Source organism: Anopheles coluzzii, chromosome 2 (assembly GCF_943734685.1).
Source record: "Anopheles coluzzii chromosome 2, AcolN3, whole genome shotgun sequence".
Taxonomy (NCBI): Eukaryota; Metazoa; Arthropoda; class Insecta; order Diptera; family Culicidae; genus Anopheles; species Anopheles coluzzii.
The window spans coordinates 56314727-56445112 of record NC_064670.1 but is presented as its reverse complement, the minus strand read 5'-3'; the positions used below and the strand labels follow the sequence as shown (position 1 = coordinate 56445112).

Below are 130386 nucleotides of genomic sequence, written 5' to 3'. Positions count from 1 at the left end.
GCGGAATTATCGATTAGATGACGTTCTTGTTGGAATGCAGTTTGTGCAAAGTAATTCGGATCACTGCTTATACACAAAAGATGTTAGCGGCGATCGAATCTACATCTTAGAGTATGTCGATGATATTCTAGCCGGAAGTGAGAAAGAAGCTCATACAGGGGAAATATATTATTGATTCAAAAAGGATTTTGAAATGACGGAACTACGAGAACTGAACTATTTTTTAGGTCTAGAAGTTCATCGACAGAATGGAAATTATAGTATTTCAGTAGAGAGTTACATCAAACGAGTTGTTGACGTATTGGGTTACATGACGCGAAAATTGCAAAGTCACCCATGGAAGAAGCATTCGCAAAGATGGAAACCGAGCGTATCCCATTGAAGGATTCGTCTACATACAGAAGCCTAGTCGGAACACTTTTGTATATCGCGGTGTATGCAAGACCGGACATAGCGGTGAGTACATCACTACTTGGACGTCGTGTGGCTTCACCAACAGAGGCAGATTAACCAGAGCTGCAAAGCGTGTAGTACGTTATTTGAAAGGGACGAAACATTGGTGATTACACTATGACGACAAGGCAACAGATTTAGTTGTATATTCAGATGCTGACTGGGCTGGAGATCTGGAGACACATCTGCGAGATAAAATCTGAGATTTAAAAAAAAATATCGGTCTGATTGTTTTTAGTATGTATAACAGTTGTCAGAATACGACCGAGACTGGCGATTTGAACATAAATAAAAATAACGAACTGCGACGAATACCGGCGTGATGGTCTTATGAATTACCCTACCTCTTTGAACGAGTGTGACTTGTCCTAAAAAAACCCGATCCCGATTCTTACAACTTTAGTGACACCCAATCGTTCAATAAAGTTGCAGGTGTTTATACTTTTAAGGTTTAAGGACTTATTTTTGTCACAAAGGACTGTGACAATCTTTATTATCTTGTTTACAACTACAAAACCAGATCTTTTACTTATCTATCTCTCTCTCTCTCTCAGAAAAAAGTCCAAAGATAGAGAGCGTTTATGTGCTATCGAGGGGACTGGGATTGACCAGATGAGCTATTCTTTAATTATTTGTAGTTTTCTATAATTTTACGATAATTATTTCAATATTATTTTTTGATATATTAAAATTGACAAATATCTAGGTTCTCTCGAACACGCTGTTCATGTTCTTTATTCTTTATTTGAAAGAAGACGAAAAAAGCTTTATTTGTTCATCATTCGTGAAAGATAACAAAGCAATGTGAATTTATCTTCATTCAACATCTTTCGCATCGAAACGTTTCGTTTCTAAAACAGATTCCGCGATCTTCATCATTTCATCCCTGATTTCCTTCCAGCGAGACTGGCATGAAAGAAAAGGACAACAGAGTCCCTGCAGGCAACGGCAGAGATTAATTAAAAGTGTGCGGCTTATAGCAAAAAGCATAATTTAAGCTGTTAATCACTCGATGCTTTGTGTTGCATATTTTAACCAGTATGCCAACAATGGAAATAAAAACAGTAATACTGCTTAGAAGGGACACAGATTTGCTGACTTTTAAAAATGTTAAACTTACTATATTATTTCAGATAGTGTATCTCATAAGTTTTTTCTATGTTTTGAACACATAATTTGATGCACTCAAATCCTTCACATGTGCTGAGGCGTTATCGTACAAAGTTTAATCATTTTGCGTAAAAAAGAATCATTTTTCGTAGTTGTTAAACATTACAGTACCTTGCTGTACTGAAAAAAACTTAATAAAACACAGTATTGTATATTTTAAAGCAGCATGGCTCAATATCTGCAAACAATTTTGTTGTTGTGTTTACATACAACGAAATATACCCAAAAGAAATGAGAATGTTTAGGTATACAAATATCGGACAATTGGGCATTTAACCGGCACGTAGCGATATTGAAAAAATGAAAATCAAAATCTATGCCTTTTATGCTTGATATGACTTGTTCCACAAACGTTAAGAACAGCATTTCCCTTCATGGGTAAATACACCCCCAGAAGAAAAATATTAATGATTATGAATACAGTAAGCGAGCGAAGTGGTAGGCTCTAGAAGGGACGTAGATCAATAATGATCTTGATTTTTTCAAGTTCAAATATATAGCTTAGGCCCCGGTCTGTGAAAATGTTGCGGAAGCATTTGTTCAATGACCTCACTTCCAGATTGTTGTCCAGATGCCAAAATCTAGCCACGTTAAACCATAAAAATACTAAAATTTAGGACAACATTATTTTGTATTCGTTTTGGTTTGCAAATGCGTTCGAAGATGTTCCAGCAACATGAAACGAATCGATTTGTTTCTGATACAGCAACAACGTTTCCGCTACATGAGTTTTACAGTTCGTTCTAACCAATTGGCAACTAATGTTTCCGCAACATTTTCATAGATCCTTACGCGTTCCTTACACTTTCGGCATTGGCGTTACCGTTTCCGCAGCACCAAACATCTGGTTGCCAAGGGTTACCGAAAACAACAAACAACCTTTACGATTAAGCATGGGTGATGTTTTTCCATCGCGCTGTTAGTATGTGTTTGTCCGCTGGCGTGTGTTACAGGTTGGCGCATGTTTGAGTGGCGGTTTTCGGCAGACCTACTGGGGCAAATGTCGGTTCCCAAAAGCAAAGCACACTTCGCCAGAACCGCATATACCGGTTGAACGAAGTGACGCTAATTCCATTCTACCCTTTTGTCTTTGGTTGGCTGCTGTCCTGCGGAGGCATGTTGTTTGTGCGATTTTTTATCGCTCGACACTAATTAAAAGTAAACATCCTGGTTGACAGACCTTTCGGTAGAGAGCAAAGTGCCGCAACAAAGTTAGAAGAGTAACCCTCGAACCCCCGTTCACAGTGAATGTTGAGGCTCCGGCATGGTGCAGTAACAGACACAATCTTGGGATTTTTCCCTAACAACGGAAACAAAAACAAACCTATCAGCCTGCCGCCGCCTTAATCTAAAAGTGTCCCAAACACAATGGACGATTATATGCCATCGCGCTATCAGCTGCTCGGCAGAATCGGTGAAGGAGTCCATGGAGTCGTCGTAAAAGCTCGTGACCTGCAAAGTGATGACAAGATGGTTGCCATCAAAAAGCTATCGTTGCGAACAAAGTTCGGGGTTATATCACTCAACACGGTTCGCGAAATTCGTGCCCTGCAGCACTGCCGGTGTGATAATGTGAGTATCCCGTTTGGCCGTAAGTACACAAACACACACCTTTTAATAGCCATTGGCTGGTTGATCGGTTGCCATAGCGACGAGGTTAGGACATTCATGTTGCAAGCATTGGGATCCTGCAGCTAAGTTAGTTTGGTATGAGGGATCGTTTTTAAAATTGCATTTTTTTTCACATTTACAGGTTCTAGAGCTACTAGATATGTATCCTGATTTGGCCGGCATATCTTTGGTATTCGAGTACATGCCGCACACACTGTACAGTAAACTAAAAGACGAAGAGAACCCCTTATCCCGAGCAACCGTTCGACGCTATACGGGAATGCTGCTGAAGGGTTTGGCCTACCTTCACGGGTTACGTTTGATGCATCGCGATATTAAGCCTGCCAATCTGCTCATTGATCGACATGATGTGCTCAAAATAGCGGACTTTGGATTGGCTCGCATCTACACCGAACCACAGCAGCAATCAAGCAAGGTGTATTCACCACAGGTTGCCACCCGATGGTACCGAGCGCCGGAAATCCTGTGGGGCTGCCAACGGTACGGTCCCTCGATAGACCTATGGGCCAGCGGAGCCGTCTGTGCTGAGATGCTTCGAGGTGTGCCGCTTTTCGCTGGCGCCACCGACATAGAACAACTGGCGCTGGTAGTCCGCACACTAGGCACTCCAAATCAGAAGGATTGGCCCGAAGTGCGAAGCCTTCCGGATTATAACAAAATCCGCTTTCCGAACTCGCGCGGAGAGCGCTGGGAGGACATCTTCCCCAGCTGTACCACTCGCGACGAGATCAGCCTGGTCGATGGGCTGGTGAGATATAATCCTGCTAAGCGTCTCACGGCCGAAGAGGTGGGTTTTTAACCTTTTGTGTTTTCCGGTTCGGATCGCTTCCTTCCTATTACATCCTTGTGAGAATTTTCTATGCTACCTGCTCAGCCGGGTTGTGCCAGCATTCGAAAGAGCAGTGGTGCATTGTAGTAGCATTTTTAAATCCCACTTTTTTGCTGCCCCTAACCCTGATTCCTTTTCAATCCCGGCAATGTTCCTGTGCCTAGCTATCCTGCTCCATCGGTACACTTTTATTTGTCTTTGTAACCTTCATTCATTTGCCGACTATTCGTTCCTGTATGTCTCTGTCCTTGTCTGGCTGACCTACCGTTGACCCTTGGCCCTCGCTTACACTGTACCACACAGGTGGTGCTGTGTACCACCACTATATTTCATTGATTTTTTTTTTTCTTATTTCTTTTCCTCTGATTATGTACGGTTTGTAGGCTTTACTTCATCCCTACTTCAACAACGCAGCAGCGAGTGCAAATTAATTCGCAACAGGCATCCTTCTCCGGCAACCTGCCCTGTAGCACACCCTGCTGATCGTGCGTTTATGCTACACCATATTTTAAAACCAGGAGGAAACGCCATGCTCACGCGTCAGAAGAGCGGAATAAGTAAAGGACCAAGCATTTTCCATTCCACTTTTCCATGACGGCGGAGCGGCAAGTTGAATTTCCGCAGGCAATTTTGAAGTCCTAGGCCTGGGTAAAAAGTCCTACACCCAGACCCTGTGAAATGTAACGGAACGTAGCACACGCATCACACAGGGAGCTGGAGTTCGTGTTTTGGAGAGTCCCATCGGTACATGAAACAATCGGGCATCCTGCATAATCCGGGCGAAACGGGCAAAAAGTACAAATACTACGAAACTCGAAGATAGCACACTCCGGTGCGGTCCGGAACGTCTACCAACAAAGCAGGAACGCGACTGCAGAAGCTCTGAGGTTCTACCGCGCAATTGGTTCAGCTCCGAAACCAGCGCTCCTTCCGTGCAGTCCGAACACGAACTGTACAGAGTACACCATTAAACGGCAATGAACTTTCTCTCACTCTGTTGCTCCCAATTACTTGGGGCGTGATGTACTGGTTGAGCTTCCGAAAGGTGAACGAAGCCAGTCGGAAAGATACGCGCGTCTGATGTTTTGCGATGGATGAAAGAGGCTACTGGCGGTGAAGAAGAATAGCACTAAACTTCTGGTGTCAGGAGCAAATCCACACAATTATGCCATTCGAACTTTCTCATGTGTCGTATCCCAGAGTACGCAGCATGCATGAAACGTAACGTATCGCGGTACACACATAGTATCTCTCTGTTCGCTGTTCCGATTCAGGAGACCTGTTGAAAAATAATATATCCAAGTTACAACCTACGCTGAACAGCTTGCGCGAACGCATGGAATGGTGCGTATCTTTTCCAGTAGCGTTATTATTATATTAATTTAAAATGCCAAATGAATATGCAACATCAAAATGAAACACATAGCGCAACACTTTATTGTGTGGCTTCCTTGGTAAAATCACTCGGCGGCAAATCAGACCTTGAACTCGTTGTAATGTCACTAACATTAAGCACAGTTTTACTCAAGTGCTTAATGCGTATCCATTGTGCTGTCAAATCAGCTGCCGATTAATTGGAAATGTTAACATCAAATCGAATCAACTAAAACTGGGTAGCTTTTTCTTTCCAGCAGCGTCTTCGTTATCCTGTACCAATATTTCAAGGAACGGTTTAACCGGGGAGTAATTCAATTTTCATTAATTTTGGCTGTTCTGCTTTAAGCTAACGGCTTTAAAGGCTGAATGTCACATTATCGAAAGAAAATTGAATTGCATAACACAGTTTCTCCTGCAACTTTATTCAATTATTTACACCATAACACTGAGTGTAAATTGCCATTCCATTAATATAGACCATTAATAAGTGTATAGCTAAGAAGTGTATATTTGTATATATGTACAAGTGTATATATGTAGGGAACATATGAAAACGCTCTAAAATTGTTGTGTTCAGATTTTTTCTTTTCTTTAAAAATGTTTCAATGAATGAACATCTTTTCTCCTCGTAATGATTTATTTAGACACGAGATAATTCAATTTAAATAACGATTCTGCATCGAAAAAAAGCTCAGAAATTAAGTCTTAGGGCTAGGTAAATTGTAATTAGTCCCTTATTTGAAATATTTCTTAAAATCCCGGCCACGAAAGGAGCAACAAAATCGAATGCCCCTCGTCATATTAAGCCGTTCCCTTTGAGATCCATGTTTTTGCCTCTTTTATTACAGCCTGGTCAATTTATCTGTGAAAACCCCGCAACTCTAAATCACCACCGACTCGGATGATAAAAAGTTGAATTATTAATCATGGATTTTACCTTGTCACACGGCGAAGTCCTTTCGTGAGTCCTTTTGTTGTACCTTTAGAAGAGTTGGACCGGACCGCTAACTTTTCTTAGACGGGATGGGTTTTGGTGTTTTTTTTTTCTATCTCACTGGATGAATGCCGTTGTGCGTGGAGCCACGCTTCACTCCGCGGTGTGTTTGCACACGTTTCCGCTTTGGCCGCTTTTGTGTATCAAATTAAGCACTGGCCATGTAGTTGGGGCATAAAAATTAAATATTTAGCCACAAAATGGTGTCGTTTAGTGCCACTTTTTCTGTGCCATTTGTGCGTTCGAATTCCAGACCAACTGCTTGCCTCGCGGCACTTCCCCCATTTGACCACGGCTCGACCTAATGATGGTGAAACCCATCCGCGAATCTAGCAGTCTCGCTTCCAGGGAAGCACTCCTTTGCAAAGTTCGCAAGACGCACAAGGGCATGGTAGAGAGCCGTCTTCTTTTTGGCCGATCTTTTCCCAGAAGTGTCATTTGGAGCCACGCTGGATGATTGTTTTCATTTCTCCTTTTATTCGCTCCATTCCGAGTGCGAACATTCGTGATTTTTGGTTTTCGCTGTCTTGGGATAACGACGAGGAAAACCATCGGTTTTGGCAATGCGGAACGTCCTCCGTAGTGATGGGCAATTAAGAGCGAACTGGTGGTGTGGTTCCTTTCCTGGTTGGAGTCAATGACTTCAGTTTCAAAAAATCATTTATCTGTTTAATTGCGATACTGTTCCATTTATCTTTCAAAAGTTCCTATGAACAACTGTTCAGTAATTGTTCATATATTTCTGATAATGCGGGGTTCACGTAACCATATTCATGCTGAAATCATGTAATATTCCATACAAAACCATTCGCTAATCTACTAGTTTAGGGCCTATTACATTACTGGAATAATTCTGGAATGTATCTGTCGTTGACCTTTTATGACAGGAACATCCACTAAGCAAATGTTATAAGCGGGCCTCCACATATCGCGGGCTACCCCGCTATAGTCTTTTTCAAATGAGTAAATTTTGACTTACCATCTGACTGGCAGATCCTATCGTCCTCGTCCCAGTCCTAGCGGTACGGTATGACCGACAAATAGTGTATGGTTTTGATGCACTAAGTGTAAACAACGTCATTTAACTTTCTAACTGTCCATATTTTACCTTTTAAATACAAATTTAATTTGCGATGAATAAGCGAAAAAGTACAGACAGTCCAAAAAGTATTCGTCTATCAGAATATTTTGCAGAAAAACGCGAATTATGGCCGCAATAGACATGGAGCGGTAAAAGTAATGATGAAGTTTGATAAAGGGACCACCAATGCAACACGTATTGCAACAAAAAAAAACATTAAAATAATGCAATAGCAGCCAAAACACATAAAAAACTAAAAAAAAAGGCGTTTGAAGAGTGTGCAAAAAGTATTCGTCTATTTAGCTTTTTACTCATTTACGCACTACGTAGATATGGATTAATTATTATTAATATCAATCTGCTAATGGCTTCTTACTAAATGAATGCCTTTCCTGTGTTTCAATTGCACTTCGGGCGGTCAGTGAGGCACTAAAGGTGGGGGACTTAAGGAAAAGCTGTTGGAGCGGTTCCATTCCTTTCAAGGAGTGAACGATTTCGATCCGCTCCTTTTTTCGGATTTTTCCATCTCTATTAGTTAGCGTCAGGTCCGATTTGGCGGGCAATCAACCCACCCTATTGAACACACATAGACACACACATACATACACACTCACAAGCACTGAAACATAAAGTTTGATTCTGTCGATGCCTAAAAACCTTCATTTTACGTTTTATAGCCACGGAAAAGGAAGAAAGTGTGAACATACAACACTGAGCTTTGGCTGCAATCAAGGCATTGCTTACTACGTTCAACGTTGGCCATAAAAATAAACTAATGCTTCTATCTTCACAAGCATGGAAACTCAAATCATGATTTAGCCTCACAGTGTATATGTGTCCAATACATAAGCTAGCAAAGCTCAATAAAGCAACGAAAAGTCCAACGATTTATGAAACATCGCATTTCAGATATTTTGTGATGGATTTTTTCCCTATACGACTATACGACTTGTGGGATTGGCTTTCAGTGACTTATGGATTACCCCCCCATAGCAGGATAATCAGAGTCCTACGTATGGCGGCACGGTCCATTTTGGGGCTTGAACCCATGACGGGCATGTTTGTTAAGTCATACGAGTTGACGACTGTATCACGAGACCGGCCGAACGATTTAAAAAGCTTTAAAACACTCAATAAAGTGCAACTTTTTTTCAAAATGGGTGTGTAAAATCGACAATGAATTTGGACAATCGTGTATCTTTGAATTCGCGTTTAGCTGTATCACAGGTAGCACCGTGTATCTTAGAGTGTATGTGCATTTATTTATATATCATAATATGTTTATATCGACATCTACATATTTATAATGAGTATATAAATATATCGACCTAGAGGAAGGATAAATGTTTGAAACGGTATTAAAAGATTCCATTTGATTGAGATACGATAATCGGCATATTGGAATTGAAAGAGGATTCGATTGCACCACCAAACCGTGACCGCAAAGAAGTTAATCCCAATGTCTCGTTGGTTTACGCATCGTTTGGATCCTTTTCTTTTCTTTATGAAAAACAACAACAACAAAACTACCGCTTTTGTGTACACCCATTACAGACAGACAGGCTCACACACACACACCTCCACCACCAGACGTGATAGGTTGGCCGCAAAAACTTTACATGTTTTGAAAAATCCCCTCATTTTATTATCTTTTTTATTTCTCTTGAAACGCGTGTGCTTGTTGTATGTGTGTAGTGTGTATCGTTACAATACCTCTTTCTGTCCATATTGCACCACGCGACAGAGCACTAGGCGAGGGCAAAGGATGGAATCAGTAGTGTTTGTGATAAAGAAATGTGTGTAAAGCAAACAAAAAAAAAAACAGAAAACCGAGCAGACCCGATATAACGTCGTCGAGCACCATTAACGGACAGATGTTATCCTTTAACCACCCCCCCAATGAAGAAGATCCCGGGCCAGATTTTATTCCATTCTCTTTGCTTTTGGTAGTGGCATTTCTTCCGCTTCGCACTTTGCCACCCTGTTTGATGACAGCATACTACTGCAAGGCCCATAACGAGCAACGAAACCCTTGGGTCTTGGATCAAATTCGTTGCCGTTACCACGGTCGACCTCCGGTGAGACATTTCGTGGTAATTCAATCAGCAATCACTTTCAATGCCCTTCGGTGTTTGGTTCTAGTTCGGCGGGATCGGATCGGGCTAGATGGCCGGGATTGGGGAAAATAGGGTATTTTTGCGATTTTACACGCCCTTTTGCTTTGCGCACCCACTGCCGTCATGGTACGGCTTACATTCAAACGACGGTCAAACAACATGGTGGAAGCTTTCTTTAGAATGTGCCGATACGATCGTTCGCACATCGCACGATGCGCACACACATCACCAACCCATCAAACTAGAACACCCCCAGACGCTAACGCTTTCCCCGAAAGCCGAGTGGTGAAACAAGTTTTAAGTAGTGAAAAAAGAGCAACATCTTCAATATTTGAGATGCTGTCCAAACACAGGCAAAGAAAGTTTGTACTGAGATGGTTGTTCATTTCTTTTATTTCTTGATTTGCAAATTTAAAGTTAGTTCTCCGCTGCCAGTACTTCAAGGTAGCGCGGCGTGCTGACTTTTCGTCCAACTGCAGTAACTTGCTATGTGGGTGTTCTGGCAAATGTAGTTTCATTTGTGCTACAATTAATTTATGTTCAAAGAATTTCTAGATTTTTTTAAATAAATATACATTCAAAAGATCAAATGGTTTTTTTAGTTCCGATTCTTATAACTCTTTGGTTGGTTTTTTTTGTTAATCAGATAAAAAGTAACACATGCGTTGATAATCCATCACTAAATCTGTACCTTCATTCGCCAAATAGTTACGGCGGCTTTATGGTGCTAACAAACGTCAGAGCAGCAAGTCCAAACAACACTAAAAATTACTACTTCGGCGAGTCAGAGAAAGAATGAGTGCACCGGCAGAGATGGAAACTCCGATAAGTATTAAATAATGAGGTAACAAAATGTACTTCTAAGGTCAAAAAGGCAACAACAGAGAAAGAGAGAGTTAGAGAAAGATAACCATCAAATGTTTTCCACAATCAGCTTTCCCTTGAAACGGCTCCCAGTGCGAAGCAATAAGGACGAAGAGGGAAGGATGGAAAAAAATACTGTTCAGAAACGTTATCATTTGGCAGTCTGTTTTCTGTTTTCTGTTGTGGGCAAGGTTACTTTCTGCGCCGCGGTACGGGTTCGTTGTGATTTTAAGACGAAAAGCTGCATCAAAAGACGATAACGGACGATCCCTGTGGACGGTCGTGCAGCAACAGCAGCAGCAGCATTGCGATGATTCTGCTTATTTCGCAATTTCATATCCGTGCCAGCTCCGTCCGTCCTGCCAGCCTCATCTCAGTATTTCTGTTTCTTTCTTTACGCCCCATATCAATTACGCTCATCGGGGCTATTGAGACAACGATGGACACACAGAACGGCAGCAGTAAAGAACTGTTTTAAGGAGCCCAAGACACGGATGTAGGTGGAGCGAGTATGGCCCTGCAACGAATGGTTTTGCCGCCAGGGGATTTCATGTCGACTGGTATTTTCCATCATTTCATCACCCTGGCGGCCATCGCCTGGGGCACATTTTGAGTGCACTTGCCGAAAAATAATGCTCAAGAGGATTATGCTCCTATTCCGGTGGTTATTTGTCTCCCAATAGCCAAGTTAAAATTTGCTACACATTTTTCATCCCTCCCTACGGAGCATTTAGCGTGACAAATTAGGAAACATGCTGTGCTATTATGCTTTTGCGTGCATACTACAACATCACCGGTGTTAAGTTGTGCAAGAAAACTGATAAAGTAAGTTCACTTAAAATGAATAATTAAATTGTTATACAAAACTCCGTGCCATAGAACGGATTCCATGCCGAATTTGTCACGTTTAGCTAACGCAATCAGAAGCAAAATGCACGAAAGCAATTAAAGCAGCTTAAATCGAACGATGATTGTAACGTATGTGGTGGTGTACATAACTACTGATACTGTAAACTGTAAATTTTCATAATAAACCTACTCTAACGCTACGCCGAGATGGTAATTACATACCGAATATTACTGCACCCATTATGTTTCATCATAATAAACCGGAACCTACGAGCCTAACCAACGCGTTGGTATAGGACACCGACGGAAACTGACGATAATAAGCGACTATAATGTGAAAAACTGGAGCCATTCAAAACTTTTAAGTTGATTAAATTTCGTTGGGTTAATTTTAATTTCCTTCTTCCGGCCAGATAAACGTTTGTGCGCCACACGCACATCCAAGGCACCGAGCGACTTTAGAAGATTAGTCGGCCAGCTGCAGCTCTCGGCTACGTGGCTTGAAATTCTCGAGATGGATGAGTTTCTCGCTGAAACTTTTTCTCGGTATGAAAAACGTACAACAACCACCTACAACAACAACAAAAACAAAGTACAACCATCAAAGGAAAGTTTACTGCTACAAACAAACCTATGCATTAACGAGGTTTTTTTCTTTCTTTTATAATAAGGATTAGTATTTTTATTTTTTTTACATATTTAACTGTAATTGATCAAGTTATAAACAAAACAAATAATTTTCCATTCTGTATTCAATTATCAAATACAGCGTTCTATCATTAAAGTCTTCTAAAAATTAGGACCAGATAAAACCCAACCGAAAAACAGTAAATAAAATTACAATATCTAGGTATTTACTCACCTGTTGAATGCGGTTTGCTTATTCGGGCTTTGTTAACATTTGCTGCTGTGTGCATCACTTGATTCTATTTTCTCCAGCGATTTCATTTGTGACATTCATGTTTTGGTAACGTATTTTTTTATGAAAAATAAAATAACCACATTGATAACAATGGCAGTGCTGTAATCAGGCAGAAGTACGAAGCATCATTACAACCACAGCACGATCAAAACTACCACATTTACAGTCGGTGAAAAAACAGCCGAAACAATGCAACAAAAATCAGCAATGCGTCCTCTCCTGGTGCCTATGGATACTCACCACGCTTCGCCGGTTATTATTCTGAAGTCATTCTTTCAGCAACGTTCAAGGCCGTAACATTGGACGACCGAAAGCAGTGAACATAAAAATATACGATACTGTTGTCGTTTTGTTATGAATCATTTCTTTTAACTACATTTGCTTATCGAAGCGTGCCGTGCGCAGCGGAACCTCTCCAGGGCTTGGCCGTTTCTCTGTGTCGATCAGCGTGTGCTTTGATGTTGTTACATTGCACTAGTCATTGTGCTTTATTTTTTTTTTATATAGATCAGCGGCAATGTATAGATCTTCTATGCTGTACATACATTCACTTTAGCTGTCTGTGTTTGGTACTTATGATATTTTGTGCACACGTTTTTACGCCGAAAAACGCATGCATACACGCAAAAACACAGACACAGAGAGTTGATGATTGAATGATCGACCAAGAAGAAACGGGTGATTTCGTTCTATATACACATTTTTGAGACGCAAAACACCCAGGTATCGTCCTTTAGCAATCTCATTCTTACCAATTTTAACACAATTTGCTCCTTTGTTCGTCACATCGTATGTTCGTTATATTTTTCCCATAACTTTTTTCACGCGCATTTTTCCTACAAATACAAATACCATAAAAATGCTATGCATTCCGCTTGTAAATGTGTATCAATACATGATTTGTTTTGTGTATATATGTGTATATCCGGTTCCGCGAAAATCCTTTGATTTCGGTAATTATAGTCTTTGTTTTCTATCTTTAGATGAAGTAAATTGCGTTAGGCCAAACTTTGTGTAGTAACAAATTCTGCATGTAGTTCAAAAGGGGGCTTTTTATTTTAGGCATATTTGCAGTTTGAAATGAAAATTTAGCAGACATAATAAGTCGATCAATCCGGTCAATAAAATCACTCCCACATTTCTGTAATGAACTTTTTAGCTTCCACTAGATGCCACCAGTAGTTAGAAACAATCAATACAATTGAAATAATAAATTATTCAAATCTTGTCGCTCCTATTTTTAAACTAAATGCGGACGTTGCATACCCATTTCTGTTAACCAGCTCTAAACAAACCCTAAGCGAGACGACCAATGCCAAAGTAATTTTAGGTTACAATGAGAGCAAGTGGTTCCGGCTCAGCTGTGCTTGAAATCGTTCGAGAGAGTACGAATTTTCTGTCTATCAACAGACCGACAGCTATCGTTGGTAGTTCGCATTACTATTCCTCCTTCGCCATTCCGGCATTCAACACTATCACGCATAAATTATGCAATTCGGGGTAAAGAAAAGAAGCGATAGCACTTGATGGAGTACTTCTGCTGCTGCACGAACCTGCAATCAAATTTGAAGCGAACATTCAAAGGCTTCACAGCGAGGCTTGAGATGTCAACAAAACGACTTCACTTTTTGTTACAACAGAAGCCACTTACTCTATGGCCAGGGCAATATTGCAACAGAAAGTGAGCAGCGAACGATACAAGAGCAACTTAACCCTTTTTACTCGTCTGAGATAAGCACGACGATCACGAGACTGTTGATTCATACGGAATCATCGTCGTTACGGATTAAACAAACAACACTGTCACGAATTCAACTAGTTATTGTTTTGTTTGACAAATGAACACCAAACGCTGGAAATATAAATACATAGTAAAAACACCAAAACACCAACCACTCTGTTTCTGAACATTTTTTTCTGACCAGTTCGCGCCTAAGGATTCAACATATTGTACGTATTCTGTATGATATCTTCAATCCTACATAACCACGTCACACCACCTTCTGTTGTTCTCTACACTACGTTCGTGGTAGATGTGATTAAATGTTTTTAACTTTCATAATCAATAACATACATGCAGCTTGCCGTATCTTCTGCAGCGCAAATTAAAAAAAATCAACAAACCACTTTTAATTTAATTTCATTCCTTCCAATTTTCCACTACAAACAACATAATGTTTTCTTTACTATTATTGCACACCTCGACAAACTATACTGCCAAAACAATAGTACAATCATCGCGTAATAAATGACAATATAAACAAAAGCACCTAATAAATGAAAGTATTGATTGTATTCGTTCTCTCTATCGGGTTTTATAATCGTTTCACTTCGTTCTAATTTGCGCGGCAAGTTTTTTTGTTTTGTTCGCTACATACAACATGTATGTATGTGTGTTAATGTAAAAATGTATTTGTTTGGCTAAATTTCGTTACAGTTTGCTTCACTAACTAAGTGTATAAATAATAAATTATCGCCTAAAAGGATAAGGCCTCACAGTGCAAGAAACGATGTTTTGTTGTAAGCGTGTGTTTTTTTTTTTTGGTTTTTGGCGATTTTTTTTTTGTTAAATTTGCTATTTGCTCACTACGCATCGAAACAAAACGCTTGTAATTTTCTTGGCAGCATTATGTTGTTTTTGTTTTGTTCGAAGATAATAGTAAAAATTAGCATTTTTTTATATAAACCCAGTTTGCACCATGACTGAAATTGGCCGTCATTGTGTGGACAACACACAAACATTACAAGCAAAACACAAAGAAAAACGCCTGCTTCCTCTGTTGCTTTCAGTTGCTCCATCAACGTTTCCGCTTCCTGAAAACGTGAAGAGTAACCGGTTGAACGAACCCCAGGGAAGAGAAACTTTGAGGATTGATTGGTCGCCAAAAACAAGACCAAAACGTACCAACACACATTTGGGGAAAAGAAAGGTCAAGCAATAACCAAAAGATGATACACAAAGTGTACATGCGTGAACAAACTCTCGGGTGAATGTCAGAGTTGACGGGTCGGTCTAACGGATAAGCAATATTTGAGGCGTCCTTCCACTGAGGGCAGTGGACAAGAAAGTAAATAGGGAGAAAGATTAACAATCAAGCTAGTAGTTTAGCCGTCACATACACACACACACACAAACAATAACGCGAATCACTATACGGCCTGCTGGTATTCTTGGTCCGGAAGCTAACAATACCTAATTCTAGTCCACCCGCCGCTTGGACGGTGGGACCAGATGAAGTGGCAAAGCAGTGGGCAGCTCATTGCCGTCCATTTTGACGTTGATTAAATGCATTGCCAAAGCAAACTCTTCGATGTCCAGGAAGCCATCCTGATCGTAATCCGAGAGCTTCCAAATCTTACTCAGGACGTTGTTTGGTAGCTTCGATTTGATCAGCTCCGACTTGGCCGCTGCAGATGGCGGATGGGGTAAAGGACGTTCAGCAAGGTAAGTACCGGCAGTTTATCACAGTAAAGCACCATCAAGAACAGCGGCGAATCAGTTCCAAAAACAGACATTAATGTTCGCGTACCAGAAGAAAAGAAAGGCAGAAATCAGAAATCATTAGTAAATGCTATTCTCGATCCATCCATCGTCTGATTAATCGATTCACAGACTAACACGCACAAGGAAAAACAATTTCGCACAGGTTCTGATTGAGATTGGAGACGAACTAAGCTGACAAAGATATTTAACCTGGCTGAAGATGATAATGATACTTACCGGCACCGGAAATTTTTCCATCAACCGGTCCAAGCGACTCAAAGATAGGATCCGTTCGGGCACGATCACGATTGCATATCCAATCGACCTCACCATACCCGGCATCGATTCCTTCGCCCTTCCGGTATCCGAATGGTGAAACGACATCTTCCACACCGTCGAAAGCGCCTCCTAAACGTCATGCCGTGTTCGAAGAAAGTTATATCACGACACAGATTGTCGGGCAATGACGAGAGAAAAGGTAGAGAGAGAGAGAGAGAGAGAGAGAGAAAAGGTAGAGAGAGAGAGAAAACACATATACATTTAGAAGATCCGAAAATCAAACACATCTAGCACTAACAAACGCGGAAATGGAAAACGGAGATGTTGTTCAACTTTCAGCATTTTCAAATTTAACATATTTCTATATTGTTGAATGCTACCTCTAACAATTGTCACTCGTTTTTTTATATTCTCACTTATTGCCTAGACGAAGCAACGCATCTCCCAGGCACCACACCACCATACCCTTGAACATTTCGAGCACATTTTAACACTGAAACATGACAATATACCACACTATTGGACAAACTGTTCCCATAAACGATGACAAACAAGCTTTAAACCACCAGAAGGACAAGACCAGCCTAACAAATGATTCGATTGTACCGATTTTAATGATAAGATGTGTTTTGTTCTTTTACATAATCCCAACCACCAATCCACATAGCACAAGCACCATTATAAGTGAACAATAAAATGGACACAGCAAATGAAAGCACTTTACTTTAGGCAAAACTGCATGTAAGTCCCACAAATGGCAGAAGATTTACGATTCCAATTTAGTGTAATAGAAACCCCCTGTTTTTCGTAGTACTACTGTACGTATAGTAAACAATATAAAAATTATATAATAAGCTGAATAAAAACAACTGTTACGCACGCGATTCTAAATTTCTTTTTTTACCAATCTAATCGTAGTAACCATTGTTTATCCTTCCAAGTCAAAATAAGATGTTTCTGGAAACACGAATTATCCCGTCCGAACGGATGTTCGGGTAAACTTGGGAGGAAAATTTTAGTATAAAAGTAGGCCATATTTTGAATAAAGCAGGATTCAAACGCAGAAGCTCTTGGAGTAAAGAGGTTTAATTCTAAACATCCGAAATAGGACAGAGCCCCTGGATTTCCGAGCCAAACACCCCCTTCCGTCTGCATAGGCTTCCCAACCTTGGATCAGAAGCAACTAGCGGGAAGGACTGGTTAGTAGGCAAAGTATCAAATACTCTGTCCACTCTGCTGCTGTTTGTTTCTCCTCCGTTACAACCCTGCAACTCTTGCTGAGGGCCAAACCTTCGCGTGGCCTGCCGGAGAAGCTCGGTTCGTAACATTTGGTGGCTCCAGAGAGGAAGAAGATTTCGCGGAAAATTACGATTTCGAAACTATCGGTTCTTGAAAGACGGAAGAAGATTTAACAGAAAATTTCTTTTTCGAAGCTATCGGTTCCTGTGAGAATTTTCTCTACGAAGCATTCGATCTAGAAGTCTGTTGTGTCGGAGACATAATTTTTTCTGCTTGTCGAAAGGGATCTGTGTATTCTTTGCTGCACAGATATACTAACTTTCAACAATGGCGAGCAGAAGATTATATTTTGTTGAAAATGAGCAAGGTGCTTGTCGCTTGTGCACCAAGCCAGATGACATTGATGATATGGTACGCTGCGATGAATGCGACCGTTGGTTTCACGCTTCATGCGTAAAGGTGATACGATTGCCCGATGAAGATGAAGAATTTGTTTGCGTGAAATGCAGAAACGATAGGGCGGAGTATATGGAAATTTCGCAATCAACAAATCAGGATACAACCCTAAAGGCACTAATTGAAGCGTTGAAAATGAGTGGTTTGACCTCATCAACTCATATCAAGCGCATGACCCTCAATAGTTTGCCAAATTTTAATGGTACTTCAAAAGATTGGCCGAAGTTCAAACGTGCCTTTGAAGAAACCACTGAGGAAGGAAGTTTCAGCAATGTAGAAAACTTAAATCGTTTACAACATGCTTTGAAAGGAGAAGCAGAAAGATGTGTTCGTCGATTGTTTCTCGAACCAGACAACGTTCCAATCATTATGAAGAAATTAGAAGAACAGTTCGGGAGACCAGAACAAGTGTATCAAGATTTACTTGGAGAAGTATTGAAGGTTAGAGTCGAGAACCAGATGAAGATACCGGATCTGTCAGATGCTTTGGAAGACATGATCATCAACCTCAAAGCCATTAAAAAAGAGGGATACCTTCAAGACCATCGTTTAGTGGATGAATTAATTTTTAAATTTTCGACCGATAAACAATTGAAATGGATCGAATTTAAGTCTAGCCTTGAGAAAAAGAACAAAATACCAACACTTGAACATTTTAGTGAATGGCTTTATCCGATAGCAGAAAATATCAGAAAATTGCCGAAAAGGAATGAAAGATTTCGACAACCTTTAAACTTTCATCGTCCTCAATTTTCGCCAAATCAACAACGTCCAGCGGAAATAAACAACAATCGTCCGATGAATCGTCCACCACAACCTCATAATTCTCGCCCGACGAACACACAAACAAGACCATTCAATACACGTGTGCGGAACGTTCAACGATTTTTCCAGCCATGTCCATGTTGTCAGGGTTCTCACGCACTATATCGATGTGAACGTTTTAAGAATATTCCGGTACATGAAAGGCTAGAAATAGTGGTAAACAGCCAGCAGTGTCAAGCATGTTTGACATCGAATAATCATAGCCAGAACAATTGCAATGCGGCTAGAGAATGCGGTATTCAAGGATGCAGAGAAACCCATCATCAGTTACTGCACACTGGAGACACAGTTCGGATGAATTACCATCAAACAATTCAAAATGTCTACTACCAGATTGTTCCAGTGGTGTTGCGAAACAATAATCACACATTAGAAACGTACGCATTTTTAGATGCCGGGTCATCTTTAACACTCATCGAAGAGAATACGGCAAATAAATTGCACTTAAACGGTGTAACCGATCCATTAACCCTAACATGGACACAAAACCTATCGGTGCAGGAAAACTGTAGCAGAAGAGTGAGCTGCATGATCAAAGGAGTGAACGAGAAAAAAGAACATTTACTTAATGGTATACGGACTGTGAAAAATCTACAACTGCCAAGTCAAACGCTATCTGGCAGCATATTAGCAGCACGTTATCCGCATCTTAAAGGCATCAAGCTATCCGACTACCAGAAAGCTCGTCCAACTGTGCTGATTGGATTAAACCACAGTCATCTTTTAATGCCGCTTGGTCGAAAGATGGGACGACCGGAAGAACCAATGGCGATTAAAACCAAACTTGGATGGTTGATTTTTGGCATCGACAAAATATGTCTATCAGAAACAAATCACTTAATGATTCACAAGAGCGAGGATTTGATGACTGAAATGATGCGACGATATTTTTCCACCGAAGAGTTTGGCGTTAAACCGGTGAAAACAGTAAAATCTCAAGCATTAGAGAGAGCGGAGACCATCATCGAGAAAACACTGAAGAAAACGGATGGTAGATACGAAGTAGGCTTGCTATGGAGAGATGATGACGTCATATTGCCGAACAGCTATAGCAACGCGCTCCGTCGCCTAGCAACGCAAGAGAGACAGCTAGCAAAGGACCCTGGTTTGAAAAATTGGCTGTGCAAAACATTTGAAGAGTACCAGCAGAAAGGATACATACGCAAGCTTACGAAAGAAGAATTTAAACGGCATTCACAAAAAATATTTTACATTCCTCACTTTGTGGTAGTAAACAAAAATAAGCCGATACCAAAGCCGAGGTTAGTATTTGACGCAGCAGCAAAAGTCAACGGCGTTTCACTAAATTCACTATTATTAACTGGTCCAGACGAGATGGCATCTTTATTTGGAGTGCTTCTTCGATTCCGTGAAGGACCCATCTGTGTGTGTGGTGACATCAAGGAGATGTTTCACCAAGTGAAAATTCGGAAGGAAGATCAAGATGCGCAGCGAATTTTATGGCGTGACGGCGATAGTACCAGAACACCAGATACTTACGTCATGCAGGTTATGACATTCGGAGCAACTTGCTCACCGGCATGTGCGCAGGTAGTGAAAAATCGCAATGCGGAAGCGAATAGTGAAATGTACCCGTTAGCACTTGAACCAATTCGAAACCAGCATTACGTGGATGATTACCTCGATAGTTTCTTTTCCATGGAAAAGGCGATTAAAACGGTGACTGAGGTGATTCAGGTTCACGAAAATGGTGGATTCCATATAAGAAACTTCATCTCGAATAAGCGAGAGTTGATGGAAGCTATTCCTCAAGAACGACATCAGGTGAAGGCTATCGTCGATATAAAGGAAAAAGATTCGTGTGTCGAGAAGATCCTGGGTGTCCAGTGGAACACACAATTAGATTGCTTCGGGTACAAGGTAGATGTTGGACGGATAAATCTGGAAAAGAAGCCAACCAAAAGAGAAGCTTTGAGCTTCGTAATGAGTGCATATGATCCACTTGGCCTCATTAGTCACATAACCATCCAGGGACGTATTCTAATGCAATCTATCAACGCCGCAACAAATGATTGGGATACGCAGATTCCTGATAGTTTGCATGGAAAATGGATCGAATGGCTTAAAATGATCACCAGCGTTAAAGATTTAGCCATCCCAAGACCAATTGTTGCTTCAATTATGAATCCAGTTGAAATCCACACATTTGTAGACGCTTCACAGGAAGCATTTGCTGCAGCCGTATATGCAAGAAGCAATTTCAATGGTTGCTTTGTCGTACGACTAGTTGCAGCAAAGTCTAGAGTGGCTCCAACGAAGGCTTTGTCAATACCAAAACTCGAGCTACAAGCAGCAGTTTTAGGAGCCAGATTGACTGCTAGTGTAATTAAAGAGCTTCGATTAAAGATTAGTCGTACAATATTCTGGAGTGATTCGAAAACTGTTCTTGCGTGGATTAACAGCGAACATAGAAAGTATGAAGTTTTCGTATCGCATCGTGTAAGTGAAATATTGGACACAACCAGTGCCAACCAGTGGAGATGGGTATCCACAAAGGATAATCCAGCCGATATTGCCACGAAAATCACCAGCAATTCGTGGACATGGTACAATGGCCCACAGTTTTTACAAGAGCATGAACGTGACTGGCCTGGAGTACATGAAGTAGCTGTGGAACAGCACCTCGTTACCGTGCACAAAGAAACAATTGCTCCAGAATACTATTTTTCATCGTGGGACAAATTGCTGAAGCACCAAACAGTTATGAAAAAATACGTCGATTTCTTGAAGAACCGGAGCAATTTTTCTCGAACCATATCGTACAGGGACATGGAAACGGCTAAACTCTCATTACTGCGAAAAGCTCAGTGGGAAGGTTTTCCTGAAGAGATGGAAGCTCTCGAAAAAGGAAAGGAGATTTCGAACAAAAGCAGCATTCGAACACTAGTACCGTTTCTAGATGAAAAAGGAATATTAAGATCAAGAGGCCGTCTAGAAAATGCATCATGCTTGCCATACAGCGCGCGTTTGCCAATTATCTTACCCCAAAGGTCACGTGTTGTGAAACTTCTCGTTCGAGACTACCACGAGAAATATATGCACCAGGCAGATAATGTTGTAATAGGAGTTTTAAGACAAAATTACTGGATTATCAATCTACGAACAGTCTTAAAAAATGTGAAAAGTTGCTGCCAAAGATGTATTTTGAACACCGCTGCTCCTAAAGCACCTCTCATGGCACCGCTTCCAACATATAGAACGCATCCATACAATCCTCCATTTCTACATACAGGAGTAGATTACTTTGGTCCTCTAGATGTGACCGTTAAGCGCTCTACTGAGAAACGGTGGGGAGCGATATTTACCTGTATGAGCACAAGAGCTGTACACCTGGAATTAGCAGAGAAACTGGACACCGATAGTTTCATGGTGTGTTTGAATAACTTCCTTCATCGCCGCGGAAAGATAACACATCTGTACAGTGACAACGGTACAAATTTTGTTGGCGCAGAAAAAGAATTAAAGAAAATTGTCGAAGATATCGATCTAAGAATGGGACGTGAGGCTGCACTAAAATATAAAATAGAATGGAAGTTCAACCCGCCTGCAGCACCGCACTTCGGAGGTTCCTGGGAACGTCTGATTCAAAACATAAAGAAAGCATTGCGACATATGGTTACTGAATGGAAGACGCGGCACCCAACACCAGAAACTTTAAGAGCGACTTTAATTCAGATCGAATCCATTTTAAATTCGCGACCTTTAACACATTTGCCGCTAACGTCAGAAGAAGAAGAGGTTCTTACACCATTCCATTTCTTAATTGGTAGAGGTGTAGATTCCTTACCAGCACCTACTGAAACATCGCAAGTGGATCGGCAACAATTTAGATTGGCACAGCACAATGCCAAAACATTCTGGGATCGATGGAAAAAGGAATACCTGCCTACTTTGATCAAACGAAATAAGTGGACGTGCAAGGTAGAACCCATCAAGGTTAATGATATAGTGATCATCACGAATGATAACGCTCCACCTGGACAATGGCTTAAAGGAAGAATAGTAGAGACTGCAACAGCACCAGATGGACAAGTTAGATCAGTGTCGGTCAAAACAGTCCAAGGTGTAATAAAACGACCAGCAGTGAAAGTTGCAGTCATAGACGTGAAGCAGAAAGAGCATTTGCTGTTTGTGAAGAAGCCTCCGCATTCACCAACAAAAAGAAAAGTGCTATCCGAAGAAAATTTGCAGAAAGTCCCGCCAAAGAAACGTATGATAGCTCCATGCAATTGGGCTCCGAAACTTGTACAACAGTTGAAAAACGAAGATGATGTATGAATCGCGGCCAATATAGCATAATCCATTGGGATGAATTATGGTGGGGAGAATGTTACGCACGCGATTCTAAATTTCTTTTTTTACCAATCTAATCGTAGTAACCATTGTTTATCCTTCCAAGTCAAAATAAGATGTTTCTGGAAACACGAATTATCCCGTCCGAACGGATGTTCGGGTAAACTTGGGAGGAAAATTTTAGTATAAAAGTAGGCCATATTTTGAATAAAGCAGGATTCAAACGCAGAAGCTCTTGGAGTAAAGAGGTTTAATTCTAAACATCCGAAATAGGATAGAGACCCTGGATTTCCGAGCCAAACACCCCCTTCCGTCTGCATAGGCTTCCCAACCTTGGATCAGAAGCAACTAGCGGGAAGGACTGGTTAGTAGGCAAAGTATCAAATACTCTGTCCACTCTGCTGCTGTTTGTTTCTCCTCCGTTACAACCCTGCAACTCTTGCTGAGGGCCAAACCTTCGCGTGGCCTGCCGGAGAAGCTCGGTTCGTAACAACAACAGTAAAACAATAATAATAACACAAATATTTTGATAAAGATAAAATTAAAAGTAAACATTTTTATGTCGATATACATGTGCAGATATTTTTATTTTTTAAGCAAACGCACATGAATGAAACCGTAAAACTGGCACAATATATTACAGAACATTTAAGCGAGTAGAATGGAGTTCAGTGAATATTACATTAGTGGAGAGAAAAAAATCATTCGAACCTTTCAGTAGAAGATGGTCCAAAAAGTTGGTTTCCATTGCCGTCCCGTTGCTTTGTCCTAGAAGCCAACGTATTTAAAAGATGGATTTTAAGTAACACTATCGCTAATGAAGAGAAATGGAAATGATGATAACAGAAAAAAGAACGATTCTTCTGTTACGTACATCGATTCTTTTTCAATCTTCTGAATTTGAAATTCCCTTTCTTCTACATTCCTTAACATTGACTAAGCAGTATGACACAGAAGAGATGCATGTATAGATGTTCTTATTAGTTCCTAAAATATGAACATCTATCAGCAAGCCAGTTCGATTTCACTTGCCATATCCTTCAGTGTGCCCGTGCTCTAAAGATACTAAGGTTTGTCACTTAACAGAAGGTTTGTCACATAACAGAAGGTTTGTAATAACAAATTAGATAAACGGAAAATGTATATGACATAATTTTGGCGTACTGGAATACCATATGACCTCAAAACAACGGGAACATGTGCAGAACACACCGAACAGAGAGCCATGCATCGCATCAAATTTTAAAATGCACATTTTGACAAATGTTTGAACATTTTTTTGTACGTAACACTGTTTTGTGTTGTTGGGACAATCAGTTTTAAACTCGTCTAATTCGAGAAGGAAAAAATCAGCATATTCGGATATTAAAGAAATTATTTTAAAATCTTTGACTTAAAGATCTTTATAGTATTATATTTGTCATACAGATTAAACTAATACGTAATAACCATTTTTAAGTAAGTAAGTAGGTAAGTAACACTACACTAATAATAAACACAAAAAGGAGGAGATTGGAATTCAACATTTGAAATGCATATGAACTTTTCGTTATACATACATAAATTTGGCTAATTAATTAAGTTATTTAAAGATTTTATTATTCAAAAGCACAAACTATTTAATGCAAACCGAAATTTGCTAGATTTTCCGTTATAATTTCGAAAAAATCTACAATTATACGTACGACTGAACCTATCAGCACGCTTAATCAAGAACGCCAAAGAAAATACTAAGGTTCAGATAAAAACTGAGTAAGTATTATATAAAGTTTAGCATTTAGCCTTGTTAAAAGTTTATGAAAGATCGTAATTTCAAAATTTTACAACTACCCATTTGATTATCTTCTCATTTCCAAATAATTAACATTCCGTGTTAATACTGTTGACGACCAAATAGCTAATTTCGAACCAAATATCAACATAAGTTTACGGCCTCATAATTGAAGTAAATTAGCGATAAGGATGAAATTGTGTCTATCAAAGGTAATGTTGATAATAAAGGAAATATTAATAAATAAACGCCGAGGACCGTAATCATAGCATTTGAAACGATTGTGAATGGAAATAGTATCCTCTTTCTTGTTATGTTTTCTATGGTACAGTAAACCGATAAGATATTAAAACATATTTTTTCTTCCATGATACTTTCCATCGACTGTTGCATAACAATGACATACATAAAGTGTTGATTATCTTGTAGTAAATTTATGAGAGTGTAAGCATAAAAATCACATTTGAAATACGATTAAGTATAAATAAATCAAACAGCGACTTTCTCCGGCATTTGCTAGTCTTAGGCTGGTGCAAATAAATTCAGAGAGACAATGTCGTGCGTGCGACGATTCAAAAAGTAGCTCAATTTTGATAACACAGCTACTAGTCACGCGCAAAAATTCTCAACTTCATCCGGAACAGTCAAATTATGCATCTTGTTTTCAAGCTAGATTAATGCCAAACTCAAAAAAATAAAGCTAAAGGGTCCATCAATTGCATAACGCTTAAATAACTAATTTAAGACCTCCTCTCCCGCTATTGTAACAAACTGTAACGTTGAAAGAAAACACCACTCAAACATTTTGTAAATGATTGTGCTTCCCCCCATAAAATTCGATTTTGTACAATAATATATACTTATTGTACAAATCGTATTTTTTTGTGAGTCATCCCTATTTTAACTTTATTGTGCAAAAGTCACATTTTCATAATTGAAACGAGATTTTTACTTTTACATTATTAAAAGTGGCTCCATATAGAAAAGAAATTCAAAAAAAATCTGATAATCGGATCCTCAGCGTCGTTTGCAATGTTCTTACATCACAATCATCAGAAAAGTAATCAATCTATCTATCTTCCTGGTTCCTCCATAAATATGTTAACCTTTTTCAGAGATGTTTTTTTCTATTGCTTTAGATATTGCATCATCATACATTTGGCTGTTCTATTTAACATAATATGTGATGCTTAATATATTATATGCACCTCTTATAAATTACAAACAAAAACGATACTGTTACCTTCCCTACCCTCTATCAACGTTACGTAATTAATGGATGACGCCTACTAAACTCATTATAACTTATTTTGTCTATGTTTATAAACAAAAATAGATAGGCTGAATTGATTAAATGAGCAACTTCAATCAACGCGATGTGTGATTTATCATATCATCGAAAACCTGCACGACATTGTGGCGCTCTACATATATTAGCAGGGTAAGTAGGATCATCCTATATAAAATTCGTAACTACTATTTAGTGTTGATAATTTTGTGTCAATTTTACATAATTTCACTTAACTCGCGCATTCACCATTTCAAAGATCTACAAGCCTAAGAAATGTTGTCAATTTCGCAGATTCCTTCTGTTGGTGATATGTTCTAATGGAAAACCACCGACAACAGGGCACAATTTTTACAAGGCAGGCCTTCTATAAAATAATCGAAAGAAGCGAAACGTTTTCCTACATCACACGCGTGATATCTCTGCTGTTAATGTCGTATTAGTGGTTTCTACTTGATTCATGCAAAATAGCTCGGCACGGTTCGACGAGTAGAGAGGAAAATGCCCCAAAACGTAACACCACAGCCATGAAGGTTTGCTTAAACGTGTGGCGTGCAATGAATAAGACACCCATTACCTAACGAGGGACAAAGATCTCACTCCATCCATTACCATTGGCACTCTTCTATAAGATTCTTCTTTGCGTACGCGCACGAGATACGCATGGAAAAGAAGCCTTTGCGAAAATTACCAATCAATCACGTGCGTGCAGCGTTCCACCAGTAACAGAACAGTCACGCCGTTGTGTTTCTCCCAAGACCTTTAGAGCTACGCATCGTTCCTGTCTAGGCGTCGAACGGTTTGATTTTTATTGCAATAGAATGTTCTCAAGAGAATGACAAAAAAAACGAACGAAATTGCTCTTGTCGGTTTCAGGTACTTTTGGAACATAAGAACATACACTGATGTTCATTCTCTTTTTTTATTTCATTGTACTATGTATGTTCAATTAATCGTGTAAAACCTGTTCTATCCGCTTTTAAAATAAAACCAAGCGTTCCACAAACGATGGTATCAACTGCAAGACTCCTTTTCTATATGGTTCTTCTCCATTTTCGAATTAAAGTTGATTTCAAATTGCATTGGTCATTTTGGATTGATTAGAAATCACGAATCTATTTCAACCAATTCTACAGAAGAAGGAACGTTTCTGACACATTCTTTAATTTTTGTTAGCAAGTGACAATGAATATCATCATTTCCCGGAGCACAGAATAATAGATTAATGAATCGACTAATGAAAACAGAAAAAAGTTTAATGTAACATGTTATGTAACAACACACAGAATGCAGCAAAATCCAATTCAATCAACAATCAAATCAACAGACATAAGTTTATTCAACACAACAAAAAATTCAATGAAAACTTAAACCTTCATCTACTGTTTTTATAGTACAATTTAAAAAATGGCCAAGGTTCTATACTTAGTTACAGTTAAGTTAGAAAGCCAATTAAATGAACCCAATTTGTTTGTAAAACTTTTGAGCAAAGCGTTTCCAATCACATTTGACACCAGCTTGGTTGAACGGTCACGTATTACGATGTTTCGTAATTCCATGGCATCATGCGGGTGTCCAAAAACTTGAATATTAAACTTTTACATTCATTTTCTACTCCTTTCATATCGATAATCACCAAATGCAGGTACATAGTAGACCCGAAGCACACGATACCTGGTATATAAGGATTCAGATAAAAATGGTTTTCTAAATACAAAAGCTAAATTATAATTATCAAGTTAAATTGATATTTAACCAAATTTGGAAAACCATTATCAAAAGCAAAAAAGTGCAGTTTTCTATTTTAATCTAAAATAATAATTGATGATAGAAGAATGACAATGAACAGACATAGACTGTAATCAAAAATCTGATAACAGAAAATTCATACAAGCCCACTTCGGTGAATACTTCAACATCAAGATTCCCGCTGAGCAACAAAAGCAGGCAGAAAACACGACAAACAAATCATCACAGTGCGAAACTAACGACTCTACTATGTCCCCACTATTACTGAAGAAGGACAGACAGATGGACAGACAGACAGACGCCACCATGCTACCAGAAGAACTTCAAAAACACATTCACACATCACAAGACAACTGAGCAATGGACACGTACAGTTTGTCCTGCAGTAAACAACACGAGCTTGCATCCTTTAACCCCAACTGAGTCAGGTCATCGTGTGTGGGCGCACTGGCAAATACAATCTCTAGGAACACACGGAGCAAAGGCAAAAGCTTCCTGGAGGAATGAATGAGGTTAGATTTTTTTTACAATAAAAGCAAAATAAAATAACTATAAAAGGTGCGGACGGTGAGCATGCAGTCAACAGCATGCCCGCAATGTACCGCTGTGAAATGAACACCGACTGGTAGCAGATACAGAAGCTAACGGCTAAAACAATATTCGCACGGTACTGACTGCTCGGTACGACAAAAATGTTTTCTTAGTACGGCCTCTACTCAGCAGAGAACTGTTTGCTTTAGCTAGACACGCCCGAATTCGGACCATCGCGGACAATGCTGGAAGATTCATTGGACGGTCAAACTTCATCAGCATGCAAACAGCATATCCACCTACCGGGCAGCTTTTGTGGCGACCGTTGGTGTGCTGCTGGTGTGGGGGTCAGCCTAGCAGACTCGTTGATGGGGAAAATTGAAAAATTACCCCCCTGCCGATGACGGCCGTAGTGTACTACAGCTTTTGTCAGCTTTTGAGGTTTCCCGAAATTTGGCTTTCTACTCTTTGTTGGCCTTGGCCGCACCTACGCAGCACCGAGATGAACTTCCTTCTCCGGTGGGATTCGCGGCTGGAAAAGTTGCCACCCCAGTGCGAAAAATGGAGCCTGAATAAGTGAAGGTACGAACGAAATGATGGGTGTAACGAGGCCGGGTAAAGTAATGATATATTATGAGAAAAGGTAATGTACACATACACCGGCACTGGCACACTGTGCTGAATAATTAATACCGCAAAACCTGTCCTCCATTTTCCAAGACAATCGCAGAGAAGATGATGCAAAACGTATCACTGGTAACTGGCTGATGGCAGTCCCATTTAAATATCCCCTATCCTCCTCATTACCATTAATTCTGGCCATAGTCGCGATGACAATCCCTCCTCATTTCCCTGTGCCACTACCCACAGCAGCATCCGGCAGACATTTCCGGATCCGGGGGCCATTGCGCTAATGTGGAGTGTTTATGTAATTTAAGACAAACACTCTCCGTGATATCTCGCCTTCGCCTGTTGCCAGAGTAAAGAAAGCACAGGCAACAACAATCCAGCTAAAAGAAAGAAAAAAAAAACAAAACAGACCAAGACCAACGAGAGCAAAATATGCGCTGGAAGCAATTTACTTTATAGGAGTATGCACCCAAATAAGGGAATCATACCATGGATGACAGTTTTACACTACGAGCGGGAAGAGACATATTATGCACGAACATGCGGCATCCGACCTCGAACGTAGCAGTACATGTGTTGAGGATATCATGCCCTGCTGTTACAGGTTTTGGGACAAAAAATATTCTTTCTTATGCATTTTTTGTGTGCACTTCAAATATGCTGCTTTTAGAAAAATAACTTCCTGTCGAACAAAACTAAACAATATGCTCAATATACCTTCCTTTCATTATACCAGTCATTGCAACTAATTTGCAACGTATTTTTTTTAATTTAATTTATAAAGTTGTACATGGCTTTTTAATTTGTGAGTTCCATAAATTGTCACACCTCGCAACTACGGGTCGCTTAGAAATGTGCTTAATGTTCTTCTTCTTCTATACCGTCGTAACGCCCTACGCGGACATGCCGGCCTATACAGGCTTTCGAGACTTAATTCATTACCACGTAGCCGGATAGTCAATTCTAGGCTTGAACCCATGACGGGCATGTTATTGAGTCATTCTAGTTGACGACTGTACCACGGGACCGCCCCGTGCATAATGTATAAAAGTTAAATATCACCATGCCAATTTTCAAAACTACAATAAAGTCTTTATGTTTTTATGCATTGTCAGATATTAACGTAATTAAATTGGATCAGGTTAAAAAATAATGAATACTGTCATAGGTATATTCTTGCAATTCTTGCAATGTAAACAAATTCCCAAACACATGGTCCGATAAATTGCCGGTACCTTGGTACAGTATTTATCATGCACGACTTAGAAATATGCCCGTCATAGGTTCTAGCCCAGGATGGACCCGACTATCCAATAGTCAACTAAAAAACCCCCAAATACAGGCGCCAAAATAAATCACCGTAGAAAATTTTGAACAACGAATCCATCGAATCATTTCTATGCTTTCTTTTTATTCATTGTTGTGTATTACTTAGTATTATTCTAACTTTTGTTGAAGTTTAGTTTTGCAACAAATTAAACACCACGCGCTTATTCATAATCGCCAAGTGGGATTTACACCATGCTTTCAGGAACTTAACATTATCAAAATCCCTGGGGCATTACAAAACCTCTCGGTGAAACATGCCATGACGATCCCTAGCCAATAATAGCAGCAGTAGAAGTAAAGTTCGATTATTATATTTACTGGTGGGTTCCTTTTTCCTAATCAAGCATTCGCTTTACTGTTTTATTTGTTCATGCACAGACCGATTCCTTTCCCATTAGAAATGTGTAACGGCTAAATTTACGGGTCGCTTGATATGTCCCGACCGGCAGGACTCGGCGTTAGGCCCGGGTACGAACTTAGCCATTATTTTCTGTCACTCTGCAGCATACAAATCAAACGCCTTACGGTTCGCATCCGAGCAGTACAAAAAAGTTTCGACAATTGTAAAAGGTACGATAAACGGAATGAACAAAAAAGGCATCCCCGTCAGCATATCCATCCAATAACCTACCATTTTGACAAAACCCCGTCTCCCGGGGTTTACTTCCCGCTTTCGTGACAACAAACACGATAAGATATCATAACGACGGTTGACATTGGTTTGTAGGGACCCTTGAATAGGGCAAACAGAAACATACAGACACAAAAGAAAACAAAATAAAATATAAAGATTTCCTAGTAAGGTTAACGGCGGCCGCAGTGAAGTAAAACCAAAAATATTAAAGTTAAAGTGTAGATTTAAAAAGAAATTTGCTATCGAGGAAGAGAATAACGTACGTGCCAGCCAGTGCTACATTTCAGGATGGGAAAACGTTAGTGGGAACTAAGCTGACGAGAATATATACCACCATACAACATCTGACACACGTACTGTGAATCTAACAGGGACGGATATACATTTATTTATTTATTTATTCGTTTATTCACGGAGCACTAGCCATATTTTGTTGACTCTAACGCAAAATTTCAATCCGCCAGGATGGGGATCTTGAGGATTGTTATAATTACACTTATACATACTTGTACATTATTTACACTTACATATTCTTGTTAAGGTTTATAACATATTAACAAATGCTAAATTTAGTTAATTCCGCATACATTGCATGCAGATATTAAGTAATAATAAGTGAACAAAATCATTCAGCTGTTTATGTAAAACACAATTTGCATCTGCTGTCCAAGTAGCGATCATACTCACGGTTAATAAACTACCACAACCTGCACCAACAATTTGATAAAGCTATTTCAAGTTTTTTTTTTTCGCTCCAAAAGCAGCCCTCTTCAATGGCACCCTGAATCGTGTACGCGTGCACCAAAATCCATCGTTATTTTTTATATCCATTCTTCTAGCTTCTTGCCCTTTATCACAGCAACTGAGACACTTGACACAAGCACCATTAAAGCGCCACGCATGATCCCTATGATGTCGTTGAATGCTGACGATTTGGGATAGACAGTAAAAGCAAAATCCACTCGATTGGCATTATACCACGCTGCCCGTACCTAGTGAATGTTTTTGTTTGGTTTTCTGTGATTTCCCAGATTGTTGTGTAAATCCCTTTTGTTACAGTAATAGGATACACATAAACTGTAATTCGACTGCACTATTGTTTATGTTGGAATGGATGTAACAAAATTTGACAAAAAAAAAGCTATTTGGCAACTTTAACTTAAGGTTGAGAACATTAACTAACGGGATACTGTACTTAATGATAAATAATCAAAATTAGTTATGAACTCGCACGACTAAACAACATGGCCGCCGTGTGTACAAGCATCGCATGGAACATCCCCCGTAGCAAGGAATGACTATTTGGCTGCATGATACTTAAAAACAGGTATGTAAAACTGGTGTCCCTCGAGCCGCATGCACTCCCTTGTGTGCGACTCGAAGCGCTATACGAAGTTATGATTAATCCAATCTATATTTGAAATTGAACGCCTTAATCATCGATATGCGACGAAGATATTTCGGCCCCTAATGGATTTTTAGTAGAGTTGTGCGTCAAGTACCAGAACTGTACGATTCACTCAATTCATCTTAAATAACGAACGATCTACGTTCATCTAATCAACGTTCATCGATTCTTTATAAATCATAATGCACTGAGTTGATCACCAAAATAACGTTCTAAATAACGCCGCCAAAATAACGAACGTTATAGTACGCCAGAACGTTAATTTCCTCCATACAAATATGAACGTGAACCGTATGACCAGGACGTTCACGAAAAGAACGACCTATCCGATGGAAAAAAGAACGTCCTAGTACGCTAGGTCGTTCATTCCCGCCATACAAATATTAACGTGAACCGTAATACCAGGACCATGTAATGAACGTCCTACCCGTCGAAATGAAGAACGTCCTAGTACGCCAGGTCGTTCATTTTCCCCATACAAATATGAACGTGAACCGTATGACCAGGACATTCACGAAAAGAACAACCTATCCGTCGAAATAAAGAACGTCCTAGTACGCTAGGTCGTTCATTCCCGCCATACAAATATGAATGTTAACCGTAATACCAGTACGTTCATGAAAAGAACGTCCTACCAATCGTAATAAGGATCTTCCTGGTCGGCCTAATAATTTTCAAGATGCAAAACAATTTACAATTTGCAAAACAATAAAACAATTTACCATAATTTCTCCAACTGAAATGAACGAATGAATCGCGATTCACGTTCAGTTCATCTGAATGAAAGAACTAGTACGTTCACGTTCATGGAAATGAACCGAATTGCCCAAGCCTAATTTTTAGATGAACAAGTGGCAAATGAGTTTGACACATCTGTTTAATAAGACTCAAATACCTGTATGGGCCGGCTAGACCGTGTAGATCGTTACGCCACATAGAAAAAATAAGAATCAACATGAGTATACAAAACATCCGTGAATAAATAAACGAACATCTATAATATGATGAGCACAACGAAATTCAAACGTTCATTAAGTAGGATTAGTTCAAATGAAAAGAAAGAAAAAAATAAATCAAAAGGTGATGAAAATTGTTTCTTGTGAAGGCAAGTAATTCCTGTAACCTAGTAGAGTTTAAAGTTTTAAACAGTGAATAGTTAACTTAAATAACTTATCCAGCGCTACAATTGCTTTGCGGTTTTGCCCTGTCTCAGGAGTGTCCGAAACCGCTCACCGTCTCGCGCCTTCTTTAGCCAATCCTTAATGGCCTCCATGCCATCTTGCCTTTTCAAGTTGGGTCTATCACGGTCTGACCGTTCTTGTACACGGCCTAAACGTATTTTAAAGACTTGGTCGTCCGTTTCCATACGTATTACATGGCCAACCTACCGGAGCCTTGATGCTCCGTTATATTGGCTCATCTATTGTCCTACCAAACATACGGGGCAAAAAATCCTTCTGAGCATCTTCCTTTCGAATGATTAAAATAAAGAATTTTGCATAAACGCTTCAACAATTTTACAATTATTCGATCTATTCGATTCGAATAACACCAGAGTAAGCATCATTAACGAAGGTGCGTATGATGTGCAACATTTCAAAGAAAACTAAGCGTGACTAACAACGATTTTAAAACCAAAGTGCATGATTCACTTCCACATTGTTATCGATACTATATGACGTATATACCGGTTACGGGTATACTTGTTTGTAAGCCCAATCAATTGATTCTGCAATACTCTTCAAGGTACTCTAGCTTCCACTACATGATGCTTCACCTCATGTTTACTTTCTCCATTAATCATCTCGAATCAACATCAACTCAAATATCGCGTTTATCAGCGACTCAAATATGTTTACAGTGTGAGATGCTTTTATTGAATATGGTGCTTTTAGTTACTAAATTAATCTAATTAAGGTAAGAATTAAGACAGAGCTAAGACAGAGTAAAGACAGAAATTCATATTATTTTAATGGGTCATGGGAGAAATCAATAAATTTTACTTTAGGTATTGTAGAAATAGAATACTTTGTATCATAAATAAAGAACCTCGTTCCTTAGGGACCGACTGTACATGTTTTGTGTGACACGCATGCTGATGAGAATGAAAAATGACACATTTTGGGGTTTACCTATTGCATAGTAGAAATAAACGCTAATGCAGAAAATGTTCAGAAGAATAATACATTTGATATATCATTTTTGTCATAGCTAGCCACTATACTAAAAATAACACTAAAACTCCGATAATACTATCCACGATTTTATTAAGCAAACCGTCGATATTAATTCTACCAAGTGTCACAGCGGGAGAGGCAACTTTGCATGGAGTGTTTTGCACCGCTGGTATTCGGATAAGTCATTTTGTACACACTTTTTGAAATATCAACTTTGTTAACACATTTCAAAGCCAGAATGTTGCGAGTTTCTTCGTCTTCGTCTTCTTTTTCTTTGGTACAACACCGTTGTCGGTCAAGGCCTGGATGTACCACTAGTGGGATTGGCTTGGAAATCGCCTATTGATTACCCATAGCCGGATTGCTACAGGCAGTACAGTACAGTAAGGCGACTCAGTCAATTCGGAGCTAGAACCTACGTCGGACATGTTGTTAAGTCGTACGAGTTCACGGCTGTACTACGAGACAAGTTTATCACGAGACGAGTATCAGGAATAAAACTCTTACTCCGCGGACATTCAAAAAGCAAGTATGAAGGGCAGTAAATATAACATATCGAAGGGAAAACCCAATGACTACCACGGACGTTTTGGCATAAGAAAGGTTAGCAATGGAACAATTCCTATCTGGACCTGCAGTAGGCGATAATTTAATGCTTAAATAGGTGCTAAAATTACCGTATATTATAAAGATGCAAGAAGAATAAACTTGTCCATATGTAAAATGTCTAATAGTCGCTTGCTTGCTAGTTTTTGTTTCTTTTTGAAACTCCTAATGGTTACGATTTGGTCCAGTCCCATTATAGAGTCGTCAACTCGCATGCCCGTCAAGGGTAGTAGAAATGCATTATACAAAAAAAGCAAAGTTGTAGATCACAGCGTGCACAGATGTGCATTCTAGCAACAGTGCACTAGTAAATAAATGCGAAGGGCATGAGCAGAGCTCAATCTAGAGTTCTTGGAGCAATTATTATCAATAAAAATAAATAATGTTAACAAAATAGATAAAATGATAAAAAGAACACAACTGCTCTCGCTTCACATTAATACAATGAATACTTTTCACGATGCACGCAACTATTGAATGCTAGTTGCTGATATGTCTTATCGGCCTTATGAATATCAATAAAACAAGACATCATGCACTGGATAATATGCGACTGAGTGTTACTAGTATTTTATTAGTATATAAAGAAATACAAATAGTAATTTCTATCATTTTCCAGACTTTTGTTATCAGACTTTTTTTAAAAAACCTTATATATCAGAAAAATCAGTGTTCTGTACTTATTGATTCAATATGTAAAACACTAAAAAGCATTAAATACTAATAGCAACAAACAATGTTTTAGATAATCCAGATAATAAAAAAAGATAATGAATTAAAGATAAAGATAATAAACAAACACTCCAACACTGCATCAGTCATGTTCTACTAGATATAAAAACATCAACTACATATGAAATGTTGAGACAATATATGTTCAATTGTTGAAGGCGGTATGCACAGATGGACCTTGCGCTCACCGAGCAATTTATGATAAACTGCTAACGAATGTGCGCCACTTTCGAGTGTTGTCCATGGGCTCGCGAAATTCTTCTTTGCTCTCTTGTCAGCCTTTAGCAATGATCAAGAAGTGCCAGGTCCTACTTCCATGCATCAATGATAAATCACCAGTGCAGTTAACCATGAACGAGCCAGAGAGCTAGCAGTATAGCGGAATGGAGGCGGATGATCTAAGTATTGCTCTCTTTTGACTTATGTATCCACTGCATTCCGGAGTTAAACGGAATCGCAAATGGAGCAAAACATAACAAGTGGTGGTGGTACGGTCATCGTGGAAAATACTAACCAATAAATAAGTCCAACCATGCACGATGTCGCACAGCTGCCGTACAATGCTAATTGTGGCCCAACGATCTTGCCAGCGGCATATATGCTAGTATGAAATTAACATCATCGCTCTAATCGTCTACGATAGACCGATCGTAGCATCACCGAGGGGTAACTAGAAGAAGGAAGTTAACACAGTTGCTGCCACAATAATGTCATAAAAGAGCAATGCGATCGACAAACATTTAAAGTGTGTAATACCCATGAAGTAAAAAAGCAGCGACAATAATAAAATAAGAACAGAATAATGTATCAGAAGTAGAATCAAACAATGCATCAATGCTCGTTTATCTGGTTATCGGTAAAGCCAAACAAGTCAGTCTAATGGTGATGTACTGTCGGTAGTGCATAACCAACCCTTTGCTAGAAAATTTTAACACGAAATACAATGACATGTAAGAAGAATGATGGCTACTGGAAATAGATCTACTACTCATAAACAAGTTAAGTCATATAATGTCTTCAAGTGGATTTGTCCCTCAAGTGCAGTCCATGGAAAATGGAATGAAGCAAATGCTATGAAACATAGAACTGATACTCTACAGATATGTCTACCATTTACCTACTCTTTAGCTGATATGGACTTCGGGCACAAATGAAAAAGCGGACGACACCGTTGTAGATTATTTGAAATGAATAAATTGTAACAGCTATGGCTTGGACCGGTTCTACATTTACTGACTCGATATGGCAAAATGGCGAAATGGCCAGCTAGTTGAGTAATAATGTAAACATTCACGCATAAAGTAGGTTAAGTTTTAACGAGTGCTTGCTACACTGTGCAACTTTATCAGTGTAGAACGACACATTGGCCTCGCAGCTCGACAAAGGGTTAATATGTTGTCTACTATCAAAATTGTTCGTGTCCTGGCAACCATGTGTTGCAAGCAACAAACCAAATCTGTGTTGCCTCAAACAGACCAGCTAAAGATTAGATAAAACGGAACGAACTTCGTCATACCGTGGGTTCGCGTACAACGCCCATCCATAACGTCAAGTGGATTGCGTAACTACGCTGCGTTTCTGAAACTTATGTATAAGCGATTGAAAGTACCAACCTTTAACAAGCGGTTCCGAAACCAACTGCATCTCTTCCTGCGGAATCATGCTCATAAGACGGGCAATGTCCACGGCAAGCATACGGTCCACGACCTCGATAAGTGGCATTTTTAGCGAATGGAACTTGGTAAAGTCCTGATTGGCGAGTACTTCTTGCATTTTCTTGATATCAGGCAAATCTCCAATCGAAACCTGATGCTCCCGGCAGACGCGATCGTAGATAGTGCCGAGATTTTTTATCAGCTCCTTTTTCTTACTATCCTTGCCGAAAATTTGAGGCATTTCTTTCCGAAGCTCTGAAATGAGGTAGGCGTGGACCTTTGCTAGTCGAGCACGTTTGATAAGATCGTTCAGTTTACGCAACGCCGCATTTCGCGGCAGCGATTGCAAATCGCGGAAAAGATCTTGCTCCTCATCCTCGAACAGTCGCCGGTTGACGTCGTACCGCAGTGGCTGGTCCCAGAAGGAGCCAATGTAGACTCTTGCCACCTCGGGCGTTTGCAGTACCTTGCCGAGAGACCACATTAGAGCGCCGTACACGCGCATCAGCTGTTGATGATCGATCATGTCCGCCTTGTTTAGCACGATCCGTATCTTATCGTCATGTCCTCGCAGTGCTTCGATTGATCGCCTAAATTCATCCGAAATGTCCAGCTTGTGGGCATCGAAGAGCAGGATAATACGATCTACGCGTTCCGCAAACCATTCCAACACTCCAGTGAAATCGTAACCTCGGTCCACGCGCTGCTTTTCACCAGACAGAATACCGGGCGTGTCCACGATTGAAATGGCTCGTAGTACGGGGGACGGTACGTGGGAACACTGGAAACGGTTGAGGAAAGCGTTGCCATACTTTTCTAGCGGCCGGAACTGTTTCTTCGGATCGACAACAAGCGCATTTCCCGGTATCATGCCCTCCTTGTCATCGTACATGACAGCTATGAAACGGTCAGTTGTTGGTTCCGGTCCAATCCTAATGCCCGGAAAATCACGTTCCAATAGATACCGGATGAAGGTGGTTTTACCAGTCGAATACTGACCAACCAGCAGGATCATCGGTTTCGCATCGAAATCCGAATCCTCCAGCTTCGGCGAGTGAAAGTCATGGAAGTTGTAATGCTCCTCCAGCGGTAACAATTTACTGCGATAAATTTTTTTCAGCTCTCCTAAAACATTTTCCACCACCTCCTCCGTTTTCGTTTCTCTTTTCAACCAACTGAACATGTTGCTTGGTGTAAGCGGAAAACTCAGTTATTCCTGTGAGTCACTTTCTACCGTGATAAAAATGCACTATGACTCATTCAGCAGTTCGCAGATCGGTGAATTATTTGATGAACTTTACATACACTTGTGACCGGTTGAGTACGATAATGTACGTATTCGCTGTTCCTAACGTGTTTCTTTACAAAATCATACAGAAATGCGATTTCACTTCGGGAATAATTATAGCAATGAGTAATGAGGCGCTGGCGAGACGTATGCCTTATCTACGAAATAGGCGTATTAAACTTCTGAAAGGAACTAAGGAAAGCTAAATCAATTGAACGAAAGATACTAATCGAGCCTTTATCTAACGAAGGCACTATAAAACACTGCAAGAATTCGTACGATCAAAACGGTAAACTTGGAGCCGAGGTGTAAGCAATTTGCAGTTTGGCTACGGAAAAAAGAAATCCAGACACATCACATTTGTCAAGTTTCGAAACAAGAAGGAGAAGAAGAAACGAAACACAAATGTCAGAAAAGACAATTGTTCGCCACAGACCAAGGTGGTTAAAGAAAAATCCGAAAAAATTACCCTATATGAGCGACCGCTGTGTTGCAGCAAGGTGTATGTATTTACTAGGTGATTTTTGCCGATTTTTCCGGGCGCTAGCTATCATTCGCAATTATATACAGGTATTCCCCGATATACGCTATTAATGCGGACCGGAGGCAATCGCGTATCTCGAATAATAGCGAAAGTCGAATATCGCGTAAGTTCGAGCTTTACGGTCAAATAATAGCTAATTTTCGTATAATTTTGCCTGAAGTGGAAGGTTCAAGCCACTAAATTAGTAATTTAATCCGATTTCAACTGAAGATTTCAATTTTATTCCTTTTGAAATGGTTTTTAATGGTTTTTAAAGAAAAATTATTTTACAATTGACATTCGATGTGTCAAATTAGTACATTTTGCTCAAAGAACTGTGAAATTTAAAACATGTATCGGAGGAATACCTCCCAAATAGCCAGCTCGAACTCCATAGCTGATTTGGGGAAAAATGATGATTTAACGAAAAATCGTCCCTATACTATCTAACCCGGTATTCTAATCTCACTTGCTGCAGTGCTGGTGGTCTCCATTGGAGTTTAGTATTTAAACAATCGTATTTTAAAATGCATGAGTCGTTTGCCGTCTGCTAAACGAAGTCTTTTTATATTCTGTTTAGGTTGTGACCTTGTGCCGTTCAGAACCCGTTTAGTAGTCGTTTAGTGGATTTGTGGCACTTGGGATGCGATTGTATGGAAAACCGGTTTTTGAAAAAATCACAAGAATCTCATGGCTTGTTGAGAAAGTTTGATTTTTTTTTTGTATGGAGAACCGTGCCCACTAAAAAGCAAATATTCAATAGTTGGCAGAGAATCAAAGTTCAACCCGTGAGTTCATCCTGTATATTCCTCTTTGGATCAAATTCCAAATTTACGAAAAAGTTTACGCTTCATGTGATAAGAGTGCGATAAAAATCAACCTTCGAAAAATGTGCATCTTGGCCTAATCAAATACGGTCGTATGTCGGGGGTCGCCTGTATTTAAGAAAAAATGGACAACTGACATGTGCTTGGTGCAGTGTGATTTGTTTATACCTATGGGTACATTCTCCAAGACACTATTTGATCAATTTCGAATGAAATATATCTTACAAACCGTCCTAAAAACTTACTTAAGTTCGTTTAAAAACATAGAGCTGCAAATAATAAACGTTATTGTTACACTGGAATGTTAAACTGTTGTATAAAAATAGGATTAATAAAACAATTTTTTGGACGAACTAATCGTTAGTTTTCGTCATGTCATATGTCATATGTCCATTGTGACTACCTTTGTGCCTTCAACGAGCAAAATCGGCAAACTGGGTTTTGGCGTGAGCGTGTGCGTGCCGTGAAAATTCTACAATTTTGTGAACCGGAAAGTATCTACATCAGCAAAATCCACGCTTATTTGGGGTTCGATAGCTCAGTTGTAGCTATTTGAAGCAATATTGTGACAGGTACGCAGAGTTTTATCATTTAAATGTGTAATCTTATTTTGCTTGTGCTTTTCCATCCGGCATTTCATGCCGTCATGTGTATCACAGCAATGCGGAGAAGAGAGTGTTAAGCCGCCATGTTTAAAGTACGCGTGACTTAAAATATTTTAACCATTAACTCACTCAATTGCTTTATTTTTAACCTTTATTGCTGCTTGTTGTTAGTTATTCACTATTTATTCGCTTTGCATTAAGGCGTTTTAGCGGCCAACTGCAAGTAATGGTGGGGTCACGCGTGTATGTTGGTGGTTTGCCGTATGGCGTCAGGGAACGCGACTTGGAGCGTTTCTTTAAAGGTTATGGCAGGACGAGAGATATTCTGATCAAGAATGGCTATGGCTTTGTTGTAAGTATCGCTTTATTATTAGCTGTTAACTGACAAAAATAACATTTTTTTTCTAATGTATCCTACGTTTGCTAGGAGTTTGAGGATTATCGTGATGCTGATGACGCCGTCTACGAATTAAACGGGAAAGAGCTATTGGGTGAAAGGTACATATTATTACTTTGGTTTTTTTTTTTGTAAATATTGACTTACTTACCAAAATATGAATTACTTTATTTGTTTTACCGTGTAGAGTTGTTGTGGAACCAGCAAGGGGTACCGCTCGTGGGCCAAGCGGTTACCGCGAAAGAGATAGGTACGATAGAGATCGCCGTGGTGGAAGGTATGACAAGTAAGTATAACTACGTGATGGGTGTCAAATAAAGAACCCTCCGATTAGTATTAATAACACACAATCCCTTGAACTGTCGGTTTAGATATAAAAGCAATTCCAGGAACAGTTCCCGTTATGGACCCCCACTCCGTACCGAATACCGTCTGGTCGTGGAGAATTTGTCGACCCGTGTCAGCTGGCAGGTATGTACTTTCCTCAAATTCTTACACTGGAAGGTGAACATATGTACTATATAAATTTGTTTGATGATAATATTGATAAAGAGATGTGGGTGCAGTTGTTCGGGAACCGGTGTTTCCATAACTGTTATTTGAACATCTAGACTTCAAACACGCTTGGTTATTATTACACGTAACTTAAAATGATTTTTTTTAATTCGATGCGGAATCATAATTTTAAAACAGTGATAGGAATAGATAGATTGCGAAAGTAAAACGATCCTTAACAACACTGAGTTCTTTTTTTTTACTCAGATAGTACGGCCAAGGCCGTATTGCTATGTATTAAAAATGGTAACGATTTAGCTATTCTGAGGTATTTTAGAAGTTTTCTCGAAGCGGCATGCGAAAATCTCAATTTATTATTTTTTTTCGGCTAGTCCCTATTATGGCATAGTAAGAGCATAATTTATATATTTCAACATTTTTATCTTATTTTTTTAACAAATCCTTTCAATAAACTCGTTGCTCTTAATAAAATTATTTACTACTTGGCAAAACGTGTATACAATGCCAATGGCATGATTTGCAATATTTTCCCACTTCATATATGCATATGAATGGTCTCAAAAGTATGACAGTTAGTGGTAGCTAATTGGACCATCAACCAAACCAAAGGATTTTTTAAATTAAAATTCAGATCTTGTTTAGAAATATTCAAATTAAATGTATGACAGTGCGTTGTGCTGACATTTGTGAAAGTTGTAGGCCAAGTCCTTCCAATCTTTTCAATTATCGGGTCCCGCATTGCATCAAGTTTGTACAATAACTTTAGCTAAATTGTCATAGTTAATATTTTGATTTACAAAACAACCAGTTAAACATATAAAATTTCCCACGATTTTTAAAGTTGAAATACAAAATTGGTCTTGGACTTGTGTAAAAGTTGGGCAGTCTTCTCAGGTGGACGGATCACCTTTCATTTTGATCCGTGTTCCGTAGTTTGTGAGCACCCTGTTTTGCGATACATGCCACAAGCAGCATATCATAAGCCGGATAGATTGTAGTGTGTGCAATTCTATGCAAATGTAATTTGCTGTTTTAAAGACTTTTTATCTATCAATATTGTAAATCGTGCTTAGTATTAATGTACATTTTTGTTTTACTATTGCTAGCTTAACAAATCACTCTTTACCGCAAATGTCGTCATTGCTTTAGTTATTAACGTTCAATATTGCATGAAATAATCATAGAAAGATGAAGGATACTTTTATAATATTCAACAAGTGATTAATACTCCATGAAGCATTAAAGGGATTAAACGAAGTTTTTAATGTTCTAGGAGCACAGAAGGACAGAACAGAAATGCATTGTTTGTTATCAGCTATGTTTATGACAGAAGATATCGTTACCTGTTCGAGGAAATGTAGTAAAATTGTATGTGTATTATATTCTTTTTCTGTTAAGGCGGCTGCCCTTATTTCATGATGAGAGAAGTCATAGAACTAGGGTTTACACAAGATAATGTGTGGTAGCGTCGTTTGATTGCTTCCCTTCGAATGGCTAGTGATTGACCACTGGGAGACGTGCAGCAGCCTAATTAACATGGATGTTTGGAGGTACTGGTGGGGTGGACCTCCACCGTTCCTCTCCGTGCAGGATGATAACACCCAATGAGAGAGATGTCATGGTTGATCTGGGCACATGGATCAGCACTCGACTACCGATAGCACATATGCTGAAACACCGCTCAGCTGATCAGAAAGAAACTTACATTCCTGGACGATTAATTTGACGACTACTGATGATACCACTCCAATCCAGACGTAGTTCGCAAGAAGTGTAACTCATGCACCAAGTACGATCAGATATTATTACTGAATACCGTTGAATCAATGCACACCAATCATACCAAGTTGCGGGTAGATGGTGTTCAGGAGCTCCTTCCATATATGATTCGGAAATCATAGGCACCGGACTTCCCCTCTCTGGCCAACATCGACCGCATACTTCGGATACAGCATACTGGGGCGAACGTCCAACCGTGTGTTCCAGCAAAAAAGTACCGTTATTGTTCCATTGGTTTTCATTTCTTATATTTTCTTTCCTATTCAACTGTTCTTGCCCTAATCAATGGTACACTAATTCTTGAAAATTTTTCACATTGATTAATTTTGAAGATTTGTGCGCGCCCAAGGATCGACTGCTGCCCCTTGGTCGTCTGATGATTGTAAGAGGGGATGACGTTATGAAATGGCATGAGCGTGATGGATGAACTCTCAAGTGATATTCTCCTTCGATCGCCACAGGCCAGCGGAGTCAGTATGTGGTTAAGGACTTCTCGTCTAGGCATTTTATCAAGATATGCTCTACTACTTTGGATTGCTATGGAAAATTGAGTGAAAAGGTTGGATTCGAATATCTCAGCTATCTACGATGTTTCCTTCCACTGGTACTAATTTTGTTGGAATCATCGCAGTTCTACAAATGCAGAAGAGACAGGAGAATGTCCGTTACATAATTGCCTCCACCATAGTCATCCTTTGAGACGAAGGCCGCTAAACAATTTCAACGCCTGATGAGGTATCACTCGTTCTAACGATGGCTAATAATGTACTCGTTTCCAATTCAACCCTTACTGCTGCGACGTGAAATAGTGCACGGTTACTACTCTCGCTCTCTCGTACGCCTGAAACTAGTGTTGGAATATAGTGTTCCCTGTGGACTGAAGGGGATCCTACTCCGCGAGAGAAAAGACGAGACTTGGCCCTTGGATGTGTGATGAACGCGAACCGGCGGCGATGTCATCGGGATCGGTCCATCCTAAGCGTCATAGACGAATGCTCTTTTCCTTTTTTCTTTTCTATTTTCAAGCTTTGACTGTTCTCCTCCGTCGCCAAATGCGTATTTCAATCCATTTCATCCTCCCGAGAGCATGGACACTCATCGGTTGTGGCTGGAGAGAAGATGATGACACAAGCACGATGAGGTTTAGTCACCTGTCTACCATACTGCCCGTACCATCTTCTTTTCTTGTAATCAATGGCAATGGCGCTGTAGTTACCTATTCTCCCCCGGATGTTGCATGGATGTTTTGGAAGATGATCATTTCCGAGGGTTCTGCGTTAAGCTGCAACAGGAGGAACGTCCATTCGCGTACACTAAGGTGGCAAATCTTCGGGTGTCGCTCTGATGTCCTTTTCATTCATCGGATGCTATTCTTTAATGCCATTTTTGGTGTCGTCGATTGTGTTCCCCTTCGAAGAAGTGAGATCCCATCACAGAGGTCGGAGGCACTAAGTGAAGGATCGATACCACCCTTTTGGCATTTAACGATGATTCCAGCTATGTGAGTGACGGTCATGCTCGCTCGGTATCCACACTAAACACACACATGCATGAGGAGAGGTCAAATCTATGGTTCTGTGAACATGAGAAAGGAAAGATGATTCATTGACTGTCCCAAATACCAAAACTGTGTCCGGCCGTAAAGGTAATGGTCGATATTTTTAGATTTTGATTTCATCTTTTTACTTTAAACGTTTCTTTGAATCTTAATCGTTTTTGTCCCTTTCAATATTCTGTTTTTTATTGATGGTTAGAAGAATGTGAAAACTGTCGATTGCAATACTGCTAGTTTAGGTTATAGTACGAATTGTTTGTCTCCCCTACAATTTTTATATCCTCTGCTAATTCAATCAAGGAAATGAACTATCCTGATTAAAGTGTATTTTTGAAAATATGATTTAAACAAAATCATTGTCACCAGTTGTCCAATTTTTTTAAACAAAGATTAGGTAAGCATGCAATTTTGCAGCCTGGAAAGTATAAGTATGTTGAAAAAGGACATAATGAAAAGAATCATAAAACATATCGTTGTAAGACGTCTCAACATAGACTTCCTGAAGCGGATTTCACATAAAAACGAGCAAAGCAAAGACCACAAATCGATTTATGGTGAAACACATCCAGAGAAGGAGGCGGAGAATGATACGCTGTTATCTCAAGAAGCGGAATTATCTAGTCGCTGAACGAATGACTGATCCTCGTTTACCAAAGAAACATAATAATGGTGAAATATGTTTTAACAATGAGAAAGACAGCATGATGATTGTGTATACTTAACTGTATACTGGGAGGAATCAACTTGGCGAAAATCGACTACATTCATCCTGATCCTGACCTATAAACCGAATCTAAAGCAACAGCCACTGATGGGAAGATGCTGAGACTGATGGAAAATTTCTAGACCACACAACCCAGAAAATGAAGACACATTACCGGTTATAAAACGATGAAACGAAACAAATTGAAAAAAAAAAACATATTCAGCATTTCTTAATTTACTGCAACACATTCTGCAAAAGGCATTGGACTTGCCCTGCGTGCTTAAAGATCGTACAATGATTCTTTTCATTATGCCTGATATTAGAAAAATACGTACCGAAAGAGCGAACGGACCGGCAAAAATGATACATTAAGGCGTCTCATTATTCTCATCGATAGATATTGAAACTTATATACTTTTGGTATATTTTTTTATTCTCTCTTTAATGTGTGCATTGTAAGCGCATATGATGTGACTTGTAAAGACATATTTTGATGGTGTCTAAATTACGCAGATGATGTGATCTCACTCACAAGCATTCTATTGCAGGTTTAAGATTAAAGAAGAAAACACAGTTACCCTCTAATAAGAGTCTTCTTTCAGAGTATTTACATAACCTTTTTTTTATAGAATCGCTCCGTATTAATTTACTTTTTCTGTTTATTTACGCATTTTTTTGTGTTCTGAAGGATCTCAAGGACTACATGCGCCAAGCTGGAGAAGTAACTTATGCAGATGCCCACAAGCAACGCAAAAACGAAGGGTAAGCTAAGCTAAACATAGGCATTAACTATTGTGTGTGAGTAATACCATTTTGTGCGTTTGATCATTTTTAAAACAATAGCGTCGTAGAGTTTGCGACATTATCGGACATGAAAACTGCCATTGAGAAGCTGGATGATACAGAGCTAAATGGACGACGTATTCGTTTGGTTGAGGATCGTGGACGTAACGGACGAAATGGACGTGGCCGCTCACGGTCTTCGAGCAGTCGCTCTAGATCGCGTTCGCGTCGTCGATCGCGTTCCCGTTCCCGGTCTCGTCGTTCGTCTCGTAGCCGTTCTAAGTCGCGTAGCCGATCGAAATCGAAGAATGGATCGAAATCACCTGAAAAGTCTCGTTCGCGTTCTCGTTCAGTGTATGTATTGTTTAACGTGGATACACATCAGTATCTCATAGCTACGAACTTAATTTTAATGTAATTTGTTTTTAATCTTTCGCAGCAAATCTCGGGATAACAGCAAATCAAAATCACGTTCTCGTTCACCGAAACGCGATCGCGATGAGTCCCGCTCTCGTTCCCGATCACGCTCAAAGTCGCATTCACGTTCGCGTTCCAAGTCCAAGGATAACAAATCGCGTTCGCGATCCCGATCGCGCTCTCGTTCTCCACGATCCCACTCAAGGTCTCGCGATCGCTCGCAGTCGCATGATAAGTCACACGATAAGTCCCGTTCTGCATCTCCCAAAAATAACGATCACTCTCCGGAGCGTAATGAAAGCATGGAGGATTGAGTCCAAATGTGCTCTGTTTTAATCACGTGTAGTATGAAGACGAAGACGGCTACGTTTGGAGAAAAAATTGCACCTCAACTTTATCCATTTTTTAAATAATAATTATATGCATTAACCACAACCACTTAGGAATAGGATAACTCTACATAAATGATTGCCCTACCTGAGTTTTAAGCAAATGAGACAGTCCTTCCAAATGTTGTATTTGCCTACAAATTGAGAAATTGCATTTTCTTTGGACCATTGCTCACATAAGCTTTGCTCTTAACATTTTGTCAAAATGCGAAACACACTCAAAGCAAAACGCAAGCTCTGACGCTTGGCGCACACGTTTGCGGTGTTATGATTTGATTTGAGCGACAGAGTGCAACACAAATATGATCTAGATCATAGCACCGATAAGTCATCCGATAATATTGTAAAAGAATGACTCTTTTTAGGAATGGGTAATTAATCGATTTCTGTCTAGAATGGAGTTCTTTCTAGTTGGCAATGCAATATAGGTATCGAACGGCGATAAGGATTTTCCTTTTGATTGCACAGTTGTTTTACCCAGGTGTGTGTATGTAACGAAGAGAAACAAAAAATGTAGGATTAGGTTTCATCTGTAGTAAAGACGCAAATTCTGTACGTTCCATAAACAGTGGGAGCTGAATTCAACGCAAAACTTACCGTAAAAAATGTCATATTGCCCATTGAAAAAAAATATTGATTTTATTTGTCCAATAAAGTAACCATAATGGTAAAAATCACAACTGTCTGGAAAAGTGGTGGGTGCTTTTGATTTTCTTCAATATAAGCACGTATTTGATATACTTCACGGGCTCAATATCCATTTGAAATTGGAATTGGGCTCTTAAGGAATCGGTTTATCTATCTTGGATGTAGCATTGTTTTAAGTATCTACCAACTCTACTCATTATTAACCTTCATTTCTATAACCACCTACCCGGGTATGTTTTGCTTATTCTTTTTATTATAACTTTTAACTGGGTTATCGAATCGATCCAAAAAAAAAAGTAAGAATCCCTAGAGAAACATGTTTTAAAAGAGTGGTAAAAAATTCAGAATTTTTAAATTTTTTAAAATGTGCTTTAAAAAATAAAATCAACTTTTACCCCTTACTTCTATAACCACCTACCCGTGTAGGTAATACATACAATAAAGGATTTTGGTTTGAATTAGTCGCTAATTTTGTAATGATATGTATAGCAATGCATGTAGTTATATTTATAGAATCTATTCCAAAAGTTTTATAGCTCTTAATTTTCTTCTAAAGTCACATAGAATAAATGATTGCCCCGACAGTCGGGAAGACATGGCGGTGTATTAGTGTCAGTTGAACTAATTGCTATGCATTCAATTTATGTAACTAAAAGCCTTACTTCATAAATTTATAACATGAAAACAAGTATTGTTATTATAGCTGTATAGAATAAGTTAAATAAGACATTTTTTGACCAATAAAAATACAAATTCCCTTATAAAATGTATTACCTACCCGGGTAGGTGGTCATAAAGATGAGGGTGTATTTGTGGTCATAGAAACGAAGGTTAAGCAAACTCCCAACCATTTCAAAGTCCGCATGTCTGCACATTTGTTTCAAAAGGGGTAGGTAATTGAACATAGTATGACTGTAAATAGCCTGTCCATTCTCCGCCTACAATCCACTACACTTTTTGGAATAAGCCTTTCAGACCAGTGGTTCTCAACCTTTTTGCAGCTTCCCCCTCCCCTCTCCCCATGAATGTACTCAGTCAAGAGTCGGTCAACCCTTTTGCACAATTGTGAAATTCTTTGGCTGAACACTAAAAAAAGGAAGAAACATAACTTCTTCTTCTTCTTTATCACAATAACCGTTGTCGGCCAAGGCCTGCCTGTACCACTACTCAAGATAGTCAGTCCTACGTATGGAGACACGGTCCATACGGGGGTTGAACCCGTGACTGAACCCACCCATTCGGAATCTCCCACTACCAGCCATTATTAGCACAAAATATATTCCGCTCTGTATTACTGTAATTGAAGGATGTTGTGAATCACAGTATTCATATACAACTTCATTTTAGAGCAATGTCCTTACTTCTTCTGAGTTGAGGTGGTACAAAAATACTTGCAAAAATGTTGCCATTTGACGCTCCTCTAATTATAACTTTTACTTCACCTGACCTAGTTGTAAATAAACGACGAACCCGTGGAATTTATTTCTCTGTTATCTGTTATCACAACACTTGCCATTGAGTGGTGTTATTTACTCTCCAACAGTACACCTTTAACACAGCGTTGAATAATAAGTAAATTCATATCTCATGTCATGCACTTCAGGCTATTCAAAATATCATTCGGAATTATATCCGGAGTTGTTCAGATCCTTTAGGAGCTTTTTTTCCGGATTGGAACTGGAATTGGATTTGTTATATTAGCGTAGGCATCGGGGTAGATCCATGACGGCAATCCGCATTATATATTACTAATATATTCCCGCTATGTATCTAATAACTTTGAAGACTTCTTTCCATAGCTTGATAATTTATAGTATAGCTTTAAGTTTCCAGTTACTGTAAAGCGAACTATACTTACTTCTGACCGACCACTGTCTTAAAGATACACTAAAGCGAATCTAGCTTTTGGCTTACGGATGAACAAATTTAACATTTTAGTAACACTTTTATTTCAATAACGATAGTACACAAATAACAAAGAATTAAGTAACGATGACTGTTCGAATTTGTTTTCAATGAGATTGTCTTTTTGGCATTTGGCAAAGTGTGCTTTTAAGCTAACATTATTCACGAGACTCTTACAAATATCAAAGTGTAACGAGTGAGGTATGTGGCAATATATCGTGCCGAACGGAGGCACATACCACCCAAACAAAGCCTTCAAACTAGCTGACAAGTTTCATCGTAGTTCCTGAGACGCACCGTCTCCATCACCTGTTCAAACTTGGTCAAAGAGCAAGGACTTTCACAGTTGGGTATTTCTATCTCCTTCGGGTACTTATCGTCACTGTTGAAGAAGTAAACGATTTTCACCTCAAAATCGTCATCAAACGTAATGCTATGGTGCAGCTCGAATACGATCGCTGCCGAAAAGTCTGGTTTACCCGTCGTCTGGTCGATGATGTTTAAGGCGCGCATGAAGTTTACCAGCGTTACGTCGTGGCCCGAATAGATGAAAATGTTCCGCTCGGGTATCAGTATTCCCGATCGTCGGCGAATGGCATTATCCAGCAACTCGGCCACGATCGCACCGCCCTTGATTTTTTTCATCAGCGGCAGTTCGGTTATCAGTGCCAAGCTGCGCTCAGCAATAGGTAACATCTTCTGCGGAAAAATACCTTCCGTCCAGTCCGGCAGTTCCAGCCCAGCCGATTTCTCTATCTCCAATGTGTTGTACAGCAGCTCCACATCGAGTATGGTACTGACGTTTTGTCCAGTTCCTTGGCTTAGCGTGCGAAACAGCGCAGCATTCTTTTCGTACAATTCTCTTATATCTTTCGGAGGATAGGCTACAAGACGTTGTTTCGATTGTTCGTACCTTGGGCAGGGTTGCTTTTGAGCTAAAATCTGTGTCCAGCGAAGGCGCAATTAAGAGACGAAACCCATTGTGCATAAATGACATCATGCTTACCGTGTCACGATCCCGTGGCAATACATTTACAGCTGCAGGTTGCCATGGAATGGGCAGGGGATTAGTATTTTCCAGCGGGGGAAGAAATCCAGCGATAAAGCTTTGAGCGCTCATGATACATCGTTCCGCGTAGCTACTGACGATCGTCATGTGCTCCTTGGAGTACAGCCCGTTCGGTGGAAGCAGCCGATAGTATCGTGGGCGCAGCAGTTTGCCTAGTTGATACATTTGCTGAGATCCTTTCTGCGAATTATACAACAGCGAAATGCGATTCTTCGGTCAGGCGATACGAACGGTTAATAATAACAGGCGATCGCAACCTCCAGCGTACCTCAGAGAGAGCACCCAATCCTCCAGTCCAGTGATGATTTCGATGCGGATCGTTTGGATAGAATTCAGTGGGCGAACGATCACCATGGCGAAAGATGATGCTCACCATACGAAGCGTACGCAGGCCGGATTCATCAGTGCTGTCCCCGAACGCCAAATAGGCCAGCATTACCGTTAAGCAGGCACCGCCTAAAACAACAACCGACACCGTGAGGCCCCGTTTGCCCGGCTGCATGCAATCTGTGCCCATTGTTGCTCCGATTCCCGCACCTGTTGAATGCGGTGGTAAGACAATAATTCTATTATTATCTCTCCCTCTCTCCACAATACTTCAATCTTTACATAATGCGTTTACGGAAGGGATAGATTTTGTGTAACGCGAGAGCGATGCTTTCACGAAACAGCAGTTAACAATTAACTTATTCAGCTGTTTGTTACCTACTTATAAGAAATCCAGCTAATTTGCGTTAAAACTAAATCGACTAAATCAGTGGCACGCAATGGCGCACAGACAACGAGCACAGACTGATAGAACATAAACAAACCAAATACGATGACAGGAGCACACCAACACAAAGACAACACGATGTTGCACAATGCGCCTACTATTGAATTTTGGGTAAAATGAAAGATCAACATTCGTCAGTATTACAAAACGCCTGAAAGTATGCTTTATGTAAACTGACCAACCTTTTGAATCAGCTTAAAAAAATAACAAGTTATTCAAGAAAAAATGGATTTTAGAATATTCTAGCATAAAAGAAATAAAAAAAATAAACAAACACATATAACCTACGCCAAAACTAATGCTTTCTTAATTTTTACCTACAGTTGATCACAATGGCGAACAATCGGTCAGACATCGTTGCATGATGTGCGTGTATACAGCCGAGAACCAATTAAAATTGTGATTTTCTCTCTGTAATTGAACGTGAACATGGAAGCATTCCGTGAAGTGGTAGTATAACGATTCTTTACAAACGGTTTATAGATATTTAGCACAAATTTTATCTCTCTTCTGCTGACCATGCACAATGTCTACATGAGCTCGGGTTTCGGAGATGTAAGTAAAGATAGGCTCGGGAGGAAGTTGGTTCATATCCCCTTCCAGCTGTTTCAACTCTGCTACCGAAGCCAGGTTGTGCAGTATGCAGCACACTTTGATCAAGTCCACCATCCGAGACAGATGTCGTCCCTTGAGGTGATGCAGCCGGCGGAAACGTGTCTTGAGATGGGCGAATATTTGGTTACATTGACTAGTGACCGTCTGCAGGTGGTCGTTGTAAGTTTTCTGCGCTTGGGTAAGCAACACTTCGTCGACGGGGTAGGGCACCAACAACTGGTTCATGCAGGGATATGAAGCGTTGCCAAGCAAGCAATACCTATTGCCACATATGCGTTTGACCGTTTCCAGCAGTTCCGGCTCATCGGGATATTCCACGAAAACATCAACGAAACGTAAGTTTTCATCAATAATTGCTTGCAGCTGAATGGAATAGTGCCCCTTTGTAAGTAGATACCTCTCTGGGTTTTCTCTCGGTTTATCAATCTTGATTTGTGTTCCACCAACGCATCCTGCCGATCGAGAGTAAAAAGCTTATGTAGATCGATCACGCTGCACAGTGCAAAACAATAGAAATTCTTAAATACTCACCAATTACGCCAGAAAAATTACATTTCTTGGAAAACGCAATGTCCGATGCTGTTTTCCTCGCTTCAGACAGTGGTATCATCAGGATGTGTTTCATACTCAAAATAGCATCCGCTACTCTGCAGATAACACTATGCAAACAGCTTACGGATAGATTAAACTGAGTTGCTACATCCCGATAGGACGTTTTATCGTGCCCAAGAAACCACAGAAACGATAACACGTGCGTTTGCGGACTAATAGCTTCGTACCCGCCATGTCCTGGAAATAATCACACAAAGAACGAATATATTACATGTCGAAACAAACCTCCAACCATGGCAAGTATGGCAAACCTTTTAATTTCTTGTACGCCGAAGTTGTTTCTAAATGGTTGCAGATCATCTGGACAGCTTTACGTCCAATTCGAAATTGTCGTAAAAACTCTTCGTCACTGTATTTTGGCACCACGTTTCGTATGTAGTGTGAAAAGTGCATCGTACACTGTCTGCGAAGAGTTAGTTCCAGCACTGGTTCCGCTATGGATGAACATGTTGATACCGTAAAGGTCATACAATAACTATGAAACTATTAAAAACATTGATTACCATTTTTCAATGTCGTCTCGTGTGGATCTGCCGTTTCGTGTGGATCTGCACCATCGTCCAAGTCCGAATGGGAGATTTCCAAATGTATGTTCCTGCAAATAGATTTTCGTTCTTAATTAGCGTTATTCAACATTAGCCCAAGGCGTACCTCACCTATCCGAATCCGAAGTCCCATCAGGTCGAGCATACGTCGGAGAGCTGGTTTCGAAAGATAGATTATCGAATTCATTGTCGACGGAAGCTAGTTTAAATTGTTCGATATCATTTTCTGACACATCTACCACAACTAAACACTCTTCAGACGGCATTGATATGTGTTTGCACATATCATAAGCCAAAGAAGTGGTAGCATGGTTAGCATCATCGCTGTTGTGTTGATCAACTTTGAGGCGTTTCGGGGGAACTGAAATATCGTTTTGAGTTGTCAACACCTCGGTAGAGTTTTCAACATTTACAGCACCAGACGATTTTTTAGATCCATCCGCATCGATGTGCGGCCGGTCATAGGTTAGGATACCAATGCGGCCCCATTTCACAACATTGTCGATGTGATATTTTGCGTACATCCACTGCTGGGGCGGTAAACGTTTCAGCGCGGATACGAGCGACTTGCAATAGAGAACGATCTCATCATCATAATTATTGATACACGAAAAACTATCATCAATGGTACTAAAAGATGTATCTATTACGATGCCAGAATTATCTGTAAAAATGCAGATAGTTACATGAGTAATTTTGCTTTTAGCAACTATTTTTTAGTGGTTATTATAATGACATACCTCCAGTTAAACCGGAATGCAATTTTAAAGTGCGCAGTTCTTTCGATTCCAAAAAACTTAACGCTTCAAAGTACCACAGAGCCGATCGGTAGTTGCTCAAACTATTGCCAGTGGCATATGTGTGCTCCAAAGCTAGCTTCAGTTCGGTTCGGTAAGCTAAGCGAAGATCTTTTAAAAGTTGTTTAATTTCCCTAACCCCTGCTGCGGCATCTGTTTCTCGATATTTTCGTAGCAGTATATTAAGCGCACGATCACGAAGATGTTTTGGTTTGTTTTCATGTGCGTCTGACCACAGTATGGGGAGATTGCGGTAAAGTTCGATGAATTCATACCAAAAAGTTGTATCCTGATTTGAAGTCTCTATTTTGAACGCCATATTTAATACAGTTTTTTTTACTACCAATAAGCACAACACTAGTACACTACAGCGAAATAACGGATGAGAACGATGCACGATAGCAAGAAAACAAAGTGTTCGTGTCGTCAATTATTTATGAACTGTCATTAGTTGTGAAACATAATCAGCCAACCCTGTCCAGCCCGGCGAGCAGGGTTTGTCAGAAAACATACACATTTCTTTCATCAAAACGTTAATCTGTCGAATCTATTGCTCCAAATCAAAACGTATATGTAATGTGGTTTTAGGATAAACTTTAGAAATGAATTCAGCCATCCTAAAAAAACATATCGCAACATAAACCATATGTTACGGTTGGTATTAGCTTTGTGAAACAGCCCTGTACACACCGTGATGATGGGAGTTATTCGAGTACCTATTTTTATCACACCTTTCGAACCGCCAAAACATGATACGGCTCGCTGCGAACCACGAGAGACTGTTTCACGGAGTCAAATGGTTTCTATACTGTTGAATTTTATCTAAATAAATAGCATCTTTAATCTATACAAAGGCCCAGCAGTACAATACCAGACTTACTGCAGGCTAAGCACTTATCAACATACGAGAATAAATACAATTGTGTTCCTAGTACCCGTCTTTAAGTAGCTCTAACTATCCGCACTCTTGAACATCCATATTTTCTTGGTGCTCTTGTTAAGCGTGGGACGTGACCCGAAAATGTTAATTGCACTGCATAGTTTGTATCCAAGTTTCGCGTAAAATGCTTGCTGGTCAATCGTGGAAAGGTAAATTTTCTTAAGATGCAGCTTGTGGAAGCAATGCTTTTCCACTTCTTGCATCAACAGTCTCCCAATTCCTTGGCCACGCCGCTCCCGGGTAACCACTACGCTTTCCACAAACACAGCCTCCCGATCCGCAGGAATGGGAGAGAGTTTGGCATGAGCTAGCACGATGGTTTCATCTTTTATGTCCGTCGTCGTCAGCACGAAGCTGGTCGGTAGTGTTTCCTTCGATGATTCCAAACTCCACAGCCGGGCGGTGTATGATCGAGGCCATTCCGAATTTATTAGTGCTATACACTGGTCCATCAGCTCACGGTGTTTGTGGATCGGAACCACTTTGTACGGTTCGCTTATTACAGGTTGAGGAGGTGGTAGCGTCATGCCTGCAACTCAACTTCAATCGTACAGTAGCTGGAGAACAAGCAGAAGTATGTCAAGGTTACGCCAACTCGTGTCGGGAGCTACCGGACACATTGCAGGAAAGGGAAACGGTAACTTACTTGCTTTTTTTTGTAACGGGACGGGATTTCAGGGTGTCCGAACGAGGCTACATCACAGATTCATATGGTGCTAAAAATAATTGTACGCACACGCACACCACCCTGAGACGGTGTACGTAGTCTGCGGATTAATATTGATAAAGATGTCTAAAATTATTACCCAATAATATCGAAGCAAAGCTCTAAATAGTACCATCAGTAGGCAGCAGGAGAGTTGGGTTTTGTTCCGGAATAAACTCACTTCTCTGTTATTCTCGACATTGATCTCTTCTACTCAATGCGGTTTGCGTATGAAAATGAGGCAAAGAAAAGAACAACATTCATAACAAAACAAACCACCAGCCAGTTATGAAATGTCAAATCGCGGCGCGGGTGAAAGGCTACATGGATATATGAAATAATCTGGATATTTTAACTCATCTGGAACAAATGTAAAAATCTAAATTAAAAAAAAAGCTTTTGCAGCTGAGCTTTAAGAAAGGAATGAGTCATTTCAAACTCTTACTTTGTGCTGCTGAAATTCATTGTACTTTTTTATTGACTGTCACTTGAGCACATAAGCAACTAATACGCATACGCATTTAAACGAATTATCCTTTAGTATGGAAACATTCATACTAGTATCCAAACTTTTCATTCAGCGAAGTTCGGCCATCACCAGTCTGGCCCGACGGTGGCACCCACTCGACATTTTTATCATCACTCGCTAGTTCGACAGCATCGTCAAAATCGACGTTTTCGCGAAATTTACCATCTCGGATCCGTTGTCTCGGTCGTTTCTTCTTATTGCTACTACTGCTCTCGCCGGCAGAAGTGCTGTCGGTTATAGGATCTGGTTTACTTGGATCGTCAGCTTGCGCTACCAAAGATGACCGTTTCCGTTCATTTCTATAGTTGCTCGGTCCACCTGGCACTTCTCCCCGCGAAACGGACTTGCTTCCGGAGGGAATGTCTTCACTATTCGGAGCTGTCTTTTGAATCGATTTTGTTTCCTTTGTTATGGAAGTGGAACATTCCCCTGCATCCGCATCATCATCTTTCTCCGCTTTTATGCTAGATTCGCGGATGCCAAAAGTGTTTCGAAGCTTATTGCGCTTACCATATAGTGGCAACATTGGACGTTTGTCACCCGACGTTCCCTGTTTGACCAATCCAATCTTATCGATATCGACAGGTTTGGTTATTTGTATGAGTTTCTTCACCTGGGCAAGCTCTTCATTCAGTTGCACTTGCTCCATGCGCAAACGCCGAACTTCGAACTTGTCTATTACTTTGTCTTTAGTCAGGTTATCCAAAAATTTGTCCACATCATCGGCATTCTCTGGCAGATGCGTTTCCTGTTTGATGAGCCGCGCGTTTTGTATCTTCGATTCATTCGTCTCCAAACGTTCGAGGATTTGTGCCTCTTTGTGAATCTGAAAAAAGGGGAGTGCGATTTGTGATGGAATCGGTTAGGCATTTTGGTGAACAATATTTTAATTAATCCACAGATGCACTTACCAAATCAGCGTATGTGTGCGTTTGTGGATTTTTGGCAGCTTCTTTACGCTGCCGTCGTTTTTCGACTGCGCCCGTCCGGTCAAGAAAATCGTCGTCATCGTCCGAATCCGATTGTTTTTGGAATCGTCGTCGCGGCTCTGGTATTAAAGGATGCAAGTGTTAGTACGGCTTGGAAGTCGTGGATATAATCGAGCTTGTGGATTTAAAACTACACTTACCATGGTTAGCTTGACGCAGCAATCCCTGCCGATCTAGTATACGACAGGCTTCCAATGCACACTGCACGACCACCTCCTTTTTCTTGCCTTTATTTGTCGCTTCGGCTACGATGGGACGCCCGTCGGCATCGTCGATCGGCAGCTCCACTTTGCAACAGTACGTGCCCGACGACAGTTCTTCGACTTTGTACTCCAGTTCGTGGCCCTCGCGCTCGAAGTATCCGCGCAAAGTTTTCTTCGGATCGTCTAGAAACAGTTCCTCGTTGTTGGATGTAGCGTACGGATTCTCGGTAAGGTCCGTCTCTTCGTCCGCATCTTCCGCCATACCCCATGTAATCCCCTGCTGTTCCTGTTGCAACTTTTCAATGCGTTCCTGCTCCTTTCGGGTGATCTCGTTTATCTCTTTGCACATTTCCTTTCGCTTCTTAATGTGTTCGCGCATTTCCGTGATTGTTAGACCGAGCTCGCCATCGTCGGAGGGTCCTTGAAAGATGTAAGTCCGCGAGCTCGAACCCAGCTTTATCATGTAGCCGACGCGGACAAGAACGTACGTGCGAGGCGGTATCTGTTGTTTGTTTAAAAACGTACCGTGCGTACTGTTAAGATCGTACAGATACCATCCCGGTTCGTTGGTTGCATGTGCACGATGGGTCGAAGCCTCTTCATCCTGTTCCTGTGCAGGTGGTGCACGGTACTGGAATATAGCGTGATAGCGTGAGATCGTCGGATGTGCCATATTGATATCGCAGTTGGGCAAACGACCAAACAACCAGAACGGTTTGCTTTGCAGTTGTTTTATCTTGTCAACAATGACTCCGTTTTTCTCCACCTCGAAGCTGTATTCCTGAGATGGGTCACATTTACGGGACCAGGACGGTTCCTTATAAGGTATCGGAGGAATCTCGACATTATTCTGCTCAAACTGCTCGGCGATGTTTGGTTCCGTTCCTGTCGGTACAGCGATGTCCGCCTTTGAAACAGACGCTGGTAGACCAGACTTCCGCAGCTTGGTTAAAACCTTCGGATCTACGTTGGGTATCTTGAAATCCGCCTTTTCCGTCATATCCTGGCTTTGTTTCGCACTGCAATGTGTCCGGCAAAGGAAATATACTATGTTTGTAGATACAGCTAGGAGTTAGGCCAATCAATTAGACTGCGCTAGCTTCTCCGGAAAACAATACGCCGTAATAAGAAAACAACCCACCATCCGTTTGTTACCAGTTGAAAATTCAACACTGACAGTTGACAGTGAAATCACTGACAGTGCGATGACGTTTTCAAGCATAGCGGCCGAGATCCATTTGGTACAGAACTGAAATAATAAAAAATAAAATAAAACATTCGAATAACCAATCGGCTAATTTAATTAATCACGAGAAATATTTTCTTTTTCTAAAACTAACCTTAATGATGCTTTTGTACACACAAAACAAAAACACACTCACATAAAGCAATATTGCGTTGTCCACTAAAATAACACTGTGCGAGCAACGATCGTGCGACAGTTTGCTGAGGTATACCCTATAGGGTCTTCATTCAAGCAAGAGTGTGTGTTAGCAGCGGGGTAAAAAGTGAAACTATCGATCGAATGATAGAAATTCTCATAAATGTGCTATTAACAGATCCAAGCACTGCCACCATAGTATGTATAATCACGCCTATTTGATCACCAAAAGGACTGCAGTTGCCAATACCATCAAACGATATTAGTGGAACCGAAAGAACAACAGGGCAATGGTGTTACGTTTTTGGCAGTGGTTTATTGTTTTAGAAATGTTGTAGCTCCATCCTGTTACTGCCAACCATACCCAAAGAAACTTTCCAACCGTGAGCGCCAGTCTAAATGTGTAAGTGTTTAGTTTTGTTTACAAAGCAATGTGTTGTTATGCTGCTTGTTAATGCCCTTTTACTAAGCCTATTATCCCAACTGTATCGATCATGCAGCAAAAGTTGTCCATGGTGGCTTCTACAATACCATCGAATAGGCCTCGAAACATGTCATCACCATTTTTCTTGCCGGACGTCTTTGTGATACATACGAAATAAGAAGAAAAGATTCACGACAGGGCGTTTTACTTATTCATACTTTCCAACGTTGATTGATCGTAGCCGCTGCCTTGTATTTTTGTCTTGCGTGTATATAATGTCAATAGTACGCTTTAAACCCATTTTAATAGGTATATGCTAAGGAACTCTTCTCTTATGTAGAGATTAAAAAAAACCTTATGCGAAGGCTACTAGATTGAACTTTTAAAATATTTTACATCCATCGTGCAAAAATGTTGAGTAGCATAATAGGGTATGAGTGACAAGGTTTAAATAAAAAAAAAAACAATGCCGGTGTTGGGACGTGCTTCTTTGAGCATCTTGCAGCATTGTAGCTTTTACTTGATATACGCGTACCTTAACATTTTTACCTTTTTTTTCGAAGTAAGTTACATCAATTTCTTTATCTTTATTTTATTAAAGCACAGCGTATATGTTCTACGCTCATTTTGCTGCTTGTAAAGACAAGTGACGACGTATAAAGAAAAATAACGTTTGAAAAGTGCTAAACGAACATCAATCTTGAAACCATGAGCCTCAAAACACGCAGCATTGTGTTTGTGACTTTTTTCACCAGCTGCCTGATCGTTGGATTATTAGTGGCCAGCCTCACGACCAACAATTGGATACAAGGAAATGCAAAGCGGCGAAATTATAATGAATCAAACGGGCAGGTCAATTTTGGACTGTTTTCCGGACATCGGCGGCTGAACGTTGGGTTTGGTTTAAGGGACCATAAAATCGATGGTAAGTAAAGAGGAGTCTCTACAGCTTTCCTGCTTATCAAACACAAGTATTGATATAATAAGCATATTTTTCACTTTCCAGTTCCGGCAATGATCCGCAACGAACCAGACGTTATGAGTTATTGGCTTTGGTTAGGCGCTGCACTTGGCACAGGTTTCGGCATTCTGGGTGGTGTGATTACTGCCATCGCATCTGTACTTAAGTCGGCATCGGCATCAAAGAAAACTGGCACTATGGTGGTGCTGCTAGTAAGCAACCTATTCACCGGTTTCTCCCAGACAATTGCATTTGTTTGCTGGCTGGTACAGTTCTACAACTACCTCACCCACAACGTTCTGCTTGCAGAAGATCGTAACAATAGCTGGTACAGTACCGGGCTGGTAGTACTGGGATCCAGTTTCTATTTTATTCCGGCGGGTATTGTGTTGGTAGTGGTTAATTTAATTTTACTGATTGTCGCGACGCGTCTGGAACAACGGGAAAGGAAAAAGTTCCTAAGTCCTCCAACTGATGATAAAACCCAAGGCGCGATCATGTTGTACTAAAATTGCAATGCGGAATGTTTACATATTGTCGTACAATCTCTTTACTTACTCTACCAATACTCAAATTCATAAATTCAGTAATTTTTGAATGTATTATCTAAAAATAAGGATGGTTTTTAAATCATGCCATAAGATGAACTAAAGACAAATGAACACAATCCACGTGAAGTTGTGGTAGTTTTAGCTACTTGCGGGTAGAGTAGATATCCACCAGTACCGTTTTAATTTTACCATTTCGGGCCTGACCTGATTTTAATCTGCGTAAGATACTATTAGGAATTCATTAATTCTTTTACCATGAAAACGAAAGCATATTTTTAACATGAAAATAGCTACTTCAAGCTTATGAAATAAAAACAAATATTTTGTAGGATTTGTAACACATAATTGTTTCTTTTATGTCGTATGTAGTAACAAAATCGGACGTATGTATCGACACAAATATGATTAATTTATTTCTTTTATTTTATTTTATTTATAAGGAATCAACTACTATTTTACAAGGAGTCAACTTTTTATTTACAAGGAATGGCTGTTCCGTATTGTTAATGATACAACTTTGTTGCGTAATTATAGTTCTGTGTTGACGGGCTTGTACGTCGTATTTTTCCTGGCTCAAGAGCACGAATACCTTTTTCTCCAGGCTCTCGTGGTCTAATCGTTATCTTACCCATCCATATCTGGCCAGCGACCCGAAAACTCAAGCACGTCCTTCCATGAGAGCGTCCAGCCAAAAGGCCAGAACGACTATGTCAGTTTGGACCACAATAGTTTCTGATTATAATTTTGATGGAGCTAATGAAATCGGCCCGGTTGCAGGACTACGCAATGGATTTTTCCAGTTACGCGGTTATCGTCTGTCCGCATCAGGTGCGGATTAAGCACTACGCAAACTAAGTCAAGGCCAACCACTTGTGGGGTTGACTTTCAGTGACTTTTGGATTACCCCCCACATCCTACGTATGGCGGCACGGTCCATTTGGGACTTGAACCCATGATGGGCATGTTGTTAAGTCGTACGAGTATGGTCCGCGTAGTATGCGATACAGCCTGTAATCAAATGACTTAAACGATGGGGAAGCGAGGAAGTGTAGCTAACTTAATCCTATTAATATATTTTAATTAACTTCACTGTAACTGAATATGTACACTGTTAGTACTAATCATGCCTTGATTGGAAAAAATAAGACAGGTATGAAATTTATGCGGTCCACTGAAAGTCAGACAGTTTTTATTTAATTCATTTAATTTAATTCAGTTCATTTGATAACAAAATGACCACGCAGCATGCCAATATGGTTCTTAAACTTTTTGATATCAGTTTTTAAAGGTCCATCGACTAGTTCAGGTGACCATCTGCGTGCACGAATGTTCAACCAATTCGAATCAGTAATTATTCTATCTAAATAATGAACAACGGCATTGAGGCAATTAGGTCGTGAATGGCAGGTAAGGCAGTGCATTTCCATTACTCCTTCATTTCTGATACTTCTAAAAGTTTAAGCAACTCTAAAATTATGCAAAACAATAACTCTCTTCAAAATTACTATGATACTTTTATTGGAGCCTTCCAACCACGGTATTTGGCTGATTAAGACCATAGAGCGCTTGGCATAGGTTATGTATAACATATCTGGCCACCCAAAATAGTCCATGGAGCAATAATAACGGATATCAAATGATTTTAGCATCATATAAGTTAATATTGGCAAATTACGTGTTCATTTTGCTACGAAATGAAGACTGTACGAATTTCAGTGGACTTCATAAATTTCATACCTTTTATCACATTTATGAATATTGTTCCGAAATTTAAAAAAATATGTTGTCTGGTTTTTTGTACGTGTATAGTTAAAGAGTGTCCTCAAGGACTTGTGAAGAAAGTTTTCCGATAAGTGGTCTAGAGAACTGTCCAGGGTGCCGCAAAATCAGATAAAAGGTGAAAATATGTGTCCGACTTTAGGGGGCGGCCATTGTATCAGCATAATTCGGAAACACCCGCAAGTTTACTCGGCAAAATATCGCCAAAACTAGAATAACTTTGATTAAGTCGAAACCCGCTAATTCCACTTCATTTGCATTTCGTACGACTTAACCACATGCCCGTCATGGGTTCAAGCCCCTAATCGAACGTGCCGCCATACATAGGACTGACTATCCTGCTATGGTAATGTTGTGGGCAACCGTACCGACCCCTGGACTTGCCGTGGCAGTTGCGCTGCCACCGGTCAACGTCCAAGAGGACGACAGTGTGTCACGCGCACTGTCGCATACACTAAGCGTGCGAGAGGTATCAGGATTCGCCAGCCTCGGGGCCCCAACGTCCTTCGCAGGAACCTCGTAGCTAGCACACTGTCCAGTTTTATACATACTATAGATTACCAATCTACGGGGCCCCAGGCGACCGCCTAGTCCGCCTGCCGTTAGATCTGCCGCTGCTTGACCGACACCGGTTGTTGTGCCAAAAAGAAGAAGAAGAAGTAAATATATCCTTCATGGATGATTATGATAAAATATACAAAAACAGTAAAAGAAACTTTTAAAATTCCCATTTTTCACTAAGGTAAATCACACTAATCTTTGTGCTAACAAACAAAATGCATGGGATAACCGAGTATGTTGGTCGTATAGATGAAGATAACATGAACGTAACATAACAAAGTAAAAGAGAATTTAAAAATCCTGTCAATATTTTTTTCAATTAATAATGATTTGCAACTTCAACCGCAGCCGGCTAGGTCGTATCTTTTGAGTGAGTGTTTTGCCTTTTTTTATTATTACACGTTTTTATAGAAGTCACTTAGTTTTGGCGATGAAAATGTTAAGCTGGTCACATCGCCGTATTTTGCGAGCAATATTGTATAATGCAGGGAGCGCACTCCCCTGTTTCTATTCGTTGCTAAGGTGTACTAGTGAAATTATTTTGAAAAAAATATGAAAAACGTGCTGGAAATCACAAGATTCAACTTACACGGAAATTTGAGATACACGGTATTTTGCGGCCGTTTTCGGTTTTCAGTTCGTGTATTTCGGGGACCGCCTGTATAGCGAAATCGCGTAAGGCAGCGGTCTAATCTTGTTGCGCGCAACATTGTTGCTCGGCAACATATCGCTGAGGTGGTCTATGAATGTTGCTGGCAACATTTCGCTTTGACATTGTTTAGCGTAAAAAAATTGCCAATTAACAGCTCAGAGTTTATTTTTTATCATTCACTTGTTGAATGAAGTGTTGAAAATTTTGTTTCTACACCAAAAAATGTTTTATAAATGCTTAAAATCCAAATTTAGCGGATGTCAACAAAACGCACACTGCTGCTGTGTCATTTCATACACCCGATTACCATGGCCAAGGTAAATAGAAAATGTTGCCAGACAAAAATCAAATTGGTTTGATTTTGGCCGGCAACAAAGTTGCGCTAGCTGTCAAAATCCATACATTTTGCCAGCAACAATGTTGCGCGCAACAAGATTAGACCAGTGCCTAAGCCTATATCGAGTATGGCGTATTTCGTGGAATACCTGTATTTGCGGAATTAAGTTGTCAACCATTTTTTCCGTTAATCAACCAGTGTGGTGATCGAAATGACAGCACACTTGATGGCTGTTGTCACACACCAAAACAAAACAACACGACGGCAATCGGCACAGAATAATTGCAAACGATCCCTTAGACATTTTGATTCAAACTTTTTCTCAATAAATCCACATTTTGGAAAATGTACACATTGTTGAGTGGTTTTTATAAGTATCTCACACAGAAGGATGAGTATTGCATATTAATACTGGGACTGGACAACGCTGGAAAAACGGTAAGCACTTACTGTGAAAGTTGATGTGTACACCAATATTTTCAAAACACTCATTATCATTTCTCTTTGAACTAGACCTACCTGGAGGCGGCAAAGACGAAGTTTAGCAAGAACTACCGAGGAATGAATCCGAGCAAAATTACGACAACCGTGGGTTTAAACATTGGCCAGATCGATATTGCTGGCATACGGATGAGCTTTTGGGATTTGGGTGGCCAGCAAGAGCTGCAGTCACTGTGGGATAAATATTACTCGGAATCGCATGCCGTTATCTACGTCGTCGATTCGAATGATCGTGTTCGCATGAATGAATCAAAGGAAGTGTTCGATCGTATGATCAGCAATGAGTATTTATCGGGTATTCCCTTGCTAGTGCTAGCTAACAAACAGGATCTGCCAGATTGCATGGGTGTGCGGGAAATAAAACCCGTCTTCCAGGAGTCCGGTCATCTCATCGGACGCCGAGACTGTCTCGTGATGCCTGTATCAGCGCTTACCGGGTAATTGCTATACTTTAGTTTTTTTAACCACGTTAGATTCACCTCTGTTTTTTACACGTACTGTTGCTCTTTACCTGATTTTTTTTTTAGGGAAGGTGTTGACGAGGGTATAAAATGGTTGGTTGAGTCCATTAAGCGCAATTCAATCATTCGACCACCAAAAACGGAAGACACTTGATCGTAATTGAATGTATCAATGCTTTTATTTTTCTTGCGTATTACGATTGTGATAAAGCTGGGTGGCGATTCAGAGAAGCTATACAAACCAGAGTGGCAGTTTTTTCTTCAATAGAATTATGTTGTGTATCACACTTACATCATAATTTAAGTTCTTTATTTCAGGAACGATCAATGTCAACAACAACTTCTACCAGCTAATAAGAATGGCGAAAAGCATTGAAACTATTTTGTTGATGCCAAATAAAAGTCTTCACAGCCTTATTGTTGTTTACTTTTTATCATTCTTATATTTATATTTATTCTACACAAAATGTAATGAGTATGCACTTACAGATTCTTCCGGAAATATTACCATTTTCTCAATCATTCTCGTAACAATACATACAAACAACGGAGGAAAGCATAAATTTCGTAAGACATACGGTTTTATTGTAGTTGAACTGAATACTTTTTATTTCTCTTGTGATTCTAGTATTATAACGGAACTTTTTACATACTGAACTTAAAACGCTAAATGGTCCTAGTGTAACAACGTTTCGATATTCTTAAATCCATTCTTACTATTATACAAAATGTTTATTTGTTTAAGGGCTATGCATAATAGTTTATTACACTTACATTACACTAACCTACATTATTACATTACACTAACCTCGAACAATACGCGCACGCATAAACACTTGTATCTGTAGAATTTTGTACATGTTGTACATTCCATATTTAATCTTCTTAACGCCCCTTACCACTCAATCATGACAAATACAATTAAAATAATCCTATGATATGCAATATTGTACTGTGAGAAGATTCGCTATCAAAATCTAGTTGGCATTAATTTCTTTAAACTTTGGCCTTCTACCATGGTAAGTTCTGAAGTTGAATTTCTTGGCCAATCTCCGAATATTATCGATGTTTCGTAATAAAAAATTCAGAACTTGCAAAGCTTTTTAGAGGACACCCATCGTCATCGCCAAATTTCTAAAACTTAATCAAACATTTTGCCATTACTTTAGATGAGTCAGCAAAAAATAAAAAAAAAATAAATAAAATAAAATAAAAGTTTTATGTTCAAATTGATTGAAATGTTTTAGCCTTTCAAGATTTTGAAAAACTCTTCATCCTTACCAAAGATGCATCAAACAAAGCACTAGGAGCAGTTAAACAACGAACCTCCAATGAAGAACGTACAATTACATGCTTTTCTCGAACTCTTTCAAGAACTGATGAAAATTACGCCAGCAATGTAAAGAGATGCTAGCAGTTGTATGGGCATAACGAACCTTGCGAAACTGCATCTATGGAGCAAAGCTTAAAATTTTCACTGATCACTTCTCACTAAAATGTCGCCTAAAAATCGGCCTTTCTTAGAATTTCCTAGGTTAAGCGACAAACCAGAGAAGTTTGCTATCACGAGCGTATGAAATCGAACATCAGTCCATCTTTAGCACTCGACGCGATCGGTCAAAATAAATGAATTGTCACAGCAGTCCAAGTCTAAGTTTTAATGTTTAAATTCAAAACATTTTTTGGTCCTTCTAACCGGATTCGAACATTTGGTTACTCGAAACGAATTCCAACAGCAGTTTTGCTTAGTTCGATTCGAAACCTAATGCTAGCCACAATCACTATCCGCGAACGTGATTGTGCACAGTGAAAGTGTTGATGAACAATAAGAACAATGTCAGTGGAACGCACGCCGGTAAAAGTTGCCGATCTAGTGGGCGACCAAGAAAAAAGTGACACACCAGGTGAACAATTGCCGTTGACATCTAAGATGGATCTCTCTGACCCGTTCAAAGGTTTCGGAACGGGAAAAAGTGACATGTTGGAACATGAAAAGGCTTCCAGAGTGCGTGATCATCTCGATCGAAAGATGAACCGACTGGATACCATTCTAAGCGATGCGGATCTGGAAATTTCCCAGCTTAACGAATGTGCGGACCGACTTGCGGCGGTGCAGTCGGAATACGAGAAAGTGCATGTGAGCATTTTACAAGTGTCGGACACAATCGAAGAAGAGGAAGAAATTTATGCACGCTTCGAGACGAAGTTGTATAAATTAATGCGAAACGCAAAGCAGCGAATCGCAGCAGCTACAGTGAAAGAAGTGTTACCTTCTAACGTTTCGAAGCAAACATCGCGAGTGAAGCTACCGGAAATCAAACTACCGAAATTTGACGGTTCTTTGCAAAATTGGACGACGTTTCGTGATAATTTCAAAACGCTGATAGATGCGGCGCCGGAGCTAAGTGAAGTGGACAAATTTACGTATTTGATTTCATGTCTAACGGAAGATGCAAAGCGCGTGATTGAAGTGATAGAAGTTACCACAGCGAATTACAGCGTTGCTTGGGATTTACTATGCACCAGATATGAGAACAAATATCTAATAGTGAAATCTCATGTGGACTCTATTTTTGCCATCTCTCCGATTAAAAAGGAATGTCCGGAATCTATCATGCGTCTGGTGGATGAATTTGAGCGAAATTTGAAAATGTTAGAAAAGCTTGGTGAACGGCCTGAAGGGTGGAGTACGTTGGTAGTGTTTCGCTTGTCATCGTGTTTGGATCCGGCTACTTTGCGACAGTGGGAAACACATAAGCGTTCGACTTCCTAGTTCGAAGTTCCTACCTACGACGAGTTAGTGAAGTTTCTCCGAGATCATTGTAGAGTGTTACAATCTGTGGAATCAGTGAAATTAGATCCGTCGGACAAAATCTCATCACAGTTTCGACGCAAACCGGTCCAGAAGAACACAGCAGCGTATTCGACAGTGTCCTTAGGTGCAGCGGAAAAGTGTGTTTTTTGTCGTGACGTTAAACATTCTCCTTACAAGTGCGTTATGTTCCGAAACATGGCAGTGAATGATCGAAAGGATTTAGTGAAGAACAAGAAACTGTGTTTCAATTGTTTATCATTGGGTCATACGGTTAAGGACTGTCCATCAGGTACATGCCGTATTTGCCACAAGAAGCACCACACCATGTTACACGAACAATCGAATGCCATGTCAGTTCAGGAAGTATTGCAACAGCAAACGATACCCGAATGCCAACCCGGTCCTTCCACTCCTGCTTCGTCTAATCCAGAAACTCCAGCTTCGTTAAATCATTGTTTTGTGAATGTGCCACCGGCTTCTAATCAGGTATCTTCAACGGTCTTGCTTCAAACGGCCGTGGTCAAGGTATGTGACTGCAACGGAACGCAGTATTGGGCGCGAGCTCTGCTCGACTCAGCATCACAATTGAATATTGTGACAGAACGACTAGTACAACGTCTTCGACTCCCTCGCATCAAGGAAGTACACTCGATCGGCGGTATTGGTGAGTCGAAAATCATGTCTTACTCATCGGTCATGGTGAGCATCAAGTCAATTTGGAGTGCTTTTAGAACGACATCCAAATTTCATGTGCTCAGCCAAGTCACAAGAAATCTACCGGTAAGTGCAGTCGATCTAACAAAGCTAACCTTACCTCTAAACATCGAACTAGCAGACCCTAATTTCCATGAACCCGGACCAATCGACATGAAAATCGGCATGGACCTGTATTATCTAATCTTGGAAGAGGGCCTTTTGAAAATGCAGTCAGGTGCATTGGCAGTACAAAAAACTGTGCTAGGATGGGTCATAGCTGGAAGAGCCACCGTTTGCCAACCAAGTGAGCAAACATCAGTAGTGGCTCATGTGAGCAGCAACCTCGACGCACAGCTTAGACAATTTTGGGAACTTGAAGCATGCCAGACTAACAGCAAACTATCGGTGGAAGAAAGCAAATGTGAACAATATTTTGATAGAACAACAAAACGTAACACCGCAGGTCGGTTTGTGGTTTCTCTACCAACACGCGACGACAAAATTGCCCAGCTGGGCGAATCCAAATCTATTGCTTTGCGCAGATTCCTAGCATTAGAAAGACGTTTAGAAACCAGACCACAACTTAAAGCAGAATATTCACAGTTTGTTTCAGAATATATAAACCTTAACCACATGGTACAAATAACAGAAAACACCACAGGACAAGTTAGCCCAAGCTATTACATGCCGCACCATTGTGTGCTTCGTCCCGATAAAACTACCACCAAGCTTCGGGTGGTGTTTGATGCGTCGTGCTCTTCCAGCAGTGGAGTCTCATTAAACGATTGTTTGATGGTAGGCCCAATCCTTCAAGACGATCTTATGTCTATCTTGCTAAGATTTCGTATGCCAAAATTTGTACTCGTGGCGGACATTGAAAAAATGTACAGACAAATTTTGGTAGCTGACGAAGACCGTCCCTTGCAACGAATTCTATGGCGCAATAAACCAACCGATCCAATTTGTACATTTGAATTGAGCACAGTCACTTATGGTACTTCTTGCGCACCATACCTCGCAACTAAAACTCTACAACATCTAGCAAAACTAGAAGCAAATACTTACCCAGAGGCAACAAAGGTTTTAGCTAACGACTTTTACATGGACGACATGCTAACAGGAGTCAATAGTGTAGAGGAAGGGCAGAAACTCAGTGACCAATTATTGAATTTACTTCAATCTGCTGGTCTTTGTCTTCGTAAATGGACATCTAACTGCTCCGAACTACTAGAAAAAATTCCCATTGATCTTCGGGATGATCGAACTGTTTATGATCTTGATTCGCCAACATCATGCATCAAAACATTGGGCCTGAAATGGCAACCAACAACCGACAATTTTCTCTTCGAAACACCTGAGTACAGCAACCATGACAATCCAGTTACGAAACGCATTGCTGTATCAGACTCGGCAAAACTTTTCGATCCTTTAGGATTGGTCGGTCCTGTGATAGTGGCAGCTAAAATGTATCTTCAAGAGCTTTGGCGCAATGAAACGTCTTGGGATGAACCTCTCAACCCACCACTATAGAAACAGTGGAGAGATTTTCGTAAAAATCTTGCAGAACTTAATAAAATAAGTATCCAACGTTGGGTTCTTTCTCACACGCCTGTAAAACAAATACAGCTACACGGGTTTTGCGATGCGTCGGAAAAGGCGTACGGCGCTTGTATTTACATCAGATCTGTATCCAGCGATGATACAGTTACAGTTAATTTACTAACGGCTAAATCTAAAGTAGCTCCTCTGGCAACTTCGCGTAAACAAAAACGAGTTTGTTTACCTCGTTTAGAGCTATCAGCCGCATTACTCTTGGCACATCTGTATGAAAAGGTTTCCGGTGCCTTGAAAATTGAAATAGAACCATATTTTTGGTCGGATTCAAGTATTGTCCTACACTGGTTGGCAGCAAACCCATCGCGCTGGAAAACTTTCGTTGCGAATCGTGTATCGGAAATACAACATCTCACTGCAAATGGAAAATGGAATCACGTACCCGGTATAGAAAATCCAGCAGATATAATTTCTCGCGGAATGGATCCAGCACAGCTACAGCACGCCACCTTATGGTGGAACGTCCCAAATTGGCTAAATGAAGAACCTCTGATTTTCCCTACAAAGGTTGCAAGTAAGGTTGAACTACTTAAGGAAGATCTCGAAGAAAGAGTTACGTTGGCAGCTCATTCTATTGAACCGAGTTTCATTTTTAAACTGCGTTCGTCATTCGGCGATTTGAAAAGACTTGTAGCATGGATACTCAGATTTGCTCACAACGCAAAACTCAAAAATCGTGATCAACGACGATTTACGCATCTGACCACTGAAGAACTAAACGATTCAATCAAGTGTCTCGTCCGTCTTGCACAACATGAATCATTTGCGGAAGATTTTAAAAATCTTGAAAAAAATGGTTTCGTTGCAAACCATTCCAAATTGAAGTCGTTAAATCCATACATCGAAGCCGGCATACTGCGAGTAGGTGGCAGGCTACGTCATGCAGAAGTATCTAACGATCGACGACATCCTATGATACTTCCATCCAATCATCCCCTCACCGACATGATTGCAATGTTCGTTCATCTGAAAATGTTGCATACCAGCCCTCAATTTCTGACCACGAGCCTGCGCGAAAGGTTTTGGCCTTTGCGAGTCAGAAATTTAGCCCGAAAGACAGTGTACTCATGTTTGCAATGTTTCCGCTGTCGACCAACATCGCTTCAACAAATCATGGGCGACTTACCGATGGAACGCGTGTCTCCAGCCTTACCATTCGTCCGCACGGGAGTGGATCTATGTGGTCCGATAGCATACCGCTATCCCCATAGAAAATCGCAGCCGCTGAAAGGATACGTGGTCATTTTTGTATGCATGGTCGTGAAAGCGGTGCACATCGATCTTGTTACAGACTTGACCACAGACGCCTTTATTGCGGCCCTACGCAGATTCATCGCGCGCAGAGGTAAGCCTTCATTAATTGAATGTGACAACGCTAAGAATTTTGTAGGAGCATCGAAAGAATTGGCTGTCCTAGCTCAGCAATTCAAGGACCAGGCATGGCAAGGCGACATAACTCGGATGTGCAGCGATGAAGGCATCGAATTTAAGTTCATCCCCCCTCGTTCTCCGAATTTTGGCGGCCTATGGGAGGCGGCTGTCAAATCCTTCAAAAATCATCTGAGGCCTACGATGGGAAACGCGTTGCTGACCTACGAGCAGCTCACCACGCTTCTAACGCAGATCGAGAGTTGCATGAATTCTCGACCTTTGACTCAACTATCAACCGATCCAGCTGATCTTGACGTTTTGACGCCGGGACATTTCCTGATCCATCGTCCGCTTTCTGCCTTGGCCGAACCATCCCTGGAAGCGGTTCCAATCAACCAGCTGAATCAATGGCAGGAAGTACATGAATATCTTCGAAGGCTGTGGAAACGTTGGCGTACTGAGTATTTGTCCGGTCTACAACCACGGACAAAGTGGACCCGCCAACGCAACAACATCTCCGTCGGAACAATGGTGCTTGTGAAAGACGATGGTTTACCACCCCTGAAATGGTGTTATGGTAGAATAGTTGAGATTTTTCCGGGAAATGATGGGAACATAAGAGTAGTTACCGTCAAAACGAAAGATGGGTTGTACAAGCGCGGAATATCAAAAATCTTTATTTTGCCTGTAACCGAAAACAATTCTGTTGAATTCAATAATTCAACCGGGGGGGAGTATGTCGAAGCAAAAGAATACGATGCTAGGAACTAGGGGCGCCATATGGTGTGAGCGAAGCGAAAACAATACCAAGAACTCTGTATTTGCTTTGTAAAACAATGACACAATATGAACAGTGTGAAGCCTGCTCGCAAGTGGGATGAAAAGTTAAACAAAAGACAATTGTCTGCGCTAAGGCACGTGCGCGCTTTTGGTGGCCGATCGGCCTTTCTTAGAATTTCCTAGGTTAAGCGAGGTTAAGCCAGAGAAGTTTGCTATCACGAGCGTATGAAATCGAACATCAGTCCATCTTTAGCACTCGACGCGATCGGTCAAAATAAATGAATTGTCACAGCAGTCCAAGTCTAAGTTTTAATGTTTAAATTCAAAACATACGCTTTCCTAAAAAAATAATAATGCAAAGCTTAAAAGATGGAAATCATTTTTAGAGGAACATGATAATGAATTATGTTATAAACCAGGTAAAGCAATTGTTGTTGCAGATGTTTTATCACGAGTTCAAATTAACTCTTTAACTCCCACTCAACACTTAGCAGAAGATGATGATAATGATTATATTATTTCAACAGAGGCACCCATTAATGTTTTCCGAAATCAACTTATTTTCCGATTAACCCCTAATTCCTCCTATGAACTAACTATACCATTTCAAGGGTATAAAAGACACACCTTCTGTGAACCTGAATTTTCAAGTGACTTCATTAAACAAACAGATATGTACACATGCGCTACGCGCTATGATACAGTTGCTGAGTAAGAAAACGGTCGCAAGCGAGCAATTGATGTTACTCCACGCGCGGAGTCAGGTTCCAACGGGAACTCCACTGGAAGCAGGTTCCCACGACCAGGTGTGGTGTCGTATGTTCGGACGGACCGAGGCAACATGATCATCATAAACGTGGATGACAACGTGACCGGCAAATCTGGCAGCACCGAAAACACCAGCCTAGCTAAATAGTACCGAATCCAGAAGTAAGCTTTAGTCTTAGTTTAGCAGTTCGCAAATAAAGATCCCCAGTGAAGCGACCCTTTTTGGTTTCTTGCCGCTTCCAATGACCGACGACACGTGCCTCGACAGTTACCTCATAGCGTGGGGTTCAACGCACACCTGAATGCCTTCCCCTCCGAATGATCCGCCCGTGCCTCGAACCTCCACCAACCCAATTTGCTGACGACACCTCATGGCGTAACCAGAATCAGAACTTGCCAACGATCGGTCACTCGAGGCCTACCCCTCCGAATGATCTGCCCGAGCGTCGAACCTCCACCAACCCAATTTGCTGACGACGACGATGTTCACCTCATGGCGCAGCCCGAACCAGAGCCTGCCACACCCCCTCGTCCGTGTCCCAAATTATTAACACATAATAAAAGCGCGATCGAGAGTTCGATCGTGGCCATACTTCACTAAACTTTCCGAGTTCACTTTTCTTCGTAGTTCCTGTGCTCGAAAGAATTCTCGCCTGCTACAATTGGTGACAGCGGTGGGATTAGTGCTAATTAGACGCACTAAAATAATAGAAAAAGTGATTGAAGTGGGAGTGCATGTGGTGTTGTTCTGAACTGAAAGTGCGTGAGTTGTTCCAGGCTCCCGGCCCTCTTTGAGAAAGACCCATGCAGAAGGTGGCCCTTGCCATTGGGTGAGAGTTTCTTTAATTATAATATACAAAATAAGTCTTGATGAGCAAGAGGGAGTTGCGAGGGGGTGCAACAAAACTTCCAGCGGCCAATAGCCCTCTAGCAGTGATACCGTTGGCGGTATGAAGGGAAAGAAAACGTGGTAGCCGATTTCTTATCAAGGCTACCTGACTACGAAGGGAAACCAGAAAATGAATCAACGAACATCGAAGTGATTACCAGACAGGCGAAAAAGAAACAAGACATCCTGGAGGGAGGGAAGCCGGATGATAGTAGGGGTTTACAAGATGAAAATCATTGGGATGATTTATTAAAGATAGAGATTCCGAATGAAGAAACGGAGGAAAAAGCAATTAAAAGAAAACAAAAAGAAAAAAAGAAAGCAGCAGACAAGCTAGAAGTGCCTCAGGAAGAAGTAGAGACCATTCTGAAAGAATTTCATGATACGCCGCTGGGTGGCCATGTAGGCTCCCGGAGGATGCGTAAACGAATAGCAGCTGCCTATTATTGGAAATAATATAGTGATAATAGTTATATAGAATATAGTAATATAGAATAATATATGAGAAGAGATATAGAAGATTTTGTCTGTAGATGCGATTCGTGCCAGAAGAACAAAATTTGTAAAGTTAATCGGATGAAAATTAACCCCCGAACAACTAACCCTATGAAAATTATTACCACCGCGAAACTTTTCATGGATATAGTTGTTTTACCCGAAACAGAAAGGGGCTATCGATACGCTCTTGTGGCCTAACATGACCTTACTAGGTTCCTTACGGTTGTGCCATTAGAGAACCAAGAAGCATCAACTGTTGCCAAGGCCTTTGTGAAGGGGCTCATTTGTTGGTTTGGAACACCCGTAGAGTTAGTTACTGATCAGGGCACTAACTTCATGAGCCAAATAATGAGAGATACCTGTAAGATACTGAAGATAAAAAAAAATAATACTAGCGCTTACCACCCGCAGGCAAATCTTGTGGAGAGGGCCATACTTCACCTAACTTTCATAGTCCCCTTTTTTGCCGTTCGTCGTTCGAAAGAATTCTCGCCCACTACACCAGTAATATTTTTTTAAAACTTACTCCGGGCAATCGCAAACATAATTAAACTTTTTAAAAATTCCTCGATCCTAAAGCACGTAATGGGATATAATGCGATGAATCCATAATGGGAAAAATTGAAGAAATTTTCAAATCAATGTACAATTCAAAAGCAATGAAAGTTCGTTATTCTCAATTGTTAGTACAAGATTTGGAAACAGAAGAACAACAATTAGAAAAAGTTAAAGAAGTACATAACTTTGCACATAGAAATGTTAAAGAAAATTTTATACAATTCATGAAGAAATATTATTTTCCTGGAATGCGTAAATCTATTTAAAACTTCATTCAAACTTGTGAAATTTGCAAACTAGTAAAATATGATAGAAAACCATAGAAGTCCATTCCAATTAAAACCCCAATACCAACCTATCCAGGAGAAACAGTTTACATAGACATTTTTGCCTATTATGCAAATCATCTTTTTATCACATATTTGGACAAATTTTCTAAATATTTAAAACTCAGATCTATAAAATCAAAATCAATAGCCAATATTAAAGATGTCTTGTTACAGCTTTTATCTGACTGGAATCTCCCAGCAGAAATAGTAATTGATAATGAGTCTTCTTTTGTATCAAATGTTGTAAAGCAATCAATATTGAAATTAGGTGTGAAAATATTTAAAACTCCGGTCAATAGGTCAGAAACAAATGGTCAGGTAGAAAGATGCCATTCAACTATACGAGAAATAGCCAGATGCATTAAATCTCTTAATCCTGATATGAGTATCATTTACCTTGTACAACAAGCCACTTACAAATATAACAACTCTATACATAGCTTCATTAAAGATACTTCCAGAAATATTTGCATTAAAGAATTCTCGAGTGACCATCCATTTGCAGAAAGATCTCAATTACGTGAAGAAAGTGATAGGAAAATCGCTCAACTTTTCAAAGAAAAAGAAGAGAAAATAGTCGATCAGGAATATCATCAGACTTATGAACCAGGCAGCATTGCATACGAAAAAAATAAAACAAATAATAAAAGAGAGAGTAGGTATTATTCAATCAAAATTAGACAAAATCATTCAACTTATATAATAGATTCTCATAACAGAAAAGTACATAAAGTTAACTTTAGGCAAATATAATAAAAAAACTAACAAAAAAATGACTAACATTTAACATTTTATCTCTTTTCAGACTTGCCATTAGCGTGTCATTTAAATTGTTATCCTAACATAGGAATTATTAGGTCAAGCACGAGTCAAGACAGGAAATATAATAATCATACATCCAATCAAGATAGATAATTTAGAACAAGTTCTCATAAACAATGATGCGGAATTAAAACACCATGTGAACGATAATCCTCTTTACATTATTATAAAATTAAAGGTTAATAAATTGCATGAAACATTTAATAAGATTAGGCCACACACCAACAGAGAGCGACGATGGGATACTATTAGCACCATATGGAAGTGGATCGCAGGAACACCTGCTACTGAAGATGTACGTGTTATAAGCTCCACTGTTAACTCCTTGACTGACCAAAATAATCAACAAATACTGATTAACGACGAAATTGATAAACGCTTGTATGATATAACCAGAATTGCAAACGGCGTCCTCCAACTGGAAGAAGAAAGATTTCATCAAAGATCGAATGAAATCATGCAACTAATTATCATCTCAAATCTCGATACAATGCAAAACTATTTAGAAACACTGGAAGATGCTATTTTACTAGCAAAACATGGAATACCCAGCAGTAAACTATTATCTCTTGACGATCTGAAGCAAATGGTTAAGTTTCTAGCACTACATACATGTATCATCAACAGAAGAAGTGGTGATAAGATCTACAGCCCAGGTAACAATGAACAAAACACATATCATATATATGTTGAAATACCTAGTTGAATCCAAACATACTTTTGAATACAATTATATTGATTCAGTTATAAAAAATGACAAAAGAATTCTCTTGCATCACAACTATATACTGAAGAATAACACTCATGTGTTTAAATTGTCCCAGCCCTGCGAACAAACAGATAATGGTAATTATCTCTGTGACAGCGTACACCTCAACCCATCAAGTAAGTGTATTCAAAAACTAGTACATGGATATCATTCCGATTGCACTTATGGGAAAGTATATTTCGATGGAATTATAAAACGTATCCATGATGACATTATGCTCATTAACAGTGCTACAGTCAGAATTTCATCAAGTTGCAACAATGACACGCAATTTCTCACAGGCTCATATGTAATACATTTTGATAAATGCATCATCTATATCAACGGAGAAGAATTTCCAAACCTTGAAATAACAATACCGAACAAAGCATTTCAACCAACACTGGGGTTAATAGCAACAGAAATCGACGTCATCGATATACCACCAACAAAATATCTAAACAATCTCATAATTGTGCATAGAGAAATGTTGAAAAAATCAAACTAGAACAAATCTTTGTCATGGAAAATTATTGTGTTTGAATCAATAAGCGGTTCGATTGTGTACATTGTATTTATCATAACAGCCATATTGATACATACACTTCAAAGCCTGAGGTTCCAATTACCATCTGCACCAAGGGAAACAACATAAAGTAAACAAGAGCATCTAGCAACTTAGAGAACAAAGTCATTTAAGAGGAGAGGATTTAGCGCGACACCAGAACCGAAAGCAACATAACATCAGTATAATGAAATTATGCTACATTGTAGACCATTGGAACCAGCATCATGCACCAACATCGCACGAACATCCGGTCAACATCTAATATAAACAACTAACCATAGAAATAACCATAACAATGTAACATTCAAAACCAAGCATAAACATAACACAACATAGTATGTGCATTGTCATGTAGGGAAATCAATCTATATAATAAGAATTCAGGCCAAGACAGTTAGGTCTAATCTAGATCTTAGACTCAGAACATGTGCGCGACAAATGGGTGCAATAAAATTTTTTTTTTTTTTATTACAGTTTAAACGCGTGTGTTCTTAACTTGTAGACCCAGCTTCGTCCGTCGCGACAGTTTCTTTGAGGTGAACTGATTTTTCAGGCTGTAGAATGACAGGTTGGGGAGGGGGGGAGGGGGGGGGGGGAAGTGCTACCCTTATCAAATTTCATAATTGCGACATTTTAATCGATAGAAAACCTTTTTCCTATGTAGATATTGTAGATATGTAGATATTCCGATACATCATAAAATTATCATTTTTCACATTTTAAGGTCGCTTTACAACTTGCGTGAAAATGAACGTGCAATTTTGTTTTTTTGTTGTTGCTATATTTCATTGAATATTCATCAGAATATGGCTTATCGTACACGAAAAGAAAGGATGTTCTATTTCACAACTATTAAGGCTATAAAACATGCTTAAATAATTAATTAAATGTATTTCCTCATCATTCCCCGATGACCATTATTTTTTGCTATTAGGAGTATATGAACATAGGGAAAGAACCTGAGTATGCTAAGAATTACCTTTTTTTAGGAAAAGCCTCAAGCTTTCCAAATTGGATAATGGAAAGTTGAAACCGTTCAAAATTTATATGAATGGCTCCGAGTATCAGATAATCCAAGGTATTATTTGAAAAAAGATACAAGGCGAAGATCGAATGGACATTCAATCCAACCTGGTGCGCCACATTTTGGCGGCGCTTGGGAGCGACTCGTAGGGAAAATCAAAAGCCTTCTCCCAATTGAAGAAAGCTATAAGGAAGGTGAACTAAGATCTATATTAACGGGAATAAAGTTCATTACGAATAATAGACCTTTAACTCATATACCCCTCGACCGCAAAGACGACGAGCCATTAACGCCTGCCCATTTTTCTGATAGGTTGTTCAGGTGAAGCCGAGCCTAACGTCATAGACATCTCAAAGGCTGAGGCTACTCGAGCCGGTTGGAAGAAATCCCAGTTCGTGACCCAACGTTATTGGGACCGTTGGGTAAAAGAGTAACTTCCAAATCTATCAAAACGAGGCAAATGGACAGACCCAGCTAGACCTCTATATATTGGGAGAACGTGAAGTGTGAACGTGGGCAAGGACGGGCAAACGCGATCCGCTCGCATAAAAGTAGGAGATTCAATTCTTACAAAACCACCAATAAAATTGGCACGGCTAGACGTAAAGGGAAATTTCTCAGATTGGGGTAAGAAACGTAAGATCGATATTAACTTCATAAAAGAAAGAGCAGCAGAGCTGTCGACACATCCAGCAAAGAAAGGAAAAACGAGAATAAGACCGGTACAATGGTACACTTACCAATCATAGTAATTTTAGCAATTTTGGGTACTGCGACAGGATTTTCCGTTGCACCGATCAATCAATCAGGATTATTTTTTGATCATCAAGGAACGCTCTTACTAAAAAGGGGGATATGGGAGACTAAACTCCATACCAGAGTCTACCCAAAAAGAGACTCAGAAATACTGAGGAAAATAGAGAAAAATTTAGACATGGCTTTTGATAAAATTAATGTCACTAATCCAAAGCTCTTCCAAATTATAACAATACTTAAAGGAAATTGTGAGCACGCTCAACAGTTGATGTCTGAAACTATTAAATCAAGAGTTAAACGATTTAGCGGAATTTTCGGCATTCTTAAAGATTTCATTTTTGGAGGAGATAGCATTGACAAACAACTGGCATTGTTTAGGGTCTCGGAAGATGAGAAAATGTCTCACATATCCGATTCCTTGAAACTGACCAACCAATAGCACGAAAAGTTAGCTCAATTGATTGATGACCGCGTCAATCAAATTAATGAAGGGATCAGTATAATCGAAAAGCAATTTAGCGAGAACAAAATGAATGTTCTTGCGAAATTTACATCAGAAAGAATTGTGACAGCAAACATGTTAAATCAAGGCATAATAAACAAGTACACAGAAATGAAGATCAAATCCCTTCATCCAGATGATGAGATACAAATAGTAAACAAAATCATGACAAAACTGCCTAAAGGATATATCGTTTTACTAGATAGCATATCCCATGAAAGAAAAATGGCCGAAGATAAGTGTAGCAGATTTACTGCTAACAGTAGGTCACATCTAACCTAGCATTGCCAAAAGCCAGGTAAAAAGACGTTAAACACCAGAAGCGTAAACGTTCTCGTGTTTTACCCCAGAACATAAATAAGGAAAACGCGCCACAGATAAACTATTAAACTTCCGTAAAACCCAGGCATAAACAGGAAAACGTTCGCTACATCCACAATGCACGGATAGTTGATAAAACACAGGCACGCTAGGTATAATTTAAGAACACCTGTAAAAACCCAAACCCGGAAAACCAAATGAAAGCTCACATTTGACAAACATCTGGTTGCCAAATGTGTCACAACTTTCACACCATCTTTCTTATAAATAAAGCTCGAATTGATGGCGAAGTCAGTTCACCTTCCATAGACACGTAGATCACTCGTGTTCTGGTGCATCTCACCAATTTGCAGATTCCGCCGAAGGCTCTGCTCATATTTGATAATCATTTTTGGTTATCAGCTGTTCAGTCGGTTGACCGATCAGCATTACCCTCATCGAAATAAAGTGCACGTTTGCACTAGTTCCACCCAACTTCTCCCACGGTGTCCGATTCCGCCTCGGTCATCAACTCGACGCGCAAGGTCGATCCAGTCCGCGATTCCGCCGACGTAAGCAAGTGCTTCTTTTTGGACTTAGCGTAAGTGTGAACAGGTTGACGTAACCGATACGCGACGAATGTGTTTACATTTTGGTGTCGCGTTCCGTACGATCCCCTTCCTCGTCCCACACCCTTTCACTGTGCTCCGCGCATTGACTCACCGAAACGGTTTGAGAAGCGCGGCCGAACCTACCACATGGCGACCGTGACAGCGTAGCAAAAACAAAGCTACAAGAACGTTAAAGTGCAGTGAAAAAAATAAAAAAAAATAAAAAGTGCAGTGCTGTGGAGAAAAAGTTATACGCAAAGTGCGGTGCGTGGAAAAAAAATATACAGTAGAAAGAAAAAGGTTAAAGAAAGAACGGTGTCAGTTTTTACCACATAACCATTATCGTGAGAACTCAATACAGTGCCCCAATAATCTAATAAGCAATAAAGTGATCTTTAATCGATTTTTAATAAAGTGCGAGTGGTGCAGTTTGAGGCATAAGGTTACACCAAACGCGGGAAATAAATAAAAACGTTCCAAGTGCAATCTAAAAGTGGCACAAGTTTAAAAGTTAGCAAAAACACATCGTTGCGCACAAGTATCAAGTACCCGAAAAGCAGTACAGGAAGTGAAATCGCAGTGTCAGTAAACTGAAAAAAAGTAGCGAGTGTGTATATTTATTCTGGCATAACACACATAAGCTATGGGTCACGATAACTCAAAACCGGAAACAAACGTTAAGGGCAATAACGACCTCACCATCGTTCAGACCCAAAACAAACACACTGAACAACATGAGGCACACGAGTTTAAACCAGGTTATTTTGGCTCTGATCGCCTTGATTGTTATTGCAAAAGTGCTCAAAATAGTTTACAAAATAGTGAAAAATCAGGCGAAAGAACAAGCGGTAAAGATGTTGTCTTTACCTAAATAAATAGTGAAGAAAAAAAAAAAAGAAAAAAAAAACATTAGTGAAGCAATAATTCGGATATAAAAGACAAAGTGCCGATCAAGCGTTCATCAGACGACAACCACAAGCCGCAAACCAGGAAGACGCACACTGCCCACCTGCAAGCCGCCGTAGCCGCCCGCCTACAAGGAAGTCGTAACCGCCTACCAGGAAGACCAAGCGCCCACCAACAAGCGAGCGCAGCCGCTTACCAAGAAAACCAAGCCGCCCACCAGCAAGCAGCCTACCAGGAAGACCAAGCGCCCACCAGCAAGCCATCGCAGCCGCCACTAACTGAGGAGATGAGCACCTGGCACGGGCTGAGAAATTTTAACGAAGACGGTGAATACGTGGGGCCATACATCCCGAACAAGAAGGATGTCGAGGATCAACGAATCGAGATCCTGGAGTTACTGAAAAACGCCGGCAACAAGGAGATAGAAAACTCGGGAGACATTTGACAAAGCCACAGATGTCCTAATGACATTATTAGGGCTGTAGGAGGAATAAAAACAATTAAATAACAAGAAAAAAAATTTTTTTTTCATACATATTATTAACAACAAGAAAGAAATTTTTATAGTTTTTTTTTTACTATCAATAAAAATAAAATAAAATAAAGTCTTCTTTTACAAAAAAAAAACTTTTCCTATTATACAAATCCACTCGCATAGAAAGAAAATAACATTTAAGTTTGTCCACCTTGGAAAATATTTCCTCTCACTTTTTCCGCTTTTAAAATTTTTTTTCTAAATACTATTCACATTTAGAAACTCAAAAAAAAAAAATCAATCAATAAATAAATAAAATAAAATAAAGAATTTTCTTTTTTTTCTCAACATATAAAAGAAAGAAACTTTCCTCGACTCTCGAGGAAATCCAGATTTTATTTTATATAAGCTTTTATATAAAAATATAAGTCTGCTTTCTCTAGAAAAAATAAATTGTACTTGATTTTATGTATGAACTTAAATTTTTTTCCCACAATCATTGAAATCCAAATCTCGACCAAATGACTAAACTAAAAGAAATTGTTAGGAGACTAGAACTTATTCACAAAACCCTACAGCAAAACAAAGGGAACATTAGACAGTGTGCATTGGCCACATACAGATTACAAGTAGACGAAATATATTCCGTGTTCAGGAAAGAAATAGAGACCAACTACGACAAATACAGCGACTCAGAAATCAAGTTCTACAACAACATTATCCAAAATTTAATCACCAACATAGTAGAAAAAGTTAACAACGAGACAATTAACACCGACAACAACACTAGCAACTTGAATGAGACATTAAAATCACACAAAAAACTAACGTTAAAAACCACAGCTCACGTTATAATATCAATTTTATCTATATATAAAAGACAAAAACAAATCGTTCCGACAGCGAACATTGACCACACAGCTATTAAAACAAATACGAGCGTAGACTCAAGTTACAAACCAAACATGGATGCTTTAGAGATCCTAAAAACGGCCACCAGCCTCATACCTACATTTAGCGGTAGATATGACGAAGCTGAAGCCATGTTAGCTGCTTTAGAAACAATGAAAGAAGCAGTGGATGAACAGCACCACAGATTAATAATGCGGGTGGTACAATCAAAACTAAAGGGGAAGGGCAGAAAAATCATCGGAAAAACGGTGACTAACATAGAAGACGCTCTGGCAAAAATCGGTGCATATGTTAAGAAAACAGAGTCGCCAGAAGATATTGCCACCGCAATTCATGCATTAAAACAAAAAACTACACCAAAGGATTTTGGTGAAGAAATACAAGCTCTGGCAGAAGAGCTAGAACAAGCATATCTTGGAGAGGACGTTGCACCAGCACTGGCAACGGCAAAAACCAACAAGATAGCAATGGCAGCTTTTGGAAAAGGGCTCAAAAAGGAAATCCATCAGGCAATAGTATTGTCCGGTACCATTCCCACCCTTGATGCAGCTATTAGAGCAATTATTAGCATCGATAAGACGAATCAAAGCACGCAGGACAAAAAGTCAGACAATAGACAGAATGGGCAGGAGAATAGATACAGCTCGAATCAGCGTCAGACAAACACTCGTGGTATAGACCAACGTCAAAACAATAACAACTGGAGATTCCCACCCCAGCAAAACAATAACAGTTGGAGATCCCAACCACAGCAAAATAATAACAATTGGAGGTCACCACAAACACAAAACGGTAGATAGGGAGCCGGGTTCAACACCCGAAACAGGCAACCCGCCGGCCCAAATTTTTTAGGGCAACGCGAACCGCAAAGGGCAATCCTTTACACGCAAATGGAGACCCAGAACCCACAGGTGGACCAGCCCTCCACAAGCCATTACGGGCAACATACACAATAAATGTGCAAAAATCAAATTTTATTAGGACAAGATTAGGTCTAGCAGATTCAATATGCAACCTATTTGTAGATTCAGGTTCCGACATTTCTATCATCAAAGGCAACAAAGTAAGACCTACACAAATTTATAAACCAAAAGATATAGTGGATATCATAAGCGTAGGAGAAGGAACAATAACCACTCATGGGTCCACAATTACGGATGTAATCGTGGAGGGAAAGAAAATCCAACAATTATTTCACATCGTACCAGATAACTTCAAGATACCGGCAGATGGTATACTCGGTAGAGATTTTTTTATGAACCACCGATGTATAATAAATTACGATACTTGGATTTTCTCTGTAAAACACAATGGAGAGTTTTTGGAAGCACCCATTGAAGATACTATCAATGGCAAAACACTCATACCTCCCAGATGTGAAGTAATTAGAAAACTTGATAAGTTAAAAGAATTAGATACAGATGCGGTAGTATGCGCAGAGCAACTGCAAGAAGACGTTCTTGTAGGTAACTGCATTGTAAATAAAAACTACCCATTTATTAAAATAATCAATACTTCCAATAAAGCTAAATTAGTAAACATTAGCCATATCAAAACAATACCTTTAAATGAATTTGAAATAGTAAAAACTAGCAATCATAAGGATGAAAATAGGTTAGCAATCATAAAGGATTTAATCCGAAAGGAAAATATTTCCGAAGATACAGATAAATCTTTTGAACAATTACTGTTAAGCTACAATGATATTTTTCATCTACCTAACGATCATTTAACTACAAATAATTTTTATGAACAAGATATAAAATTAGAAGATAAAAGACCCGTCTACATACCAAATTACAAACAAAACCATTCCCAAGGACCAGAAATCAAAAAGCAAATTGAAAAAATGCTTCAAGATGATGTAATAGAACACTCGGTGTCACATTACAATTCACCCATCTTACTGGTTCCGAAAAAGTCCTCAGATGAGAAAAAATGGAGATTAGTAGTCGATTTTAGACAGCTTAACAAAAAGCTGCTCCCCGATAAATTTCCACTACCTAGAATAGACTCCATACTAGATCAGCTAGGGCGAGCAAAATTTTTTAGCACATTAGATCTCATGTCAGGATTTCATCAAATACCACTGGAAGAATCGTCCAAAAAGTATACAGCTTTTTCAAGCACGGATGGTCACTATCAATTTAAACGATTACCTTTTGGATTGAACATTTCTCCAAATAGTTTTCAGAGAATGATGACCATAGCCATGACAGGCCTCACGCCGGAATGCGCTTTTGTATATGTCGATGATATTGTAGTAGTAGGAGCTTCAGAAAATCACCATCTAAAGAATTTAGAAAAGGTTTTTGAAAGACTAAGACACTACAATCTTAAACTAAACCCAGAAAAAAGTTGCTTTTTCAAAAAAGAAGTTACTTATCTTGGACATAAGATAACCGACAAAGGCATCCTTCCAGATGATTCCAAATACGACAGCATAAAAAATTACCCGATACCACAAAACGCAGACGATGCGAGAAGATACGTAGCATTCTGCAATTATTACAGAAAGTTCATCCCAAACTTTGCTTTGAAAGCAAAACCGCTTAACAGCTTATTAAAGAAAAATACAAAATTTGAATGGACACAAGAGTGTCAAGAAGCATTCGAATATTTAAAAAACACACTGATTAGTCCACAGATATTACAATATCCTGACTTCAGCAAGCAATTTATACTAACCACAGATGCTTCAACTATAGCATGCGGATCAGTTTTAGCACAGGAACATGATGGTATAGATATGCCGATATGCTTCGCAAGTAGAACCTTCACGAAAGGAGAAGCGAATAAAGCAATCATCGAAAAGGAACTAGCCGCAATACATTGGGCTATAATGCATTTCAAGCATTACCTATACGGTACAAAGTTTACCATCAAAACGGACCATAGACCACTAGTCTATCTGTTCGGAATGAAGAATCCGTCATCAAAGTTGACGAGAATGAGACTAGATTTGGAAGAGTTCGATTTTACAGTTGAATTTGTAAAAGAGAAACAGAACGTTGTAGCAGACGCTTTATCGCGCATCAAGATCACCTCAGATGAAATTAAATCCATCAATGTGATTACGAGAAGCATGAACAAACCTGTTACTTCCGATAATGTTTTAGGAAACACGTCAGAGTCTGATCAACTCAAAATGTTCCATGCCTTAGCATACGACGAAGTAAAAGACTTACCAAAACTAGAAACATCAGTAAAGAGAAATGAAAACACTATCGAGTTGATAGGAAAAATCCTAAACAAAAGAAAGTCCAAGGAGCTCTTATCAGTAAGAGACATCCATCTGAATACAGATATAGGACTACAGGAGCCTTTATTAGTAAAGGATTTCCAGAAAAGGAAGGAAAAATCTGCCATAGTGCAATTTATCAAAAATATATAAAAGAAGCTCGTAATGAAAAGCGTTACCCAGCTAGCAGTCTCTGAAACAGACGAAATATTCAAGGAGGTAAAGCCGAATGAATTCAAGCAAATCGCTAACGATCACCTGAAAAATATTCAGATACTAATAAATACTAAACCACAAACGATTAATGACGAAAAGACGATAAATGACATACTCGACAAAGTGCACAACACACCGACAGGAGGACACATTGGACAGTATAGAATGTATAAGAAAATCAGAAAGGAATATGTATGGAACACAATGAAGAAATCAATCAAAGATTTTCTAGACAAATGTATAACCTGTAAACTAAATAAACATCATATCAAGACTGTAGAACCTTTTGTTAAAAAAGATACACCCAACATTCCATTCGAAGTAGTATCAATCGATACAGTAGGACCATTTCAAAAAACAAATAACAATAATAGATATGCGGTAACACTTCAATGTAATTTAACGAAACACGTTACGGTTATAGCAATTCCTAACAAAGAAGCAAATACGGTAGCTAGAGCAGTAATAGAAAAATTTATGTTAATATATGGCACAAACACTAAAGAATTCAGAACCGATATGGGTACAGAGTACAAAAATGAAATATTTAAAAATATATCAGAAATCCTTCGAATAGAGCACAAATTTTCAACGCCATATCATCCACAAACGATAGGAGCTTTAGAACGTAATCACAGATGTCTAAACGAATACCTTAGAATTTTTACAAACGAACACAAAGATGATTGGGACGATTGGATAAATTATTATTCATTTGCATATAATACAACGCCTAATTTAGACCACGGTTACACACCATTTGAACTAGTTTTCGGAAGAAACGAGAAAATTTCGACAAATATAACGGAAAAATCTACACCATTATATAATTACGATGATTACTCAAAAGAATTTAAATACAGATTAAAACTAGCTCACGATAGGACTCGAAAACATATAACACAAGAAAAAATGAAACTACTGAAAGAGCAACAAAACATAAACCAAGTTAATTTTCAAATAGGAGATCAAATAGCATTGACAAATGAGAACAGAACAAAACTAGATCCGGTATATAAAGGACCGTATAAAGTAAAAGAGATTAACGGACCTAACATGATAATTGAAAACACTGATGGTGTCACACAGAATATTCACAAAAATAGAGCAATTAAAATATGACAGAATAACTTCATTTCATTACGTTATTCTTCCGAAGGGTGGAGGTGTAGCAGATTTACTGCTAACAGTAGGTCACATCTAACCTAGTATTGCCAAAAGCCAGGTAAAAAGACGTTAAACACCAGAAGCGTAAACGTTCTCGTGTTTTACCCCAGAACATAAATAAGGAAAACGCGCCACAGATAAGCAACACGGTCGGATTTAAAAGGAATGGTACTGCAAGCAAATACCAGACTATATTCAAAAGGGTTATGTCCGTAAAGCTGTTCCATACGAGCTACTTGACACTAGTGATAAAATAAACTATATACTACATTTTGTTGTAATAAATCGTAACAAACCGATACATAAGCCTAGACTGGTATTCGGTGCCGCAGCAAAAAAAACCAAGGCACCTCATTGAATTCTAAATTGCTGGCTGGGCCAGACGTAACAGCTTCCCTCTTAGGAGTTCTAATACGCTTTACGGCCAAGCTACACGTACCGGACGACATCGGACGATGCCATAAAACGTAGGACCCCAGACAAGAGATTCGCGTCGGGCCGGGCCGTGTCGGATCACAGCGGGCCGATTTTGTATGAGATTTGACAGTTGGCGTTAACGGATTTATAGCATCGTCCGATGTCGTCCGGTACGTGTAGCTTGGCCGTTAGAGAACATCCGATAGCGTGCTCGGGGGATATACAGGAAATGTTTCATCAAGTAGGGATTCGCCCAGAAGATCAATGCGCGAGTTGAGAGTCAGCAATATCGATGATCGTTGCAACAACATCGATGGTCCCGATCGCTTAGCGACCATCGATACGCACCGTTAGCAGTAAACTGGCTAGCAACAAAATCGCTAGTAGACAAAAATTACAACATGACACAATTCGGACGACGGTGCCCACACCCTCCCTTTTCCTCATCTACCCAACACTTGTTGGTGAAACAATAAAATAATTCATTCAACAATTGGCATTTGACTAGTTAACAACGTTAATCCACGTCCGAAACTTTAACTGGCGCCCGAATAGGGACCTGATAAAAGCGAGGCATCATAAAATATATAAAACCTGCACAACGCTCGGTAGCAAAAAGCTGTTATTAGTATCGTGGAACTTCAACGAGTGTAGAATATCAACCATACATCTGTGGACTGGAACGAGTTCGAGACATCTCTCTCGAATCAACCTGAAGGCACCCAGTAAGGCACCGCCCAAAAAGGATCACCTGACGATTGGACGTTTCCGCCCCGAAGAGGAATTTAACGACTCACAACCTGCTGCACACCACGCGATCGGAGTTCATCTGGACAGGATGATGACGTTGACAAACTCTATGATGATTCTGAATCTGTTAGTTAAGTAACTAGCTTTAAATATATTATCAAGTGAATTACTATGCATAACAAAAAAGAAACAACTGTCTTACAAATCATAAAAAAGTGTAGGAAAAGTGGAAAAAACTTAGGAAAACTTTATCTGAAAGAAAGGTAAAGCTTTATGTATCTGTATGTATCTGTAGAAAGGTTTCATTCCACATTCCTGGAAATGTATCGTATAACAAAAACAGACCATCCATTAAAAGATCTATTTGATCTCGTTGATCTTACCGTTAATAAATATAACAGCTCAATTCATTCGGTAACAAAATTTACTCCCTTTGAAATAGTTTGTCCTTCAGAGAAAAGTTCTGAAATTATTATACAAGTACAAACAAACTTGCGTCTGAAACAGGAAAAAGATTTGCACTTCTTCAACAAAACTAAAGTAGAAAACGAAATACCTGACACAGCACTAGCTTTCGTGAAAACAAATGAAGATTGAAACAAGTTAAACCCTTTCAAGGCATCAATATAAAAAATGTAAACAGAAATAATGTAACTACGAAAGATGAGAAAAAGAAACACCAGAACGACCTAAAAATAATTAATGTTTTATATTATTTTACAGCTGGCTACACGTAGTGTATGGGCAAAACATTTCAGTATCAAACATGAACGATATTCCCATCTTTGCATTCGAAGAAGGTCAAGCTAGGATTTTTATTTGAAATAAATATTATGTTCACCATTTTAAAATATCAGAGTTACAAAAATGAAATCAATTCTTTGTCTTCAGAATTAAATAAAGTTGAGGATAATCAGTATACAGATATAATAACAGCCGAGTTTATTCATGTAAAAATGATGCTTAAAGCTAATATTCCTAACCGGCAAAAACGATAGGACACTCAAGGAACAGTCTGGAAATTCATCGCTGGCAGCCCAGATGCTAACGATCTCAAATTAATGAATTCGTCTATAAACCAATTGATATCATATAACAATGCCTAAATCACGATCAATGGTGATTTATCAAAAAATCTAGCCTCAGTCAAAAATCAGTCTAGCAAAAGTACAAAAGGCAATTACAATTTTTAACTATTCCTCCATGGAGCTGTATTCCATTAATATTTTTATGAACCTCAAATATATGTAGGATGGGTGACGAATGAACCACTCTGTGGTTCGTGATGACAGCTCGGATGAGAGCAACGTGACCCGATTAACCAGGGGGAACGGGAGAACGGACAGCGGATGCGGACAGTCGCACACGGAGATTGAAGTGAAACACACGTGAAGAACTTAGACGATTTTGTTAATTTGAACTGAATAAAGCACCTCTTTTCTCTTTCATCCTACATATATATCAGAAAAATTATCAATAATTATAGAAAGTATCATCCTTGCGAAGCTAGGAACAACAAATGTACGATTACTATGTCAAAAGGAAATGAATTTGATTATAGTTACCTGAAGGAGAATAATATTACCATACATACACCCATAGAAGCATTATTTCTGACTAAAACAAAAGCAGAATTTTTAAAATGACGAATTATTACTACTCACATCATCTCCAATTCTGAAAAGGGAAATATTTAGGAAGATACACGTCTATTCAATTATAAATAGAGATAAGAAAATCTATGTTCCAAATCCTTTCTACATTTCCCATAAATCCCAAACCTATTCCGTCACCTCTTTGGAAAAGCATTTCTACCACGTCCTCGATCTACAATCAGCTGATGATGAATGTATAGCAAAGCTCATCCGTGAAGAACCAGCGAAATGCGACTATCTCACCAATCTAGCAGCCGAGGAGATATACAACCTGGACATGTATCACATACTCATCACTTCGACAGGCAACTTTACATTAGAGTCTACATGCGAAACAAAGAATAGAGTGATAACTGGATCTGTTTTAATTGAATATTCGTCATGTGATGTCTTCATCGATAATAGACTGGTATGTAACTCTAAAATAGATGTCTCAGGAACACCAATTCATCTTCCCATTTATGGACTTGCAGTGGAACAACACAGCAAAAGAAAAAAAAAAATTGAGCGTCGAATATCTTCATTCTTTGCATACAGAACTTCGTAAGGAAATGGACTACATCAAACTGGAGTCAAATAGTTTTACATGGACATGGAAGTGGTCACTCCACTTCCTCATTGGATCACTATTCATCATTTTCATGGTCTACCATTTTCATTTACATGGTCTATCATTCTACAGCTGAGAAAGAATTCCACACTCATCGAAGTTAGAGTCACCAACCCAACAGAACTACCCCCCTCTGAAAACATCGTACAAAACTACAACTTTAATCCACCCACAATCCAAGACATTTTCAGTACGGAGCCTCAATGCTAAAAAGAGGCAAGTTAATAGTCAGCAATATCGATGATCGTTGCAACAACATCGATGGTCCCGATCGCTTAGCGACTATCGATACGCACGGTTAGCAGTGAACCGGCTAGCAACAAAATCGCTAGTAGAAAAAAATTACAACATGACACAATTCGGACGACGGTGCAGTCCGATACACTTCCCCTCGCACCTTTCCTTTTCCTCATCTACCCAACACTTGTTGTTGAAACAATAAAATAATTCATTCAACAATTGGCATTTGACTAGTTAACAACGTTTATTCCATGTCCGAAATTTTAACTCGCGCTAAACCAAAATATATCCAAAACACGTCCCAGGGCGACGCTCAATCCTGTGACATGGCAATTGTCATAAAATTTGCTGTGGCGTATCCGCACTTACAGGGTTTTCAATGATATTATTGACGTGTTCAGCGAGTTGTTGATTCGTTCGGGCATATAATTGACACTTTCAGCGAGATATTGAATTGTTCGGAAGCAGGCGTTGACAAGTTCGGCGATACTATAGAGCTGTCACTTTCGTACCCCTTGGACTGCAGCTTGGATCATTCTCATCAGAAGGTAAACAAACGGTTTTCGTAAAAATATGTTTGTTTTAACTAATTCATGAATTAAACAGCTTGGGGAATGATTATTAGCTACTTTTAGGACTTTTCAGAATGAAAAATTGAACCCTGCGGCACAGTGTGTAAACAAAACAAATGACAACACTACAGAATTGCTGAACTTGTCAACGCCTGCTTACGAACAATTCAATATCACGCTGAAAGTGTCAATTATATGCCCGAACGAATCAACAACTCGCTGAACATGTCAATAATATCATTGAAAACCCTGTAAAATAGAGCCAGTTTTGGAAGCCGGGTTGTTCTTAGATCACGTGGGCACGCTACGAACGATACGAAATTAATATCTACAATCGAACTCGAGCTTAAGAACGCCGTGTAGGCAACTAACGAAACAGATATAAGAGTATTAAACCCAAAGACATCTCTGGATAATGAATGTAAATATGCAAGGAAACTAATCCAAGTGTAGCAGATTTACTGCTAACAATAGGTCACATCTAACTTAGCATTGCCAAAAGCCAGGTGAAAAGACGTTAACCACCAGAAACGCAAGCGCATAGCCAGCAGCCAGGTAAAGAAACATTAAACACCAGAAGCGTAAACGTTCTCGTGTTTTACCCCAGAACATACATAAGGAAAACGCGCCACAGATAAACAATTAAACTTCCGTAAAACCCAGGCATAAACAGGAAAACGTTCGCTGAAATGCACGGATAGTTGATAAAACACAGGCACGCTAGGTATAATTTAAGAAACACCTGTAAAAAACCCAAACCCGGAAAACCAAACGAAAGCTCACATTTGACAAACATCTGGTTGCCAAATGTGTCACAACTTTCACACCATCTTTGTTATAAATAAAGCTCGAACTGATGGTGAAGTCAGTTCACCTTCCATAGACATGTAGATCACTCGTGTTCTGGTGCATCTCACCAATTTGCAGATACCGCCGAAGGCTCTGCCCAATTTGATAATCACTTTTGGTTATCAGCTGTTCAGTCGGTTGACCGATCAGCATTACCCTCATCGAAGTAAAGTGCACATTTGCGCTAGTTCCACCCAATTCCTCCCGCGGTGTCCGATTCCGCCTCGGTCATCAACTCGACGCGCAAGGTCGATCCAGTCCGCGATTCCGCCGACGTAAGCAAGTGCTTCTTTTCGAACTTAGCGTAAGTGTGAACGGGTTGACGTAACCGATACGCGACGAATGTGTATACATTTTGGTGTCGCGTTCCGTACGATCCCCTTCCTCGTTCCACACCCTTTTACTGCGCTCCGCGCATTGACTCACCGAAACGGTTTGAGAAGCGCGGCCGAATCTACCACATGGCGACCGTGACAGTCTCCGAATCTACCACATGGCGACCGTGACAGCGTAGCAAAAACAAAGCTGCAAGAACGTTAAAGTGCAGTGAAAAAAAATAAAAGTGCAGTGCTGTGGAGAAAAAGTTATACGCAAAGTGCGGTGCGTGGAAAAAAATACAGTGGAAAGAAAAAGGTTAAAGAAAGAACGGTGTCAGTTTTTACCACATAACCATTATCGTGAGAACTCAATACAGTGCCCCAAAAATCTAATAAGCAATAAAGTGATCAATAATCGATTTTTAACAAAGTGCGAGTGGTGCAGTTTGAGGCATAAGGTTACACCAAACGCGGGAAATAAATAAAAACGTTCCAAGTGCGCTCTAAAAGTGGCACACGTTTTAAAAGTTAGCAAAAACACATTGTTGCGTACAAGTATCAAGTACCCGAAAAGCAGTGCAGGAAGTGAAATCGCAGTGTCAGTAAACGGAGAAAAGTTGTGAGCGTGTATATTTATTTTGGCATAACACATATAAGTTATGGGTCACGATAACTCAAAACCGGAAACAAACGTTAAGGGCAATAACGACCTCACCATCGTTCAGACCCAAAACATACACACTGAACAACATGAGGCACACGAGTTCAAACCAGGTTATTTTGGCTCTGATCGCCTTGATTGTTATTGCAAAAGTGCTCAAAATAGTTTACAAAATAGTGAAAAATCAGGCGAAAGAACAAGCGGTAAAGATGTTGTCTTTACCTAAATAAATAGCGAAAAAAAACATTAGTGAAGTGATAATCGGGTATAAAAGACAAAGTGCCGATCAAGTGTTCATCAGACAACAACTGTAAGCCACCTGCGAGCCACCCATCAAGGAAAAGCGCAAGCCGCCGCAGCCGCCTTCAAGGAAACGTCCGCCGCCCAGCCGCAAGCCGTCGCAGCCGCCTACAAGGAAACGTCCGCCGCCCAGCCGCCTACAGGGAAACGATCACGCCCACCAGCAAGCCGCCGCAGCCGCTTACAAGGAAACATCCGCCGCCCAGCCGCCCACCAGCAAGCCGTCGCAGCCACCTACCAGCCGAAAAGGGATGACCTGGCACGGACTGAAGAATTTTAATCAAGACGGCGAGTACATCGGACCCTATATACCAAACGAAAAAGACATCGAGGATCACCGGCTCGAGATCTTGGAGCTGCTGAGGAGCGCAGAGCTCAAAAAAGGTAGAAAATATTCACGATAATTATAGAGCTTACAAAATAACAATTAGAGAGACATACGAGAGAGCTACCGATGTTTTAATGACATTATTAGGGCTATAGAGAAGAATAAAAAACAACTATATAACGATTTTTTTTTGCATTCATACATATTATTATCAACAAGAAAGAAATTCTTTAGCTCTTTTACTATCAATTAAAATAATAAATAAAAAAAAATCTTTTTTACAAAAAAACGAAATAAATTTTTTCTCTTATAAAAATCCACTCCCATAGAAAGAAAAATAACATTTAAGTTTGTCCACCTTGAAAAATTTTTCCTCTCTCTTTTTCCGCTTTTAAATAATCACTCTAATTACTTTTCACAAATAGAAACTCAAAAATTCAATCAATTAATAAATAAAATAAAGTAAAGAATTTTTCTTTTTTTTTTCAACATATAAAAGAAAGAAACTTTCCTCGGCTCTCGAGGAAAACCAGATTTTATTTTATATAAGCTTTTATATAAAAATATAAGTCTGCTTTCTCTAAAAATCAAAATTGTACTTGGTTTTATGTATGAATTTAAATTATTTTTTTTTTCTCCACGATCAATAAAATCCAAATCTCGACTATATGACTAAACTAAAGGAAATGGTTAGGAGACTAGAACTTATTTACAAAACCCTGCAGCAAAATAAAGGGAATATTAGACAGTGTGCATTGGCCACATACAGATTACAAGTAGACGAAATATATTCCGTGTTCAGGAAAGAAATAGAGACCAACTACGACAAATACAGCGACTCAGAAATCAAGTTCTACAACAACATTATCCAAAATTTAATCACCAACATAGTAGAAAAAGTTAACAACGAGACAATTAACACCGACAACAACACTAGCAACTTGAATGAGACATTAAAATCACACAAAAAACTAACGTTAAAAACCACAGCTCACGTTATAATATCAATTTTATCTATATATAAAAGACAAAAACAAATCGTTCCGACAGCGAACATTGACCACACAGCTATTAAAACAAATACGAGCGTAGACTCAAGTTACAAACCAAACATGGATGCTTTAGAGATCCTAAAAACGGCCACCAGCCTCATACCTACATTTAGCGGTAGATATGACGAAGCTGAAGCCATGTTAGCTGCTTTAGAAACAATGAAAGAAGCAGTGGATGAACAGCACCACAGATTAATAATGCGGGTGGTACAATCAAAACTAAAGGGGAAGGGCAGAAAAATCATCGGAAAAACGGTGACTAACATAGAAGACGCTCTGGCAAAAATCGGTGCATATGTTAAGAAAACAGAGTCGCCAGAAGATATTGCCACCGCAATTCATGCATTAAAACAAAAAACTACACCAAAGGATTTTGGTGAAGAAATACAAGCTCTGGCAGAAGAGCTAGAACAAGCATATCTTGGAGAGGACGTTGCACCAGCACTGGCAACGGCAAAAACCAACAAGATAGCAATGGCAGCTTTTGGAAAAGGGCTCAAAAAGGAAATCCACCAGGCAATAGTATTGTCCGATACCATTCCCACCCTTGATGCAGATAATATTGATATTGATAATATTAGAGCAATTATTACCATCGATAAGACGAATCAAAGCACGCAGGACAAAAAGTCAGACAATAGACAGAATGGGCAGGAGAACAGATACAGCTCGAATCAGCGTCAGACAAACACTCGTGGTATAGACCAACGTCAAAACAATAACAACTGGAGATCCCCACCCCAGCAAAACAATAACAGTTGGAGATCCCAACCACAGCAAAATAATAACAATTGGAGGTCACCACAAACACAAAACGGTAGATAGGGAGCCGGGTTCAACACCCGAAACAGGCAACCCGCCGGCCCAAATTTTTTAGGGCAACGCGAACCGCAAAGGGCAATCCTTTACACGCAAATGGAGACCCAGAATCCACAGGTGGACCAGCCCTCCACAAGCCATTACGGGCAACATACACAATAAATGTGCAAAAATCAAATTTTATTAGGACAAGATTAGGTCTACCAGATACAATATGCAACCTATTTGTAGATTCAGGTTCCGACATTTCTATCATCAAAGGCAACAAAGTAAGACCTACACAAACTTATAAACCAAAAGATATAATGGATATCATAAGCGTAGGAGAAGGAACAATAACCACTCATGGGTCCACAATTACGGATGTAATCGTGGAGGGAAAGAAAATCCAACAATTATTTCACATCGTACCAGACAACTTCAAGATACCGGCAGATTGTATACTTGGTAGAGATTTTTTTATGGATCATCGATGTATAATCAATTATGATACTTGGATTTTCTCTGTAAAACACAATGGAGAGTTTTTAGTTTTTAGTTTAGAGAGATTTAAACATACTTTAAATCACTCAAACAACTGTTGTCGGTTTCACCGATAAAGGAAAAGAAGAGCAAAGATCCAGCAATAGCGATAACTATAGGCATAACCATAGGCATGATATCCGTTGCGATGATAATAGCATCCGTTATTGTAAAGTGGCATCTCCAAAATCAAAAGAAACCATTCCCCCTACCGTCAAATAATCTCTGAAAGGAATTACGGGGGTGTGAATGTTGCCGACAGAGCCACTCCATTAAAAGCGTAAATCGCGTGGTGCGAGATACCTTACAAATTTTTCATGGCATCGTGTCAGAACAACAGATGTCAATATTTAGTCACACAGTCCATCGCTTAAATGCACCATGCATGGATCAAAACACGTGACAAGCAACCGTGGGACAGCGGTCTCCAGTTACGACAAGTCTGCGCAACGCGGCTCCCTCAGGCCACCTGGGCTTGGAGCGTAATGTTAAACCCGTTTACCAGCAGTTGTAATTTGGAAACAGAATAAACAGGTTCTAATCTCTAATTGGACTCATTACTATAGATAAAATTAACAAGATATTAGAAGATATACAAGAAGCGATATCGTTATCCCAAATGTTTGTTACAAGCAGCAAACTTCTATCACCACGCGAAATTGCTATTATACAACAGCTATTAGAAGACCAAGGAGTTAAAAGCGATATTCCTGACGAGATCATTTCTTGTATCACACCTAAAATAGCAGTCAACAACAACAAACTGCTCTACATACTTAAAGTGCCAGAGATGCAAAAAAAGGAGTCAAAAGTAATGGAAATACTAGCACTGAGTCACAATAACTCGTTAATCAAAGACTATCCAAGGCACCTCGTAAAATACGAGAAATACGTACAAAAGTATTCTGATATTATGGATTTTTTTGATAACTGCATCGCTCCATTAGTAATGGGGAAAGAGAGTCATTGTGTAGTAGTTCCGGAAAACGTAACAACAGCTAACATGATAGGTGATAATCAACTTCTTATCAACTGATAATCAACTAACGCAAAAGATCATTTGATAACATCTGATTGTGGACCGAATGATCGACATTTGAATGGAAACTTCTTACTAACTTTTTCTAATTGCACCATGCAATTCAGAAACAAAAGCTGCACATCAGAAGAAATCCATGTAAAGAGTCCAGCTGTATATGGGACAGTATTCAACATCGCAATTCATCGAAAAGTTGTCGAAATTCCTTTAGCATCCCTGGATGATAGAACATTGACGAATCGCAAACGCATCGAACAGATCGACTTGTAACGATATAAAAATACTACTTGGAATTGGAGCTTATTAACTGGACTGGGACTGTCCAGTCAAATATCAAATCAAATAGAAAAGAGGAAAGCCCGCTCACAGAACTTGTCACGAAACTATCGTAGAGAAAATAATCTCAAAGACAGTTTTAACGCATGAGGAAACGCTTTTTTCACCCCCTGGAGGAGTTATGTGGCATTGGGCACCAGCTTGTGGTTATTGTGTCGTGCCTTACCATATTGCAGCGCGGCACATTTCATCTCTCGCGGCACACAGCCGAACGCAGACGGCTCCCACAACCATATACCGCCAACCGAGGTAGAATGAGAGCTAGTTTAGTTAGAGCTAGTTTTAGTTTAGAACTCATCCGAGAAACACATAATTATTTGAATAAAAAGTGATTTTGTTCGCTTAATTAATGTACACCGCATAATTACATATCGAAGAAACACTAATTTTAGCAAATGTAGTAATTCAGGGGATTAAAACCAAGTATAAGGTACTAACACACAACCCATTAACAAACGAAGATGAAAATGCCATGATTAAGGAGATAGGAAAACAACTTCCAAACAACGAAGTGCTGAAACGCCTTGTAAAGAACAAGGCTGAGCTAGCATAAAATGTGCCATGCCCGATGGAGCAGCGATCATCAACATCTACCCGAAGTGAAGCATCCGCCCAAAGACAACTGTCGTGGAACATCCGACGAAGATGACATCGTGAAATATCGGCGCAATAGGCTTAGGCTCGAGCTAGTTAGGACTATGGAGTTTAAGTCAGTTAAGAATTGTAACTCACCAGCGATAGACGCATTAGGTTAATTGAGAAAAAAAAAATGTTTTTTTTTATAAGACTTAATATATTCCTCGCATAACTGGCGCAGCCGTCCGGAGTGTTAAATGCTTAAAGTGTATCAAGTGGAAAGGCGGAACCTAATAAATTTCGTCAAAGTGATCCCGCAAAAGCATCCAGAGCATCAAAGGAAATAATTTCCGCCGAGGAGTAGAGGATCCCCCGTGCTTCAAGTATCCAGTAACTTTCAAAGTTGGCACGAGCCCACGACACGACAGCAATAACGTAGGTATTTTGTTTATTTCTGTGCGCAAATTCATACTACCAGAGAGGTGAAGCTTTTGTGGGAGAACTACAAGATAGGGCCCACGGAAATAGTGTAAAGTGAAGTGACAATTACTTCACAAAAATTTACATTACTTACAACAAAATCGGGAGTGTACAAGTATAAAAGTTAATGTGTATGCACACTAGCAGATAGACGTGTGAAGCGACCCTTTTTGTTTCTTGTCGCTTCCAATGACAGAATACCACCGACGACACGTGATTCGCGTGCAGAATGGCAACTATACACTCATAGCATAGTCAGCATAGTTACCTCATAGCGTGGGGTTCAACGCACACCTGAAACCAGGCCGACTACCTATGATCGAACTGACAGATCGGCACCGACAGTGGAATCATCGATCACGCGATGCCTTCCTCGCCGAATGATCCGCCCGTGCTTCGAATCTCCACCAACCCAATTTGCTGACGACGACTATGTGCAGCTCATGGCGCAGCCCGAACAAGAACCCGCCTCACCCCCTCGTCCGTGTCCTAAATTTAGCACATAATAAAAGCGCGATCGAGAGTTCGATCGTGGCCATACTTCACTTAACTTCCCGAGTTCACTTTTCTTCGTAGTACCTGTGCTCGAAATAATTCTCGCCCGCTACACGTGACATATTGATTCGTTAAAGTTTGTGACATTCACGTCCTTGCAAGGCACTACCAGATAGACCGTGCAAGTAGAAAAGTACACATATATTTTGATCTATCCTGATTATAGTAAACCCTTTGTGCTAACAACTGATGCTTCAAACTACGCTATAGGAGCAGTTTTGTCACAGGGTGAACTTGGTACCAATACATTACAATACATACAATACAATAGATGCAATACATTTCGCCTCTCGATCGTTAACAAAAACCGAAGAAGTATATTCCGCTTCCGAAAAGGAAATGTTGGCTATTATTTGGTCATTAAAACCTATAGGAACTATTTGTATGGAACTAAATTTAAGATAGTAACGGATCATCAGCCGCTTACTTTTACACTTTCACAGAAAAACACTAATGCTAAATTAAAGAGATGGAATCTTATCTCGAAGAGCTTAATATCTTATCTCGAAGAGCACGATTATGAAATAATCTACAAGCCAGGAAAAGCAAATGTCGTGGCCGACGCCCTAAGTAGGATTTGTTGCTCCATGACAGCAACCCAGCATTCGGCACCCGACTGTGGTTCGTTATATATACCATCTACTGAAGGACCTCTGAATGCTTTTCGGCATCAAGTCATAATAAAAGAAGGTAATCAAAATGTAGAAATTAAGAACCCCTTTTCGAATTTTAAAAGAATAACAATACATACAAATGATATGACTGAAAAGAATTTATTAAATATTTTAAAAACGCATTTCGATGCCTCAAAACTGAACGGATTATACACATCAGAAAATATAATGGGAAAAGTTCAAGAAACGTACAAAAAATATTATGGACGACAAAATATGTTAAAAATACGATTCACTCAAAAAAATTTTAGAGGACATTGAATCACCTTCACATCAAATGGATATAGTTAGTAAAGAACATAATAGAGCCCACAGAGGATTAGAGGAAAATAAGCAACAGATCATACGGAAGTATTATTTCCCAAAAATGACTGGTCTGTTAAAAGGATTCATAAAAAATTGCCGAATCTGTAACGAATGCAAATATGACAGGAAACCGAACAATCAACCATTGCAAATCACTCCTTTACCAGAAAGACCTTTTGAAATTTTACATATTGATATACTGTTCCTGGAAAAGCATTACTTTCTTACATGTGTCGATAAGTTTTCAAAATTTGCTCAAGTAGCACGTATCAGTTCTAGAGCAACTGTAGATGTGTTTCCTGCACTTAAGGAATTTACACTAAAATACAGGCCCCCAGAAATTATAGTGATGGACGGAGAGAAGTCTTTCAATTCCGGTGAAATCTTACAATTTTTAAACACCTTCAAAATCAAATATTTTGTAACCGCAACTGGTAGAAGCGAAATGAATGGCACAGTCGAAAGATTTCTCTCTACACTATTGGAATTATATAGAATTTGTAAAACCGAGAATCCGCTTATGGTCCCTATAGATTTAATACAACTTGCCTAGTTCAAATACAACAATTCGGTACACTCGTGTACTAAATTTACCCCTCTGGAAATAATTACTCCTTCAAGAAACAGTTCATCGATAATTGAAAAAGTTTCTGAAAATTTGAAACACAAGCAAGGAATTGATTTAAACCACTATAATAAAAATAAAAAAGAAATAGAAATTCCCGATTCAGCACAGGCATTTATGAAAACAAAACGTAGATTGAAACAAGTTAATCCTTATAAAAAGATAAAAATAAAGAAAATTAATAGAAGTACGGTCACTACAGAAAATGGAAAGAGAATCCATAAAAACGATTTGAAAGTCATTAATATATGACATTACATTACAGATGGATCCCCATAGCGATCGGTCAGCACGTAACGCTAACAAAAATGGACTACGTACCCATCGTAGCGTTCGACAGAGGTACAGCTAGAATAATTAAAAGAACTAATTATTATATACACCATTTTAAAGTATTAGAAATGCAAAACGAAATTAATTCACTGGTTACGGCTTTTAAGAACGCTGAAGAAACTCAATTCAGGCCTATAATTACAGCACAATTCGAACACGTTACGGAAATGTTAAAAACCTTGATTCCAAGACGATAGAAACGCTGGGATACAGTAGGAACCGTCTGGAAATTTATAGCTGGTAGTCCAGACGCAAATTATTTAAGATTAATCAATTCTACGATTAATGAACTGATTCAGAATAATAACGCACAAGTTATAATCAATAGATTTAACATCGCACTTGGAGGATAGCTTACAGAAAGTAAAAAACGCAGTAGATATTTTTTATAGTTCTTCAACGGAACTATATTCCATAAACATTCTAATGAACCTAAAATACCTATCTGAAAAGGTGAACATTCTGATTGATAGCATAACCCTAGCGAAACTAGGAATTACAAACTCAAGATTACTTAGTAAAGATGAAACAAACACAATAATAGCAGACATACTGCATAATAACATTGACGCTAATACGACCATAGAGAGTCTATCATATACCACCACAAAAGTTGCTGTAAATCATGACGAGTTAGTACTCATTATTAGCGTCCCGCAGCTTAAGCGTAGAGTATTCAACAAGATACATATTTATCCGAAAATTAATAATGGTAAAATAATGTATATCCCTCATCCCTACTTCCTTACTATCACTTCCCAAACCTACATCGTCTCGACGCTTGACAAAAGGATGTATAACCCAGAAGAACTACGGTAAGATGACACCACATGCATAACGATGCTGTTACAACAGAAAAATGCTAGCTGTGACTTTATCACCAATCCAACAGAAGAAGAGATATTCAACTTAGACCAAACCCACATACTTATCAATTCGGTAAAACTTTTCACATTGGATACAAACTGCGGAGTAGAAAGAAGAAATCTTACTGGCTCTCTCCTTATCGAATATAATTCATGCAATATTTACGTTAATGGGAAACTGATTTCAGTCAACATAACAGAACTGCCTGGTTTTCCTACTAATCTACCAATCCATGGAGTACATGTTGTAGCTTCTAACAACGTGACAAACCTAAGCCTTGAACATCTACACAATCTGCACAAAGACCTACGAAAGGAAATGCAGAATATTAAGCTAGAAAGTAATAGTATCATGTGGACTTGGCAATGGTCATTGGGCAGTTCATTTGTCATTCCAACAATAGTCATCATAATAGGCGTCGTATGTCTGTGCATAAAACGCCGCAACACCATCAACGTGGAAGTAATCACAACACCTGATGACAAACCGCAATGTATTGCAGAACCTAAAGGTTATCAACCAACTGACCCAAATCCAGAACCGACTAGTTACCAACCACCAACTTATCTTCACGTTTTTCGCACGGAGTCTCGAATTTAAGGAGGGAGAAGTTAACAAACGTAATTGTTAACACATCACTTTTCTACGTGTTGTCAACCGCCACCGAAATTGCACCGTCAACGGCACCGGCAGCAAATAGCGGACCGCGTCGATCGGTTGACCCAGTTCTGACGAAATGCTGATCAACAAATTCCCGTCCAATTCCTTTCCTACACCCAACATAAAGTTTCAATAAACACTCTATTTCCAACAGTAACCACGACTAGTTGTTTTATTCCGAACCCGAAATCATAACTTGCGCAAGCAGCTACTCCCAAGGATTTGGAAGCAGTATACGCTTTCGTGTGCAAATTTAAATGTTCGGAAAATGTCGCGAATCGCATCGACTCGACACAACTATCTCAGCCCAGAAATCAGATTCAAAAACCCAAAAACCAAGTATATAAAACAAGAGAATATTTGGCAAGAACAATGCCATCATTAATTACAAAAAAGAACAACTGGATATTGAAAATACTGAAATACCATTTAAAACTATTTTCCGGCAAAAAACTGTACTCACATAACATCGAAGTAAAAACAGATACAGACGGAGATTGTCTAGTTCCAACCTTCCAAAAATTTGATAATAATACCGTTATTCTTGGTTCAGGTCTTTATAATGCTAGTGACAATAAAACTATAGTTAAAGTCCTGAGCAGTAAAAAGAAAAAATCTATGACAAAGAGCTTAATATCAACGTTAATAATTTTGAAACTTGAAACCCATTCCAATAGAATATAACAATTTTTTCAATGAAGAAACTCTAGATAAAATTATTCGCGCAAGCCACCTGTCAAATTTCGAGAAAGAACATTTGTATCGAATCATCCCCTGGACCGGATGGAATACCAGCCTCGGTTTTAAAAAAGTCACCTTTTCTATTCGTCCCTCTATTGGTAAAATTATTTAACCTATCTTTGTCCTCGTCTTCATTCCCTTTATTGTGGAAGCGAGCATGGCTAGTTCCCATTCACAAAAAAGGTAACCCGTCTGTCATTTCCAATTACCGTGGCATCTCAATACAATGCGCAATAACCAAGGTATTTGAGCATATTATCCATACCTATGTGTTTAAACTCACCTCTTCTACTATTATCCCTCAGCAACATGGCTTTTTTCCTAACCGTTCTACAACAACTAACCTTATGTCCTTCACCTCTTTCGTATCATCCCAGTTAGAGTCAGTTAAACAAGTTGATACTATTTATACTGACTTCAAATCTGCATTTGATCGTATTCCTCATTCCTTACTTCTAAATAAAATTTCACAACTTGACGTCAATAATCTTTTTGTATCTTGGTTACGTTCTTTTCTATGTGATCGTTCCTACAGTGTTAAATTTAATGATATGTTTTCGACTCCCTTTTCATGTAGTGCAGGCGTACCGCAAGGTAGTGTTCTAAGTCCTTTGCTGTTCATAATTTTTATTAATGATGTCCGTACCACCCTCCCTCCTGAGTGTTTCCTCTGCTACGCAGACGACCTCAAAATCTTTCTCCCAGTTTCGTCTCCTAGAGATTGCATTTCCCTACAAAATATTCTTGATCGTTTTTCGTCTTGGTGTTCTAGTAATTCCCTCACATTATGTCCTGATAAGTGTAACGTCATTTCGTTTAGTCGTTCGCAGTCTCCAATCACTTACTCGTACGTCCTAAATTCTGTACAAGTCAATCGTGTTTGTGTCGTAAAAGACCTCGGTGTCTTGCTTGACAGAGGCCTCACCTTCAGCCACCACATTGACTCAGTTGTCAATCAGGCGCGGAAAACATTGGGTCTCCTAAAGAAAATTGCGTGCGATTTCTCCGACCCAATGTGCCTGAAGACTCTGTTCTGCTCTCTGGTCAGATCGATTTGGGAGTACTGCTCAGTAGTCTGGTCCCCTACAGCTCGAACCCACGTGGAACGTATCGAGCGGGTGCAGCGATCGTTCACCAGGTTTGCTATATGTAAAATCCTGGGTAGATTGTCCTCCCCCATACCTCCTTACGAGGACAGGTGTCGGCAGCTTGGCCTGGAACTATTGGAAAACCGCCGTTCCCATGCCCAATCCTCCTTTATTGCCGCATTACTCCTTGGTAATATTGATTCTCCTTCCCTTCTTTCTTCTATCCCTTTCTACGCCCCTAACCGTGTTCTTCGAAACCGCCCTCCCCTAGTGATCCCTTCCCGCCGAACTGCAGTGGGCCGTAATGACCCCCTTCTTCGTGCAATTCGTCGATTTAACTGTGTATATTCTATGTTTGATTTCAACCTTCCCTTATCCTCTTTCCGATCCCGCATCAGAACCCTCCATAATCCCATGCTGCCTTAATTTTTAATTTTTAATTTTTAATTTTTGAATTTTAGATTCTAATTTTCTAAAAAAAATTTTTTTTCTCAAATTTTTGATAATTCGTGTTAATTTTTGTTAGGTTAGGAACATAGGTAATAAGTATTATTTAAGCATTTGTGTAACCAAAAGGTAGACAAATAAATATGAATATGAATATGAATATGAATATGAAAACAAAAATGTTTTACTACGCGAAAACGAAAAGTTGACCAGCACTACAGCTATAAAACACAAAATTATCACTAAAGATAATTTGCCGACCTACACAAAATCATACAGATATCCTCACCACTTTAAAGAAGATGTAGAGAAACAAATTCAATAAATGCTACAAACAGGTGTTATTCAACCCTCATCAAGTCCATATTCGTCATCAATTTGGGTTGTATAAAAAAAACAGACGCTTCTGATAAAAAAAAAATTAGAGTCGTCATAGATTATCATAAACTTAATGAAAAAACTATCGATGATAAATTTCCTATTCAACAGATCGAAGACATTCCAACACATTCCAAAGAGCGATCAATAATATACTTCAAGAAATTATCGGAAATTTTTGTTATGTCTATTTAGATGACATAATAATCATTGGAAAAAATTTAAAACATCATTTGCAAAATATTTCAATTATATTGAAACCATTATCTGAATTTAATTTAAAAATTCAGCTTGACTTTTCGAAACTTGCCAAACCTTTGACACAATACCTAAAAAAAGAAGAAACGGCAAATGTTACACACAAATTATAAATTACACACAAGCATTCGAAAAACTTTAAAACATCTTGACATCAGACCGAATTCTTTCATACCCTTACTTCAACTTACCATTTATCCTAACGACGGATGCAAGCAACTATGCATTAGGAGCAGTACTATCACAAGTACAAGACAAAATAGAAAGACCAATTGCATTTGCTAGCAGATCACTAAATAAAACAGAAAATAATTATTCTACAACAGAAAAAGAAGCTTTAGCAATAATTTGGGCAGTAAATAAATACTATCCATATTTCTATGGTCAAATATTCACATGTTTGTGACATTTATCAAAACATCCACCAAAAATTTTAAAATTCTTAGATGGAGATTGGAACTAGAAAACATTGACTACGATATACAATACAAAGAAGGAAAATCAAACGTTGTTGCTGACGCTTTGAGTCGAAAAGATGAAACTAATACTATTTTCTGTCTTTCAGAAACAAACAACAAGGCACCACTTGAAGAACGGAAGAACCATCTCACAATGGACATGAATGCTAACGAAACAAATTCCATTTCAGATTCTCAACATAATAACCCAACAACATCCGAAAGTGATTCACACACAGTTCATTCAGCTGAAACTTCTGACAACTATTACATTCACTTTTCAGAAAGACTTATAAATAATTATCGTAACCAAATAATATTTAAAATTTCGAATATTGATTCAACAATTACAGAAAGTCCCTTTCCTAATTTTCGAAGAGTAATCATCTGTAAACCTCAGTTTGATCAATCAGATATTAAAGAAAACCTGATAGCTTTTCACAACAATAAACAATCTGCAATAAAGGCACCGGAAGAGATAATTACATTGATACAGTCTGTATATCGTAAATTTTTCAATCAAAAAGGATATTTATTTCTCATTCAAAAAATCGTGCAAGATGTTACCAACGAAAACAGACAAGATGGTGTTGTTTCTAAAGAACATGATAGAGCTCATAGAGGAATAATAGAAGTTGAAAATCAATTAAAAAGCGCTTATTTTTCCCCAAAATGATATCCAAAATCAAAAAAGTATGCAATTTATGTAGAGTCTGTAACATACATAAATATGAAAGGAATACAATATAAAACCATCCCCTAGACCAATAACTGAAACATGATTTCAACGTGTTTACATGGATATTTTTCAAATCGATAATAAAAACTTCCTTTCAATAGTGGATTCATTTTCAAAACATGCTCAACTTATAAAAATCGAAACGAAAAGTCTAACTGATGTTAAAATGCATTAGCACAATACTTTTCAACATACCAAATTCCTACACAAATAATAACAGATCATGAGACGACCTTCAGATCTATACAACTTCAAAACTATTTAGCTAACCTGAATGTTGAATTAGTTTATGCTTCTTGTTCAGAATCAAACGACCAAGTAGAAAAAACTCATTCCACAATCATTGAAGTATTTAACACATATAAACACAAGTTTCCCGATTTAAATACTGACGAAAAAATACTGTTAGCACTATCTTTATATAATAGCTCAGTACATTCGTCAACAAAGTTTACCCCAAATGAAATTGTTTTTAACCAAACAAACAGAAGAAATGGAAATATTCAGGAGTTATTCATAAAAGTCAAAGAAAATATAGAAAATGCTACACTAATCCGAATCAAGCGAAACGAACAAACAGAAGAACCTCCAGACCATGAAGAAATGTCAATAAGAACCTCCCTATATCAAACGTAATAACAGAAATGAGTAAAGAAATCAAAGATAGACTTAACCAGCTAGCGCCTCCAAGAAACCGTTACAAGCGTTGGGATATGCTAGGATCAGCATGGAAATAGCTTGCAGGTACACCAGACGCCGAAGACCTTCGAATAATCAACAAAACGCTAAATGACTTAATCAGTGAAAATAACGTACAAATCAACATTAACAATGTCATTAATAACAAAATTGCAGAAATTACCGTAACGATCAACTTGCTGATTGAAAAATACTCAACTAAAGAGAAACTATTGTTACAAGAAATAGATGCAATTACTTTACTAGTATACATGGATGCAACTAACCGCATTCTAGAAGATATAGAAGATGCAATCCTACGAACACGTATACAACTAACGAATAGTATACTGCTATCCATTAATGAGATACTTGCTATTGAAACAGAAGAAGGCTTGAAATACGCAATACCAAAAATTGCCAGTTGTAATATCCTGGAGATTTGACCCTGAAAAGACCATAGTGCCCAATATGCCGGATCGGAATATGGCCATCACCGTAACAACTGTGCGATAATCTGACATGTTAAAATAAAGATCATTCGTTTACGGATCGTCGTACCGGCAACATCTTCAGTCTTCTTCTGTGTCGGTTTATTTCTTCTGCCTTTATTCTTCTGCCTTCGGATTGTGCTCAGTTTGAGTTCATCGGTTGATTGAATTAATTCAAATTAATTCTAATCATTACATCTCAGAAGTAGGATACGTCCTATCGACTACACCACACCTGTTTTGCTGTTTGCACCCTCACGATAAAAAGTATAGCGAAAAGTGTGTGCGTGTGTACTATATGTGTGTGCGGGGTGACGCCACGATCCGCCATCACGATACCTACAAAAGATGAGATGTTGTGTGCTCTTGAAAGTAAGGGCATAGAAGTCCCCGTTACGGCTTCTATTCCACAAATTCGGAATATGTTTTCCGAAAACGATCTACAGCTAACATCAGCGGAAGCAGTCGCAACAACCTCACGAGGTATATAGTATAGCGTATATGCCCCTCCCCTCCCCGCCGAGCACCGCCATAGCCACCACCACCACCACCGCCATAGCTACCGTCGCTGCAAATTGCGCATCCACCATTTTGAAAGGCGACAACGATACCGATTCTGCCACCATTTTGAGTGCTTCCGTAGCTTGTGCTCCCATTGCGCTTAACAATGAGATTGATTCAACCTCACGCATCACATGACGACATCATTCGGAATCAGTTCTTTTCGATATCACATCGTCCTCATGCTTGGCTGTAACTTCCGTAAACTTCAGCAAGACTTCCTGAGGGGATGTTGGTCAGAACAGCAGCTGTGATTGAAATTGACACCCACCTTGAAATTGACCTAACTTAACGCATCATATGACGACATCATTCCGGATCAACACCTTTCGATATCATCATCGTCCTCATGCTTGGCTGTAACTTCCGTAAACTTCAGCAAGACTTCCGGAGGAGATGTTGGTCAGAAAAGCAGTTGTGATTGAAAGTATGTGAGTTTTTCTCATGCCAGCTCTGTTCAATAAGTATTGAAGATTTCTACAGTAAAGCCGTTCAAATCGAGGTCAATTTGTTTGTCAGGATAGCCGAGCTGTAATATCCTGGAGATTTCACCCTGAAAAGACCATAGTGCCCAATATGCCGGATCGGAATATGACCATCACCGTGACAACTGTGCGATAATCTGACATGTTAAAATAAAGATCATTCGTTTACGGATCGTCGTACCGGCAACATCTTCAGTCTTCTTCTGTGTCGGTTTATTTCTTCTGCCTTTATTCTTCTGCCTTCGGATTGTGCTCAGTTTGAGTTCATCGGTTGATTGAATTAATTCAAATTAATTCTAATCATTACATCTCAGAAGTGGGATACGTCCTATCGACTACACCACACCTGTTTTGCTGTTTGCACCCTCACGATAAAAAGTATAGCGAAAAGTGTGTGCGTGTGTACTATATGTGTGTGCGGGGTGACGCCACGATCCGCCATCACGATACCTACAAAAGATGAGATGTTGTGTGCTCTTGAAAGTAAGGGCATAGAAGTCCCCGTTACGGCTTCTATTCCACAAATTCGGAATATGTTTTCCGAAAACGTTCTACAGCTAACATCAGCGGAAGCAGTCGCAACAACCTCACGAGGTATATAGTTACGTAGACCGAATAGCTGAGTCCACGTAATAAGAAGCCAACACGTGGACACGCGCACCGAGCAACGACCGCATCACCGGAACACGCGCGCATAGCAACGGGAACCGGCACGTGGACACGCGCATACCGGATATGCAGAGTCAGCAGCTATAGGGTAGAATCGAAGGCTAGGTGCATTGTAGAATTTAAGAAATAAGTCAGTTGTAATTTGGATCAGCTCAGTGTAAGAAGCGCTTGCGCTTAAGCAACAAAGTTTTTTTTTATGAAACGTGAAGCCTTGCACTTATAATTATATAGTATAGCGTATATGCCCCCCCCCGCCGAGTACCGCCATAGCCACCACCACCACCACAGCCATAGCTACCGTCCTGCAAATTGCGCATCCACCATTTTGAAAGGCGACAACGATACCGATCCTGCCACCATTTTCAGTGCTTCCGTAGCTTGTGCTCCCATTGCGCTTAACAATGAGATTGATTCAACCTCACGCATCACATGACGACATCATTCAGGATCAGTTCCTTTCGATATCAGCATCGTCCTCATGCTTGGCTGTAACTTCCGTAAACTTCAGCAAGACTTCTGGAGGGGATGTTGGTCAGAAAAGCAGCTGTGATTGAAATTGACACCTACCTTGAAATTGACCTAACTTAACGCATCACATGACGACATCATTCCGGATCAACACCTTTCGATATCATCATCGTCCTCATGCTTGGCTGTAACTTCCGTAAACTTCAGCAAGACTTCCGGAGGAGATGTTGGTCAGAAAAGCAGTTGTGATTGAAAGTATGTGAGTTTTTCTCATGCCAGCTCTGTTCAATAAGTATTGAAGATTTCTACAGTAAAGCCGTTCAAATTGAGGTCAATTTGTTTGTCAGGATAGCCGAGCTGTAATATCCTGGAGATTTCACCCTGAAAAGACCATAGTGCCCAATATGCCGGATCGGAATATGGCCATCACCGTGACAACTGTGCGATAATCTGACATGTCAAAATAAAGATCATTCGTTTACGGATCGTCGTACCGGCAACATCTTCAATCTTCTTCTGTGTCGGTTTATTTCTTCTGTCTTTATTCTTCTGCCTTCGGATTGTGCTCAGTTTGAGTTCATCGGTTGATTGAATTAATTCAAATTAATTCTAATCATTACATCTCAGAAGTGGGATACGTCCTATCGACTACACCACACCTGTTTTGCTGTTTGCACCCTCACGATAAAAAGTATAGCGAAAAGTGTGTGCGTGTGTACTATATGTGTGTGCGGGGTGACGCCACGATCCGCCATCACGATACCTACAAAAGATGAGATGTTGTGTGCTCTTGAAAGTAAGGGCATAGAAGTCCCCGCTATGGCTTCTATTCCACAAATTCGGAATATGTTTTCCGAAAACGTTCTACAGCTAACATCAGCGGAAGCAGTCGCAACAACCTCACGAGGTATATAGTTACGTAGACCGAATAGCTGAGTCCACGTAATAAGAAGCCAACACGTGGATACGCGCATACCGGATATGCAGAGTCAGCAGCTATAGGGTAGAATCGAAGGCTAGGTGCATTGTAGAATTTAAGAAATAAGTCAGTTGTAATTTGGATCAGCTCAGTGTAAGAAGCGCTTGCGCTTAAGCAATAAAGTTTTTTTTATCAAACGTGAAGCCTTGCACTTATAATTATATAGTATAGCGTATATGCCCCCCCCCCGCCGAGTACCGCCATAACCACCACCACCACCACCGCCATAGCTACCGTCGCTGCAAATTGCGCATCCACCATTTTGAAAGGCGACAACGATACCGATCCTGCCACCATTTTCAGTGCTTCCGTAGCTTGTGCTCCCATTGCGCTTAACAATGAGATTGATTCAACCTCACGCATCACATGACTACATCATTCAGGATCAGTTCCTTTCGATATCAGCATCGTCCTCATGCTTGGCTGTAACTTCCGTAAACTTCAGCAAGACTTCTGGATGGGATGTTGGTCAGAAAAGCAGCTGTGATTGAAATTGACACCTACCTTGAAATTGACCTAACTTAACGCATCATATGACGACATCATTCCGGATCAACACTTTTCGATATCATCATCGTCCTCATGCTTGGCTGTAACTTCCGTAAACTTCAGCAAGACTTCCGGAGGAGATGTTGGTCAGAAAAGCAGTTGTGATTGAAAGTATGTGAGTTTTTCTCATGCCAGCTCTGTTCAATAAGTATTGAAGATTTCTACAGTAAAGCCGTTCAAATTGAGGCCTGAATTTGACCCTGAAAAGACCATAGTGCCCAATATGCCGGATCGGAATATGGCCATCACCGTGACAACTGTGCGATAATCTGACATGTTAAAATAAAGATCATTCGTTTACGGATCGTCGTACCGGCAACATCTTCAATCTTCTTCTGTGTCGGTTTATTTCTTCTGTCTTTATTCTTCTGCCTTCGGATTGTGCTCAGTTTGAGTTCATCGGTTGATTGAATTAATTCAAATTAATTCTAATCATTACACATTAAAGAAAAGATGTTGTTATACATATTGGAAAATCTAAAAGTCGAAAATAATTGCTAAATATTCCAAAGCGACAAGCTCACATTAAACGATCCAACTATAGCTCTGCAATGGGATGGGATCCGAAGCCCCTCGATGGATAACACATGCTTCCCATCCCATTATGCTGATCTAGCATAAAATGTGCCATGCCCGATGGAGCAGTGATCATCAGCATCTACACGAAGTGGAGCATCCGCCCGAAGATGACATCGTGAAGCATCGTCGCAATAGGCTTAGGCTCGAGCTAGTTAGGACTAGGGAGTTTAAGTTAGTTCAGAAGTGTAACTCACCAGCGATAGACGTGTTAGGTTGATTAAGATAAATAAATGTTTTTTTTAATAAGACTTAATATGTCCCTCGCATAACTATATGCAACTAATATAAAGTGTTCGATAAACACTACTGACGAAATTCCAGTGCATCAACGGGTTAACCCTTATCCCGCTACTTATGTGGAAGAGGTTAATATTCAAATAAAAAAACTTTTGGAAGATGCTATAATTAGACCATCAAGATTAGCTTGGGTCTCCCATGTTTGGATCTTTCCAAAACAGAAAGATGCTTGAGATCAATTAAAAGTAAGAATGGTTGTAGTTTACAGCAAGTTAAATAAAAAAAACAAAAAGTGAACGATATCCTATGCCAGAAATATCATTTGTATTGGAATGTAGCATATATCTGCTATACAGAACTTCGATCGAGCGGATGGCTGTTTTTGACCTAGTAATCTACATAATTTACGATTTTACGTTTTTACGATTCTAAAGCATACATTTTGATTCTGTTGGTAACAGTGATTGTTCTTGCCAATAGTTTGATTTCTTTATTTGCAATGGGGTTTGCTAAAGTAATGATTTTTTGTTACCATAGCAGGATAGTCAGTCCTACGTATGGGGGCACGGTCTATTCGGGGGTTGAACCCATGACGGGCATGTTATTACGTCGTACGTGTTGACGACTGTACCTCCAGACCGGCCCAGATCTTTTTGACTATGTTAGTAATTAAATTTTGGAAAATATTTTTATGGAATTTATTTTCTGTCTCGTTGTATTTGTCCATGTTTGTTTCTATTTATTTTCTAAATACAGAGTATGTTTCGTCAACCTGCCGTCTGTCTGTGGCAAATGCACACTGTCTTACTTTTCCTTGGTTTTTTATTGTTTCTAATCTCCTTACTATTTCTAAATTAAAATTAATTCTAAAATCCTTACTATTTCTTTCAATTTATACACGTGGAAAACAAAATTTAATAATAAATTTAGATTTTGATTTCGATACGATAAGATTTGATTAATCCTTTTTTTTCGAGGTAAATTTTCTAAGTAGAAAAACTATTTTTATTTTAAATTTAAGTTTTGTAGGGGAAACATATTTGTTTTCTCCAAGACATCATTTTTTACGAGTTTCTAGTATTGCCAGTTATCCACAAATTCATGTAACTGTCTTATTGCTATAATAAGGTCTTCTTTTCTTAGACTTTCCGCTTCTTCCTTGGATGGCTTCGGTAAGCACATTACCCTTGTAGTTAGTTTTGATTAAACTTAAAAAGTGACTCTAAGATAACCTAACTAACCAGTAAGACTAACCAGTTGCAATTAAGTGGAGGTCGTAATCAAGATTTAATGTTGAATCAAATGCGACACCGTAGAACTTCACAACAAACATCGAATATGTACCAATCACCGATAAAACACCAAGCACCGGTAACGAGCGTAGCATCATCAACAACATCAACAGATACATGCTGTGTATTTAAACAAGGTACCGTAAATTTAAAATTTTCCTGATGAGGCTGCATAAATATGCAAAAACTATTCGAGAAAATAGAAAAATTAGATAGAATTTATAATTAGGTGAAACAGCTGAACAAATGTTACAGGCACGACGACACGGTTCAACCCATCTAGAAGCCAGCGGCCGCGCAGTTACCTTACTCATCACTTACGTAAACGTGAGTAGTATTGCAATTGCAAGTTATACAAGCACCCCGACGAGTGGGACACGCAAGTAAATTGTATCGAGTGTGACCGATGGTTGCATCTCAAATGTCTAAACCTGGAAGTTCCCGTTAAGAAATATGTGTGCCCAAAATGCTCTACAATAGCAGAGGAACGTAAAACAGGCAGAGAGGCTTTAATGCAGGCAGAGAAGCTCTTAAAAGAAAAAAAATTGAAACAGAAAAAAGAACCAAGGAACAGAATGAAAGGTGTGACAAGGAAATTGAAAGACTAAAAGACATTTTGAGAAATGAGGAAATTAATAACCAAACTGACACTACCCACTTACAAAATGACTTACAAATACCGACATAGAAGATGGCTGATCTAGGGAAGCGCAAAATTCTAAAGCTACCCGAATTTTACGGGAACTATCGATCATGGCCCCGTTTTAAATTACTATTCGATGAAACTATTCGAACCGAAAAACTGGAAAATTTGGAAAATCTTACACGTCTACAAACACACCTTAAGGGCGAGGCGCTGAAATCCGTTAGCGAACTTATACTGAACCCAAATAACGTCGATGCCATCTTGGAAAGATTGGGGAGATTATACGGCAACCCAATCAGTATTTTTAATGCCCTGTTGAAGGACCTCTTGGCGATAAAAAGGGTATCTTGGGATAACCTAGCTTCAGTAATTGAACTTTCTCATGCTCTCAACAATATGGTAGAGAACATGACGATGTTAGACCAGAAGGAGTACCTAATGGATCAAAGGCTTCTTACCGATTTGTTCTCAAAACTTTCTCCTGATCTCAAGAATCGGTGGCTTGGAGATTTCCTTAAAAAAGGTGGCAAGATTAAAAATTTGACAAAATTTTCCAAATGGTTAAAATCAACAGAAGAAATAGCGATTACACTCGTCGCTATGGAAGGGGGCCAAGAAAGATCAACGAAACTGAATACCCATTTTTCAACTAATCGTAAAATTTCCAAGGGTTGCCTGATTTGCAGTCGTCCGCATGAAACGACATCATGCTATAAACTTAAAAACGTTTCAGTTGAAGAAAGATGGAAAATATTGAGGGAAAGAAACATTTGCACTAACTGTTGCAAACTAACTAACCATACAGCCGCTAACTGTCGCTTAAAGCCGCAATGCACAGTTGATGGATGTGCTCGCAGACATAACACCATACTGCATGAAGCAAGATATAACCAGAATGATGTCGCATCCGGGAGACATTTGAACTTCCATAAAAATACAGAACAATATTTGTTTCAAATTTTACCCGTAACTGTCCATCATGGAAACATTTCTATCAAGACGTTTGCATTGATAGATCCGGGTTCATCAACAAGTCTCATGACTGAAGACTTGAGACAGACACTAAATGTCCATGGTCCAAGAAAACAGTTATACCGACTTGCTGGAAACAAGATTGCAAGCTGGCATTCCGCACCGGCTACGAGCAGACGACGACGTAAAGCTACACCGACCACGAGCAGACAACGGCAACGCGCGTAAGAAATGCGACACGTAGACCGATCGTGAGAACGGACCGATGCAACCAGCAACCAGCGGTCTAGTTAGAATATTAGCTTGATAGGTTTAGGCAGTCGAAGTTTAGAATCAGTCAGATATAGTTCAGTTTTAGCTTTAATCAGGAGTAATCCTGTTGGTATAAATAATTTTTTTTATGGACAAACGGTCTAGATAAAGATCAACTGGCGCCCGAATAGGGACCCGATATTGTGAAGTTTTTATAAAATTGTTTTGTGAAGTGACTACGTAAGAGTAATATTGCAACAAGACAGTTTGTTAAAAACGAGTGTTACCTATCGCCCCGCAAAAAAGTGACATTTTTCAGAGGCAGCAGTTCGTGTGATACCGTAGTATCAACAAGTGGTTAAAAGCTCATCTTGTTGAAAAAAGGAGCCATTATCTACGAATCGAGAAGTACCGCAACATTATCGGGTCAACATCACGACTGAATGACTTCCACCGAAAGAAGACAGGAGCAGCAGTCGTCATAAGAATTTCAGAAACATCGCCGTAAGAGGATAGATACTGATTTTCTTCGCAGAGTATTCCGGACCATCACCGTAAGAGGCACGAGGCGGAATTTTCATAATCATTTTGAGGTATCTCCTAAAATTGAACTTATGTAAGTAACAGTGAAATAAGCGTGAGTATATAAAAATCAAAAACAAAGTGAAAAAAAAAATTAAAACGTTATAATCAGTGTTAAAGCGAGTGATTAGTGAGTGAAAAGATAATCATTATCATTGCATAAAAGTTAAGTCAAACTGGAAGAATTAGTTCAATCATTATGACAATTCTCAGTCGCAGTAAAATCTAAAGATAACGAGGAAAAACTAAAAAATAAGGAAATGAAAGCACTACCAGACAGAATTGCAGCTTTAGAAGCACGTTTTAGTGAAACCAATGTTACGGATGATTTTAAAGACCCACCACTCTTTTTTACAAAACAAGATGGTAGTGAAATAGACTCCGAATCTTTCGAAAAAATCCCTGGTGTTGTAAAGGACCTCCCAATTTTCTGGGGTGACCCAAGTGAACTTAATAGCTGGATCAATGACGTAGATGGGATAATCCGACTATACCAAACTATATCTAGCCATAGTTTGGAAAAACAAAACAAATTCCACATGATTTGTAAATTCGTACGTAGAAAAATTAGAGGTGAAGCCAACGATGCCTTAGTCGCATCTAACGTAGGGATAAATTGGAATATGATGAGAAAAACTATCATCACTTATTATGGAGAGAAGCGAGGTTTGGAAACTCTTGATTTTCAAATAATGAGAGTCTACCAAAAAGATCGAATTTTGGAAGTTCATTACGACGAGGTTTCTTAGTTTTCTTTCACGTATTGCAAATCAGATACAGACAGACGATAGATTTAACCATCCGGAATCCACCAAATCAGCAAAGACCAATTTTTCAGCGCACAAGTTTTAACCAACCAAATCATATGAAACATTTTACACAGCAGAGAAACAATTTTCGCCAAAATGGACCTGAACTGATGGAAGTAGACCCATCAATTAGGTCACATCAAGTTAATTATGCGAACGGGCCGAATTCCTCAAACATTCGTCCAATGAAAAGACAAAGAGCTTTCAATATTGAAACAGTTCCGCGACGTGAATTAGAACCGACTTCATATGAAGATAATCTCTACGATGATGATGTCGAAAGTCAGGCGTCATACGAACGATATATGAGAAATGTAGTGTAGCATATCTGCGTAACAGAACTTATTATAAACCACACTATCAGCTATAGATACATTGTAACACACTTCGGAAAGCCAAATCACACTATTGCAACACATTCATTATATTACATCAGCAAATCAATCCACACCATAGCAACATACCCAGATCATGCCGTCCATAGAAAAAAACCATTGAGACGCATTTATCGAAAACAACCGAAACGCGCAACATAAGCAATTCTAAAAGCACAGTGTAGGCAAAGATCGACGAACGCACCCGTTCTTTGGCTAGAACAGTTGAAACTTTCCAGAACCTTCGTAAAAACACTAAAAGCGCAGCATAGGCACATAATGACAGACACCTCACTACGATACAATGTATAAATTGCACCTCATATCAATAACCTTGAATTAGGGCAAAAACACATTGCAAAACCAAATTTACGAAACTTATTGAGTATAAATAAAATCAATTCCGACCGTGGCAAGACAGATTTGTTCGGACTGCCAAGATAGGACGTTACGCTTCCTAATAGTTCGCCTTCCAACTTATTTCAAGAGTTTAGTTATGTCCCCCTTCCCAAGGTAAGGATTCTAAACTCCAACGTTTCCAGTAATGGAAACCTCCTAAAGGTTTCTATGATCGCCTGGACGATCAAGTGTTGAAAAGTCCGCTCGATCGATGTTTTGATTCCACCTCGGCTCATGACAGTAAAAACTGACCTACCGCGACGTTGATCGATATACTCGAGGTACAGTTGTACGATCATCGCATTACACTATATTTCCTACGAATCCCAAACCTACACCGTATCCACGTTAGACAAGCAGTTTTACAACGAAGAAGATCTATGAAAAAAAGACGACGAATGCATAGCCAAACTCATCAATGATTTAGGCTTAAAAACAAAGCGTTGCTAGGTCAATAAATGCTGACTAGCTACGTTATGCAACGCGCCAGCGATGCGCACTGGTTTAACTATTTAATGGAAAACATAGGCTAAGAAGAATATGCTGATGAAAGACGGTCAGCATTTTTAGAGTATATATTCAATTAACTAAATTAATGAATGCATTATTTGCCAAGATCCAGTTGGTGCGTCTATTATTGTGCTTAAGTCGGCGTGTACTGTGCCTGTTGAAGCGACCTTTTTTTCTTGTCGCTTCCAATGACAGAATACCACCGAGGACACGTGCCTCGCGTGCTGTCCAAAGACGAACCTGGAACCCACAGCCAACGGTCAGCATAGTTACCTCATAGCATGGGGTTCAACGCACACCTGAAACCCGGCCGACCACCAATGACCGACGTTGAACTGGCAGAATGGCAACTGTACACTGTCAGCATAGTTACCTCATAGCGTGGGGTTCAACGCACACCTGAAACCAGGCCGACCACCGATGACCGAACTGACAGAACGGCACCGACAGTGAAACGATCGGTCACTCGATGCCTTCCCCTCCGAATGATCCGCCCGAGTGTCGAACCTCCACCAACCCAATTTGCTGACGACGACGATGTACGCAGCCCAATCCAGAACCAGCCTCACCCCCTCGTCCGTGTCCCACATTTAGCACATAATAAAAGCGCGATCGAGAGTTCGATCGCAGCCATACTTCACTTAACTTTCATAGTCCCCTTTTCTTTGTCGTTCGTCGTTCGAAAGAATTCTCGCCCGCTACACTGTCTTAAGCTGCTGCTCCGAAAGACACTTTCGTATGCGCGATAAATGGTGGCTCCAGAGAGAACGCATCAACCAACGGATCGGCAGATTGGCAGTTGGAAACACAGTTATCGTAAAACGTGTGCAAGTATCGGACGTTAAATCCGACGAAACATGATTATACAAGCCTGCATAGCGAAATACGTGTGCCGCAAGTTGAATATTGCATAAGGCATCCGACGCATGTGCTTATGAAGTGCGACGAAGGAAGAGTAAAAAAATGATAAAACTAATTGTGACGAGTGTACCCATCGTGTGTATGACAGCCGACCCACCGCTAAGAAGACACCGTTCCGATTTGAGGCAAACATCGTTCCCGGTCTGAGGGCATCCGGCACGCAATACAGAAGACGTCGTACTTGATCCTGAGAAGACCACCAAGCAGCAGTGAATTGTTGTTGTTTGAATAGGCTATAGAGGCTTTGACTCCAACGTAGTTCTTTCGCCTATTAAAGCAGCAGTGATTGAACCACAGCGCGTTCAAGATGAAGTATCACTTTAAAAAGAATCCGAATGGGCACTGCAAATTGTGCACGAACCCATATGAGAAAGGGATCCCAGATGTCATGCTTAGATATAAAATCACCTATTAAAGATTTCCTATGCAAAATTTTTTTAAGATATGGAATATAGGTCAGCACTAATTTAAGGTATGGAACGACAGGAATATAGGTCAGCACTAATGCAAACGCAAAAACTGCTGAAAGAAAAATTGACAAATAAGGAAGAAAAAGATAAATATAAAGTAAGAATAGAAGAAGAGATAAAACGGGTACAAGAAGAGCTACAAAACAAAACAAAAAACCAGAAGATCCCAATGAAAACCAATGACAAGTTCAGACGTAAAACTGTTAACTCAGAGTTTAGACAAAATGGTTCAATCGTTGTGTTCTAAGGACTCGAAAGTAACATTTTCAAAGCTTCCAGATTTCGATGGAAGCTATAAATGCTGGCTTAAAATTAAACAGGCCTACGAAGAATCTTCCCGAGCTTGTATGTTTTCGCATTTAGAAAAAAAATGAATAGGCTGCAAAAGCATCTGAAAGGCGAAGCAATTCGTGCAGTTAGCGTGTTTATGCTTAACCCAGAAAACATTTCGCTCGTATTAACCAGGCTCGACAAAATGTTCGAGAACCCTGAAAGCATTTACAAATCTTTACTGCTAGAAATACTAGTGGTAAAGCATATAACGACAGATAATCAGCATTTTTATAATTTTCCAACGCCTTGCGCAATCTCATTGACAACATGGTGTTGTTGGAGTAAGAAAGATTTTTCAATGACCAGAGGCTGCTAAACGATTTTTGGAAAAAAAGAAAAGGAAAGTTTTTGGAAGAAAAATCCAACAAGAAATCTTAGATAACAATAATGTTGATGACAGCGCCGCATAATTAGGTCATCACGGCCTGGGAACTGACCGACCGAACGAAAACAATTGTAAGTAAATCTAATGTAAACAATATCGACCAAATAAAAACTGCTGATCGCGATCGATCAGCAGAAAATTAGTATATAAGTTAGGAATAAGCATGAATAAATCGACTTTCAAGCACAAGAACTCAAAGACTAAGTTGTTTGTCTGTTCCAAGCCAAGTCGGACGGTAAAATCCTCCTGTCTTGGCGCTTCCCAACGAGTTCAGACTCGGTGCGGAAAATATAAATAATACAATCGACAATTACGAAGATTACTCACAGGAATTAAGATATAGACTAAAATTGGCACACGATAGAACAAGAAGTTTTATGGAGAGAGAAAAAAACTAAACGTATAAGCTAGCAAGTAAAAGCAAATCCAATAGATTTACAAATCAATGATGAGATAGCAATAACCAATGAGAATAAGGGGAATTTTCACCCAATTTATAAAGGACCATATAAAGTAACTAAAATAGATGGAACTAACATAATTATTGAGGATCAGAAAGGACAAACCCAAATAGTACATAAGAATAGAGCTATTAAAATGTGAGAATAACTCCATTCAGATTACGTTATTCTTCCGGAGGGTGGAGGTGTAGCATCCATGCTATCGCATACCCGCTTAACGCATGAATGCTAACAGCCGGGTAAAACACTGCACGTGCGTCCCGTACTTTACTGCACACGCGGTTCCGTGTTTTACTATGGTGGTCGCACCACCCAAGTTGGAAATAAACAAGGAAGACCTCCAAAGTAGGTCATAAATAAGGAAGAACAATTAGCATAAGAAACGCATTAGACCTTAAGCAAAACATTGTAAATTGTAAAAGCACATCAAGAAGGCGACCCTCTTGACAAACATTCGTTCGTCTAAGCGCGTCAAGTTGCGAAAGGGAAAGTTACGAGCGCAAACATCTGGTGGACAAATGTGCGCTAACTTTCTTAAGATGGGAGTATAAATAAAGCTACCAGAACGGACAAAAGGTCAGTTCTGGACGGACACAGGATCGTACATCTTGTCCATTCAACTCATTTAAGAGCAGTATTGTCCCCCTACCCAAGGTAAGGCTTTACTGACTCCAACAAACGCACCGTGTATCAGCTGGCCGGTCAGCAAAACTCCAATCCGAAAGGTTAACGTATGTTAGGTGGCATAACGTCGAAAGTTCCCACGGTTTGGCATAACTGGAAGTCCGCATTCTACCTGACGCATCATATCGATAGCAATTGTTACGCAAGGTCAAGTTCGATTAGTTTACCGCGCCAATCGCGAAGTGCTAACTCAGCGCTGCCACCAGGTCTATGACGCGAACCCGTATCGAACCAACAACAACATTTTCTTCACCACAATGGCTGAAACCCTCTGAAGAACTGGCCATTATACTGGTCGCGAACGAAGGAGTATCCAAGCAAGAAAGGTCGAACCATCAAAGTATACAGTATCGTCACAAAGGACTAGAAAAGGGAACAATATGTCTAATTTGTGGATTTCCTCACGAAACCACTCGTTGCAGACAATTGAACGGTAAGACACCCGATTAAAAATTAACTCTTTTTATTCGGCATAGAATTTGCACCAATTGCTGCAAGTACAGCAACCATAACGCCCAAAACTGTCGCTTACCACCACAATATAGCGTGTACGGTTGCGGCATAAGACGAAGAAGAGGAAAAATCTCCTGTATATACAGCGACAACGGGACCAATTTCGTGGGTGCCAACAACGAATTGAGACGCCTCCGAGAGAGACTCGCCTCGGATGGCATCGACTGGGTTTTCAATCCCCCTGGCTCACCGCACATTGGCGGGTCCTGTGAAAGAATGGTTGGCGAAATTAAAAGCCTGCTATTTATAGCAGAAAGCTATAAGGAAGACGTACTTAGGACAGTCCTTACTGAAATATAATTTATAACAAATAATAGACCTCTGACGTGTACACCCCTGAGCATAGAAGACAACGAACCCTTAACACCTGTCCATTTTTTGATAGGATGCTCCGGGGAAGCCGAACCTAATCTCTCAGACACTAGCAAGACATCCCAAGCTGATTGGAAGAAGGCTCAAGCAATAATACAGAGAAAACGTTAAAGCGAAAACTAGCGGGTTTCCCAACTGGGGAAAAACAAAAACTACAGACACCGAATAAAGAGGAAAGCAGCAGAGCTTACAGCCCACTCTCAAGCAAAGCGACATAAACCGAAGAAAAGAGCAGTAAAATGGAAGCCTACCAGCCAATTTTAATACTTTATTTTCTAAGCTACGGCTACGATTATAGCTTTAAATTCCATCAATATAACTGGTCCAAAACATACTCATTTAAAGAACGTCCTGCAGCGTTAGTGCGGTTATGCAATCTAACTCAAGAACAAGACGATCCAGCGGGATCTTTGGTTTCATAAAAGACTTACTGTTTGGGGGAGATAGCGTGGACGAACAACTAGCTGTACCTAGAGCTAGCGAGGACAAGAAAATCGCTCACGTCTCGGAAAAAAATTCCGAAGCAAACAAACGACATGAAGAAATAACAGACGAATTCGACACCAGACTAACTGGACTGAACAATGGATTAGACGAACTCAGGAGACAGTTCAGCATTAATAAAAAGAACGCTCTTACAAAATTTACTCAAGATACCATAATGCTAACAAGCACACTAATTCAAGAAATAATAAATAAGTATAATGCAATAGAAAGAAACATCCTAGATATGACCGGTGAGGATCGGATAGTACAAAAGATAAAAGAAAGAATATCTAAGAATAACACCGTCCTATACAGCCCACAGATGACAGGCAAGAAACTCGAAAAAATCGAAAAAAACCGAGAAATAATAATGGAAATCCAAAACAAAATCGTATTGAAAAAAACATTTCGAGATGTTCAACATTATTCCGATCCCGGATTTAGAAAAAACGCACCACTATAGACACTCAGCAGAAGATCATAGCTATTGTGACGAACACTCCACACCGTCTAGACCGGTCTAGATTCGATACACACACGCACTGCCCAGTACCGCAATAGCTAACGCCAAAACGGACTGCGGCTGCAGTGTGCAATAAGATACGCGTGTCCGCGACTTTAGCGAATGGTTCCCACATTTTGCCACGTTACAAAATAACAGGGAACCGATGACAATTTCGGTTCCCACAGCAAAATGCAACTTTGGCAAAACGGCTTCAGGTATCTCGCCTGATGTGAAATTAATGGAACTAATGAATAGATCACATCGTGTCCGGAACTAGGACAGTGATGAACGAAGAAACAAACTAAAAGGTTTTGTTCAGTGTTGACTATCCGTAGAATAAGTGTGTCCGCGTAAACGTGACGTCGTAAGACATTGAAAGTGCACCGAGTGCACCGAGGTTACATGGTTATTACATGGTTATTATTATTACGCAAAGTGAATTAAAAGTGCATAATGAGTGACTCTATCGAGGCAGATTTAGTTAAAAGTATCCATTGGGTACTTTACATCGCAAAGAATAGAATTGATAATTCACAGCTCGAAGAGGATATTAAAGAGAAGCTTCATGATACCGCAATTTCAATCCTGCTAGGCTCCATGGAGAATAACTTGGCACTAGAACAAGTGCAACACCATCTAGTGCGAGTACACTTACTGTGGTCAAGTGTTGTTCAATTGGTCAATTGTAACGCTAAGAATATGTCAATCGAAGAATAATAATTATAATTATATTGAAAAAAAACAAACAACCATATAGATACCAATCGATCATAAGTGTATGAACAAAACGACGTGTAAAAAGTTAGTTTATGACAATGGCGCACGCAGGAATGGAGAACCAATTAAACTAACTACTGGTAAGAATCAGTGAAACAAGTGACGCGAGTGAAAAAGATCAGTGGCAACGGTATTTTTCAGATTTTAATATAGAAGAAGCTAATATGGACGTCATCCAAGAAATAAGTATGACAATGAACTTTTACTTCGATGTGGAAAAACTGTGAAAGATAGTTTTTTAAAATGTGAAGGGGATGAAATCAAAAACAGTTATTGTGTTAGAAAACGGTTCCTTGACGTTAAAAATGTGTCGGTCTTATAACAGGCACACCGCCGTAACAGGTGATACCTAAGTTAACGTAATAAACACGCTTGAAAAACACAGCCTTGATCACGAAGAGCATGATTGGATGCTCTGGCTAATACTTGCACTCGTTGTCGTTAAGCTCATAATAATACTCTGGAAAGAGTACAAGGCAGCAATGAAAAGGCAAGCAATCCGTGCAGTGAATCTAAGAACAAGTACGCAAAACATTTAAAGATTAAAAGCGAAAAAGTGATGTGATGAAAAGTGGCAAAGTTGTATTACATAATACATAATAAGTGACAAATATGATGAAACAATTCCCGACTGCAACGGAAGTTTTAAACCATTCCTGACTGCAATGGAAGTTTTAAACCATGCTAGGTAAGCTTGCGTGTTGATTATTGGAATCAACGCTGTCTCCAGGCACCTCGCTCAGGGCGTAATATGACGCTATGTTGCACAACACTAGGTTAGGTTATAAATAAGCAACAGACAATAAATCCAAAAATGATTTCATTCAAAGCTTACACATCAATGAGTTCGGTTTGTTTTACCACATGGGGGTTCCCCGGAAGGATTAGATTCGTTCTTAGATTCTGTCAATCTACTTCAAGATATAATTCCGCAGCAGCACATTGCTACTGCTATCAAATTCATAAAAACTAGATTAAATGGTAAAGCACGATTTGCTTTATCATCTAATCCACAAAATCTTGCGGATTTAGAGACAGTCGTAAAACAGACTTGCAAAAGTTTGAAAACTCCAGAATCTTTGCTAGCAAAATTAAAATCTACAAAAAACAAAGGAGAGCAACACAAATTTTGCAATAAAGTAGAGGCCCTTACTCAAAAGCTTACGACGGTGTATATTGACAGTAAAATGCCACCAGACCAAGCATCTAAAATGGCAACCAAAGCGGGAGTAGACGCATTGATTAACGCTGCACCCAACACAGAAATGATTTCGATTCTATACAAAAGGCAATCCAGAAAGTAAACGAGCTACAGGATGAGCATCCTGCCCAAGTTTTCAGTTTGTTCAATAGAGGACGAGGACGGGGAAGCTATAATTACCGTCGGTCCAATGTACAGCGAAACTATCAAAACAACCACTACGAAGACCGTAATCTAAGAGGAAGGAATAGAGGTTATTTAAAAAAACGTGGACGTTTGTGGAATAATTACCAAGGAAGAGCTATGAGCCAAGGTAGAGCCAATCTGCTCTATGCTCAGACGGAGAACGGACAGGTTCCCCAGCAAAAAACAGTTGGGGGCACCGAATCGTCACAAGCAACCGAAGAACACCCACCCGCTTAAAAAACAATTCTTTTACTGTAACTGTTAGCAATAATCAACCAGATGTCATTAAAAATTGTTTCAATATTAACACTAGCTGTACAAATTTTATTCAAGTGCAACTAGGATACTACAACCCCAAATGTACTCTTTTAATAGACACAGGGGCCGTCCTTTCCCTCGTAAAATTCAATAGCATAAATCGATTATCATCTATTATCAATACAGATGAAATTTTATCTTTTACTGGAATAAATACGTTACCAGTAAAAACCATGGGATCACTTTCAACAGAAATAGTTCTTCCAAATAACCTAACAATAAAACATAAATTTCAAGTCATGGATTCAACGTTTCCAATTCCAACCGATGGTATATTAGGACGTGACTTCTTGCGAAAATACCGGTGCACAATTAACTACGACACGTGGTTACTTTCGGGATATTTCAACTTTGATAAGGTTTACATTCCAAATGAGGACAATACAGAAGGCACATTTATTCTACCACCACGATGTGAGGTAATAAAGCATGTCGATACAGATAAATTGACGGAAGATCATCTGCTAATCTCCGATGAGATCGTCCCAGGAGTTTTTTGTGCAAATTCTATCATGAGCAACAATTGCAAAATGGTAAAATTTATTAACACAACAGAAAATTATGTATTTGGTGACAAAAAATTTCCCTCTAGTTCCCCTTAAAAATTACGATATCTATACGTTCGACTCAATTAATAAAACAAATCGGGAGAAAAAACTTTTCACTGAATTGAAACTCGATCGTATACCGAGTGATTACCAGCAAGGCTTGACTGAACTCTGTGCAAAATACAATGATATTTTTGCGCTAAAAGACGATACCTTTACGCACAATTATTTTTACAAACAGGTAATAAATTGAAATAATAATGTCCCGACCTACATTAAAAATTACAGAACTCCCCGGGCACATAAAGACGAAATTAATGGACAAGTAGAGAAAATGCTGAATGATAAAATAATTCAAGTTAGTTGTTGACTTTAGACAACTAAATAAAAAGATTTCGGCAGACACGTTCACATTACCAAGAATTGACCACATTTTAGACCAACTTGGTAGAGCAAAATTTTTTCCATGCTTGATTTAATGTCAGGCTTTCATCAGATTGAAATTGACACAAAATCAAAGAAATATACAGCATTTTCCCCCGATAATGGTCATTTTGAATTTAACCAATTACCCTTTGGACTAAATAATTCACCAAATAGTTTCCAAAGGATGATGACAATAGCATTGAGTGGACTACCTCCGGAATGCGCATTCCTATACATTGATGATATCATCATTTTAGGATGTTCTATGAGGCATCATATACAAAATTTAGAGGAGGTGTTCATAAAACTTCGGAAGTTTCATTTGAAATTAAATCCAGAAAAATGCTCTGAAGTTACCTATTTAGGCTTTAAACTTTCCACATTTCACAAAACGGTATCCTACCAGACAAGTCGAAATATAGTACCATAAAAAAATTTCCTACACCAGCAAATTCCGACGACGTACGAAGGTTCGTTGCATTTTGCAATTACTATCGTAGATTTATACCATATTTTTCAGAAATAGCTTTACCACTTAACTCCTTACAAAAAAAGAATGCCAAATTCGTCTGGAATAACGAATGTGAAGTAGAGTTTCGTATTATCGCAACCACACGGCAATATTGACCTACCAATCGCGTATGCAAGTAGAACTTTTACCAATAGTAAAAGAAAAAAGTCAACGTTTTGAGCAGCCGCATTCAAGGTTGCTTACACCATTCCTGACTGCAATATATATTTAATAACAGTACAGTAATATAAACAGTATAATAACAATATAACAACATATTGTAAGTAATAACGACAAATTAATAATTAGTAATACTAAAATGAATCGCAAACGTACTCAACCGTCATCAGTAAAAATGAATAGGAAATGTCAGTAAAAAGGGAAGAAATAGAATTATATATCAAGAACCTTAATAATGTCTTAAAAAATTTAAAAAAGGCTCCAAATAGAAGATATAAAAAAGATACACTGCTTAACAAAATAGAGCAGACTAAATCAATCTATAAAAATATAACTGATAAATTGGCAATTTTAGAGCATGCGATTTCAAGCGAAGAAATATTTTTTTCCTAAACTGCTAAAGAAATATTTTTGGAGACATCCAAACAATCATAGCAACAAAATTAGAACAAGCATATGCACATAAAATTAGTTTGCCAGCTATTGTGTATGCATTAAAATTTACATCAAAATGAAAGGCGAAAATCAATACCAAAATGGCTAAAGTAGACATTAAATTAGGAACAACCTTCATACCGATGTATGATGGATGCCCAGAAACACTACATTCCTTCATCGACGCAATAGAACTATTCAATTCTATCACTAACGATGAATTTGCATCAGCTACCCAAGAACAAAAACATATGGTAGAAAATATAATTTGGCGTTTAGTCAAAACACGACTCTCGGGTACGGTTAGACAAATAGTAAACGATAACCAAAATCTCCAAGAAATTATAACAACACTCAAGCAACATTGCGTATCCACGGTCACAACTGACCAAATAAGTTCCAATCTTAAATCAATACAATCAAAAGGGAACGTAGCCGAACTTTGCGACAATATTAGCGACAATAAAATAACAAACCAACTTCGATCCCTATATATCACCGAAAACATTCCTATAGAGACTGCAAATCGTATGGCCATCAAAGCGGGGATAGAAACTTTAATAAATAAATCAAGAAACAATGAGACGAAAATAATCCTAAAAGCAGGATCCCTCTCGAAACTAAGCGAAGCAGGAACAAAATTTCAGGAAAATCAGATTAATTACACACCAGCGTAGGTGCTCTACGCAAAACCACAGTACTTCAACCAAAACTTTCAGCAGAGAGGCAGGTACAACGGCCGATACAACGGGAGAGGAAACAATAATAGAGGAAATTTTAGAGGAAATTATCGAGGAAATTTTCTAGAAAATTTCCAAAGAAATCAATACCAAAACAACGGCCAGTATCAAAGTCAGATATCCCAAAGAAATCAGGGCTATAGAGGTACGAGTCTGAATAACAGACCACAGTTCAACGCTTCAAGAATCAAGACCAGCTGAAGCCCCAACCAACAAAATGACACGAATATTTTTTTAGAAACTACACCAAAGTACTATGCACCATAAACGGAACCACTGACAACTACGTATTACTCAGGAGTGATATGTCGACGAGCGCGCTATCACTGATGGTAGACAGTAGTTCAGATATATCAATAATCAAAATTAACAGTATAAAAAACAACAAAGCATACAACCCTAACGAACAAAGCTACAAACAAGGCATCGGAAAAGGGTCGTTTACAACAATAGGAACAACAAACGGCTTTCTGCAAATAGGTGGATATAAAATTGCTAAAACTTTTCATATAGTTGACGAAAATTTCCCAATACAGGTAGATGGCATACTTGGTAGAGATTTTTTTGAAAACAATAAATCTCACATAGATTATAAATCATTAAAGATTGATTAATCATCATTTATTTATCATTTAGAATCATCATCTTTACATTAAGATAAATTTTGAAAGAATTTCTATTCCTATCGCGAAAAACAAAAGAAAATAATTATCCCTGCTAGATGTGAAAGCATAAAATACATAAATAAAATCAAAATAGATGAGGATAGTGTAATGCTATCTCAAGAGATAGCCCCCGGAATTTTCTGTGCTAACTCAATCATAAATATAAAACGTCCATTTGTGAAGTTCATCCATACAACGGAACATGTTTTTGTATTACCTAAATCATTTCTCCCAAGTTTTGAACTACTGAAGAATTTTTATTATGTTTCCTTAAAGAGACTAACAATAACACAAACAACAACAGAAATCAAAAGTTTCAAGAGCAAATAGCCATCAACACTTAAGATACTGATGTAACTAAAAAACTAATAGAGCTTTTCTCACAGTATAATGACATT

At 39.4% G+C, this 130386-nt stretch overlaps 9 protein-coding genes across 24 annotated transcripts; 4 read left to right on the top strand and 5 right to left on the bottom strand.

The window, feature by feature from the left end:
• The first annotated feature begins 2421 nt into the window (after positions 1-2421).
• Positions 2422-5933, top strand: LOC120952658 (cyclin-dependent kinase 20). Its single transcript, XM_040372097.2, has 3 exons — positions 2422-3195; positions 3377-4042; positions 4468-5933. Exons 1-3 carry the CDS (start codon positions 2992-2994, stop codon positions 4513-4515), a joined length of 918 nt encoding a protein of 305 aa, XP_040228031.2. The 5' UTR covers positions 2422-2991; the 3' UTR covers positions 4516-5933.
• A 7387-nt stretch (positions 5934-13320) lies between these two features.
• On the bottom strand, positions 13321-39061 carry LOC120947489 (EH domain-containing protein 3). 2 transcript variants are annotated; one of them, XM_040362852.2, is made up of 4 exons: positions 37354-39061; positions 23597-23653; positions 16010-16180; positions 13321-15696 (listed from the first exon to the last, which is right to left on the bottom strand). In XM_040362852.2, the coding sequence occupies exons 1-4, from the start codon at positions 38576-38578 to the stop codon at positions 15488-15490; spliced, it is 1662 nt and encodes a 553-aa protein (XP_040218786.1). In that variant the 5' UTR covers positions 38579-39061; the 3' UTR covers positions 13321-15487. The 2 variants fall into 2 exon arrangements, with proteins under 2 accessions (XP_040218786.1, XP_040218787.1); XM_040362853.2 differs by lacking the exon at positions 23597-23653 and having other exon boundaries at positions 37354-39059.
• A 1380-nt stretch (positions 39062-40441) lies between these two features.
• Positions 40442-47860, top strand: LOC120954026 (serine-arginine protein 55). 8 transcript variants are annotated; one of them, XM_040374567.2, is made up of 8 exons: positions 40442-40605; positions 40810-40990; positions 41066-41136; positions 41223-41321; positions 41407-41506; positions 46280-46353; positions 46435-46728; positions 46814-47860. In XM_040374567.2, the coding sequence occupies exons 2-8, from the start codon at positions 40865-40867 to the stop codon at positions 47103-47105; spliced, it is 1056 nt and encodes a 351-aa protein (XP_040230501.1). In that variant the 5' UTR covers positions 40442-40605; positions 40810-40864; the 3' UTR covers positions 47106-47860. The 8 variants fall into 8 exon arrangements, 6 of the variants coding, with proteins under 6 accessions (XP_040230501.1, XP_040230505.1, XP_040230504.1 ...); XM_040374568.2 differs by having other exon boundaries at positions 40443-40605; positions 40840-40990; positions 41425-41506; XM_040374565.2 differs by having other exon boundaries at positions 40443-40605; positions 40840-40990.
• Positions 47861-48114: 254 nt separating this feature from the next.
• Positions 48115-51621, bottom strand: LOC120954025 (lysosomal acid phosphatase). Of its 3 annotated transcripts, none has more exons than XM_040374562.2 (4): positions 51512-51621; positions 51071-51339; positions 50740-50982; positions 48115-50675 (listed from the first exon to the last, which is right to left on the bottom strand). In XM_040374562.2, exons 2-4 carry the CDS (start codon positions 51317-51319, stop codon positions 49989-49991), a joined length of 1179 nt encoding a protein of 392 aa, XP_040230496.1. In that variant the 5' UTR covers positions 51320-51339; positions 51512-51621; the 3' UTR covers positions 48115-49988. The 3 variants fall into 3 exon arrangements, with proteins under 3 accessions (XP_040230496.1, XP_040230497.1, XP_040230498.1); XM_040374563.2 differs by having other exon boundaries at positions 51508-51594; XM_040374564.2 differs by lacking the exon at positions 51512-51621 and adding an exon at positions 51412-51503.
• Positions 51622-51708: 87 nt separating this feature from the next.
• LOC120950242 (uncharacterized) lies at positions 51709-54826 on the bottom strand. Its single transcript, XM_040368121.2, has 6 exons — positions 54090-54826; positions 53461-54013; positions 53308-53399; positions 53056-53238; positions 52724-52981; positions 51709-52644 (listed from the first exon to the last, which is right to left on the bottom strand). The coding sequence occupies exons 1-6, from the start codon at positions 54463-54465 to the stop codon at positions 52055-52057; spliced, it is 2052 nt and encodes a 683-aa protein (XP_040224055.2). The 5' UTR covers positions 54466-54826; the 3' UTR covers positions 51709-52054.
• Positions 54827-54943: 117 nt separating this feature from the next.
• Positions 54944-56092, bottom strand: LOC120950244 (N-alpha-acetyltransferase 80). Of its 5 annotated transcripts, none has more exons than XM_040368124.2 (3): positions 55926-56092; positions 55733-55853; positions 54944-55643 (listed from the first exon to the last, which is right to left on the bottom strand). In XM_040368124.2, the coding sequence occupies exon 3, from the start codon at positions 55611-55613 to the stop codon at positions 55098-55100; it is 516 nt and encodes a 171-aa protein (XP_040224058.1). In that variant the 5' UTR covers positions 55614-55643; positions 55733-55853; positions 55926-56092; the 3' UTR covers positions 54944-55097. The 5 variants fall into 5 exon arrangements, with proteins under 5 accessions (XP_040224058.1, XP_040224060.1, XP_040224062.1 ...); XM_040368126.2 differs by having other exon boundaries at positions 55733-55834; XM_040368128.2 differs by having other exon boundaries at positions 55733-55802.
• Positions 56093-56233: 141 nt separating this feature from the next.
• LOC120950243 (kanadaptin) lies at positions 56234-58685 on the bottom strand. Its single transcript, XM_040368123.2, has 3 exons — positions 57451-58685; positions 57233-57369; positions 56234-57147 (listed from the first exon to the last, which is right to left on the bottom strand). Exons 1-3 carry the CDS (start codon positions 58511-58513, stop codon positions 56350-56352), a joined length of 1998 nt encoding a protein of 665 aa, XP_040224057.2. The 5' UTR covers positions 58514-58685; the 3' UTR covers positions 56234-56349.
• A 295-nt stretch (positions 58686-58980) lies between these two features.
• On the top strand, positions 58981-61175 carry LOC120952263 (uncharacterized). 2 transcript variants are annotated; one of them, XM_040371498.2, is made up of 3 exons: positions 58981-59297; positions 59925-60243; positions 60325-61175. In XM_040371498.2, exons 2-3 carry the CDS (start codon positions 60027-60029, stop codon positions 60786-60788), a joined length of 681 nt encoding a protein of 226 aa, XP_040227432.1. In that variant the 5' UTR covers positions 58981-59297; positions 59925-60026; the 3' UTR covers positions 60789-61175. The 2 variants fall into 2 exon arrangements, with proteins under 2 accessions (XP_040227432.1, XP_040227431.1); XM_040371497.2 differs by having other exon boundaries at positions 59920-60243.
• Positions 61176-64382: 3207 nt separating this feature from the next.
• On the top strand, positions 64383-65538 carry LOC120951513 (ADP-ribosylation factor-related protein 1). Its single transcript, XM_040370281.2, has 3 exons — positions 64383-64597; positions 64673-65097; positions 65188-65538. Exons 1-3 carry the CDS (start codon positions 64505-64507, stop codon positions 65273-65275), a joined length of 606 nt encoding a protein of 201 aa, XP_040226215.1. The 5' UTR covers positions 64383-64504; the 3' UTR covers positions 65276-65538.
• The last annotated feature ends 64848 nt before the right edge of the window (positions 65539-130386 follow it).

Coding starts and splice junctions, on each gene's coding strand:
- LOC120952658 (XM_040372097.2), top strand. CDS start 2,992: ATGGACGATTATATGCCATCGCGCTATCAGCTGCTCGGCAGAATCGGT. Junction 3,196..3,376: donor AGCACTGCCGGTGTGATAAT/GTGAGTATCCCG, acceptor TCACATTTACAG/GTTCTAGAGCTACTAGATAT. Junction 4,043..4,467: donor AGCGTCTCACGGCCGAAGAG/GTGGGTTTTTAA, acceptor TACGGTTTGTAG/GCTTTACTTCATCCCTACTT.
- LOC120947489 (XM_040362852.2), bottom strand. CDS start 38,578: ATGTTCAGTTGGTTGAAAAGAGAAACGAAAACGGAGGAGGTGGTGGAA. Junction 23,654..37,353: donor TTCGGAACCGCTTGTTAAAG/GTTGGTACTTTC, acceptor GTTGGCTTCTAG/GACAAAGCAACGGGACGGCA. Junction 16,181..23,596: donor GGACCATCTTCTACTGAAAG/GTTCGAATGATT, acceptor CATGACGTTTAG/GAGGCGCTTTCGACGGTGTG.
- LOC120954026 (XM_040374567.2), top strand. CDS start 40,865: ATGGTGGGGTCACGCGTGTATGTTGGTGGTTTGCCGTATGGCGTCAGG. Junction 41,322..41,406: donor CGTGGTGGAAGGTATGACAA/GTAAGTATAACT, acceptor CTGTCGGTTTAG/ATATAAAAGCAATTCCAGGA. Junction 41,507..46,279: donor CGACCCGTGTCAGCTGGCAG/GTATGTACTTTC, acceptor TGTGTTCTGAAG/GATCTCAAGGACTACATGCG.
- LOC120954025 (XM_040374562.2), bottom strand. CDS start 51,319: ATGGGCACAGATTGCATGCAGCCGGGCAAACGGGGCCTCACGGTGTCG. Junction 50,983..51,070: donor GATTGGGTGCTCTCTCTGAG/GTACGCTGGAGG, acceptor TATAATTCGCAG/AAAGGATCTCAGCAAATGTA. Junction 50,676..50,739: donor TGCCACGGGATCGTGACACG/GTAAGCATGATG, acceptor CGCTGGACACAG/ATTTTAGCTCAAAAGCAACC.
- LOC120950242 (XM_040368121.2), bottom strand. CDS start 54,465: ATGGCGTTCAAAATAGAGACTTCAAATCAGGATACAACTTTTTGGTAT. Junction 54,014..54,089: donor GCATTCCGGTTTAACTGGAG/GTATGTCATTAT, acceptor GCATTTTTACAG/ATAATTCTGGCATCGTAATA. Junction 52,982..53,055: donor GGCGTACAAGAAATTAAAAG/GTTTGCCATACT, acceptor GATTATTTCCAG/GACATGGCGGGTACGAAGCT.
- LOC120950244 (XM_040368124.2), bottom strand. CDS start 55,613: ATGACGCTACCACCTCCTCAACCTGTAATAAGCGAACCGTACAAAGTG.
- LOC120950243 (XM_040368123.2), bottom strand. CDS start 58,513: ATGACGGAAAAGGCGGATTTCAAGATACCCAACGTAGATCCGAAGGTT. Junction 57,370..57,450: donor GCTGCGTCAAGCTAACCATG/GTAAGTGTAGTT, acceptor CTTTAATACCAG/AGCCGCGACGACGATTCCAA. Junction 57,148..57,232: donor CGCACACATACGCTGATTTG/GTAAGTGCATCT, acceptor CCCTTTTTTCAG/ATTCACAAAGAGGCACAAAT.
- LOC120952263 (XM_040371498.2), top strand. CDS start 60,027: ATGAGCCTCAAAACACGCAGCATTGTGTTTGTGACTTTTTTCACCAGC. Junction 60,244..60,324: donor AAGGGACCATAAAATCGATG/GTAAGTAAAGAG, acceptor TTCACTTTCCAG/TTCCGGCAATGATCCGCAAC.
- LOC120951513 (XM_040370281.2), top strand. CDS start 64,505: ATGTACACATTGTTGAGTGGTTTTTATAAGTATCTCACACAGAAGGAT. Junction 64,598..64,672: donor TGGACAACGCTGGAAAAACG/GTAAGCACTTAC, acceptor TCTTTGAACTAG/ACCTACCTGGAGGCGGCAAA. Junction 65,098..65,187: donor CCTGTATCAGCGCTTACCGG/GTAATTGCTATA, acceptor TTTTTTTTTTAG/GGAAGGTGTTGACGAGGGTA.